At 42.8% G+C, this 144179-nt stretch overlaps 2 protein-coding genes and 1 long non-coding RNA gene across 6 annotated transcripts; 2 read left to right on the top strand and 1 right to left on the bottom strand.

Annotated features, from left to right (window-relative positions):
- The first annotated feature begins 388 nt into the window (after positions 1 to 388).
- Positions 389 to 107341, top strand: LOC140705785 (uncharacterized). Of its 4 annotated transcripts, none has more exons than XR_012085301.2 (3): positions 389 to 3826; positions 80029 to 80141; positions 106793 to 107341. XR_012085301.2 is itself a non-coding variant. In XM_078391434.1 (3 exons), exons 1-3 carry the CDS (start codon positions 59567 to 59569, stop codon positions 106915 to 106917), a joined length of 396 nt encoding a protein of 131 aa, XP_078247560.1. In that variant the 5' UTR covers positions 59066 to 59566; the 3' UTR covers positions 106918 to 107341. The 4 variants fall into 4 exon arrangements, 1 of the variants encoding a protein (XP_078247560.1); XR_013544080.1 differs by lacking the exons at positions 389 to 3826; positions 80029 to 80141; positions 106793 to 107341 and adding exons at positions 59048 to 59784; positions 78741 to 78793; positions 85182 to 94267; XM_078391434.1 differs by lacking the exons at positions 389 to 3826; positions 80029 to 80141 and adding exons at positions 59066 to 59784; positions 78741 to 78793.
- On the top strand, positions 72786 to 76474 carry SOX1 (SRY-box transcription factor 1). The gene has a single exon (XM_072994608.2). It carries the CDS (start codon positions 74021 to 74023, stop codon positions 75179 to 75181), a length of 1161 nt encoding a protein of 386 aa, XP_072850709.2. The 5' UTR covers positions 72786 to 74020; the 3' UTR covers positions 75182 to 76474.
- LOC140705445 (uncharacterized) lies at positions 87992 to 93554 on the bottom strand. The gene is made up of 3 exons (XR_012084831.2): positions 93328 to 93554; positions 89925 to 90086; positions 87992 to 88464 (listed from the first exon to the last, which is right to left on the bottom strand). It is a non-coding gene; the product is annotated as an uncharacterized LOC140705445 (long non-coding RNA).
- Positions 107342 to 144179: the final 36838 nt, after the last annotated feature.

Consider the following 144179-nt stretch of genomic DNA (forward strand, 5'->3'; position numbering starts at 1 on the left):
TCCTAAGGATCCCTTTTATCTTAGGGATAAATGTCTATTTGTTTATGTGTTGGGTGCCACAGAAGGGGGTAGAGAATGGTTTAAAAACTTCAGTATTGCTGCTGCCAGCCCCAAGCCAAGTGCCAGGACCAGAGGCAGCAATTTTCAGGCTTTAAATAATTCCTTCTCTTTCCTGATGGCTTCCCCAGGATGGAGAAGGGGATTCCTATAGATCAGTGGTCCCCAACCTTGGGCCTCCAGATGTTCTTGGACATCAACTCCCAGAAATCCTGGCCAACAGAGGTGGTGGTGAAGGCTTCTGGGAGCTGTAGTCCAAGAACATCCGGAGGCCCAAGGTTGGGGACCAGGGCTATAGATCATCCAAACTGAGGGCAGGTGAGTAGGGGGAGACTAGCAAGTATTAATTGTGCCAAAACAGCTGGGATACATGCATGGCTGGTGACATCATCCTAGTTGTGCAGCACAGCTCCACCAATGGGATTTCAGCCATAAGGTGTGACCAGATGGCTGCAAAGTTGCATACCTGAACACTTCAGAAAGGGTGACTTTAACAGGAACAATCCTCCTTAAAGTGACCTTTCCATCTGCCTGGGAATTGCTCCAGCCCAGCCCCTGAAAGATAGAATACATCATGTGAAAGGCTGGAATCCCATGCCGGAATTGAGATTGCCGGAAAAAATATCAACAACCTCCGATATACAGATGATACCACTCTGATGGCAGAAAGTGAGTAGGAATTAAAGAACCTTGTAATGAGGGTGAAAGAGGAGAGCGCAAAAAATGGTCTGAAGCTCAACATCAAAAAAAACTAAGATCATGGCCACTGGTCCCATCACCTCCTGGCAAATAGAAGGGAAAGATATGGAGGCAGTGACAGATTTTACTTTCTTGGGCTCCATGATTGCTGCAGATGGTGATAGCAGCCATGAAATTAAAAGACACCTGCTTCTTGGGAGGAAAGCAATGACAAAACTAGACAGCATCTTAAAAAGCAAAGACATCACCTTGCCGACAAAAGTCCGCATAGTCAAAGCTATGTTTTTTTCTGTAGTGATGTATGGAAGCGAGAGCTGGACCATAAAGAAAGCTGACCATTGAAGAATTGATGCTTTTGAATAGTGGTGCTGGAGAGTCCCCTGGACTGCAAGGAGATCAAACCTATCCATTCTAAAGGAAATCAACCCTGAGTGCTCACTGGAAGGACAGATCCTGAAGCTGAGGCTCCAATACTTTGGCCATCTCTTGAGAAGAGAAGACTCCCTGGAAAAAATTTCCCTGATGTTGAGAAAGTGTGAAGGCAAGAAGAGAATGGGACGACAGAGGATGGGTGGACAGTGTCATCGAAGCGACGAACATGAATTTGACCCAACTCCAGGAGGCAGTGGAATACAGGAGGGCCTGGCGTGCTCTGGTCCATGGGGTCATGAAAAGTCGAACACAACTAAATGACTAAACAACAACAATCCCAATACAGCTTTTCTTGCTCTTTTGTTGACTATGAGGGCTACTCCATTTCTTCTACAGGATTCTTGCCCACAATAGTAGATATGATAATCATCTGAATTGAATTCTCCCATTCCCATCCATCTTAGTTCACTGATGTCCACAGTGCCTTGCCATCTCCTGTTTGACCACATCCAGCTTACCAAGGTTCATAGATCTTACATTCCAGGTTCCTGTGCTTTTTTTTTTTTTTTTTTTTTTCCAGCATTGGACTTTACTTTCACTTCCAGGCACGTCCGCAGCTGAGCATCTTTTCGGCTTTGGCCCAACCACTTCATTAGCTCTGGAGCTACTTGTACTTGTCCTCTGCTCTTCCTCAGTAGCATGTTGGACGCCTTCCGACCCGAGGGGCTCATCTTCCAGCATCATATCTTTTAGCCTTTTGTTACTGTCCATGGAGCTTTCTTGACAAAAATACTAGAGTGGCTTGCCAGTTCCTGCTCCTGGTAGATCGTGTTTAGTTAGAACTCTCCACTATGATCTTTCTGTCTTGGGTGTCCCTGCACGGCATAGCCCATAGCTTCTCTGAATTACTCAAGCCCTTTCACCAGGACAAGGCAGCAATCCGGGTAGGAGGGGGACATTTTATACCCTGAAATAAATTAGAAAGGGGCCATTAGGAAGAGGCTACAAAACCCTCCAGTTTAAACAATATAGATACCTTTATCCTAATGCAAGATGGTTGAAATGATGTGCATATTCAGCAATTCCACTAACCCAGTTTTGTAACCAGGAAATCTAAGATTTGCAATCAGAATAAAATATCATATAAATGCAGATTTACAATCTCTCTCTCTCTCTCTCTCTCTCTCTCTCTCTCTCTCTCTCTCTCTCTCTCTCTCTCTCTGTGTGTGTGTGTGTGTGTGTGTGTGTGTGTGTGTGTGTGTGTGTGAGAGAGAGAGAGAGAGAGAGAGAGAGAGAGATGAGGGGGGGGAATGAACATGCAACCACATGCATGCACACACATATTCACTTTATTTTGCTTCCAAAATGCTTTTTGAAATGACTTTTTGAAATGAGTACGGAAGGGGTTGAAGTGACTTGGAGATGAAGAAGAAAGTCAATGAAAATTTCCAACTGTTGGTGCAAGACTAAAGCAAGGCTATGAAAGAAATGTAACTTGACTGCATTGCAGACATGAAACAGAATAAACAAGCCTGTCTTTAGCTGTAACAAACGGCAATAGAGCTTGCCTCCAGTCCATCCCACACTGAAGACTATGATCACGGAAGGTCTGTCCTGCTGATGTGGTGACAGTTATCCAGTATGGGTGATACCAGGTCTTACCTTGAGAAGCTCAGTGTTTTACTGGAGTAACTGTGTAAAATAAAGCAAAAGATTTGCTGATGCCTAGCAGTTCCCACAAGCCCATTCCTGGGAATTCCAACCACTACCCTGTGCTGACAATCATTTCTCTTGAGACACTGTTCCCCTTACTGGTTTCCTTCTGAGTTTGGGCAATTGAAATTTCCATTCATTCATCCAGCTTCTGGAAAGGTCTGTACCTTGTTTCTTTGAATGTGTGTTTTATGAAACACCTCAATGTACAAAATTTAGAGCCATTGTAGAAAGAACTTTTTTTAAAAAAAGAGAAAGAGAGAGAGAGACCGGCTGATTTCCCCTTATTTTGAAGTTGAGGGGAAAGCATTACATTTTACCTTCACAATTCTTTTGGAATGGCTGAATAAAGTGCAGCCTCGTTGCCCATATGCCATTCAGCTTCTGTCTGTCTTTTTGTTTACACTGGGAACACAATGGAAACCATAGTCCTTCCAATGCATCATTTATAAGTGTATTCTACCTCTGAATGTACAGACAGAACCGGCTGTGTGAATGAGCTCTGTGAATATTGCCAAGACACTGTGCTTTGTTCAGCATTATTCTTCACAATGGATACCACACTTTGGAAGTAATTTTTAAAAGGGAATCAAAATAGTGGTACTTTTAGCCTTTGTTTCTTTTATACCGCACTGCATTCTCTGTCTCTCATTCAGCTGCTTCTATTATACTGACAAATTAAATAAACCACTCCATTGCTAAAGAGGCATGGGCAGGCTGGGCTTGGTACACTAGGGCACAGGGGAAGTTGCACTAAACATTTACGCTGGGGTGTAATTTTTCCTCCCCCTGAGTTCAGGAAAAAATGTCGACCAACTAACATTAAAGCTTCGGTTCCCCCCCCCCCTCTTTTTTTTCTTTTCTGTTTTTTTCTTCTTCCTCCTTTTTTTTGGGCAAAATTAAAAGGAGTACTTCAAAAATTTTGAGTTGATCTTCAGAACCAAGAGGGTCTGGCATCTGGAGTCTTGAAAAGCTATGTGTGCAGGTAATGAGCTTGAATTTTGCTTTTGATCTCTCTTCTCCCCCTCCTTCGCGTTTCTTCGTGCTCTTCCGCCCCCCCTCCTCCCCGCTTTCTCAAGTGTTCAGCCTACTAGAAATGTTGAAAAAGTTTCTCCTTGCTGGAGGGTCTGTCTGGGAACTTGGGATTCCCTGCAGCACCAAGTGGCGCAAACTGAGACGGGCGAGGCGCCCACGGCCAAGCCAAAGCGCCCAGGTTTTCGCCGGATCCGAGCTTTCTTCCTCGTTCCACCTCTTTTGCTCCCTTTTTCTATTCCTCCACTTAAGACCATCAGCTTCGGGTGTCGTTCTTGGCTATAAACGTTGTTATTTGTTCACCACAGTAACTCTGATAAAATGATTCTAAGCCATAGGGCTAGAAGTGGGGGGGGGGGGGAAGCGAACTTTTTTCTTTCCTTCCTTCCTTCCTTCCTTCCTTCCTTCCTTCCTTCCTTCCTTCCTTCCTTCCTTCCTTCCTTCCTTCCTTCCTTCCTTCCTTCATTTATTGTTAATGCTGCGGCTCCTGCTGCGTATTGCCGCCGCCGGCTAAGCCATCTAACACTGAGCTATTTAAGAGAGATGTTCAGAGTCGAAACGCGCCCTTCACTGGGCAATAAGGTTTAGGATAAGCAGCAGAACATATTTGGAGAAGATGTGTGTGTGTGTTTGTGTCGGGAGATCAATTATAAATCCCGGGTGGCATGCTTATTAGAGGTGTGAATGGATCCCTTTTTCATGGCCAGCGAGAGGGCTGAAGTTTGCCAGGGAAGCAAACTTGGCTGAATAAAGTGCCGCCTCCTTGTCCAGATGCCAGCCAGTCTTTTCTGCCTGCCTTTTTGCCAGTGACTTTTCGCGCGCTTCTCTGCACCCCTGGAGTTGACGTGACCCCAATACGTTCCCCTCAGGAGAGAAGGAAAGAGAGGGAGCTGCGACGCTTTTGTCCCAAGACCCCACCGCAGTTCGATCCAGAAATAAAGGGCGCTCTGGCAAAGCTTGGGCAAAATCGTGTCCTCCCTTGAGCAAATTCTTCCCCGTGGGCTCCCGAGTTTCCTTCTGAGGCGCCATGTCTCCCCCTCCCCCCCCCCCCGTCCTCGTCTTCCCCGAGCGAGAAGATGGTGAAGAGAAGGCCGGGGAGGTGGGGAGGGGGGGGGATGGAAGGAAAGAGAGAGGAAATCATTTTGCTTTGCTGGGATCTTAGAAGCGGCCAGGTTTCCTTCTCCTGGCGGCCGTACTCCAGAAGAAAAGAAAGAAAGAAGGAAGGAAAGGACTAAAATGACCGTCCCAGGAAGCTTTTGAAGATGCCAGGCGACGAATGAAACGGGCCTCATTGGAAATGCAAGGAAGGTTAAAGGAGAGAGGAGTGGCAGGAGGGAAGGCGGAGGTCCAGCGGCGAGGCCCCCCCCTGGCTTCTGAGTCAGAGAGCGCGGCAGGCGGAGGGAAATATTGAGCCAAAGCAGTTTGAAGAAAGCCATCAGGGTTCATCTTTTATTACTAAAGGGGAGACCTTTTGGGGAAAAGAAACAAAACAGCAGCCCAGGTGAAATTTTCTTCTATTGTCTACAACATTCTGTGTCATCTGACCCAAGGGAAAAAGCAACTGCTTTGCAATGCTATCTTAAATAGTAGAAGTAATATGGTAGTCGTGAGGGCAACAGCAGTAGTTAATAATAACAATAACAATAATACTTTTTTTTGCCTCTCTTCTCTCTCTCTCTCTCTCTCTTTCTCTCTCTGAAATGCCTTTTGGGTCCCTGGAGAAGAGAATGGGACTGAGGGGCTGTCTGAGGAAAAGCTGAAGGTCAGGGTTACCCACTGTGGCATGACTTTTAAGCTAAAGAGGTTTTTATTTCTCTTGTTGCCATGTCGAGTCTAATTTGGCCTGTATTATGCTAGAGGGGTTGGGCCCACTCATGACAGGAGGGGGGTTAAATGAGATTACAAGCTTTAGAGGTTGTCAGCAGCCACCGCTGCCTGGGGATGTTAAATCGTGATTTAATGGTCAGCTTTATCTGTGTGGTATCAGAGGGGATCTGTTGTTTTCAGCAACTTAATTGGAACTGGGTTTTCAGGAGACTAACCCCCCCCCCCTTCTTTTTCAGGTTAGGTGGCAGAGCTGCCTAGCTTTCAGTGTTAAATTATTTAAAGCAGCACGCTGCACAATGCCAAATTGGGCAGCTGCAGGGGTGCAGCCAATATGGGGGTCTATATTGGATTGCAAGAAAGACTGAGGACAGCTTATGATTTATCTCCCCTTTGTAAAGGAAAGCTTATCCTTGTTTAAGGGGTAATAGAAGTAGGTGGAAGAAATTCCTCAGAAGCAGTTGTCCAACTTCTTACCCCATTTCCTGACCCATATTTCTTAAAAATCTTTAAAAAACAACAACCGAGTTTAGAGTTGAAGAGCATTTAACATAACACTTTGAAAATAGTCACACTCAAACATTTGGGAGGAAGGATACCTACCATATTTATCATAATGGATTCAGTGGAACAAACCAGGATATTTGAGAAGCGATTAATTGCAAGGCCAGATATGCTTAGTTTCTAAATTGAAGGAGATTATGGCTCATTTGCCTGGTTGCATTCTCACTGGAAGATGCTCTGCCCATGTTCAGATACTTATTTTCTGCATTTGTTCTGAAGCCTTGTTTTCTGTATGTTACTAACTTCACATAGCTAGCCGGGGTTTTGCAAGAAAATCAGGACCAAGGATCTGATTCAGATGTAAGTCATGGTAAAAGATTACTTCCATTCCTGTAAAGCTTGTGCATTGCTTTGTGAAGAAGTACCCAAAGCTAACAGTTAAGAATAGAACAAGAGAGTTTAATTTATGGGTAGGTGATGATATAGAGGTGGCATTGTGGTATTGTAATTAGAGTGCTGAGCTAAGATTTGGGAGGCTCAAGTTGAAATTCCCACTTGGTCATGACGTTCACTGGAGAATGTTGGACAAATTACACTCTCTCATCTTGACCTACTTCACACGGTTGTTTTGAGGATAAGTGTGTTTGGGAAAGCCATATACACTTCCTTGAATTCATTGGACAAAATATAGGATAGAAATGTAAGTAATAGTAATGCTGGTGATGAAAAGCACACCAAGCTCTTCTGTCTGCTTATCTGCAGTTTGGAAGGCATGCATGGCCACAGTCTAACTTATTTGAAAAAAATGCTGTACAGTAGTTATGAAAGTCTCTTCCTACTAGGATGGCAAAAGGAAAAAGATGACATTGGAAGAGGGAATTTCAGGAAGTGCAGCTTTTAATGCCAGCTACACTTGATGAAATTTCATCCTCTACACAAAATTGAGGTACAGAACTCGATCCCCTTTTTCATCTGGTCACTGTACTTCTTAGGATTAGCTAGTGGAAAGGCGCGCGCGCACACACACACACACACACACACACACACACACACACACACACACACACACACACACACACACACACACACACACACACACACACACACACACACACACACACACACACACACACACACACACCCCGTGCCTAGTATCCTTAAAAGAGAGGAAAAGGTTTGATGGGCTGGGTGATAACAGAAGATAGCTGTAATAGGAAAGGATATTTTTGAGCAGTGGGGCAACAGAGAAAAGCTGGTGGTACTGAATCCTTTCTCATTGACCATTTTCAATTTAAGGTTGCCCCTCAGCAGCTTCTGCATACCACAATGCATGTTTTTGTTTACCTTGGAAAACATATAGTTGGAATTCCATGTGATGGTAATTTTGAGCAGAAAACAGCTAATGGGGAAGGAGTTAAGCACGCTTCTCTCTCAAGTCTTCTGAATTTGTAGACGGCTGTCTCCCAAAGCTGCTTTTCTTTTTAAAAAAATGATCATCATGCTCTTAGCTCCTAAGACCACTAACATTATTGATTGTAGCAATGCTGCTGTCAGCATGGCTGCAAGAAGAGCAAAGGAGACCAAGGTAAAGAGAGCATGAAGTGGGAACAGGAAGTAGTAGTACTATATTTTATGCATGAAGAGGTGGAACATTTGGGATCAGATTCCTTAAAAGGAGGAATCTGATCGCCTTCAAATCTATCAAAATATATATGACTTAAAGGTGATAAAGGAGAAACAAGCCATTAACAAGCAGTGAAGACATATGGGGTATTAAAAAGTCCGGAAACGACAATATTCTTCCAGTGCTAAGGCTAGGAGAAGTAGTGAAATTGATAGCTTTGTTTGTATGTGTCTGTGCATTTAAAGAGTATAGAGAGCAAAGGAAACAAAGTAAATATTCTTTGTAGAGAGGCAGGCACTGTCAGTATTGTCTGTGTACGAGTTAAGGGTCAGTCAGTAAAGTTCAGGATTAGTAAATTTAATATCCTGTCAAAATTCTCATGATAATGAATCCTGACTGGCCTTCCTGGCTGAGTTGGCACAGATGCTTTGATGCATCGGCTCATGAGATAGTGCTGCTAATTTATGAACAAGAAATTGCGCTGTGTTGGCATGAGCTGAGCTGGTCAAATGAGAGGCCTGTTGATGGCCCTTTAATTTCAGTATGGAAGCTAGGAATGTAAAGTTGCTAGTGGAGCAGAGAAACATCCAGATAGGGAGTGTTTAATGTCATTTCCCACTCAATTAGGGAGAGAAAAATCCCAGTTTTTTCTTAAAATACTGTGCGTGAAAATGAGAATCTGAAAGTCTCTTTCTCTCTTTCTCTTTCTCTCTCTCAATCTCCCACTCACCCAGTCTTTTCCATGTTATACCTGATCTATTGTAATATATTGTGTAGGGGAGCCAATCATTTGGGGGTGCATTTGAGGATATGTTATTTTACAATTTTTTTTCATCAAAAGGTGACTTCCAAGTATTATTAATTTTAAAGATTCAATCCCCACTCTTACAAAACAAAACAGAATACTTAGCATAACAGTAGTGAACACTAGCTGATTCCTATAGTTCACGAAAGCGTACCTAAAAATAAATGCTTTAGCCTTTAGAGGTGCCACAGGACTATTACTCATTTTTACTGCACCAGACTAACAGCTACTCATGTGGCTTTTGGGAAATAAATGTAATTCAACTTAGTAAAATTATGTTTTGGATACTTTCATGGATGATTTATTGTAACTATATTGTTATAATTTTTTTTGCATGTACATTTAAATTATTTATTTTGATTATGTTCTGTCTGTTCCAACTGTGTACAAAGAAAATCATGTCCTCCAGACACACCCTGGGAACTTTCTGATTGCTGTATTCTAATTCTGCATTGATCCGAATTTGGAAATTATGATACCTGGTAATGTAGGGATGCTTTTAATTGTACCACATCACTGGCAAGAAGTCCATCATCAGGAGGCTTAGGGGGAAAGTAAATATGGCTATTTAACCAACCATTGATCCAATTAAATACTTAACTGTGGCACAAGTATGTGTGTGTGAAGATTCATTTAGGAGTAGCAAGATGACATGCACAGACACTCCACTTAGACCACAGGTGGACCACCATAGAGTACATTTTATGCATGATATAGAATATGTATGATATATATTCTCTGAGCCTTAGGATGTTCTGTCTGTCAGTCTTGCTGTAATCTTTTCAATGCTCCTGTAAATTATTTCCATATTTTAAAAAAGGAGAAAAGCTAAGAGTGATTGACTTGCTCAAAGCCGCCTGCAGTGAAAGCTGATGCATATTTACTCAAATATATCTGGCTGTTTTTTTTATGGGACTTTCCCCCAGATAAATGAGATGGGAGAGATTCACATTGGGACTTCTTGTTTCAAAGCACAGCCACTTAACTGTTGTGGGATGGCTTCCATGTGTTAAATCTCACCACCAATAACAAAACTCTATGCCATTTTTTCAGAATTAAACTGTGCTCATATCAGCAAAAGGGAGGAAGCAAAGTGCCAGATGAGGCATTATAGTAGACATGGGGAAAGTTTGGGCACCTCTTTAATGTTTTAGAACCCACTCAGCGGGACTAATAATATGGAATTGTGGGAGATGTAGTCCAAAGTATCATGGGAGAGCAGACGGTTTGCACTCCTACAGTAGACCAAAGTTTAGAATACAGTCCTTCGTACATACAGTTGGAACAAGATTAATGTTTTCCCACTAGGATTTAAGGCTATGAAAATATGGATTGGATTGGAGTTTTAGTTTGTAATCTACCCATGCTTATTTAGGCATTAAGAACCATGGAGCTTGCTGAGTTTTGCTCTTGTTCATATAGGTTTGGACTTTTTGAAAGCACCTCTAGCGTTCATATGTTTACCCAGACGTAAGTCTGACTACGTTTGCCTTTGTTATAGGTATGTGTATGCGGGATTACAAGGCGTGAAATTAATATGATGATCCTAAAATTCATATTGGCAATAAGAGAGGGAGGAAAACACTGAAAAGGGAAGCAGTGCTAGTGCTTTACCTTGGTATTTCCATGATGGCATATTTCCATGCACAACCAGCATGTTTTAAAATGAAAGTCAAAGGCATATCGGGTGGAGGGGGGGAAGCAATCCACATTCATAAATAAGATTATAATAAATTACAAATTGCAGTGGCTGTCTTGCTGTTCTGATTTGGTCGTTTCTGAAGCTGCGGGCATCCTGTTAAAAAATATACTGTTCCTAAATGAGAAATAAAGCGACAAAATAAAAAAGCAAAGTTCCTGTGCACTTTGTTCAAGGTTCTGCACCTCTCTAAGCAGCTGTCACATCCGTACATTATGGTACATTGAATCTGAATGAGGCTCTCCACATCAAAACCTTGCATCCATTATGATATCATCTCCTGCTCTAAGCTGTAATGCTTATTAATTCTGCACCCATACTCTCCAAGCTTCAGCAAATGTATTCCATCAGCCTAGCATTTAATTTAATTAGTACAGCTGGGCTCTCATTCTCCTTTCTGTGTCAGAGGTATTGTCAGCACGTTCTGCTATAACACAATTACTGATTGCTTTTAGATAGGCTGAAATATGATTAGGGTATTGGGTGACTGTATCATAAGCCTTATTAGATTCATTTGAAATCTGGAGATAAATAGGAAACTTTTATTTGCAGTGTAATGAGATTATGCTTATTAGGCCAAGGCCTCGCAACCTTTTGCAAAGAACATACTGTATTGCTAGGATTATACTCTGGAACCACACTTCTTTGCTCACAGCCTCCAACCAATTTCTCTGTGGTTTTGAGATTTAACCATTGTGGCTCTGCGCTCATTTGGAGATTGCTGTCTGTCTCAGCAGCTTTTCCCCTTTCTGGCAGTTAAATCTGCAACTTTTCATTATGACTCTGGAAGTTCTCCTATAAAGATTTCCTATCTCAAAATAAGAATTAAAAAAAAAATCAGGGAGCCCTGAGAGGCTGTGTTGCTCGAAACAAATAAGTGAAATATATTGATATAGTCTCAGATTGGTACTGTGTACAGGCTTTTTGTGTGAGAATAATACATACTCCATGAACACTTTGATAATAAAGCAATTCTTCAAAGCTGGTGAAATCAATTTACATTAAAATCTCTACACTCACAGTATTTGCTCATGGAGACTTTCACAGTATGGATAATTAATTCAAAGTTTGTTTGAGTAGTAATTTGCAATCATCTTATTCCGTAAAAGCATTCTAAAACCAATTGAATTGTCAGTTACATACGTGCCTTCTTGTTTTGCATGTTCTTTAACTTAAGTGGTGTTTTGCAAGTATGTTTGTTACCAGCATCCTTGTTTGTAAGGACTCTGTATTCTAAAATACATAAGAACCATGTGACACCCATGCAAACCACTAGGGGAGAACAATTAGTTTGATCTGGGCTTGGGGAGTGCACCAATTTCACAACTAACTGCCGTACATTTTGTACAAGTCCTACTGAGCTCATTGAGAAGTTGTGGGAATGTAAACTAAGTATAGTATTAATAGGCCATTCCCTGAGGGAAAAAGCACATATATTTATTTCCGCTTTAAAAGCAGATTTATAGTAGCCTCCAGAAACTGGTAATTGGACTGTATGCAAGAATGACTATTTCAGAACGAAAGATTTCACTGGGTTGTGCTATGGATGAAAGTATCTAGGGTAGCCCTGAAAGTATCCAGTGGCTTTTCATACACCCCTTGGTCATGAATCAATGGGACTAAATAGATTTAAATCCAGATTAACAAATTAGTGGATCATGTTGAGTTCATTGCCTCCACAGTGTTAACATAATAAACAAAGCAGAGAGCATAAACATATTTTAAATGTGGCTCATCTGGTACATTTTTAGATCTTAAATATCAAAACATATTTCTTCTCAGAAATATTGGTAGTTCCTTGCCATTCTCTCTCCAAGGCTATCATTACTGAGGCAAACACTAACAATGTGTATTAGCATTAACAGTATACAGTATATTTCTGAGGCATCACTTCTTGAACAAAATTAAAGTTTTTTTTTCCTCCTTAAGAAATAATGATCTAGCTGATGATCTCAGTGCAGGCTTTGATAATGGCCTGAATTATTATTTTTTTTACAAGGTGGATCCCTTGTGAGTTGCTCTGGTTTAAGAGCACCCAACGCTCGTCTTGCATAGCTTCCAAAGTCATAGTCACACATTGTTTTGGGTTTTCTTTTTTGTTTTTTAGATATGCACACATGGTAGAAACCCACAAGAATTCTAATCAAAAGTATTCCTTTTGCTGATATTTTCCTCCTTTTTTGAAAGCAGTCTTAAACATATTTACATGAGGTTTTCAATAATTTGCCCTGACTGCGTCTAAGAACACCAGCCAGAATCAAATCCTACAAACAAAATACTGATGCTGAACTGGCAGCAGTGATATTCTGACTTCAAACCTTTCCCCTCTGCCATTCAGTAGCTCCCAAAGGCTGCCCTAGGACAAAGCGGATTCCTAGGGATCCTTGAAATCTGGGTGGGGAAAACTCCACGAAGCTTTTTATTGCCTTGAAATAATTGTGATATGGCCATGATATCATCATCCCTGCACAGTGTAAAGTTGTGCAAAAGGATTTTAGCTAATATGTTATGATACAATGTAATGACAAAGACCAACCACATTGGTGTGTGCCTAAGGACCAAAAGCCTAGAGTTCTGGACTTTTGTTAAGAACCTGACTATGGACTCTTAAGGGGTTGGAATATGGGGACTCTCATGGGTGAGCTCCCACCGTTGAACATTTGTCACTATGCAACATTGGAGCTTATGCTTTGCATATACAAAGTCCCATGTTTAATCTGGACCATATTCAGTTAAGCCTGCAAAAGATTTCTGTCTATAATCCTGGAGACCAGTAGTAGTGTGGACAGTAATGAACCTAACTGGGTATATAGTTTAATTTAGTGTGAGGTATTAAATCTTAAGTATGCACAAGACTTCTGCTGAACATTGGCCCCATTTCTCCAGACTGGTAGTCTTGGTAAGGAAGACAAAGATTTGGCTTGAAAACTTTCAGGCCAAAAGTCCATTCAAGTCGTACGAGAAAGGCAATGTGAAGACAACAAACACTTGTTATTTATACTGTGTTGTTTTCTTCCATAACAGAGAACTTTAATCTTTCGGGGGGGGGACAAATAAATATGGTATTGTGTGATGCTAGTGATGTGCTTATTATCGAATTAGAGCAAACAATTTTATCTTTGGCCTATTTTAAAAGCGCGAGAATGCAACCAAAATAATAACTGGCTCTCCTAAATCTCATTAATTAAATGAAAGTGTAACTAATTGTTATATGTTTGTTTCATGTAGAATGAAAGGTAGAATCACAACAGACATAATTAGAGTAATTATTACAGTCTGCAGTTAGTTCCAAACCCCCAGGGAATATTGAATTTTCATTCATGGGAATGATATTCTTCTTCCTCTTAAAAAGACAATTTCATTTACAGGTATGTTTCTGACTATGTCATCTCAGATAACATCACACCTGTCTGCTCTTTATCAGTGGTGATAGTGCTCGTTATTTAGAAGGATGACAGTCAAAAGATAAATGCTAACTGGGATGCTCCTCTTTTACATTTCCCAGCCCAAAATATTTGTGGCATTTATGAGTTTGATAATGTCTGAGTCTTCCAAGAAAAGATGAATATGAACTCACATTGGTTTTGTTAGAAGTATTTGTGTGTGTGTGTGTGTGTGTGTGTGTGTGTGTTTTCATGGGGGGGGGAATTACGTTGCAAACATGGTTCTTATATTCCCCACCTGACCAGGCTTTTAGGCATGACATCTATTCATGCTTGTTCTCCTCAGACTGAAGAAGCTACTTGGATGAACAGCAAAATGTTTCAACCTAACAAGAAAGAAGTCCAGTTTGTCATGACTCAACTTCCAGATAACCTCACCTGGATGACTGAAAATCTTCACAGATATATTTCAGAGAAAATAAGTCTTTCCTTGTCATTAGCCAGTAATGGTTGAATTTCAAAGATATGAAAACCAAAGACTCATCCATTTACAATTGTGACAAAACCTGCTTGTAGGTGGTTTACGGACAGCTACATCTGTTCAAAGAACTGCCTGGAAACAGTTTTATAGAAAACAATGAAGCCACCTGAAGGAATGCTGGCAGAGGGATTATGGGAGCTGCAGTCCATGAAAGGATCTTTTCCAAGTTCTGATCTTACCCATCCTACTGCATTTCCTGCTTTGGTAGCAGGTTGAACTCAGAGATTCTTGAGGGACCTTCCAGCTCTACAGTTCTGTGAGAGTTCAGAGTCAAGCCTGAACCCTCACTAGAAGCTAAAATGACAAAATTGAAGCTATCATACTTTGAACATGTTACAAGAAGACTCAGTGGACAAGATAATAAGGCTAGGGAAAAAATGATGGCAGTAAGAGAAGAAGAAGAAAACGTAAGATAGGTTGACTCAATAAAAGAGGCCACAGTCTTCAAATTGGAAGACCTGAGCGGGGCTGTTAATGGTAGGGCTTTTTGAGAGGAGAGGTGTCATTAATTCATAGGGTGGCCATAAGCCAGAAACAGGTTGATGGTACATATAAACATGAGTCTGTGTTGAACACTTAGTTTTAGGAGCCTCGTGGCACAGTGGTTAAACCGCTGTACTGCAGCCAAAACTGTGCTCACGACCTGGGGTTCAAATCCCAGGTAGCCGGCTCAAGGTTGACTCAGCCTTCTGTCCTTCCGAGGTTGGTAAAATGAGTACCCAGCTTGCTGGGGGAGGAGGGCAATGTGTAGCCTGCATAATTAACTTGTAAACCGCCCAGAGAGTGCTTGAAGTGTTATGGGGCGGTATATAAGCAGCACGCTTTTTGCTTTTTACCCTGCCATCCCAGGTTAGGGCCCTTTATTTTCCTAATGTTCTCAGGGGTTTTTACCCCAGTATCTAGACTCGCACAAATATCTACAAATACTTTTGAATGTCCAGATACAAATTAAAACAGGGGGAATACAAATCAGCTCAGAGCAAATTGGTTGCTATTTGTAAGATAATTAATTCAGATTGCATTGAAGCGGATGTTATTTGCACACCTCCTAACTCTAACCACAATGGCTATTATATAAATGATACCAAGTCTGAAACATATTGGTAGAAAAACAATGCAGCAATTAATCTGCTTTATTAGCACAATGGCAACCCTATTTCAGGATCTTATATGCAATCCAAATATCTTTGTGGGAGACAATTGCTTGGATATATTTCTCAATGGGCACATACGTATCTGTGGAATCTTCTGGTGCATCTAGAAAGCTTATGCTGTAATTGTTTGATTTCAATATTAGATAAAATGTGCAGCTAAAACCAATGTAATCCTAGGATTCCCAATTTAGCTGAAAGAAATTTCAGTGAAATTTATTTTTGGGAAGATTTTTAGGGTTGAGTACCCTAGTGTCACAGGAAAGGATATTTTTCAAAGTTGGCATTTCATGTTAGTGATATGGCAATTTTTGCTTAGGAAATAGTAAATTACATCACTCTTCCTTGGGATAACTAAACGGAGTCTGTTCTGAGGGTTGTACCATTTAGAAATTAATTGGTTATTAGGGAAAGATTGATCATCCCCTACAAAATCCACTCTCATTTGAGAGCCCAGTCTTAACACATTTTGTACAAACATTCCTGGATCTAAATGCTTCCCTTTTAACAGAAGTGGGACCTACAGAGCAAAGGCAGTCGATATGTAGTTTATCCTAGAGGATATAGAGTAATTAAAAAAAAAATCATAGCTGTAATGATTTCAACCTATTTTGGGGCCCAGGAACTTTAATTATAATTAATTACATTTTTAAATTAATTTTTCAAGCTCTGCTGGATATATAGCATTTACAGTAATAAATATGAATATTTATAATATTAAACAAATAATAACAGAAGCAACAACAATGTATACCTTTTATACAATTTGTCCTTACAGGTATTTTATGTGCCACATTATGCGGAAGATTATTCACTGACACTATGAATTAGTAACTTCCAAAATATTGTATTATTAGCAGCTCTGCTGAGATAAACCCTGGTCAAATAATAAGAAACCTGATGATGAAAGCCTATTAATAATAATTAACAAATATTATAATTGATAATGATAATAATAAGCCAGATAATAGTGAATCTCTTGATGAGACCCTGAATTACTGGCCTCTAAAAGGTTCTTTTATTAACAGCCTTACTCAGATAATGATAAATTCTATGGTAATGCAATCCAAAATAATCACAACAAGGGAGGATTTATTTATTTCAGGAATGGGCACAGGTCAATGTTACAGTACATTCCTTGCACGCACAAATTCAAGCCTCACATCTCAAAGTAAGACTAGGAAAAAATCCAGAATGAAAGCTTGCAGAACCATTGCTAATCAGTGTCAACTGACCTATGCTATATGGAGCAAGGGCCTAAAACAGTATACAGTAGCTTCCTATGTTTCTTTGCTCCTATCCATGTTTTGTAAATGGATTGAGGTTGAGTGATAGTAACTAGAGAAAGGCAAAACACAGCAAAAACTTTTGTGTTTGTATTGTCTTGCATTCTTTTTGGGGATGTCTCTTACATTTTTGTATTTTTCATGCACTACTCCTTTCATTTTTTTATGAAACGGAAGGCCTTTTTTCAGTCATTTCATTTTAGCATTCCCATTCATGTTTCTGAGAGTCCAAAAGTCCTAATGGACTCTAAAACTACTCAAAAAAAAAAAAAAAAAAAAAAAAAGCAGGGAAGCAAGGGAGCAGAGAATCAATCTGCTCCAAAATCAGTCAACAGTACAACCAACAATAGCCACCCACACAGCCCTAAGGCACAGTGGTAAAGTCACAGTGTCCCCTCTCCAAGCCCCCCCATCAGCAAATAGTCCCCAAGTCCCCTACCAAAATTAACACCTTTCACAAAATAAATGGACAGTAAATTAACCAGATAAGGTAAAGGTAAAGGTTCCCCTTGACAAAAATTGTCCAGTCGTGTTTGATTCTAGGGGGCGGTGCTCATCCCCGTTTCCAAGCCGTAGAGCCAGCATTTGTCCAAAGAATTTTCCATGGTCACATGGCCAGTGCTACTTAGACACGGAATGCTGTTACCTTCCCACCAAGGTGGTCCCTATTTATCTACTTGCATTTGCGTGCTTTCAAACTGCTAGGTTGGCGGGAGCTGGGACAAACGACGGGCGCTCACTCCGTCGCGTGGATTCGATCTTACGACTGTTTGGTTTTCTGACCCTGCAGCACAGAGGCTTCTGCAGTTTAGCCCACAGCGCCACCAGATAATCATTCTCAGAAACAAATTAAACAGGGACAGCACTCCAGAGAGCGAGAGAGACAGAGACTCCTCTCCCAAAACCCAAGAAATGCAAGTAAGTAAATGCAAATAATATAGTCAAAGCCCTCCCCTACCAAAACTATTAGAATATGGGGAAATTTATCCCCTACCAACTGATGCCAGCGACACAATAGCAGCACAATCGATGATGGAGGGCACCAGGATGGAGCCCAGCACTACATAGTAATAATACCCACCAGTAATACTACCATCCCAAGGCTGGAAGCAAAGAGTGTTCATTGTCACTTGGTTCATACAAATTCACACCCTTGTTACATCCTCAAGATTCTCATTCCCTCCTCCTGGATGTTCTGATTGGCTGCTGATAGTAGCCCTTACAATGCTGTTGGGTGAAAAAAAAATTCCCAGGCACTTTGATAGACAAAGGGTGGGAAAAAGGTTAAATGAAAGACAGAAACATGAAAGAACACAAAACTTTCATGTACCCTTGCTTTCTTAATAAAAATCATTTATGTTCTAGAATCAACAAAAGAACACGAAAATGAACAAAGTGGTTGTTCTGGGTTTTTCTGGCTCTTTGGCCGTGTTCTGAAGGTTGTTCTTCCTGACGTTTCACCAGTCTCTGTGGCCAGCATCTTCAGAGGACAGCAACCTGTACTCTCCCAAGCCAACTACACCAGAGGACAGGAAACGTCAGGAAGAACAACCTTCAGAACACAGCCAAAGAGCCCGAAAAACCCAGAACAACCATTAGATCTCGGCCGTGAAAGCCTTCACGAACATAATGAACAAAGTGCTTTTTGTATGTTTTTTTGTCTTCCATTAGAATACAACAGTTTAATCCCTAGCAAGCCACTCACTGAAAGCTAAACAGTTAACAAGGAAATGGGATTTTAATGACAATAATTTACTTTCCAGTCTCCAGTTCAGCCAGTCACCCTGATTTGTTTTAATACCATGTTTTCCCAAAAATAAGACAGGGTCTTATATTAATTTTTACCCCAAAAAAGTACATTAGGGCTTATTATCAGGGGCTGTTTTATTTTTTCATGTACAACCATCTACATTTATTCAAATAGTCATGCCATCATCTTCTGGTTGCTGCCCAATGGTGGACAGGGTTTCACTTCACTGGGGCTTATTTTGGGGGTAGGGCTTATATTACAAGCATCCTGAAAAATCATACTAGGGCTATTTTCAGGTTAGGTCTTATTTTCGGGGAAACAGGGTAGTAATAGTCATATACCCTCAAGTCAATTATGACTTATGGGGAACCTTTTCAGGTTTCTCTGGTAGAAAATACTGTACTCAGAAATGGTTTACTGTTCCATATATTCGCAAAGGCTTAATGAGCACAATGCTTAATCTTCCCTTCTTCTGGGAGTACCCTGGGACTTGCCCAAGGTCACACAGGCTGATTCTTCTTCATAGGAGGCCCAATGAAGAATAAAACTCCCAACTTCTGGCTCCACAGCCAGATACCTAAACTACTGGGCTACCCAACTAGTTTAGACATTAAAATATCTTGGGCAACTCCTGCTTGGGACTTTAGCCATTTTCTGACTGCTTTAGTCATTACGTTGGAAAGACAGAGGGATTGATACTATAAATAAGAGGTCATGTCTCACCTAGCATTGGTATTCGAAAGTGGTTCTCCTTTTGTTCAGTGATGTTTCATCCCAGAGTTTCTCTCATGTTGATTTTGATGTTTTACACCATCCCTTTTTGCTAGAATGCACATCTTTTATTCACATTTTTAGTAGGGAGTAATGATACTTGGCAATTAAAACAAATGAACAAACCTTAGTCTTTCCAGTATGGACTGTTGGCTTTCAGAATATACTGTCCCTTTCACCACCTTGTACCTTTTGCCCTTCCTCTTGCTTCCTATTTGGTGGGAAGAGGACAGGAGTCAGAACTTCTGATTCTTCTGAGTTCCGACTCCTGTCCTTTGAAGATGCCGGACGGCCACAGAGACTGGTGGAACGTTAGGAAGAACAACCATAAGAACACAGCCAAACAGCCCGGAAAACTCACAACAACCATTGGATCCCGGCCGTGAAAGCCTTCGAGAATACATTAAGCCAATATACAGTGGTGCCTCGCTTAGCGAGTGCACCGTACAACGACGAATCCGTATAGCGATCCCCTTTTTCGGGATCGCTATACGGAGCGCCCAATCGCCGCACCTCGCTTTGCGATGATTGGGCGTCCCGCGGCCATTTTGGAGCCGCCGATCAGCTGATCGGCGGCTCCAAAATGGGCGCGGGAGGACCCGAAATGGCCCCGCGCTGTGTTTTCGCGCCCTCGGCAAGCGAGGGGAGGGCGCGAAAACGCGGCGCGGGGCCATTTCGGGTCCGTTTTGAAGCCGCAAAACAGCTGTTTTGCGGCTTCAAAACGGCCGCGGGCGACCCGAAATGGCCCCGCGCGGCGTTTTCGCGCCCTCCCCTCGCTTGCCAAGGGCGCGAAAACGCGGCGCGGGGCCATTTCGGGTCGCCCGCGGCCGTTTTGAAGCCGCAAAACAGCTGTTTTGCGGCTTCAAAACGGCCGCAGGCGACCCGAAATGGCCCCGCGCGGCATTTTCGCGCCCTCCCCTTGCTTGCCAAGGACGCGAAAACGCCGCGCGGGGCCATTTCGGTCCGTTTTGAAGCCGCAAAACAGCTGTTTTGCGGCTTCAAAACGACCCAAAATGGCCCCCCGCGGCGTTTTCGCGCCCTTGGCAAGCGAGTGGAGGGCGCGAAAATGGCTGCCCGGGGCCAGGAAACTTCTCTAAGTGGGAAGTTTAGGGCCGATTTGGAACGCATTAAATGAAGTTTAATGCGTTCCAATGGCTTTTTACTTCCCGCTTAGCGAAGATTTCGTATACGGGGCACCACTGTATTTTAAATGATACTGAGTTTGTTATACGGGGGGCAGATGGCCTTTTCCTTGGCTGTTTGCTTTCATCTCAGGGAATCCAGCTCCAGCTGAGATTTTAAGACTCCTCTACCTGTTTAGCACCTAATCTTTCATAAAAGTAACATGGTGTGAGATCTAACTGCACCCATCTGTTGATGGAGCGGCATCCTCCGGTATAGCAGAATCATCCCCATACCTGCACCTCCTTGTGCCAATTACAAATTTACTCTAAAGAGTCATGGGAACCTCAGGGGCATGTTTGTGTGGTGTGGAAGGATGGGAGGTTTCAGAGGAAGGGAGGATGAGGAAGAGGGCTGGTCTAAGTCATTTTACCGCCTGAGGCTAGGCAGCAAGGGGCTCCCCTACCCACACATCAAAAGCTCTATTGACAAAGTCCAGCCATATTGTTTGGCATATGAGGTAGAAAATTGCACAATTCTCCTCTGCATCCCCGACAGTGAAAATGCAAAAATTAGAAAAGAAATAATGTAGCCGTTTGCTTTTCTTTCATGATGCCCAGAATCATCTGCCTCACTTTGCTGATGGCAAGTCTGATCTCCATAGCAAACTGGTTCAGTCATGAGAGAATTGCACTGTGTACTTTTTCTGCATGTTTGAATTTCCTAAGAATCTAATAAATTACATGCTGTCCAGTCAATTCTGACTTATGGCCACCTTTTCCAGGATTTTCTAGGTATGGAGTCCTTAGAAACATTTTGCCATTCCATTCTATGGGTAACTTAGGACTGTGCAATTTGCCCAAGACTACACAGGTTACCTCTTTTACTGGCAAGCACAGTGGGAAATGGAACAACTCTGATACCTATCTCACTGAGTTGTTCAGCCAGTCTTTCCATGTAAAAAAGATTTTAAAAAACCAAAGAAACTTAGGAAATGGCTTACCCCCAGACCTGAATAACTGCCTGCCTGAAGTTTGGCAAGGTGAATCTTTTCTTTGTATTCTACCATCTTGCCATGGCTCATGGCAAGTGTAACCCCCTCACAAGGCTCTTCGCATGTGCCCACTCACATAAATGGGAGTTGCAGGCATTTGAAAATCTCAATATGGGCCTGGATCCAAGATCAGATCACTCTGGAAGGGGCCCCGGGTCATACCAAGTCAAACTGAATCCCAGTCCAGAACACCAGATTAGGGGTTTGAGGGACCCATGCACATCTAATAACCATTTAATGGCATTTAACCACTGTGTAAGTGTCAAACAATGCAACATGTGTTGGATATATTGCAACCTACACATGATGCCTGTGAGAGGTTTTGGCTGGGAGGGGCCTTTCTAGACTCTGGTGGATGCCAATCAACTCAGCAGCAGCCACTTGTTCCCTCTCTATCTCAGATTCTTTTCCCCCACCTTGTTCTAGTTAGGGTTTGGTCAGTGTTAGTAATGGAGTCTGTCAGAAGTAACCAGTCATTTAGTCAAAAATGGAAGTTGATTAATCAGTTATGCTCAGTGAGGTAACAAGTTAACATTTTTACACACTGTGATGTTAGTTTTTGTGTATGAAGAACTGTAAGTAAACTAAAACGTTTTATTTTTTCTTGTTGCCAGTGGCTTTGAGTGAATGAGTAAGGCAGCAAGTGCCAGTTGAGGTAAACTAGCAATTAAGGGGTGGTCTACTGAGGGAGGCTTATAGGTCAATTTGCTCTATAGGTTCCTGAAGGAACCATTTTATCTGTTGCTTAATTACAGAAAGTTTTATTTTCATTTTATTAAGGCCACATTCAATTTCCTCACACACTCTGCTCCCAAGAACATGTGCTCAGACCCTTCAAGATTACAGATTTTTAACTAGACATTTTTTGCTTTGCCGTGAAAAACTGTTTGTTTAGAAACCATATAGAACTGGGAACATGTAGAAATTTTATTCTACTCCTGCACCCACCCACCCCAAAATAAAAACAAAACAAAACAAAACCCTCATAGCTTTGGAGCCATACATCAATCCTGTTGAAGCTAGTCCATAGCCTCATAAGCCTCCCTTCAGTTTTGAAACAATGAAGCCAGTTTATGGCAGAACTTTATGCTAAATCTTAAAATTCTTCACATTTTTATTAATACGTGTCAAGATGTAATGCTACATTAAAAGTGGAAGGATTTTTCCTATTGATTTCTTTCAATGCCCGCCAGGTTTGACATCTGGGTTTACACTGTTATTTGCAGCAATTTAAATTCAGCAAATTTCATCCATAGGGGCCACATTTGCATTTCATGAGTAGCATTTGGTGAATGCATTTTATACAGCCCATGAAAACAGCAGTGGTACTGGCAGTATTAGAGTAGCTGGTAAGGATGCCTCTTCCCGGGTCACCACATAGCAACCACTATGTTTCTAAGGACAAATAGCTCCTTTCTAGCCTAAGCAACTGGATGAGAACATCAAAACATGTCTTATACAAGCCCTCTAATACCCATTAGTGTTAGAAACTGTTACCTCAATCATGAATGACACAGCCCTAATTATTAAGGTAATTAGAAGTTATAACACTGGCAATATTAAAGGGAGAACTCCTAAAGCCCATTAACAATGTTACTTTAAGTGATCTGGCTGTGAACTGTTCAAATCTCTAATTACATTATATGTCTATCTTAAAGGGTGATGCAATTAAGTGATGGGAGCAGGAATTAATGTATAGTGACTACTGTGCAACACTTCTAAGTACTATTTTCACAGAAAATCAGCTACAGTAATGTCATTATGTCATTTAAAGTTCTCTTTTTTGCCTTTTACTGTATACAGTATGGCATTAAAATAAATTCAGTTCTTAATACATTTATACATGTTTATGTATCAGCATAAATATTTCACATATGTGTATATAACACACTCATCTGCATTTAAATCTGCCTGGACTCACATTTGCTACATTGTGGGTTGGAATATACATTTGAGGGTTCATTTGAGTGAGGAAAGCATGTGTTCCAAATGTAGCTATTTGACTGTGAAGTTATGCTGCAGATTTATCTGCATATTTATACCCCCGGACATTGAGTGCATACAGTGAGGAGGAAACAAAGTAGAGTTTTACAGCGCACCTGCAAATATACACCAGTATTGTTGTTGTTGTTGTTGTTGTTGTTTAGTCATTTAGTCGTGTCCGACTCTTCGTGACCCCATGGACCAGAGCACACCAGGCCCTCCTGTCTTCCACTGCCTCCCAGAGTTTGGTCAATTTCATGTTGGTCGCTTCGCAGACACTGTCCAACCATCTCGTCCTCTGTCGTCCCCTTCTCCTCCTGCCTTCACACTTTCCCAACATCAGAGTCTTTTCCAGGGAGTCTTCTCCCTGGAAAATACACTCCCTGGAAAATATGTACAATACACCAGTATTGTACGTAATGCTGCATAATACACTAGGCCCCAGATTAGCGATTATAATTACAATTACTGACTTTTTAAATAAATGAAATACAAAAAAGGGAGCTGTGTGGTTGATACAAAATGCAAGAGTGAGTGATAGCGGATACCTTTATAGCCGTGTTCCTCCACAGTGTGTGCCATAGCACCTACTGCCCCTCACAGCACCCCGCGGATCTCTTGTGCACCCCCCAAACCAGCTTTTCTTTTTTCTTTCCTTTTCTCGCTGATCTGCTGGCGGCAGTGCTGCTGCAGCCGCTGCTCTTCCCGCTGGCTCCAGCTCTGGCGCCTTCCTGCTTGTTTCTGGCTCCTCACAGCACCCCTCACTGCTCTTCCTGTGCTACCACTGCTTAGGGGAGCCCCAAATGGAAACCACTGCTTTATAGACCACTAAAAAACATGCAGTATGCAAGCTTTCGTGGGTAAATCCCACTTCTTCCAGGCAAAGTACTAGAAGTCCAAATGTTCATGGCAAGATGGATTTTGCCAGGCAGTCTTTCTTAGATCTAAGCAGGAAGCTGTAATATTGTTTAAAGTTACAACTCAGGTTACTGTGGATTGGATTTCACACCCCAGTTCTTCAAACAAAGGGACACAGGCCATGTGTGTGCACACACCTTACCCCATTTGCCCCTTCTTCAAAATGGACATGTTTATGTTTCGCCCAGGAGGGAGGACCTAGTGAGTTTACTAAATTAAACCCTAATTCCCAGACAGAGGACATGGTTCTCTGCATCACACCCCCCCACACTACTTAAATAGACTTCTCATACATAAATACCAAATCTTAGATGTATCCCTTATTTTCTCTCTCATACTCTTTCCAATCATCTCATTCCTGCAGCAGCTGCAAGTGTATCAGATTCATTCTAATATCTCCTCATCTGAGCTGAGAACACTGTTAGCCACATAATCTACCTATATCCAAGCATTCATTCTTGCATCTGATGGAGCGAGCTAGAGTCCACGAAAGTTTATCCCAAATAAACCTTGTCAATCTTTAAGATTCCGCCAAATTCTCTATTGTTTTTCCATGTCACGTGTCTTCTCCTGGGCTGTCTCATTGTATGCACTTGACAGTTACTCATTGAGAAAGGGACAAAGAAGGCAAATAAGTAAAGGTTTTCTCGTGGGCCAACAGGTGAACCATAATCGCCTACAAGATTAATCCAAACATTTTGGATATTCTGACTAAAGGATGTGCAGATACAAGTTCTAGAATCAGTAAATCACAAGCCAATAGTGTGATGCAGCTGCTGTGAAAGGCTAATACAATCTTAGGCTGCAGTAACAGAAAATGAATCTCTTGTTGTCCCATCATGAAAAGTAAAAGCTCTGAATTACTCTGCATTACGCAACATTTGGACAATAGTACTGGGTCCTGGGTGTCATATTTTAAAGATATTGACAAACCAGAACATATCCAGAGAAGAGCAACCACAATGTAGAGGGATTTGGAAACTAGGACCAATGACGAATGGTTGAAAGAACTGGATATTCTTGTCCTGGAGAGGAGAACACTGAGGAGAGGAGGAATCATGGTCTTTGAATATCTGAAAGGGTGTCATGCCAATGAATGGACATTTTAGGGGGATTGAGTATCATTAGGAGAAACAGTGTAACAGTGAGAACTGGCTGGCCATGGAGCAGACTGCCTTGGAAAATTGTGGGTTCTACATTATGGAGGCATTTAAGCAAAAGCTGGGGGCAAGATGGTCATCTAGCAAGGATGGTGTAGCTGCATCCTGCATAGCTAATGCACATGAAGGTCCTTTGCACCTCTGTGAGTCTATAGAATGATGTAATGAAAGACAACATATTGGTGACAGCCTCCATGTTCTTTTTCAGAGTATTTTCAGTAGTCTACAGACTACTTTGATTCATCATTTTATTCCTAATTTTGTAATCATATGGAGAATAGTTGTCATTAAGAGCCAGAGGCATGTAAGAATAATAGGTGAATGAATGCACCATTAAGTAATATTAAAATGATAAAGCAGGGAAATAAGGCCTCAAGATGTTGTTGAATTCTAGTTCCCAACAATCCCAGCTGGCCTGGCCAGTCATGAAGTAGCTTGTCAGTATTTGGAAGGCAACCATTTTCCCAGCCTTGCTACTGAAGATGAAATCTTTTTCCCCCTTTCACTTATATTCAATTATTTGTTGTTGTGGGTGAGGGTAAGTTTGCTTTAGATTTTAAACAAAACTCTGAGCGTGTAAAGTACCTGATTAAAATGACACCATGAGATCCAGATAGACTTGTTCAGAGCAAAAATGACAATAATAACAGAAGATAATGTCTAACCAAAGTCAAAAGAACTATTAAAGTACATGTCTGAATTTTTGCCACCTCCATTCACAAATGAAAATGCAAATGCAGAACCATTCATTTACTTGGGATCATGGATAATGCAAATTTCAGATATGCCATTCTCCTCCTCCTTTTCCTCCTCTTCCTCCCCTCTTTTTCATCTTCATCTTCTTCATCTCTTCGTCCTCCTCGAGCATCTATATTTCAAGTCAGCCTCTTGGTTTTATACACTAGCCATGCATATAGAGATAACTTTTCCATGCATGTGAGGATAGGTTTTTTTCTATTTTCTAGGCTGCCTGTTGCATACCCAGACACGTAACTGGCTACATAGTCGGAAAGCCCAGGCGTGTAATGGACAGCTCAGGAAGTAGATCAGATAATTTGCATGATTGAGCAATAGTATTCTGGCCACTGAGTTTATTCTTAGCATAAGCAGATAAGTGAATGTGTTTACTAGGTGCATAGGTTAAAAACACAAATGCTTTTGCTTTTGAAAAAGCAGGGAATTGCCAGCAATGATCTAGCCCCTTTCCTACTGGACTCTACAACAGCACTCCCAAATACCAATTTCTTTGTTTCTTTTCTTTTTGTTGAGGGACTGCAAATTCCAAACAAAAACTCTGCCAGGATGATGTAAATGGGTCCAGAAGTGATTATGATTATAATTTGTGTCCATTTTTGTGCCCCCTTTACATTACCAGAATAACGTAGAGGAAAATCAGTATAAATGAAAATCAGGCCTTTTGAAATCAGTACTTGGAAAACAGCCAAATCTATAAATATAAAGGAAAATGTGGTATCATCATTTCTCATGTCATCTAATTTTAGACAAGCAGCCCACTTTTTCTTTTTTCCAGAATAATTTTATGAATATGTAGTGGATGATGAATTTTTGTTTTTAATTTCCAAATCCGTTAACTAACATCTAGACAGATGATATAGGCAACCACTGATGATCTAAGAAAGCAGTCGTTCATACTGACATTGAAAACAGTTTAGTCTGGTTTCCAGGGATATGCATGGCAAATCTTTTGTATTTCTTTTATTTCCACTTCTTTCTGGGGGGACCTTTCTTTCTTTCTTTCTTTCTTTTTCTGCATGCCAATTTTACATGAAAGGGAACAGCCTCTTTTGAATTTCCTTTAAAAATATTTTTTTATAAAAAGATGGAGGCAAGGCAACAGAAAACCATTCTACTGCAAAAGCAGTCAACAGGACAACAGGCCAAAAGAAATACAAAAGAAAGAAATTTCACTGTAAACCATTGACCTATGCAGGCAATAATTTATATTATCACATTCACATAGTCCAATGGCACACTGCCCAGTCATGATGTCCATTACCTAGACCACATGCATCCACAGAAGCAAACAAACCAAAAAAACTCCTAACCCTACAAATGTACACTTTTAACATAAGTGCACAGTAAATTAACCAATCAATAATTTAAAAAACAACAGGGAAGGCAACACACACACTCAGAAAAAATAGCAAAGTAAAAACAAAACAAAACCACACAGCCCCATCTCCTAAAAAGGAAAGAAAAGCAAGCAGCCAAGTGAAAGCAAAAATCCAATCAAAACCCCCTTAAACTGGAACTATTAGAAAGTGGAGAGATTTCTCTCAGTTCCACCACTCTTCATCTCTCTTCTCTTCTTAGAGTCTAGCAGACAGCAGCAGACTGGCCAGGCAGCAGCAAAAATAATCCCCCCCAAAAGAGGAAAAAATCCCCAAAAATAAGGGGAAAAAGAAATCCAAAAAATAACCCTAAGGAGGCACACTGGCACAAGCAGGCTGCAGCAGCAGCAAAAAATATTCCAGAGAACGTCTATTCCTCTATAGGACTTTTCTCATTCCTATATGCTAAAAACAGGGACATTGACAGTGACCTTCCCACCAAGACTATTGAGAGACTGAAACAAGAAAAGTACTTCATACATTATAACATCATGTATAGCTTGCATATAATAGGCAACTAATATTTTAGCATGGGAAAACTTTTGAAAAAACATAGCCTACAAACAGTATTCAGGCCCACCACAAAAATGCAATAAATGTTACAGTCAGCAAAGGACTAAAAGGACCCCCTGACCACTGCAGGAGTGTACTGGATACCTTGCAGTTGTGACCAGGTATATATTGGAACCACAAAACACAGCATCAACACCAGAATCAAAGAACATGAGAGACACTGCAGACTAAAACAACCAGAAAAATCAGCAGTAGATGAACATGCCCTAAAACAAACTGAACATGAAATTCTATTTCAAAAAACAGAAGTACTGGACGACAACAGCAATCATTATGTTGGACTGCACAGGGAAGCCATTGATATCCACAAACACCAGCAGAGCTTCAAAAAAAGAGGAAAGTTTAAAACTGAACAAAGCATGGCTCCCAGCACTGAAATATACAGCCTGCAAAAGGTCAACGAACTCTGCCCAGCCACAAGGACCAGGGATCACTGCACACAAAAGACCAGCGAACAACATCCTTCAATCACAGTGACAGATAATCTCTCCTCCTTATCACAACAATGCGTCCACCAAAAAAAAAAAACATGCTGATCACCATAATCACCCAATCTCCTAAAAAGGACAAAAGCTGATCCCACAGCTATAAATAGTCAACTATGCAACAAACTGCAACAGAGCACAGACAGAGTTCTGACTCCTTTCCTCTGAAAATGCCGGCCACAGGGACTGGTGAAACGTTAAGAAGAAAAACCTTAAGAACATGGCCAAACAGCCCGAAAAACCCACAACAACCATCGGATCCCAGCCATGAAAGCCGTACATTAATCTTTTAGCCATTGTCAAAGTAGCCATGTTTGCCAGTTATTGATTCTGACATGAGTCCATAATCCAAATGAATGACAATGTTAATCTTCCCTTATTCTGAAATGAACAGCCCAAGCTAATGAGCTCTCTCCATGCTTATTTAGAAGTAGTGCTGTGGCAAAAATTTCTCCCATGAGAACTTCAGCCATTCCCAATCAATTCAATAGGAAAGAAATTCCTTCCCTTAAAAATTGCAGAGAAGAAATTCCCATACATGAGGTTCAGAATTCTTGTGGTTACTGTATTTATGAGAAGTGCGGGAGCTATTTCCTCTTTGTAGACAATCTGAAGGGAAGGATGGGTGATATGTTTATTAGCCCACCAAAAACCTCACAGATACAAGCTAGCTTTCAACTCCATATGATCTTCATCAGACCAGGCACCACAGAGCTGTAGATGGTGCAGAGAAAACATAAAAGCTCTCAAAATCATGGCCAGACCTACATTCAGGGCTCCCTTGTTAAAAGCAAGTTGCAAAGTGGGAGCTGCAGCCTCAAATGAGAATTGTGGGTTTCATATTCCACGTCTAGTGGTGTGGATTGGAATTTCTTTCGAGACTGGGAGAAACAATCCATGCCAGCAGAAATCTGAAATCTTCACATCTGACATGAGACTATAGCCCCCAATTTGCAATTTAATTTTCACAAAAGAGCCTGGTTTATACATATCTGGCCATGATTTTTGGAACTTTTCTGGATATTTTTTTCTGCACCATCCACAGCTCTATGGCCCTCAGCCTGATAAAGACCCATTAGGGGGTGAAAGGTAGCTTACATTTGAGGTTTTTTACTTGCCTGATAAAGGTATTGCCCGCCCTTGCCTTTGGATTGCATTTATGAAGTGGCTGAGATTTATGTGTGCCTTTTTTTTTCTTTTTGGTCTTTTCACTGTACATCTGTCTTTCTGGCAGTTGGGAGCCTACAACTGCCTCCCCTGCTTCTCACACTTCATTTAAACCCAGGGGGGGGGAGGAGAGGGGATGTCCTAAGGGAACTGCTTTCACAGGAATTTTTCAGATCAGGAAGTGTGAGCATTCAAGAGAAGCTGCAGAAGAATATTGTGATGTTAATGAACACTTGTCACTAGTTTAAAAGGTAGCTCCCTGCAACTTGATGGTACACTCATAAATATAACCAAAACACATTCTACATGTTCCTGGGAATGAAACACTGAATTAGAAGCCTTAAAAATTGGAAAATACAATTTTAGGAGGGGCATGGTTCTACTTACACCTTTTTCTTGGAGCTGGCTACAGAGCTTACAAGGAAAAAGCTGTACTAGAAGCATCCTCTGCTATAAAAATGTATGCACAAGTACCTCTCCACAATGTAGAACTGGAAAGGCCTGAGGAAGATGCTGAGCCATGAAGAATGACAAGTGCTGAGGCAACATTTCTCCGAACCTATTTTTTTCCCCTCTGAGAAATATTCTGAGATGTTCTTACATCCCTACAAATAGAAAGCTCTTTTGCAGCATCATTTCCAAAATGTATCCATTATTTTTTGTGGTTGTCTCCTCAACTAATACTATGTCCTAGAATGACAGGAAATTGACAGGGAGAGGGAATTGTCAAGGAAAGAAAATGGTGGCTAAGGTGCCAACATAGTTACTGTACTTGTCACGGGCAGTGACTAGGGAAGAGAAAAGTCATTTGAGAGAAGAAAAAGGAAAAAAAATGTAGTACAATCCAGTAGAAATGGTGGGCCATATCTCTAAGAAATTGCTAGAGATTTTATCCTTTCTTGGAGAAACTTGGCAAAATTGTCCTACCAGGTTCTTTCCCCCCCCAAAAAAAAATATGGTGGAGAATTTTTGTGCATAGCTATATTTAGAAGTAAATGTTGTTGACTTCAATAGGAATTGTTAGGCATGAGTTTATATTGTTTAAAGATATCCTTTGATTTGTGTTCCTGCATTGAGCAGGGGGTTTGACTCGATGCCCTTATAGGCCTCTTCCAACTCCATTATTCTATGATTCTGTGATATTGAATGAAAACCTAAGATCAGAGATATTACTGGAGCGCTATGTTACGGTAGAGGCAGCAGTAGAGGCGGCTGTGGCTCCTTTTGAAAATAGCAGATACTCTTTTTCTTCCTTGTGATAATGTGGACTGAAAAAATACAACATGCCACATGATAGGTATGGCTTGCATCCAGAACCTGCCTTCTGTGGATAGGACTTTCTCCCCCACCCCCATATACTAAAGCTGCTCCCCTTGCGTTGAGTATACTGACTTCTTTGAGTAGCATTTTGAGAAGGCTTGATGATTAGCTATAGGGAGGAAGGGGGCAGGGGAGGCCAAATTCTGCCAGCCCAATTGCACAGTCCTAAACCTGTTCCATGTTTTCCACATTACCAGGAGAAGGAGATACAGTAATATAGAATTCCTGCCTCCAATCTGTAGGTCTTTATGTGACAATGTTTCATGTGTGTGATGGTCACTGGGGAGGAAGAAATAGAAGAAGAGATTTAGCAAAGGCCTTTGCTGTTGTCCTGTTTAGACTATCTTGGTGGGTTTTCAGCATTATGTAATACTTTGATCTGTGTGCTGAGTTTCTTGGGCTTAAGCAAAAAGACTGAATTCACCAACATTCATTTATTCATGTGTAAATGTTAGGATGCCTGGTTTATATTTTCTGCATAAAAGCTCCACAACTTTATTAGCTGTAAAAAGGTAGCTATTAAGGTCAAAGACTGGAATTCATCATATTAAGTATAGTTATTTGCTTCAGACATTTATGCAGTACCTCAGCAGCAGCACTGACAGTACTGTGCAATTTCTTTGTATTAAGACAAATCTAAGAACTATATTCACACTTGCCCTGAATGCAGCTCTCTGGGACGCCTCTTGGCCAAAATCACCAGTGACATAAATGGAGGCATGTTAAGATGTATATTGTTCAGGGAAACATGCCGTATTGAGCATACAAAGAGACTGTGGAGGGGTAAGGATATGAAAAGTCCTTCAAGAGCTAACAAGTTAAGATAGGGACTATGAGAGTCCAAGTGTGTATACAGCAAGAATTAAATTGGATCTATGGGCTCACCTAGGTGGCAGGGTGAAAGTGTGCTCACCCTATATTTAAGTCTCTGCAAGATGTCCATGCAGCCCAAATTGGGGGGTGGTGGTGGGGGGAACAAGGTTGTGATACTGAGAGGAACAGCCTTGTAGCAAAGGAGAGATCTTGCATTTGGCATTTTGAAGGACTGAACCTGCCAAGAGAGTGCTCTCAAGACAGTTGAAACTAACTAGCGTCTGAACACAATACCAGGTACAGGGGGGTGGGGGAAAGTCCCTCAAGATGTCGTTGGACTGTCATGACCCTCACCATTGGCAATGCCAGCTACCATGAGAGCCATAGCTAGCAGTTTTAGCACCTGGGGCTCTGTTGCCCTATTGGTTAAGCTTGAGTCGTATGAGATAGAAATATACTGTATATGAGATGGAAGGATTGGGGAGGAAAGCCTGGCTCTGAGTGTGTGGCGACTGTATTGATTCCCTCTGCACAAGAAGGAGCAGCTGGAGCAACAGCCAAACTTGGGTTGAGCAAGTTTGTGCCCTTCTAGCACAAAACAGTAAGAGGCCGCCTCGTGCCATCCCAGCAGCAAAGTTTTGTGCCCTCTAAATTTCAGCGTCCTTGGCCAATTTCCTCACCTAGTTACACCTCTGTCTAACACTGATGGGAACTGTGCTACAACAACATCTAGAGGGGGCAAGCCACACCTTGCCTGCCCCTGGTCTAGACCAGTGGTTCTTAACCTTGGTTACTCAGGTGTTTTTGAACTGCAACTCCCAGAAACCCCAGCCAGCACATCTGGTGGTGAAGGCTTCTAGGAGTTGCAGTCCAAAAACACCTGAATAACCCAAGGTTAAGAACCAGTGGTCTAGACTCTAGAGAACGTTTCTTCTGATTTCAAGAAAAAAGGCAGGTTCAAATGCAAAATTTAAAGAGCAGCTGGAAAGAGTGAAAGGAACAGGTGACTCCTGTGGGCTAGCCTTAACATTAGAGAAGGTGAGGCATCCCATTTTCATGTCATCGCCTCACAGTTCCATTTCCAAGTGTGATAACTGGTGTGTGTGTGTGTTCTGATGCAATGGACTATAAAGGATGAAAGCTTAAACAAAATCTTTGTGAGCCTTCAAGGTGTTAGGAGTCTTACTTAGTTCTGTAATAACTGACTACCATAATTATCTTTTTGGAAAGTATATAGTCATGGTCAGTGCCAGGAAAAGTCCTATTATACATAACTGACCATGGCTGTTAGGATGAGACTGAATGGTCCATGTGAGTTTTGTATTTCCTGTGAGCCTGGTGCACACTGGACTATAGGTCTTATATATGCTTTAGTAAAAACAAGATAATCTATGTGCTATTCTCTTAGGTAAAGGTAAAGGTTCCCCTTGACAATTTTTGTCCAGTTGTGTTCGACTCTAGAGGGCGGTGCTCATCCCCGTTTCCAAGCCATAGAGCCAGCGTTTTGTCCGAAGACAATCTTCCGTAGTCACATGGCCAGTCCGACTTAGACACAGAACGCTGTTACCTTCCCACCGAAGTGGTCCCTATTTATCTACTTGCATTTGCATGCTTTCAAGCCGCTAGGTTGGCAGGAGCTGGGACAAGCGACAGGAGCTCACTCCGTCACGTGGATTCAATCTTACGACTGCTTGGTCTTCTGACCCTGCAGCACAGGCTTCTGCGGTTTAGCCCGCAGCGCCACCACGTCCCTATTGTCTTAGTACTACACTAACATGATAGTTAAATTAAATGTTTTTCCACCAGTACTCATCTGATGTAAGGAGGCAAAATATGGGTGATACCACTTTCATGGTATCACCTATATTTTGCCTCCTCACATCAGTCCACACTAAGTTTTAAAAGTTTCATAATATTCCTTGAGAGCCATTGTGATGTAGTGGTTAGCGGATTAGACTAGGCTGCGAGAGATCCAAGGTCGGTTCTTCACCGAACCGTGTGAAACTTACTCAATGGTTTTGAGCCAATCACGTTCACTCAGCGTACCTCACAGGCCACTTGTGGAGCTGGAGGAGAGCCATGTAGACCGCCCTGAACTCACTGGAGAAAAAGCAAGATATAAATGTGGCTGATGAATGTATTAATTCTCTTCTACAGGAGTATAGAAGAGGTAGTCATGTTAATCTATGCTAACATGTCAGGCAAAAACAATAAATAAATAAATAAATAAATAAATAAATAAATAAATAAATAAATAAATAAATAAATAAATAAATAAATAAATAAATAAATAAATAAATAAATAAATAAAAAATGTTGTGGCACCTTAAAGACTAACTGCTATATTTTAATGTAAGCTTTCATGGACAAGTCCCCTTCTTCAGACATAATGCATAATGACATAATGTATTAATTATAAATGATTAATAATTTATTAATTATTCCTTCTACAGGGAATATATATATTAGAGTAGGATAACTAGTATATTGTAATATATATATTCCCTGTAGAAGGGAATATATCCTTGTCTTTGGCCACATACAAAAAACCCCTGGAATGAATATATACTTATTATACCATTTCTGAGATCAGAGATTTGCAAAGCATCCATTGAAACAAAGCATCCAAGAAAACTGCAGAAGTGAGCAGCTGACAGCCTGCAGTCTTTATGTTGCCTGGGAGTGTTCCCAGTCATCTGAAAGATCATAGTGGAACACAAGTGAACGTAGTCTCCTGGGCACCAAACCAGCCAGTCAAAATTCCCCAGACAGTAATTTTCAAGACCATCTAATTTGGAGATTGGCAACCTGGGCCTCTCCATTAACCATAACAGGCACTGCTAATGGTGAGGAATTAATGTCCAATACCTAGAGAGCCAAAAGATGTCTACTCTAATTTAGGTTGATCTCTTATGTCCATTTAGTTAACAGTGAGTTTTTCTAAATACAGTGGAACTTGTTTCCTAGTAAACATGCATGGGATTGCTCTGTGATTTATTAAGTAGATTAACCAACTTTGATTTTGTTTGATTAGTGAGAGATTAATTGCAGTTTATGGGCTAAGAGCACACTTGTTCATTTTTATCCCCAGATTATGTCTTACTGTAGTAGAGAATGAAAAAAAAACCAGTTGCTTTTCTTACCATAAGGTATTTTGTATTTCCTTCAGTATCTGAAAAATATACACATGAAGGGTAGGATAAACATAACAAAATGTATTTATTAATCAATGAAAAGGCCAATGATTAGTTCAACTTTTCAAAAATATTTGAATCAGTTGGTAGTAATTCATTTACATTAGAGTTTTGCATCCTTTTTTATAGTAGGGTCAGTATAACTACTTCTATCTCAGTGTACTTAAAAGCATGCACTTTCAATATTTATTTATTTGTTTATTTATTTATTCAATTTTTACCACACCCCTCTAGACAACGTCTACTCGGGGCGGCTTACATAAGTTAAAACAGGTTAAAATAGTATATAAAATGCAATAAAATTGCATGTTTTCTTCTATTCCACCTGGCACACATTGTGAAATAAGGTGTGTGTGAGTATGTGTTCGAGAGTAAGAAGGGAAATTTCTGAACAGTTTGTGTGCTTCTTTCCTGCACGGAAGAGCTCCCTGCGTAGCAAAACTTAACATCTGAAGTGGTCCTTAGGCCACATAAACCTACAGTATAAAACATGTTTCAGAGTAATTTTTGTCTGCAAAGTATCTTCCCAAAGTGTTCATTAGACCCACAATTAAGCAAGATAAAATGCTTGTCTATATGAAGTGGTTTGAGCATTTAAAAATGCTGCATAAATACTAAGCATTCTTATCAGCTTACATTCTCCTGAAAAATGTACGTTCTTAACCTAAGGAATACATTTTAAAAAGACATTGTCTGGGAAGTGGAAGCACTGTGTAACATTCTTTCCTGCTTTCTTCCTTTCTTTCCAACATAACTTAGTAGAAAACAAGTCGTTGCTTTGCTGTTCTGAATTTCACTTTGCATTTCACCACTGCCAATTTATCACCGTTGAGACTGGGTGTAATCTGTACTTGACAAACAGACCAAATTTATCTCAGGCAAAGAAAATGACATTTGGAGTTGCCCACATAACTCCACTGCTCACCACATCTTAGATCCCAAGCATAAAAGGCTCTTCCCTGGGTGCCTCCTCAAAGGTTGCCTCAGTAAGGCTGAAAGACACCCCACAGAAACCTGAGAAATTCCCACTAATCGAATCCAAGTGGGAATGAATGACCCGAGAGAAGGGTCAATAGAATCAAGATTGACTTCAGGGTCCCAAAAAGAAACATGAAACAGGAATTGACACAGATCATTCTCCTGGGGAATCTTCAAGTCCCAGTCTAAATGTCAAGTCAAAATCAAGTTTATTTGCTTAGGCTTAAACAACAGTTTGAAAGGCCTTTTTAAAAACCCTTGGGGGCTTTAACATTTAATTAAACTTCCAGTAGCCCTTGCATTGACCCCCCCCCCTTCTTGCTAGGTACGCTGCAGACAGCATCAAGTCATACAATGTATATTCCAAGAGAATTTAGGGTTATAACAAATCAAAACCAAATCAAAAAAATAACCTGCCATTCTTAAAGCTGGAAATTTCAGCTTTCTCGGGAATTGGGAGAGACCGTGCTATCCTTGTGCTTCATTGTTTTAGATGTGAGGGATATATCAAAAACATAGCCCTGTACACAGCCATGGCTGAAGCGAACAGCTTCTTCCCCAATATTATTTGCCCATGACTATCTCTGATCCTGTTGTTAAAATGTCACCAGATAAGGTGTGTTAGTGGATTGGTGGTACTTAGTGCTCCTGCATTCTCCGCCTGGTAGTGAACGGTGTGGTTTGGTGGCCCAGGCTGTCAGATAAACTAGGCAACCTCGCTTGTCTCATTGAAAGAAATTAAAGTACAGTGGTGCCTTGCTAAACAGTTACCCCACATGAGTTTTTTCACTAGACATTGGCTTTTTGCGATCACTATAGCGATTCGCAAAACAGTGATTCCAATGGGGGAATTTCGCTGGACAATGTTTGGTCCCTGCTTTGCAAACCGATTTTCGCTAGACGACGATTTTGACAGCTCCATCCGCACTCGCAAACAGGTGTTTTCAGGACCTAAGCTTTGCAAGACAGCGATTTAAACAGCTGATCAGCGGTTTGCAAAGCGGCTTTCCTATGGCTGATCTTCGCTAGACAACGACGATTCTTCCCTATTGGAACACATTAAACAGGTTTCAATGCATTCCAATGGGAAAATGCTTTTCACTAGACAATGATTTTGCTAAACAGCAATTTCAGTGGAACGGATTATCATCGTCTAGCGAGGCACCACCGTATCTGGCATGAACAGCGCAGGGCAGAGTGTGTATGCAGCACCCACCCTGACCTCTGAAAGGTGCTGAAATACTGCTGTAGAACCCAGCAGCACTAATATCACAAATCAGTGGGCCAGCCTTGTAGGCAGTATCAGATTGGGACCCTTGCCTTTGCAAGACACCCCATACACTGCGGTTACTGGTACCTGTTCGTTGTTAAACTCCTTCTTTATCTTTAAATCTGCCTCTGAATCCAGAGATAAAGTAGCAAATGTTTTTAATTCTCACTTTTCCCAATTAGACACAAAACAGGGCCAAAAACAGATGTTACCTGGGATTGATCTTGACTAAATCCCAGCCCTCCCATGTAGCATCTCATTTTAAGGGGGGGGAACCCTGCACATTTAACAATACAAGGAGAACTCTTTCTAGTTATATTGCTTAAATCAGGTCTCAATGCCCTACCGCCAGAAATGATCCCTGAAGCTAACTGTGCTGTCTTTGAGGTATCATCTTGCAGGAATGAAAACAGCAGTTCTCATGGCCTCATTTATTTGAGACCTCGTGTGATTATTTGTCAGGTAAAACATCCTGTCTTTCTCGCTGTTTATTTCATATCTTGCCCTTCCTCCCTTGCAAGGCTCAAGGCAGTGCACAATGTGAATTTTAAAAGCATACATTAAAAAAAAAACACACATTAAAGTACACTAAAGTACCTTTAAAATACTTACTGCATTAAAATAGCATAGAAATAACATAATTTTAAACCCTCTTTTAAAAATGCAACAAAAAATAAGCAGAACATCCAGCCACCATTAATAGGACCCTCCTCAGTATCTATTTGGTGGCCAGAGGTCTAAATAAAATAGCCCGTCTACTCCTGTGAAGCGCTGCTGGTGCAGTTGGAATGATGTCATCGGGAGCAGCAGATTGATCCTAATGGGTTCTCTTTTTCTGAATTTTTAGAGTGTGTGTGAGACTCCTGCATAATGAAGTAAAGTTGCAGGCACCCCAAAACTGGAAAAGGAACTTTTTAGTTAGAGATCATCTGCTGCTGATGGCATCGTTCCTGCAGTGCTGTAGAGCTCTGTCAGAGGATGCTGGCCAATGGCTTTGCCTGCCAGGGGAAGGGCAGCAGAAAAGGGGCCTACCTCACAAAGGAGTTCCCCACAAGGGAAGCAACTGTCAAGAAGGCCCTGTCTCATATTCCTCACCAGATGTGGCCTTTGAGGATGGCAGGCCTCCTTGGAAGTCAGATTAACTCTATTCCTGAAACTTGAGAGAGTGCCTAGAGATGGGAAGGCCTGGGAAAAAAATCCGGAAAAATAAGAAGTGGGGGGGAAATAGAGGGTTTTTTTCTGTTTTTTTCCCCAAAGCATTTTTTGTTTTGTTTTTTTCTCAAAAAATTTAAAAGAAATATAGAGTATGCAATATGTTCTTTCACAATGATAGGTAATATGTCTATGACATGGTATTCAAACTAAATAGCACGAAGACTTTAATGAAAGATGTCTGAGACTTTATTTAAGTTCCCTCTAGATATGTAAAATTTCTGAAATTTTCATTTTCTCCAGAAAAAAAACAAGAGGGAAAACTTTTTTTCCAGAAAAATGGAAATTTTTAGAAATTTTATATCTCTAATGGTGCCACAGGCCCCTTAAATGTAGAAATTAGCCTTCCCCAACCCTTGGCTGGAGGTGTAAGGAGTCTTTTCATCCTGAATCATGAGCATTGGAAAGGATCTTGTAAATCATGAAGTCTAACTACTTGCTCAACTCAGGAAATTCAGGCCTAGAACATTTTCCTGAAATGGGAATTTGTTCGTTTATGAAGTCCGGGAGAGGCACTCCAGAAAGCAGACTTTTTGGCATCCCCAGATGATGCCTGTTCACCCTGTTTGAAGACCATGTGCAAGAGATAGCTCAAAATACAGGTACTGTAGGTGTGTGGTTCTATGGTCAAACGACTTCTACTACCAAGACATTTAAAACATGGTTAACTTACAATGATTAACTTTCAAAGATCTGGAGCGCCAAGGCAGCTAACAAAATGAGTACCAAATATTTTATGCATATACATATACATGTGTGAGACCATAAAACTTGGCATATGATTCAATATTCATATTTAATAGCATCTTGACATTTTCCTTCCTGAAAGTTATATTTAGATATGCTTTTCTCAACCACATTTTCCAAAGCTGGGAAGCAACAGCTTCAAAGGCCCTGTTGTCATAGACGCCGTCATCATCTTCTTCTTCATTAGACTATTGACATCCAATGTTGGATATAATGCACGCACACACATTTTACTTCCACAAATTTTTGGTTTGTTCTATTCTAATCTATGCAAGTCCCACTGGTTTTTAAAAAATCATCCATCCATCTAGTCTACAGTCTTCTTCCACTCTTTTTTAAAATCCAAGGCTGCTGTTGATGTCTTTCTTTATTCCATCTCCCAGCTGCATGTCCCATGGTGTTGCTCATCCATCTCAATTTTAATGCTGCTATTTGTTCTCTTAAATCTGTTATTTTTACCTTTTGTTGAATAACCTGATGTTTTACTTTATCTGTTAGCGTGATGTTTAGTATCTGTCTTTCCGTTGCTCTGTGAGTTTTTGTGACCTTTTCAATTGCAAATTTTTTTAAGAATCCAGGTCTCTGCAGCGTAGGTTAGTACTGGGAACACACATTGGCCAAAATCCTGTTGTTTATCATAGTAAATCACACAAGAGTAAAACCACTGAATTGATGGGAATTTGATGAGTGGTCATATGGTCCTACTCTAACTGCAATTAACATAGTAAGTTGCAGTTTGAGTAGGCCCATTTGAATCAGTAGAAATTACGGAGGAGTTGACTCATAAAATACCCACTGATTCAATAGGCCTACTGTAGTGCAATTTGCTGTGCTAAACAACAAGATTTGGACCATTGATTATGAACTCATCATCTTAATTTTAGAGGTTTTTTTAAAAATTACATTGTTTACCAAAAGTTGACCATGCAAATCTCTTTTCATTTCTGATTAGATTTCCCATATGTATGGCCTGCCCCAGATATTTTTGTATGTATTCTATATGATTGCCATCAATTATAAATTCCTAGTTTCTTCCTACTTGGACATTATTTTTGTCATTTATTTATTTAGTTTTAAACTCAATTTTTTTCAATTCAAGGTTCAGTTCTTCCAACATAATTTGTAAGTCATCAGAATTGTCTGCTATAAATACTGCATCATTGACATATTTAAGGTTGTTTGAGTTACCACCCATTGATATTAATTTCTCTATGTTCCCAACTTGATTTCTGAACATATCCTCTAGTGATGGTATAAACAGTTTTGGACTCATTGAGTGTCCTTGAATCTGCATTTAACTGCTATTTCCCTTGTATTTTCATATAACTGTGCAACCATTGTTGCTTGTCCATCACGATCAAATAAGCTGTGTACACCTATAATTTCTGCTGCTATTCTGCAGTGCCTTTTCTATTGCCCACAGTTCACTACTATCAAAAGCCCTGTTTTAGAGCCCAACAAATCTTGGCTTCTAAAATATAGAAGACCACTTGGTCTTCTTAATAAATAAGATATTTCATAAGGCAATCCCCCTAGGATACTGGGCCATATCTAAATAGACAGAGAAAGTGGGACATAGGAAGGGGCTCATATATCTTTAATAGTGTGTTGTCAATGTGTGCTGCAAGGCTGGGAAAGGCTGCACCCACTGAAATTCCTCGCTCAGCACAACTGTAAATGGGATCAGATCATGTCCCCCTCAGGGGTTCTTTACTCCAACACAGGGAGCCTTGGGGTAATTCTTTTCCCCTGCAGAATTCATCTCATTGCCTGAAAATCCTAGAGGCAGAAACAAAACAAAAAAATAATTACCTTAAGGTTACCGTGTGGGAGCAGAGCCTGTTTGAACCAGAAGGCAAGCTTATGCCCTGCAGGGAATTAAGCCTTGCCAGGGAAAGGGGCTAATATTGCCTACAGGAGAAAGGAAGGTGGGAAGGAAATAGAGTCTCCCCTTTGTTTCTCTGGCAGAACAGTGATATGCTGTCCCTTCCTGGGGGCAAACAGCTAAGACTGCAGCGTGGCCCTTATTGTCAAACACGTGCAACTAAACCCACATTATTCAGAGCACGGGGAAGGAAAGCACACACAAATCAATTGGGTGCAAGAAAAGGGGACATCTAAGGAATCATTTAAAGAATCAATTTGTTTCCATGTTGTTTGGCTTCTCTGTAGTAAGAAAGGAATAGGGGTGGATATTTTGGGGCCAATGTTTAAACTGGGGGATGGGGAGGTTGTGCAGGGCGGGTAAATGAAGTCTGTGTCTTCGAGTTCTTTAATGTCCTAATGGCCAACCAATGACATGAAACATTGTCTTTTACTTCAGGAAGTGAACAAACCGCGTCATAAACTTATCACGTTATATCTGGATCCTTCTCACTCAATATATATGTTTATTTGTGCTTATTTGATGGGCCTACAGTCTTTAAATGGAATGATTTGGATTATAGATTTAATGGTAGATTTAACCAGTTAACTGAGGAATTCCACCATCACTAATCTCTTGATGTTCTCTACAGTGTAGTGTACTGTACTAATACGTAACTGCATTTTTATGAATACTTTGAGAAGAAATCTCTGCACATTCCACCAGCACTAATAGTTACCACAGTGTAATTCACCTCAGCTTCTGTTGAAAGATGTTTATGCTAAGGACTTAAAGATGTGTTCAACAGTCATGTAACCTCCCTGAGTTATGCTGGGAGAACCAATTCCAGTAGAGAAACCAGAATGGATCCTCTTCAGGCTACTTGTCAAACTGGTGAGAGTTTGGGATTGGGACTTGGACGTTCCAGATTCTAGTCCCCAGTCACCCATGAAACTCTCTGGGTAAGGGGCCAGTCACTCTGTCTCAGCCTGACCTTCCTCTCAGGTGTGTTGAGATTATAAAATCAGGTGTAGAAGAGCCATGTAGGCCACCTTGGGCTCACAGGATGAAAAACAGAATCTATGCATAATAAATATATACATAAACAATACTGCTTGAACTTAGATGGAGTTCATGCAAAATTTCAGTTTACTGTACCTGTTATAAATAACTGGTGACATCACCACATATCAGCAGTGACTTTTTTTCCCAAATAAAAAGTTCTGGGCTTGGTTGTTGGAGCTGGTACAATAAGAAGTGTTCTCTGAATCTTTTGGAAAAAAATTGTTCATCCAGAGTAACCCAGGGAAGTTGCATGACCTCATCTGACTTGAAGCAGGTCTGTTTCTTCTCTGAGCAGAGTAGCCATGCATCGTTTGAAGCCTGTACTCTCTTGGCAGTCTGCTAAAGAAAACGTGCAAGGAGAAAATAATGTGCTTTATCATATGGATTGTTTTATTTCAGCTACAAAATCAGCATCTCATTGAACCAAAAGGTTCAGCAGATGCTGTTTGAAGCCAAGCCTTTTGTTGACAGTCTGGGCTGCAGAGTATTGTGTATCATTTGTGTTTCAATTACGCACTTGTTATGATGCTTAAAAAGAGGATATGGATATGGGGTACTGGTACATTTTACTTCTCTTTTTTTTAAATGCACAATAGTTTATTTCAGTCCATGTTCAGTTTTGAGAGTAGAGACTGGAAGTAAAAATCTAAGGTATGTCATTGTTCTTGGAATAAAGACTCTGGATTTTTGTGTATCCCATTATATCTGAAAACTGTCCCTCTTGAAAAATAAACTTAAGGAAAAAGTCAGCAATCTCATTCAGTCTTGATTACAGCTGTGTTGACTGAAACATCCTTCCTCCTCCTGGTGGATCTCCAGATATTTAGAACTGTAGTTCCAATTATTTTACTCAATTTATTGGTCCTACTGACCAGAATTGATGGAAATTATAATCCAAAACTTTTCAAGGAGAGTGTGTTGGGGAAGGGCAAACTAAAAGTCATGTCAGTGAGTGTGAAACGAAGTTGTGAAAACCTTATGCAGATGTTTTCAAAACATGTGCATTTTTAAATGCATGTGTTTTAATCCTATACATTTTTGAAATGTTTCTGTGATTTTTGTCTGCTTATCATTTTCTTTTTTCTTTTTTCTTTTTTTTCTTTTTTCTTTTTTTTTTTCATTTTCTGAAATGCATGCCAAGGGTCATAAATGTTTGAGGCAAGACATTATTCATTCCATTGGCAGTCTTGGGAGGTGACAAAAGCAACATATGGAAAAAGGCCAAAAGGAGCAAACAGAAATGTGAACCCAAAAAACAGATAATATTTTCCATCACTACTGCAAATAAAAAGCAAACACCACATTACAACCAGGCTTTATTTTATTTGTTTGTTTTTATTAAATGGTTTTATTTTATTTTATTGCTGAGAACTAGAGAGAATTACAATTTTAGCACATACTATTATGTTTAGATAGACATCTCTTTCAATGTAAGAATTAAGCAGATATTTCACTATAGTTATATTTTTAGGTTTACTGGTTCTTCCCTCCTCCCCCCCCCCACACACACACATACACCACGCTCAGTGTATGAATGAAAGAATCAGTTTAGCAATGGAGCTTCTGTAATTCACTTTTCAGCTTGATTTGAGTATATTCAACATTTCATTTATGGCTGGGATATTTTTCCTCATGCAAAATAGGTTATTTGACTGCACATCTGGAGATTATGATCCCTGTTTTCACCTTTTCAACAAATGAAGTTAGAAGTATCACATTCCGTAATATGGGGCCAACAATAGAGAATGTGTGGAATTCCAGATGTTTGCAGTTCCCTACACCCCTCAGTGATGGCTTTGCTCTGTGGTTTAGGTATCTGGCTGTGGAGCCTGAGGTTCAGAGTTTGATTCCCGCTTGTACCTCCTTGACAGGGGCTAGACTTGATGATCCATAGGGTCCCTTCCAGCTCTGCAGTTCTAAGATGATAATGATAATGATTAAAAAATATCAGGCACAATCAATCAAAAAAACATTGGCTGGTGTCATATAACTCACTGGTTCTTAACCTTTGTTTCTCGGATGTTTTTGAACTGCAACTTCCAGAAACCCCAGCCAGCACAGTTGGTGGTGAAGGCTTCTGGGAGTTGCAGTCCAAAACTCCTGAGTAACCCAAGGTTAAGAACCAGTGATATTATAACTTATAAATTTTAACTAAAAACCTAAGTATCTGTTAAATATCAACATAGTATATATGCTGTTCCTAATATTGCCAGGGGGGAGCTCTGATGATACAGTATTTCTGAAATCTGCAACTGATTATCATACTGTGTGAAATTTGTTGTTGTTGTTGTTTTTAAGACTCATGGGAGTTCCAGTTGGGAGGTGAATTGAGGATTTTGAAATTGGTTTAAAGTCATGTGGTAGTCACATGGTTTTGGAATCAGTGTGTGCATCTTTTCATCTATTTTTAAATTGTGTCTTAGATCAGCCGAAGGGGCTACACAGGCTTTTGAAACTGTTGCATTTGAAGCTTTGTCCTGGACCTGCCTGCTCTTGCTCTGGCTGCCTTTTTTATTATTTCTTTCAAACTGGGATAGTGCTGGAACAATATTGCAAATACAAAGAAATTAAACAGATTGGACTGAAAGGTTTCCCTGCAGCCTGACACAAATGCATGTGCACACACACAAACACACACAGAGGAAGGTGTGGAGGAGAGGGAGACAGAACCAGCAGCTGAGATTGGCAAGAGGAAACGCACACCAATGAATGGAAAAGAGAAACTGACCAGAAAAATTGACAAGATCAGCAGCTTCTATGATTGTGGTGTGTTTTCCCTCACCTAATCTTTATCTCTCTCCTGGTTCTCTTTTTTGATTTTTTTTTAAAACCTAAGCTGATTCCCTCCACTTTATTGCAAGTGGGTGTGGGGAAGCAGAGAGGCTTTGACACAGGCAAACACTCATGCCTCTCTCACAACCACTTTCTGCATCCACTGCTGGTGTTATTTTTTATTTTTATTTCTTTCAAATTGGGATAGTGCTAGATCAATATTAAATAATAATAATAATAATAATAATCATGTGTCATCAAGTCAATTCTGACTTATGTTGACCTGTTTCAGGGTTTTTAGGTAAAGAGTGCTAAGAAGCAGTTTACCATTCCCTTCTTCTGAAAGCACCCTGGGACTATGCAGATTGCCCAAGGCTGCACTGGCACAGGGGGCAGTTGAACTCCCAACCGTTGGCTCTGTAGCCAGATACCTGAACTACTTAGCTGTCCAGCCAGTTTAGAGCAATATTACAGAGACTGGCAAGCTAGCCGGCTAGCCGGCTAGCCGGCTAGATAGATAGATAGATAGATAGATAGATAGATAGATAGATAGATAGATAGATAGATAGATAGATAGATAGATAGATAGATAGATAGATAGATAGATAGATCGATCGATCGATCGATCGATCGATCGATCGATCGATCGATCTGTAATATTGCTCTAATGCTGGCTGGACAGCTCAGTATTTCAGGTATCTGGCTGCGGAACCAATGGCTGGGAGTATACTGCCCACCAAGGCCACTCTGGGTAGTTCACAACAGATAATGACAATAGTCAACAACAATAAATTAAAATAAAGTAACATCAAAGTGATATAAACAATAAACATACACTAAACACTGTAAGTTAGAAACGTTATAAATTAAAAATCCTGCACAAAAAATAACATACAATAAAAGCAATCAGGATGGCAGGATCTCTGACTTAGGGATTGATAGGCACTCTGTGTTCCGTTGGTATATCATTCTCATAGGCCTGTCTGAATAACAAGGATATCAGCAATCTCTTAAAAGTAGCCAGTGATGGGGCCAGGACAGGCAGGAAGGCCTGATTTCTGGTCTTTTCCTTCTGGACTTCTCTTGGAGTCAATGCTCTCAACCGCCCCTCCTGGAGCAAATCAGTAAGGTGAGCAGAACTCATTGGAAGAAGGCATTCAGACAGGTATCAGGGTCCCAAACTGTTTAGGGCCTTATAAGTTAGTGTCATCACCCTGAAGCTGGCACAGAAATGAACAGGCAACCAGTGTTAGGTGGCCAGAGTGGAGATAATATGATGGTATCTATTTAATCCACTCAGTAGTCCAGCCACCACGTTCTGGACCTGCTGAAGTTTCCATATCAGCTTCATGGGTAGCCCCACATAGAGAGCATTACATATGCCAAAACAATTCAAAATAAATCAATTTTACAAGCAATTTTAAAATAAATGACCCTCTTCCAGTTGAGTAAAATATCTTGCTTTCTAAATAAAAAACCATGCTTCCTGGGCAAAAAAATCTGCACTTCCCTGTGTGTCATGTAGATTGAATTTTTAAATTTGATTTCAAACAGTACAGCAAGCTTCTTTTTGAACTTATAGATCAAATTGGACCTATCCCCAGTACCAATAGAAAGATCCCAAAGCAACAGCTATATCCCATCTCTAGCAAAATCTGAGGGTTGCCAATATCCCCTGCAGCTTTGCTGTAGAACTGTTATCTGCTAAAATGATTTTAAAATATTGTGATAAGGAAAAATTCTGCTGTGAGAATAATGTATACAAATCATGTATATATTCCCCATAAGCAAAATATAGTAATGATCCATTAGAGCTGTCCCTTGGCACTTACATCTCCTTTATAATTCAAAGCTGAGCCCATAAGCCTCTGATGGATAATTTTCTTAGACTTGAGAAGAACTGAAATATCCAAAACAATGTCAGATATTACAGGGTAACTCTATAATGAGCAAAATGTTTCAGTACAGGTTGATTTCTGATTTATTTGTTCCTTAAAATCCACAGAAATGCTGAAAATCTTTAAGAACCAATCTTTTTTTCCCCCGTGCTCTGGACAAGCGTACTCAAAGACACTCGACGCATGTTTAGAAACTGATAGTGTAACTTGTACTCTAGTATACACATTAGCTTGTTTTATATAATGACTGGTCTTCAGTGATTCCCTCCAAGTCTGATTTCACAGACCCCTAAGGACTGCCTCAGTCACTTCTCTGCAACATGAATGTGCTTTCAGCTCTAATTTTGGGCTATCTCACATACCCTCTCATTTAGCTTAGGCTAAAAGAGAATAATTGATCCAAAGTCACCCAATTTGCTTCATGGCTGAGATGGGCTTGGAGCCCAGATCTCCTTAATATTAGTTTAACCTTCAGTCCTTTTCACTGCAGTGTTTTCTTCTTCTTCTTCTGTTAAATGAAATAGACTGTAGTATTTCTACCTATTGGAGGCACACACCATGTAGGGGCTGATGTGATTAACTCGTTAGTTGACACAGATTCTTGAATAACTGGAGGAGAAACAAGCAAAATCATTTGCGTGTTTGCCCGGCATCCACAATTATTCTTCTCCAAGATAAGGGGTGTGGGGGTTGCTGTACCCGTAAAGTTACTTGCTCAGTCATTTGTCAGCAGAAAAACAAACTATGAATGCAGTTTTGAAGTCTCAAATCCTACTGTTAAGCAGTAATTGCCTCCTAAACTCTAGTGGTTTATTTTCAATAACATTAAGGCAAAGCACACTAATTCCCACTATCCAATTCACTGAATTCTTTGCAGCTCATGCACCTGATGACTTGTACTCTTGAGGTACATGGGAAAGTGATCTTTGTCTGCCTTGTAGAAAGTTGCTCCAAGGGGGGGGGGAATGGCTAAACATGTGTAGTTTGGGATTGCATGGGAAAGATGCTGGATCCCCTTTAGTCCAAACAGCAAGCGAAGTGGACAACCATGAGACAGAGATCAGAATATGCACAGAGACGCTGTGAATGTATGTTATACGTATCTGCATTTATACTGATGGGTATATTATGAGTAAAGGTTCTCAGGAACCCTGGAAAAAGCATTTATATAAAGAATGCCCTATGCTCAATCAAAATTCCTTTATTACATTAATGACAAAAGCAGAAAAATGTCTGCCATCACTACTGCCAGTACCCTAACCAAAGGATCTGCATTAGGCTACAGCCGAATTATATTTTTGCCTTACTTAATGTTTTTCTGGACTCAGATTACTGAGATTAAGTGAGGAATCACAAATGCATGGCTCACATTTTTTATTTCATAAACACGCAGGATTATGTTGGGTGTCAGGGCTCTGTACAGTATTTATGAAGAGGAATGACTTAGAATGTCACGGGACAGAGATTACATGACTCAGGAAATCCAAATGACTTTGTCATGGCAAATACGTAAATGCATGAATCCACCCCAACAAAGATATTGTCATATGTTTGTTCCATATACAATTCGTATATGAAAACTGGAAGTATGATTAAAAGTTGATGAGAGACTGTTTATAAATCTTGATTGCCTCATAATTTTAACTTTGAGCAACATTTTTATCATAATTATAGGCTTTCTTTAAGCATTTATGCAGATTGTTTCATTCAAAAGAGGTCTTATTTCATTTCTGTATAAACTATACTCTTAGTTCTTCATAAAATAAGAGCCTGTGTTCACACAAGGGCAGTTTCATCATGTTCAGTGCCTCCCAAGTCCAACAACACCAGTAAGCATTCATAATTACTGTGTTTTAAAATACATATATTTAAACAATGTAAATGTTTTACTCTAGAGTGTCTCCCAACAGGTTATGGCAGATTGTCAAAACTGTATAGCACTAGACATCAGGTAATGTAGGCTTCTGCTGGAATATTTCTTAAATGTCTTGATTTTCTCTGTTCGGGGGGGGGGGATTCAAATTTTGAGAAAGAAATTAACAGAGAAATGAGGAGCACACAGCCACAAATTAATGTTGTCTGATCCATAGTGATGCTGGCATCGACATGCAAACATGTCACAGACACAAGACAATTCGCTAGCTGGCATACTGTAGATCAGCAAATGGTAGATTTTCATCATCCAAGTTGAGACACATAGTACGCAACATCAGGAGAGTTATTCTGGCATACGAGGCAGAAAAATTCCACAAGCTCCCCTCTGGCAGTGAAAGCACAGTAAACACAACGTAAATCGCTGCAAATTTCTTGCCTTTTCATTGTACAGTGGTTCCTCACTTAACGATGATAATTGGTTCCCAAAAAATCGCTGTTAAGTGATTTCATTGCTAAGCGAAACACGGTTTCCCATAGAAATGCATTGAAAACTGGATAATCCGTTCCAATGGGAACAGATTGCCGTCCTTAAGCGAAAATCGCCATAGGAAACATAGCTAAGCAAAACCCGGTTCCCCAATTGAAATGCATTGAAACCTATTCAATGCATCTCAATGGGGGGGAAAAGTTACAACAAATTTAAAAAGAGTCGGAACAAAGTCAAATTAGTTTAACAAAGGGTACATTAAGTGCACTTATGATTTCAAGCATTCTAAACATTTTTAAACATTTTTAAACATTTAAAAAACAGCCAACATTAGGCTGTCAAAACTATCGTTAAGCGAAACTGGGGGACCCAAACTGTCATCGCTATGCGAAGCATGGTCCCAAACATCGCTATGTGAAAATCGCCCATAGGAACCATCGTTAAACGGAGCACAAGATCGCTCCGAAAAAGTCATCGCTAAGCAAATTTGTCATTAAACGAAGCGCTCGTTAAGCGAGGCACCACTGTATCTAAAAATCTGCTGCCTGTGATGCACACCTCACCACGCCTCATGCTCCCATTGGCTCTGCAAGTAGCATAGGTTGTGCCTCCTGCTTTTCACAGGTAGCATCACTGGAAAACACGCTCTATGAAGCTGATCTTACATAGCTGTAGAGCTATCCAAGACCATGCAATCACCTCCTAAGTCCTGGGTCTTACCTTATGATATTTTTGGCAGTCCACACTGGGAAAGAGAACGACAGAACATACAGTAGATACATGTGCAGAGGTAAAATATGTACTGTAAGACCTTCTGAATTTCGATTTGCATGGTGTGCCTAAATCTCCAAAGATCATAAAGCCTGTATTTAACTTATAGCTTCACTATACTTCTGGTAGTTAGGACTTTGCCTTGAATAAATCAGTTAATTTATGGTATGTCTATATTGTAATTTTTTAAAACTGTGGCCTGGCATGACTGTATTGCACCTTTTAAAAACAGCGGCCTCAGAATATCCCACTTACTGAAGTTTATAGGAATCTGGACAATGCTGTGTATAGTTTGCAAACCTCCCATATATTCCCTTAGTTTTTTCCATCCTCTCCCCCTCCTCTTGGTTATTACATGAAATCCGTTAAAGAGAGACAAAGTATCTACACAGTGCCTTTTAATTGTGAGTGGTAGGCTCTCCAAGCATCCATAGATATCCTAACACATGGAATAGGCTGTAAGTTTGGGTTTTAAAAGCAGCAAGGATGGAAGTGATTGGAGTAGAAGATAACAGTTTAACAAAATTATTCATGCTGTTAGGAAAAAAATCCCACAGGGCTAATAATCTCCTGTGCCAGCAGTGTCACTTTCTGAAAATCGTAGTAAATGTGCTGGTTTGGATCAAAAAAGGGTGCTGTTCTGAGATGTCATGAACCCCAGTTACAGCAATGTAACAGGGAAAATATGTAGACTGTTACATGAAGTTCAGTGATGTTTATTGGCAAATGGTGAGTTCAAGAGGCACAGAGAAGAGCCACAAGGTTTTATATAGCAATGACATTACCATTTTAAAAGAAAATGTTCAAATGTTCTTCATTGTATTGCGTAAGATTTGCAGCACTGTTGTACATAACACAATATTTTGAAGGTCTATTACAGGGATGAAACAGCTGCACAAGAGTAGAATAACTGAGCTAAGGAGCTTTGGGGTCCTTCGTGCCTTTCCCAAATCTAGCACCCTCCATAGGGTTGAACATAAACCCCCACCATCCCCAACCAGCACAGTCCTTGGCCAGGTTGATCAGAGTAACGGAAGCTGTCGCTGAACTCTTTTGAAAGCTGACAGGTTGCTGAGGACTGTCTCAGAGTCCCATGTGTTTTTTTCTTCTATCTGAAGCTAACGCTGCTCCCTTTGACCGCTTCCAAAGCACAGCAACCAGGTCAATGCACAGAGATGTCCCTTTTTATTGCCAGCTGCTTCCCCACTCCATCCCACCCCACAAACACTTATGAATATATTTTTAAAGATTTGCAATATCATTTTTATTTAGACTTTCCTTTGTTGGCAATCCTAAACTGCAAAGATGTTAAAATCCAAAATTGCAAGGATTTTAAAGAATCTGATAGTATTTATCCTGGTTCCTCCCCCCCTCCCCCCACATCATGTATTAACATTTTAATTGTGACCAAGATGTCAGTCTAGAAACTGGGGCAAGCAGAAATGTAAAAAACATGCTAAACATGCTCTATGAGAATACAGCAAAAGCCATAGGCAGCCCTTCCCATGAAAAAGTAGGAGGAGAATGTGATATGTCACCATAGGAAAGAAAAAGTTTATGTTTGCAACAGCAACTAAAAGGAAAATATAATAGAGCTGGGAGATGTTGCTGAGTTTTCTTTTCCCTAACACTCACCTGCTGATTCACCTCTAGATTTCAGTAACCTCTGAATACTGGTGCTCTTTGTTAAAGCCCCAATTGGCCCACCCTAGTCGCAGCCTTATACTCAACTGTTTAAGCAAGACAGAAAATTGTCACTTATATGCTAATATTCCACAGGAGCACCAAACAAACAAAGAAACAGAAAAACCTCACATAAACACAGTGTTTATTGCAGAATTTTGGCAGATTCCTGAGAATCTCAGAACTGGTTAGACAGCTGCTTTGGACTATGGCACCCTAGCTATAGCCTAGAGTGGTCAAAATGACTAGATAGGCGGGGTCTAAATACAATAAATAAAATAATAATAATAATAATAAACCACTAGCCATGCTGGCTGGGGCTTCTAGGAGCTGGAGTCCAAGACTGCTCATGTGCCAAAGACTACCACCCCTTGCTATAAAGTCAGTGACCAGGTTTTGCAGAAGTCTCAGGTGCCAGAAGATGAAGCACAAAAAGATTTCCTAGTATTTTGGGGCAGCACTTCCGTGTGGTCCTTGGACCCATGCTATGGCTAAGAGAATAAATTGTGCAAAATAATAGTAGGCAGATATGTCTGATTTGCTCGATACATGGAGTTTGCAGAACTGAGTCCTTTGCAGTACAAATTTAATTCATTCCTTTTTTGTTCTGTTCTGAACAGAACTCTAAAGAATGCTCCATAGATGTTGATATCCAAGGCCCTTGCTCATACCAGTCACCTCTCCATACTATATGGCAGTGTTATATGATTACATGTTATGTAATAGTACAGTTAATCTAAAAGGAACTCAGTTGGACTATTCTGGTAAAATTGTCATCATTTCTTTGAAAGCCTTTTGGGCAGAATATGGTACATAAATCCTAAACAGGGTTAAAATGAGAAACCCAGTGTGGTGTACTGGACATAGTGATGGACTAGGACTCAGGAGACCTAATCGTTGCTTGGCCATGGAAATTCATGAGGTTGAGGGGATAGCAGTAGTAAAGGTTAAGGTAAAGATTCCCCTTGACATTTAGTCCAGTTGTGTCTGACTCTAGGGCACGGTGTTCATACCCGTTTCCAAGCCGTAGAGCCAACGTTTGTCCAAAGATAGTTTCCATGGTCACCTGGCCAGCACAACTAGACACAGAACGCCTTTACCTTCCCACCGAGGTGGTACCTATTCTGCTTGCATTGCATGCTTTCGAACTGCTAGATTGGCAGGAGCTGGGACAAGCGAAGGGAGATCACTCCGTTGTGTGGATTCAATCTTACGACTGCTGGTTTTCTGACCTTGCAGCACAGAGGCTTCTGCAGTTTAACCGTCAGCACCACCACATCCCTATGCACTAGTAAAACCACTCTTTTTATATCTCATTTACCTGGAAAGCCCTGTTAGGGTCACTATAGGTTGGTTCTGATTTGAGAGCAAGTAATATACAGGGTTAAAATAACTTTTTTTGCTCACCACTTGCCTTGTGATGGTCCACATCACAGGAATAGCCAAGTTACAGATATGATTTTTTAAATAATACAGTATCCAAAGAAAGTATAATACAGTTGGTTTTAATTAGCCTTCCCCGGTGCAATGCATTTTGCATAACAGACTTGCATAATATCCCACACTGGTAAAGCTTTTGTTTATTTTGTGTTTATTTATTAGTTATATGTAGATTCCATCTTTTGTCCCATGAGTTCAAGGTGACAGAATATGTCTCTCCCCTGCACAGTAACAGCTCTGTAGGTCACATGAAGTCAAAAGAACAGGATTGGTCTAAAATCAGCTGGTGAACTGCATGACTCAGTGCAGAGCCAGGATCTCCCAGTCCAGCATCCTAACCCTTACACCAGTGCTTTCATTCTGGGAGAAATTTCTGCCATATGATGTGGAATAAGGATGCTCCGGTTGTATCTAAGTCCACTGTTTTAAATTAAACATGGTATGTTTCCTCAGAAATAAAAGGAATTCAATAAGTGTTTTTAGACATGTAGCCTTGTATCTAATTTGGATTGAATTAAGTTTCTAACTTGATCCAATTTGCACTTATTTACCTTTTCCCAGTGAGATTATCTTGGATGCATCTTTGTCTTCCTTATCTGATTTAAACCATAATTCCACCAAAAGTCAGTGAATAAAAAATGGTTTGTTAAAATCAGAATAACTGTTTTGATGCCTGTTATCCTACTACGGACAGAACTATGAATTTTATACCGAATTCACCATTTTGGCCTTCATTTTCCTTTTATTGTACAGATAACTCGTAGGTCCACTTTATTTTTGGTAGTGCTTTCCACAGTTGCAGACCCTGCTTCAAATGCAGCAACCACTGTGGGTCTAGTGCAGCTTTCTGTCCCTCTGTCCACCCGTCCATCCATCCCAGTGACACTGCAGTTAGACAAGACACAGATTTATACCCTTGAGCAATTTCAAAAGAGCCAGACTCTCACTGGACTTCATTGCCAGACTTCATAAACTGCCACGGTTGATCAAAATTGCATAGCTCAGGCCAAATCCATTTCAAATCTGATGATTAAAACAGCTTAATTCCAGTGTACTGGAAGACAAGAAATCAGGCTCACATGGGAAGGCATGTAAATCTCTCCATAAATATCCCATGAATAAGTACTAATCATTTATGAGAATGTTGACTTACTAGAGATAAGCAGGGATCAGTAATACCCACCAGAGAGTGTGTAAATTACAAATAATTTGTTGCTAGATGGTTTGAGCATCTTCAGAGGAAACAGAATAGCCAGACAATAGCAAAGTTTTCATTTTCTACTCTCCTGGAAATAAAGGAATCAATCTAGCAGACTACTCCAGAAGTTAAATTTGTTGGTGGCTATCTAAAAGATGCTTTAAGTGCTCACTTTAAAAAAAGTTAAGTGTGAATGTGATAAATACATGTTTACAAATGTGTGCATCGTGCAGATATAAAGTGCAAAGAAGCATGATTGGTTGCAGATCCATTTCGAATGAACAAACCTGAGATTACCTTTGTTTAAGGGGGGGGCATGGCCAGTGCAACATACTGAGACTTGAGATTCAATATTCTCGTAGGCTGTAACAGCACTCTGCCCCACAACACTACCCCTGGAAGAAGGGCACAATGATCTCCATAATGGGGAAGAAAACATAAAGGAGCAGCTTCCAAGTCCGTTTATTCGGCAAAGAAACTTGCTGCTTTTTTCTGCTTTATTTGTTTTTATAAATGCTCGCGTTTTCAGGTTGGGTTAAGTTGGGTTGATTTTCGTGTGTTTTAAGGAGAAATGCACACTACATTTCGTCGCCTTTCCTGGCGGCGAAATGTAACCCAAAAGAAATTTAGGTGGGGTGAGAGTAGTGGATGTTTCCAAGCCGTGCTAAATTCAGGTGTCTAGTGTTATGGCTTTTATGGGGAAGAAATGATAAAGACTGTTTTGTACGGCGGCGGAAGTTTACCTCTCGGGTACAGCAAAAAAAAAATACATAAATAAATAACACGCGCCCGCACACACTTCTTCTTTAAACCGTTGCAATCTCCGCTGCTTATCTGGAAAACCTGCACGACCGGTTACAAAAAAAGCGATTCCCAATTCAGCTGGTCAGAAATGATTCAGTTATACGTAGTCGTTGTGGCGCTTTTCTTTTACGGAGTTCTCCATCCTGCTGAACTCGAAAATATACTCCGAACCAGGCTGACTGGGGATTGCATACTTTGGTGGCTTTTTAAAATCAGAGACGGGGCCGAACGAGTCAGGATCTCTTCAGCCGCCGCCGCAGCATGAGGACATCGCCAAATGTATACGAATAATGGCTGGAGGGATTCTCAGGTTGTCAACACATCTTGCCACTCACTCACAGCAGGACTGGCCTAATGTGAGCAGTTTCTAAACGTAAACACCTTTTTTTGAAAACCCTCAAAACAATCTCGAAAATTGCAAGACCCTAGGGGCTAAGATGGGGAGGACTAAATAATGAAATCGCTTCCTAGCTAGAAAACGGGGTGTTTTTTAATATATATATATATATATATATCTTCAGCGCCCTGTTGGCATGGAGCAAAGGGAAAATGTGCGCTGTCTTATGTGTATAATAGGTGCACAACACTGGGTACGACGGATCCTGAAGGCAGAGGGGTGTAACCGCGCGAGTAATTCAGGTGACAAGTGCACTCGCCGTAGTAAGGGAATGTGGACTTCAAACTAGGATTCCTTTTTCTTAAAGGCTTGGCCCCGCTCCTCCGTTCGTTGTTGCCACGCTGCGTTGCTTAAGAAGGACGGGAGTGCGTGCGGAGGTGCCTGTCCGGTGCCCCAGGCCGAGGCCCCCTCGGACGGGGACAGGGACCGGGGTCCGCAGCGCCCGCCTCCTCCCGGCAGACCCGTCCTGGGACTCTTTGGGGCCACCAGGTGGGCTTCTCCTCCCCAAAGAAGATGGGGACCCACCACCCGCAGGCCAACCCCAGCGGTGGCGCCGCTCCGATTTCTCGCGGCGAGAGGAGAGATTGTGATGTTTGAGTCCCAGTGAACTGTTGCGGAGTGGAGGTGTTGTGAGGACCCTCTTGCCCCCGATCCTGGGCACAAACCAGAGGCTCCAGGCGCCCCCCCCCCGGTGTTTGGCGCGCGAGGCGGGAAATTGCTGGGGGCGCCCACCCGCCCCGCTCCCTTTCTCTGCTCGGCAGGAAAAGGAAGCCTAATAATGGGACCGGCCATTTCGCCCATTTCGCCAACGGCTGGGCCGGCCCTTTCCCCGGTTGAACTCGACGGGCGGCGCCTTCCCAATGATCGCAAGGGCAGATTGCGCCGGAGGTGAGGGGTTGAGAAGTTGTGTGTTTGTGTCTCTGTCCGTCAAAACAAAACAAAACAAACAAAAAAACCACAACTGGTCAGTAAAAATCGCACAGCCCAGAAGTCATCCTTGGCTCTCATGTCCGCTTCCTCGCCCTTCGCCTCCCTCCCGCTTGCCTTACGGTGGGAACGGATGCGTTGTATGGCACGATCTGTTTCGGATCTGCTTCCCCCTCACCCCAGCTTTATTTTCCCTCTTCCACCACCCCTTGATTTCCCTGCAGGATCTCTCCAGGCCCTTGCCCTGAGATTGCTCTGGGCAGACGCCCGCCCGCCCACCGAAGCTTTCTCATATTTCCCCGCTTGAAATGTAGGAAGGCATCGCTATAATTTGGAGGTCAAGTTTCGAAAGACGCCTCCGCCGAATATCAAGCCCAGCCGGCGGAGACTGTCGGGACGTCTCTCGGTTTTGTATACAGCTTGCACACTGATACCTCTTTTTCTTCTTTCCTTCCTTTCCTTTTTTTAAGGGAAAAGACAAAGAAAAAAGTGTGTGGGCTAAAACTCAATTTCACAACCCACATTTGTATGAGATGTAGGTTTGACATCTGTTTGCCAGAGTGTTTTGCACTTAGCCTAACACCCACTATTAAGTGACAAAAATTGTGGCAGGTTGTCAAAGCCAGCTGACTGACAGCTGCTCCGCGTTACAAAAAGAGAGGCAGCCGAGAATAGGGGTGGGTGGGGGGAGGAGACAGCGAGAGAGACACCATTCAGATATTTGCAGGGCTGGGAAGCGGGAGGCAATGCCATCTCGGTTTTCTTCCCTGACTGAGCGTGGAAGGTATTGCACAAGCTTGAAAGCGGCGATCCCAAATGATTCGGTTTATTACGCTATAAACAAGCGCAGAAGGAGAGCATTCCAAATGCAGAACGGGTGGCGGCCCTAAACAAACTTGTTTCCCGGGAAATAAATCCCACAGATTTAAGCACAACTTTCCAGGTGGAATCATAGTTGGGGCAGAAAGGCGAGGGGGCGCTTAATGAAGCCGCTCTATCCTAGTAAAACACTTTCCCAATAGACTTAGGCTCTCCGAATATTTCTCTTGCCCGGGCTTACTTAGAAGTAAATACCACTGAATTCAGGGGCGCTTATTTTCCCGCGAGCAGTGTTTTGCATAGAAGCGACCACCTGTTGGCTACCGCTTTAGATCAAAAGGATCGGATTCTGTCGCCTTTTAAAAACATCTACTCTCTTAATTGGAAGGAAACAAGGCAAGGGGCTGCAGTTGTCCCTCCACAGGTGCCCCACGACAGAGTTCGGGAAATGGATCTGCAGTGGGAAAAAGGGAAATACGCAGCACCTCCAGAATGTTGTACTCCCGCCTCGGCCCTCCTCCTCCCCCCCCAAGAGATGGAAGAGGCCATTACAATATACAGGAGTGTAAGTAAGAAGAAAACTGCGGTGAGAGTCGCAGGGGGCGGGTGGGACACCTCCACGAAGAATTAGCCCTAGTTTGCCAGATGGCCGTGGAAGACGAGCGAGTTGGGGGGGGGGGGAGGATGCCCGATGGACTATGTAGTCTTTGAAACAACCACCAGCAAGATGCATCGCTTCCCATCGGCATTTTGTTGTGTGTGGGCAGCGGGGGTTAATCTACCCGCCTGCATACGCCCCCACCGAGAGAGGGGGAGAAAACGCCGTCCCTCCTGCCCAGCAAAGGCTGCGAGTGCGCGAGGAAAAAGCGCAGGTGTGACCAAGTGGGGGAGGAGGAATCTCCCCACCTTAGAGGATCGCTCATAATCTCCGTGACCGCAACATCCCCGACTGAGGCTGGATCCCAGCTGCCTCCCACAGCCCGGTGTCCCCGCTGCCCGCCCGCAAAGCCGCTCTCCCGCGCACACGCCATTGCCCGACTGATTAAAAACGGGGGGGGGGATTTTCTCACCTTTACCTGAGAGCCCATAGGTGTGCTGTCCCCGTTCTCCTAACCCGTCTTGGTAAACGAGTACTTAGGGGGAGGGGCTGCTACACGTGTGTATATAGACACGACATGGTCTTGCTACAAAAAGTGCCAAAGCCATTTCTGATACTTTTCAGAGAAAAAAAAAGTTAAGGGGGCACCGGAAGACTCCCCGTTCACTCGAGTGGTGAATGAATGAAGGAATAAATGAATGGGGAGAGAAAAGCCTCCTGGAGACCGACATGGACAAGAGAAAAGGAACAGGAAAGATGCGGCAGCGCACCCTCTAATTGACCGGGAGGGGTGTGTTCCTACCTAAGGCTGGCCCCGCAGAGCCGCTCTGCCTAAGGCAAGAGGAGGCTGCTGACTCCTAGGACCAGAGGGGAGGCCGAGAGCGGGAGGAAGGGAACCTAACCGACGGCCATCTCAAACAAAACCAAAATGGCCAAGAAGGCATCTTGACGCGCCGGGACCCGCGCAGGTAGAGGGAGCAGCCCGCGTCTCCCGCTAGGGAAGAGGCAAGAACCGAGAAAGTGGGCCTGCCGAAGAGAAGCAGGAGACGGGGCAGGGTGGAGGGAAAAGGGGGGCAGACAAGGGGGTGGGGGGGCAGGAAGGACGGGGCTCCACCTCCCTCCTCCAAGCAGCGTCCCAGCTGCTCTCTAACCAACTGCTCAGTTCTATTCAGCGCCCAGACAGAACGGGCGCCCGGACGGGAGGGGGGGGAGAGGAGTGGCTATTTATTAGAATACTTGTTTAGTATTGTTCAGCGCCACACAAAAGCGTTTCATTATGTTCCGGGATGGGGGGGCAAAAGTGGGAGGAGGGAGGGAAACCCTCTCGCTCTTGTGTGTGTGGTTTTTTTCAAACTGCTTTTCCCAGAGAGAAACAATAACTTGAAATTGTCTTGTAAGTCTTTCTTCTTCACGTTTTTTTCCCTCCCGGTATCAATAATAAATTTTATTTTCAAGCCTCTCTCTCTCTCTCTCTCTCTCCTCCCTTTCTTCTGAATAAAAGCGGGGGGGGGGAACGCAAAGACTGAGAAGGAGAGAGAGATTGAGAGAAGTGTCCGGGCAGGCGGGCGAGCGAGCGTCTTTGCGGCTGGCCATCCTCCTGGCTCTGACACAGCGGTTGCGGAGCCAGCAATGGCTGGGCTTGGGTCCGCGAGGGCGAAGGGAGAAAACAAGAGCCCCCCCCCCAGGGTGAGAGCAAGGAGAGAGAGGACTGATGCGCCTGGGCTAGGGAAAGTGTCCAAGGCCGCTCGCCAGCTCGCTCACTCGGCTCGCCCGCTTGCCTGCTTGTGTGCGGAAGAGGCGGCGGAGCTCCTGAACTCTGCCGCGGGGAAGAGAAGAGAGCCGGAACTGTAAGTGTGCCTCTAACTTTTGAAGAAGGTGGGTGGGTGGGTCACCCTGCGGGAGTGGGGGAGGGGAGGGGAGGGGAGGGAGGGAGGGAGGGAGGGAGGAGTGGGGAGAGAGGCTCCGCGAGGAGTTTCCTGAAGGGAGGCGGGCTTCCAACTTTCGCCAAGTGGCTAGAAAAGACCTTTTCCATTGCGCCTTGATCGATTAGGAGGCATGGGGAGATGTGTGACGAACACAAGGGGAAAGGGGGGGTCCCCCCTTTTTAAAAAATGATCGGGATTAATTTTTTTAGTTTTGTTTAGCCAGGCCCTCCCTACATGCACAGCAGAGAAACCTTCGCCACTCCCCAATCTCCTGCTCAGCGGGACGATCGAAAGCGTTGGAGGAGGGGGGGGGGATGGTTTCCGCACGCTTCCTTTTTCAGCGGGGTTCTTTCCCCAGCCCTCTTTCCTCCCCCCCCCCAGTAAAGGAGGAGAACGGAAGGTCCAGAAGCAACTTTGCTTCTGTTTTATGGTTATAGTAACTTACTGTAGGTCTTCTTTTAGGAATGGAGGAAGAGTGGGACTATGGTCGTGCGGAAACTCAAGGGGAAGATGCATCGCGCAAAGAACCGCGATTCTTTTTATTGACTCAGCTGTCTTAGAAAGAAAGAAAGAAAGAAAGAAAGAAAGAAAGAAAGAAAGAAAGAAAGAAAGAAAGAAAGAAAGAAAGAAAGAAAGAGAAAAGTGGATTGATTAGGGTTGAAACAAATGGCCGCCTACTTTTTTATCCCGAGTAATAAAAGACTGATGAGACAGGCAGTTAGTTACCCCTACCCCCAATTTAGGTCAGGCTCGCGGTGATTCTGCAAGCCTTCTCTAGCCTTTCAGGTAGCAAATTTCACAAAGGAACCAGAAGCGAGTTGGTTTGAGGTAAAAGAGCCAGTGGAGATTGATGTGATAGGCGCGCGGGGGGGGGGGGGGGCTTGTTCAGCTTTTTGGCCGGTTAAAATATATTTCCGCACGCCCCTCCAAGATCAAATGAGAATCCTCGTTATGTTTTGGAAAGCAAAAGAGGAGCAGACTCTTCAATCAATTAGCCCAAACTAAAGGAGCTCGCTCTCTTTCTGTCTGTCTCTCTCCCTCGCTCGCTCGCTCGCTCGCTTTCTCCCTTTAGCCGGTTATCCCCGCGTGTCCTGGATCGCCGCGGCTTCCTCTCCCGGCCTGGCATTTCCTCTTCCTTATTAAGGTCGGAAGGAATAAGTAGGGTGGAAAGGATTTCTCATTCTCCGGAGAAAACGGATCTGGCTCCTTGCAGAACCAGGTGCTGAAAGGTGATAGCAGCGTCAGTCAATTAACCCATTACAAACCCATTTGAGGGCGCATTGATTCCCGAGCAAGCTGCACGGGAGAAAGCGGGGGGGGGGGGTTGGGTGTCGTCTTGAAAGCCTCTTTGTTCAAAGGGGAAAGTGCTGTCCTAATCTGGGGCACCCGATTTAGGAGGAAGAAAGCGGGAAAGGGGAGAAAAGAGGAAAATGAACCACGACTGCTCTAGACCAAAAGGGAGGGGCAGTAAAGCCCTAACAACAAATGTACTAAATACCATCAGATCGGGAGTGGGTAGGATGAAAGGGGCCATGTACATTGGTTCTGACTATTAAAGTCTTGAAATACATCACTAGTGAACCTAAGCGGTCTCTTGGCCCTGTGATGAAGGCAAGCTTTCTAGTCACACAGAGTTCTCCAGGAAAAGAATCTGAAAGGGTTCCGCCTCAGAAATTCACGCTCCGACTTTGATCGGTTTGCTTAATAAGTGTATGCTCAAAACAGGAAAGCATTAATAAAACCAGGCGCAGAGTCATAGGGCAAAAATGCATAGCAATTACGGCTATTTCTTGTTCTGTGAGCCCACGGCAGCGGTGGTTGCAGTCCTTTATGCACATGGGGGGGGGGGAAGAGAGAAAAGGAAGGTGCTGGTGAACGCTTAATAAGAGTAAATGCACCAGTGAACAGTTGGCTGTCATTCTCTGAGGAAGTCGCAGATCTGAACTCTGCCGGGCGGTTTGGAAGTGCACACCGTCGTTTGGTGGATGTGAGAGAAATGGAAAGGACAGGGGTCGCGCGAAGGAGCCTGGGATGTAAATATCCCTCGGCTATTTCCCACGTGGACGGCTCTGCCTCTTCGGGACGGAGCTGCCTCGGGGTCAGCTTCTAGGCTTCGTTTCAAAGCCTCTGTCGCGTTAACCTTTTGTCCACCGCGCGTGCTAGGAAGGAAGAACCCCGGACCCCAATCCGTATGAATTTGGGAAAGAGAGCGAATAGGAGGGAGAGGGAGAGGAGAGACCACCTAGGTCCTTCTTCCCAGAGAGTATGCCCTGCCCTTTCTCTCATGCGCGAGCGTGTGTACACACATCCCTCCACAACGCCAACACGCACCCTCTTTCTCTGGGCATCCCCACGTTCCAAAGAATTCGTAAAGAAAGGAACGAACGAACTGAAATAATGCCAGGAGCCAAGGAAGAAGGCTGGTTGCGATCCAATGTCCGTGAATTGCCCCGAGTTAAGCCCTAATTCGAACAGTGAAACTATAAAACCAAAAATGAATGAATGAATAGAAGTATTTTTATTTATTTTATTTTTTAGTTTTATTTATTTATTTATTTTTAAACTGGCTGCCGAATTAAACTCAGATTGCAGGTAAAAAGAAAGAAAGAACAAGAAGTAGGACATGAAAATCGTTTCATAAATCGCTTTCGGTATGAAGAACTAGATTCCCGCGGTGCATTATTAGCAAAGTAAAGGACAAATGGCTTAGAAGCGGAGCAGGTCCTCACCTGCTGTTTGAAAGGGCGGCGCGGGATGGGGAGGGGTGGGGGGGAGATGGTCTTGGGTGTTTCCTCCTTTGTGGCCTTGGGTTTGGATTTTGCTTTAAATCAAGCGTTGCAGGGTTCGATGTTCCGCCCCGCGCTCTCACTAAAATCCGTGGGCCGACTCCACGAGGTGGGAGAAGGGAGCGTTGGGACTTTAACCCAAGTGGGAGATGAAACCCGCTTGGAACCCGTCACGACCCCCACGGAGCATATTAATCCAGACATCTGTAGTAAGGCATAAGAATAAACAAACAAACAAACAAATAAATAGCCAACCAACCCGGGCCAAATCTGATCCCCCTCTTGAATATGCGGAGGAAGGTAACAATCGCATTTCACCCTAACCGTATTAAAAAAAAAAACCCAACAGAATTTAGTTTCTGTTAAAGGGACCCTCACTTGTCGCGGGAGAGGTAAATGGCTGTAAACGGAGTAAAGGCGGCCTGCCTGTCCCTCGCCGTACATTAAACATCCAAGAAACAGAGTTTGGGAGATTATTTAGATGTCTGGCCTTGTTTGCTGTTTTTCCGAAGTAATTGCGGGATGCGGCTGCCAGCCTGGAAATCGTGTCAAAGTGATGTTTTAATCTCATAGAAAAGTGTATTAAAGGAGAAGATGTAATTTATGGGAGTTGCTTCGATGAAAAGAGAGATTGGAGTGGATGATCCTCCGCTCTCCCGTGAACCCCGTGTCATGCGTATATTGAAGCCTGGGTGCTTAATCTAATTTGCAATAACAGGGTAGGAAGCGGCGGCGCAGAGGGCGGGCTGGGGAGGCGAAGAAGGAAAGGGCCGAGGAGTTCGCTCACATCCCCCCCCCCGCCGCCCCGTTTTGATGCTTCTTCTGTCAATTCGTCCTGACTGGTCTCTGGCTTGGAAGGGGAAGGGTGCCTTTTCCCATTTGGGGGCCAAACAACGAAGAAATCCGTCCCGATGACACCTCGCACCAATTGCTAGCCCTCCCCAATGGCCGTCGCCTTGGTCTGGCTGTAGATCTTCTATCATTCACCACCACCCTCTCATTGGAAACGCTAGACGATACGTACCCTATAAATAAAAACAACAAACTCTGAACCCTAACATTTATAATACTACACTCCTAAATTTCCCACAAAGGTATTTCGGGAGTGTTAACGCCGTCAAGGATGCCACTGCAAAGGACTTAAATATAAAACCCGCACATCATCGCGCCCGATCCAACCCCCTCCGGCTACCACTTACCAAGCTCATATTGTTCCACGCAGATTTTCTGTCTTGCTTCTCTTTTTTAAAAAATCAGAGTTGGAAAACTATTATTTACCAAGGGGGGAGAGAGTGGGTAGTGAGATCGGGAAATAACCTGATACACCGAAGTCTATTTCTAAAAACATTTCTGGGGATCTCACATTATACGTGTATCCCTTTAATAACAACTACAAGAACAAAATAAAAAAGAACCCCTCAAAAATTACAACTCTTGCGCAATTTTTTTAAAGGTGCATTCAGATTGTTAATTACAGGGGTTGTGTCAATGGATCTTTATCAATGGCTCGTTTAATTCTGCTGTAATTACTGACAAAAATAAGACAAGGATGGATCACAATAGAGAATATTTCTCTTTCAAAACAATATTGTTCTGAGAGTCTCGTTAAGGTCTTATATAAACAAACAGTTTGGAACAGACTCTTCCTGACAAAAGCGTGACTAAAGGGGGTGTGTTCCGAGCCTTCCCTTCCTTGGGAAAGCCAGATTCCAGAACGCCCATTGGAAGGTTCAGGCCTGGATGCACGTGCTTATCACACCGCTCCCAGAACAGGCTGGGGCCAGAAGCACGGTGGAAATCTCCTGCAAAGGGCAGGCCAGCCGTCCAACTTCCCAGGAAGTGCCCCTATTGAAATCGGAGGCACCCAGAGGGCACCTTTATGATGACAAAGAGGCAGCAGTTTTAAGGTTCTGCACTCCAAAGACGCCACCCAAAATAACGGAGAGTTACGATGTACATGCATCTGATTTGGGAATGGGCGACACGTGTACACACACAGAAAAGAAATATATAGGATTAGGCTGTTAGGTGGTTTTTGTTTTTGTTTTGAGGGGTGGATCATTCTGCCAAACAGGAAAAATGGGGAAAAGAAAAATGGCACCCAAAGCTAGCGTTTGGGAACCATGCCCAAAATGTGTGGCAAACAGATTTCATCCGAAATGGATAATGTTGATATATGTTGCATATATCCATTTAGGCTTCCTAAACATTATGGGGATTTTGTGCTACTGGCGGGAAATTTATCAGGGTGGAGAAATATCTGTTTGAATTACTAGATGGTATTTCTGTAAAGGTTTTGATCCTATTATTTTTGTTATTATTAACCTATTTTGTCGTTAATTCCCCATTAGTAAAATATAGGTGTTTTTTGGGAGGGGAATTGGAGTCCCAAGCAACGAGCTATTAACAGTAATTTAATGCGGAGTATCCACTGAACCTGTTAAGTGTCTTAATAAAATTAAATGGAAAGCAGCAAGGATCTGAAAGTTAATCGTATCTTTAGGAAAGAGGAAAGGATCCCAAAGCTACATTTCTTTCTTTCTTTCTTTCTTTCTTTCTTTCTTTCTTTCTTTCTTTCTTTCTTTCTTTCTTTCTTTCTTTCTTTCTTTCTTTCTTTCTTTCTTTCTTTCTTTCTTTCTTTCTTTCTTTCTTTCTTTCTTTTCCTTCCTTCCTTCCTTCCTTCCTTCCTTCCTTCCTTCCTTCCTTCCTTCCTTCCTTCCTTCCTTCCACAGCCCCATCCCATCGACTGGCGCCCCGTTTGTATTAAGCCAAAAATGGTTTTTCCGCAGTCACTTTTCCTCCCGGCTTCAACAACAAAAGAGTAAGATCGCTGGAGGAGAAGCGTTTTCGTTGATTTCGGGGAACAGCAGGATGGGGGCGTAGGAATGTTATCCTCATTTCAGCTGCGAGACAAATCAGTCAGTTTTGTTTAGGCATAATGACAAAATGCGGATAGATAATGTTGAGACGCTGCTCTTCAGATCTCGTTGATATGCACGCTGGATTTAGTTTCATCTCGAACGCGGAGAAGAAGAAATAAAAATAAGTTCCAGAAACTCCAGGATTTCGAGTCAAAAAGGCTCATATTTGGGGTGGGGTATAGATTACAGTAAATTCGATCCCCCCCCCCCGCACTTCCCTTTAAATCGCACTGAAGCTTCAAGGAGAAAATATTTTGCAATGGGCTAGGGGGAAGGCAGAAGGAAGTGAACCGGATTTTCTGGGTGAAACTGTAGCCCTTTTCTCTATCATCTTCCGCCCCACTCCATTCATTCATAAACCTTGTGGTAGCTATAGACGCGGCTTGAATATTATTGACGTCTCTTCCCTCAAATGCTCCCTCCGTTAACCCAATTACAGAATTCATCAAGAACTGTGTTGAATTATCTCTTTTCCATACAGTATCAGCATCAGCCTAATTAAAAGCTATAATGTCTGATATAATGATTAAATCGTTAGCTCTGCTGTAGGGAAGCAATATTTTGTTTTCCCTTCAATTAGAAGCTGATTGAGGTTTTTCAGAACAGGTCAGCTGTGAAATTTGAATTATATGTGTGAGCACTGTTCACAGGGGTGAGCCCCTACTCGAAAGCTCCAGAGATTCTCCAAAGGCTTTCACCCAACGAGCTGGGAAGCTACAAAACACACACACACGCACACCCATTACACCCGCGTTGCCCATGGGGAGGGTGCGGCTTAAAATCTCCCGCGGAACCTTCAGAGAGAGGGGGGGAGAGAGAAAGTCTTTGTCAAGAGTAAAGGAGCGGAAAAGAACTGGTTCATTTTCCTAAAATACTCTCTGAATCACAAATAAGTCAAACTGCCCCCCTCGACCTCGCTGAGAAGGGGACAGGCGTTGGGTCCCTCTGCGCCACGTCCTAGATCTCTTAAGTGGCTCAGAGAATATTGGTTTTGGTTTCGTTATTTTGTTTGTTTTAAGAGTGGCTTTGGATGTATTTGGCAAAGGGTTCGGGAAGCCTCTGTGTAAGGAGACACGGTACTGGGAGAGGGCGAAGTAGAGGACCGATGCGCAGTTGGCGCAAGTGGAAAAGCCAAGGGAAGCTGCTCCAGAATGTGACGGGGGGGGGGCGAGGCAGGAGCCTTTGGGGAGGGGCGGTAGCGACAAGGATCAAGCCCTCTTTCCCTGTTCCTGGTAGCAGGCATTCGGAGTTTAGGAGTAGCCACCAGACGGCGATCGCAGCCTGCAGCTGGTGAGCCCAGACCCACCACCCCTCCGCCATCTCGACGCAGCTTAGGTCTGGGGTTTCCTCGTCCAGATGGGTCTCTCTCCCCGCTTCTCTCTCTTCTATCCACGACTCAGGGAGAGAGAGCTTTATTTTGCTAAGAGGCTGAAGCCAAAGGGGCGCAGACGAGAGGCATCAGGAGAGGGCCCGGCGCCGCCCTCCTTAAGCCGCGAGCACCAGGAAGAGGGCGAGCTGACAACCAGGACAGGCTAACAAGAGATCCCTAACGGGTCCATTGCCACAGTAGGGAGGATCAAAGTAATTCTACTGGGAAGGGTGAAAAAGGTGCGCTTCGGTTCCGGATCATCTCCCTGATGCGGGGAATTTAGGATCTATACTCAGTATAGCTTTGATTTCCGAAATACCCTGCCTTGCCTAATCCCATAGCTCCATCACTCCATTGGTATTCAATCAGTCATAGCTGGATTCGTGCTGGACGCGTGTTCATTTGTAGAAAGAGTCCCGTCGAGAAAAAGTCCGCCAGAAAGAGTGAGAAGAAAGGTCTCCTTTTCGAAACAGTTTCTAATAATAATCTTACAACCACCAGATCTCCCTGCCTAGGGTGGTGCCAGGTCACAAAAGTTTAACAGAACCAGCTTGCCGCGGTAAAAGTTCCAGGAAAACCACTGTGGAAAGTTAAATTCACAATAGTATAATCTCTCATTTGGTGACTCGACTGAACTGGTCCAAGATGGATATTGGCAAGATTTCCTGCTCAGAGTCTCACACTCTTAAATGCTGGACATGATCATACAAAACAACCACCCAATATTCTCCCTCATCAGTTTAGGTAATAATCTGGGAGAGGGTGATAGCTGTTCTTTCACTAGCTGCCATTAGAACTGTTACCTGGAACTCACATTGTCCTTTAAATGAGACAGACATCTTTCTGGGCAGCAGTTGAGTTCGGTGCCACACATTTATAGCAGGGTCTAAGAAGCATCCCAAACCATGCCCGATTTCTTTCAGGAGGCGGTTAGGAAGTGGAAGGAGAGCTATGGCGGGCCAGTGGCCAACCTATGAACCTAGCCCAGCCATCTAGGGAACACCAATTGTCTTCTGCCACTACTCTGAATCTCCTAGTTGGTACATTTTAAACCTTCATAGAGCAGGGGGTGGGAACTTGAAACAACACTGCATATGAATGCCTGGAGTCAACCATTCTTGACAAAGAAAAGCAGCTTCTAAACTTCTTTATTATGCACTGTTGAAGACTTAGGGTGATCCTCCCACGGTTTTCTAGGTATGAAATACTCAGAAGTGGTTTGCCAGCCCCTAACTACTTTGCAACCAACTAAATCTGGTAAATATCAAAGGCACTTGCAAATTTATTTTGGATGCAACCAAAAGAGTCCAAATCTCCTCACTAGGAAGCAGGCCGCACTGTATTCAGTGGGTATCTCACTCTGACATAAGTAGGAACATGATCAATTCAACATGTACTCTCCAGAGCAAGCAGGTGGTATTTGCAATTTTTTCTTTGTGAGCAAGTTATATGAAGGGATCAAGACTGCATATGTATAAGAATTAAGGCCCTTTCCCCATGTTTTACCAGCGTAGGAATCTTGGCACCAAGTGCCACCACGCTTGCTGCCTTGTTGGCACTGGCAATAACTGTCAGTCATCTCTCACTTAGCAACAAGACACGCCTTGCAGAGTATGGTGCTATTGCAGACAGCTGTCTATCCACAATGAAGGCAGGCAACTTTGCTGCTTGGCCCAAAGAAGTAAGAAACCATAGGAAGGGATTTCCACCAACAGCAGTTCAGAAGTTTCCTTGTTGTGGGCACATTTCCAAACTGCCCGCTTCTAATAATCACACAGGCATAATGTAGTTTTCCTCACTTACATTTAGCAGGGTATGCCAAAGACAATTACTGTAAACTAATCACCACATTCAGCTGGGCAAATAATGGACCCAGAGAATGTTACTTTCCTTACTAAACACCTGCAATATGACTACATGCATGCTTTCAGTTTAATAGATTTTCCAAATAAGTCTTCATAGGATTATCACTTTTAGATGGATTTGGTATAAACCTTCATTTCAATCTCCTATTGGGCTTTGGTCGGACCATATGATAATCCTTCACTCAAGAACAGGTTGTCTCTCAGCTTCCCAGCCTGTAAAATGGGATGAAATTCAGGCAGTCTCACAGGCCTCTTGTAAGAATGAATGAGCCAAGAAGTTTGAAGCAATTACCCCATCGACTGGTGTATAGAAATGTACTATAAAAAGAAAAGAAAAATCCAGATGACACAGGCATATGATATAGACTTTGTTTCCCACAACTTAACCCTGTGTTCCTATGCATGAGTGTCTGGAAGTAAATCTCAATTTATTGGACAGAACATATTCCCCAAAATGTATAAATAATGTTGGACCCAGTTCAGTACTGCTTATATCAGGGTGGACAGTCTTATTGACTTCTGAGGGATTTCTTTAAAGAGGTCAATAGTCCACAAACAAAATGGTCCCAAACTATGTTTGATAATCCATAAATGATTCTAAAATATTATTTCATTTTAAATGTGTTTCTAAACCAAGAGGAGAGAAATGTTAGGCTAAGCACCGACAGATGTAGGGATGTCACTTCCACATAGTCTTCTATATTTATGTACCCCCTTCCCCAACCTGACACACTCTTCAGAGGTGGTGGATTGCAACTTCAGTCTCCCCTAAATGGCATGAATGATTAGTATTATGGCCAACACAGCTGGAGGGCATCAGGTAGGAAAAGGCTGTTTAGGTTACATTTTTCCAGTAAAAAACAACCTGTGCACTGGTTATTAAAGTAACATCTGTAAAGGCATTCCTTCACCTACCCAGTAGACTTAATTTCATGAAAATTACTTTAATTGCTCTTTCTCCTAAAATAAAGAGAATTATACTAATAAATCAATGGTGAATTAAAAGTCCAGAAGCTAAACTTCCTAGATCAGTTACCACTTTGATATTTCATTATAAACATTATAGAACTAGGGAGTGCCTTGCAGAAGTTTTCCTTCTAAGTGTCATGAGTGATGACCCATCTCCACCACCTTGTCATCCAATTGGGCCAAGGAACAATGGGGAATCATGAGTGGATTTCTAGATCTTGTTTTCTTTGCAGGGCTGCCACACATGTCAGTCTGGGGAGGATTTTCTCCCCATAAAACCTCAAATATTTTAAATTACTCGGCAGGCACTTATTGAAGCCTTCTTTGTGGTGGTCCCACCACTCTCTTAGTGAATAGCCCAACACCTCCACTGCATTATTTCTTTACGCTGACTAACAAGTCTTCTCTGTGTTTGCTTGGATGCTTGCTTAGATTCAACTCCGTTTTTAAACTATCTGTTGTCTGGTTTGCTGTTCCTGAACTGAATTAATGGTTGAGATTCTAGATTACATTTCTGGCTTTTGAAAGGATACTACTGATAATGCGGGGGGGGGGGGCAACAGGTTCCTTATTATTTCACATACCTGTATATGAATTGCTCTATTTACCACTTGTCTTAAATGTTACAAATAGCTTGGTTTTGTTCAGCTTTTCAACCTCTGTGTAACACTCAGATACAGACTTATATACAAACACACAGAAGAATCTAAAGCCATCAAGAAAAATGATGGAATTGAATACCATCTTGGATTTAACAAAAGGAGGTGTTCCACTTCCCATTTTATTTTCTAATTCATTGCAGATTACTGTTGTGACCAGAGTGGCTTTTTTTTCTGATAGAGAAATTCCATAGTCATGTGGCAGCTCATACAAAAATAGTGTCTCTCTCTCTTCATAACTCTGCACTTTTCTTGCATCTGATGAAGCAGGCTGTTGCCCAGGAAACTCAGTGCCTCAGTAAAGCCATCTAACCTTGGGATACACTTTTGTCTATTGATGACTAAATCCAATGGTTTACTTCCATCCAGAGTAGACACACACAATCTACAGGACTTGCGTAAGTTTCGGAAAGAAAATTTTGTGATTAACAAGACTTCACTTTTTCAAGTTGAGTTCTGGTTTTGTTACAATCCCATAAAGAACACTTTGATCACCAGGTAATAATTCTAAAATAATTCAATTTCATTTATTACTACATCACTTAGGAGGGGTTGTCAGAAGCTCTCAGAAACCAATGGTGAGGAAATAACACATTTGAAAATACTGATGGCGAGGGATGGTTTGTCCAACTTTCTCTCTGCCTGCCAGGCTCTCTCTTTCCACCCTTGTCTTTTGTTATGTGGGGAACTATATAAGCTATGTATTCTAGAGTAAAATAAATAAGTTGATTTTAAAACAAAACAAAAAAAACTTGACTTCTTAAGACCTATACTTTATTATTACTTCTTGTGGTACATTTACAGATCACATTTCATTTAAATAAGAGAGTCCAATTTATATTCAGTGGAACTTATGTCCAAACTCAAAAGAAGTGCAGTCCCACTTACACTATGTGGGAAATGTGTGGTTGGACCTATGCCTCTGGTAACTACAGAGGTTTTGCACAGTATTTCATTAACTGCTGTGAGTCACTGTAATATTGAAATACACATTACAAGAAAGCAAAGTGTACTAAAGTTTACTGTAGTTGTTTTAAAAGTAAACTTTAATATACTTTGATTTCTGGCAATGTGTATTTCAAGATTATAAGAATTTGCTGTAGTAAATCTTTAGGATATGGGTGCCAGCAGTCCATCATGTTAAAGATCACCCCACTTACAGATTTATACCAATTTGAAAGGGAACCAAAAAGTCCAGCATCAATAGTAGTTCCCGCACAATAACCTCCACATCTTAAACATGGTTACTAGGAAATACATTCCATTCTTCTCAATGGTTTGGATCTAGACTGAGACACAATTGCATTACAACCACTGAAACCAGTGAGATTTAAAATCACAAATACACACACACACACACACACACACACACACACAGACAGATATTATAGGCTGCAGGTCTAATTTCTGGTTGAATATATAGAATTACTATAGGTTGAATTATAAAATATTGTTTCATATTTTATAATTTAATTATAATTTATAATTTATCTTTTCATTTCCATTTAAACCACAACAGTCACTATACCTAAGAAAGTCATCAAGGTATTCTAACACTTTAATAATATCACTTCAAATTAGTCTCATAGTTTTCAGTAGGATTTTCTCCCAGGTTTTTCAGGATCTTTCCGATGCCTGGGCACATACAGATAAATCTGAGTGTTCAAATGTTGTTTTTCTGTTCCCTTAAAAAAAAAAACCTTGCTCATTCAATTCCCAATATGCAGGTGACATTGGCAGATGATGTCCCTTGACAGAAAACACAAAAGCAGCAGAACGTTTTCGTTCAGGAAGGATGGGTGGAAACAGAAAGGGATTTTTTTGGGGGGGGAGATTTGGCTAAGCAGTTTCGAAAGTATACGGTTTGGGAAGTTTCCACAGAGACTGCTGTTGCCACTCAACTTCAGCCATCCACCCTCCCCCCCCCCACGCCGCAAATTCTTTTACAGCTACGCCCACATCACAGTTCGAGAAGATTGCAAAGCCCCGTGGCCGCTTGCATGCGCGTGCAGAAGCACGCCTGATCAGGCGCGCGATTTCAGATGAAACCTCCCCCCTTCCCCCCCCCCCGACTGGGAAACGGACAAACCACAGCCTGGACTGACTAAGTTCCGATAACCAGGTGTCTCGTTGGGGCTTGAGAGCCTTCAGTGATGCGGCGTTACCAAAGCACGGGCTTATCGCGGAAAGCTTCCCCGTTAGAGCGAGGCTTGCACGGCTCTCCACGCGCGTGGCGGCGGCGGCGGCGGCGGCATGACCCCCCCTCCCCTCGCGTGGCCCCTCCCTCCCCAAAGCGCGCGCCCCCCCCCGTCCGCCCCCGCCCGCTTCATAAGAGTTTGTATGTACTTCTCACCTCCGGACGTCACTCCCGAGTGCGCCATGCAAATAATCCCCCGCCGACGCGCTCCGATTGGCCAAGGCAAAGTCATTTAATCCCGCTTCGGTGCGCCGTGTATGGCTGCGGGGCTCTTTGCTGGATGCCTCTCCCGGCTGCTGCTCCTCCTTTCCTGATTCCTCCCGAGCGAGAGGAGGGAAAACCGCGGAGAACAAATTACGGCGCAAGTTCTGCTGCTGCCTGGCTGGAGGCGCTTTGCTTCCCACCCTCCCCTCGCCCTCCCCTCCCTCGTCTTTACGGTTTTCTTTCCTTCCTTCCTTCCTTCTTTCTTTCCTTCTCATTCACCCCCTCCCTCTCTCTGGCTCCCCCCCCCGCGCGCGCTTTGTCATTTAATTACTTCTCTTTTCTCTCTCTCTCTCTCTCCCTCCCTCTCTCTCTCTCTCGTTTCTACGTGGGGCGGAGGTGGGAGAGGGGGAGGGGGCATTTCCTGTCTCTTTTCCTCTGTTCACTTGGGACCAGCGGATGCGAGTCACACACGCTCGCTCGCTCGCTCCCTCCTCTCTCTCTCTCTCTCTCTCCCCCCCCCCTCTCCCTGTGGAAGTTAGTGAAGGGGGGGCACATTAGATCACTTCAGCAGCAGCTTAAACGAGGGGAGTCAGCCTTGCATTTCTGCGGAACGCGCGCGGGGTAACGCGGAGGACCGTGGAAAGGCGCCGAGAGCCGGGCACACACCCCGTTGCCTCCCACCTTCTGGCCAAAGTGGAGCAGCCGTGACTCTCTCTCTCTCTCTCTCTCTCTCTCTCTCTCCCCCCCCCCCCCCGTCGCTCCTTCTCCAGCCCTTTCCGCCTTGCACCTGTTTGAGTCGCTTCTGAATCCAGCTGGTCGCCCGCCCGAGCGGTTTTTCCACCGAGGGAGAAAGTTTGGCTGCCTGAGGAGATTCCCGCGCGCGCGCTTTCGGCTCTCCGAGCTTCGAGGGGGAAACGCGTCCACACGGGCGCGCAGACACGCGCACATTTGGGGGCTCGGGGGGGCCCCCTCTTCCTCACCTTTGATCGTCGTGGTGAACTCTTACATAATTTTCTTCGCCTCGGCGCAGCAGCTCCTGTTTCCCGCCCAGAGTCGCCGTTCGCCTTGTTGGTCCCTTGCCGCTTCTCTCCCGGTCTCGCCGCCGCCGCCGCCGCCACACGCGCTTCTTCTTCGCCCGCTCTATGTTTTGACGCTGTGTCGCCTGGTGGCCCCCGGAAAGCTGCGCGAATGTATAGCATGATGATGGAGACGGACATGCACTCCCCCGGTGGAGCCCAGGTCGCCACCAACCTCTCGGGCCAAACCGGAGCTGGAGGCGGCGGCGGCGGCGGCGGGGGCCCCAAGGCCAACCAAGACCGGGTCAAGCGGCCCATGAACGCCTTCATGGTGTGGTCACGGGGCCAGCGGCGGAAGATGGCTCAGGAGAACCCCAAGATGCACAACTCGGAGATCTCCAAGCGCCTGGGCGCCGAGTGGAAAGTCATGTCCGAGGCGGAGAAGCGACCCTTCATCGACGAGGCCAAGCGGCTGCGGGCGCTGCACATGAAGGAGCACCCGGATTATAAATACCGGCCGCGGAGAAAGACCAAGACTTTGCTCAAGAAGGACAAGTACTCGCTGGCCGGCGGGCTGCTGGGCGCCGGGGGCCCCGGGGGCGGACCGCCGGTGGGCATGGGCGTGGGCGTGAGCCCCGCCGGCGTGGGGCAGCGCCTGGAGAGCCCCGGCGGCGGCGGCCCCGGCGGCGGCGGGAGCGGCGGCGGCGGCGGGGCCGGCGGGGGCTACCCGCACATGAACGGCTGGGCCAACGGCGCTTACCCGGGTTCGGTGGCGGCGGCGGCGGCGGCGATGATGCAGGAGGCGCAGCTCGCCTACAGCCAGCACCCGGGCGGCGGGGCGCACCCGCACGCCCACGCGCACCACCCGCACCCGCACAACCCGCAGCCGATGCACCGCTACGACATGGGCGCCCTCCAGTATAGCCCCATCTCCAACTCGCAGGGCTACATGAGCGCCTCGCCGTCGGCTTACGGCGGCATCTCCTACGGCGCGCAGCCCCACCAGAACTCGGCGGCCGCGGCCGCGGCGGCTGCGGCGGCGGCAGCGGCCGCCTCGTCGGGGGCGCTGGGCGCGCTGGGCTCCCTGGTGAAGTCCGAGCCCAGCGTGAGCCCGCCGGTCACTTCGGCGCACTCGCGGGCCCCTTGCCCCGGGGACCTGCGCGAGATGATCAGTATGTACTTGCCAGGCAGCGAAGGAGGGGACCCGGCGGCGGCGGCGGCGGCGGCGGCAGCGGCGGCGGCGGCGGCCCAAAGTCGCCTGCACTCCTTGCCCCAGCACTATCAGGGCGCCAGCACGGGGGTGAACGGCACCGTGCCCTTGACGCACATCTGAGAGGGACCGACCGACGGAGGGATGGGGACGGACGGACGCCGCAGCCAAAGGGGACCGCTCTCTCTCTCTCGGGAGCAGACTCCCCCAGCCACTGCTCTCCGCCTTCCCAGCCTTCAGGCTAACGCACCCTCCTCCCCGCCGCCTTTCCCTTTTGTACAGAACAGAACAGCGACAAAGAGAAAAATGTTTTGATGACGTTGTAATAATAATTATTATAATAACAAATATTCATAACTGCTGAGGATAATGAAGAGAGAAGGTAACAGATTGCTCTAATGCTCCCTCCCCCGACACACACAGACACACACAAGCATTCACCACTCCCCCACCCTCCGAAGCTAATTTCTCAAACTAGGAGGATTTCCCCCCTCCTCTTGTTGTTGCGTTTTAGACGAACCGTCTGTGTTTTAAATAAGGTGATTTCCCCCCCCGTCTCATGTACAGTATTTATCTTTCACCCAGAAGTCCCACAGTGTATTTGCTAAAGAAAGGTTGGGGGGGGGGGCAAAAGAAAGAAAGAGAGAGAAAAAAGACAAATATTAATTGTTCAAAGATTCAGGCGATGCCAACTTTTTTGCCACACAGAAGCATTAAGTGGGTACCCTTTGGGTCGCTTCTTGTGAAGATTTTTTTTATTGCCTAATTAAAATAAAAATAATGAGACAGCCGTTCTCGTTTATTACACAGTACCAAGGATGCAAATCCAAAATTACTTCTTTTTTTAAAAGTACAGTAGTTTTATGACACAGATTTTTGTTTTGTTTTTGTTTATTTATAAAAAAGTTTCTGCTATCAACAACAATATTCTGGATTTTGTAAATGTTTATTATGTCTGCATTTTTCTTTTGTTAACTTTTTTGTATTTTTTCTTGTAAATGCATTGTGGAATAATTTTAATTAATTTTAGGCGTTACAAGGGAATTCAGAAATGTGTATATAGTTTACTAAAAAGCATTTCCTCTGAAAAGGAAAACAAATAAAAATCTAAAGATGAACTTGATTCTGAGTTAAATCAATTTCAAACTGAAACTGGAACCAGTAAATCCAAAATGTACTAATTCATGGCATGCCTTAATACTAGAAATTGGAAATTAATTATATGTATAAATATAAGGTAAACTGTAATAAGAACAACAAATTGCAACTTGGGTTTAGACTTCTCAGTTTCTATGGAAAAAAACAAGGAAGGGAAGAAAGGTTTTTTTAAAAAATACGGTGTAGTTTTTGGATATTATTTTAATATCTGTTGAGTATTGTTAAGGAAGGCAATCTATTAAAATACTTTCCATAGCATTTATTGTTTACTTTGTTTATTTATGTAACTAGGCTACTAAAGATGGGTGGAGATTTTGAATGGGTAGATTTTCAGTCTTTACTAAGACCAAGAGTTTTAAAGAAGTTTGGATAATACCCTTTCTTTTGCATTTCCCTGAGGACACATATAATGCCGTCCTCACAGGACTCATCACGCTTAGGCGAGATACAACTGTGATGATGAATAGAAATTGGATTTAAGCAAAAGGAGAATGAGTTTCTGAACAAAAACGTTTTTAAAATATGGTCTCTCCACCCCAGCGTGGTGTTGTTTTTCTTGGAAAACCAAGGAGTCTTGTTTAGAGCGAAACAAGATTACTTTCAAGTCATGCATTTGTTTGAATGGGTGCTCTAATGTTGCTTAATGCTTCCAAATCAGATATAAAGTCGCTTTCTCCCATGCCTGATACTGAAATTAGAAATCAATATTAAAGGTGAGATAATGGTAAAGACAAACTTCAGGTTGCATTTTGCAATCAGTGCTTCAGCTTTCTTTCTTTAATTGAACTCATTTCAGAAAAGTATGGTTAGTAGAGCGGGGTGGGAGAACCTGTGAATGGAGGTCATGTCTTGAGCAAGCGATTAACGTTTTTCCTTGCATTATTTATTTATATCAGTTCCTGAGGCAGTTTACCCGGGACTAACCAGTAAAGCGTCTTTGAAGTCCTTGGGACGGGTCCAAATGATTCCAGAGCCATTGGAGGACAGGAGGAAGTACTTTTTCCCTTTTCAAAATAAAACCTCTCGCATAGGAGTAAGCGCAGTAGGTTTCAGTGGATCTCATTTCGATCTGGATAAGGGATGAAAGAACGGGTTAATCTGGATTCTGTTAGAAATGGATTAAGTAGTTGTGTTAGTTGGTTGGCCCACGGGCAGTAATTCTTCCCTATCGATTTGGGTGACTAGGTCTTGGGAATAGTTCTAAATGCGAGTTGTTGAGATTTTGGATTTTGGTTTTTTTTAAGAAAATACTTTTTCTGTTTGTTCTTAAGAATTATTTCAGTTCTTGTCACTTCTTCTTAAATGCGTCCGCTAGCCTACTAGCTACCCTTTTCTGACTCCCGAGGTCCGCAGGCGAAACCAGGGTGTTAATTCGGCCAGATCACAATCCAAAATCAGATCATATCAAGATGAGGCTGTTCCTCCTCAGCGATCCAATAAATGTCATATGTCTTCACGTGTGTGTGTGCGTGCATGATATATTTATATGTATATTAAGAATAATATGCCGTAGTGCTCTTTGGTTACAGCTCGTTAGAGGTTGTCAGAAATCCGATTGGACGGGAGTGCGGGAAGTATGCAATGGACCACTAAGCATCTGGGAGAGCAGGCTGCGTTTCTCTTTGATTGCCGGGCACTTTTTTGGAAGGAAGGGAAAAGGCAGAGAAACCGACACAATCTTCTCTACACCCTCTGGGAAGAGGAATTCTTTTGGGTCATTTTTGCTGGTCTTTACTCCTAGGCAACATGGGACAGACTGTGGTACTTCTATAAAAATCTAACGTTTTTGCTCAAAGGTACCCAAAAGCTTTCGACATAATTATTTTTATGTGTAAACCAGGTAAAGCTAAGTACTTAAAGAGCCATTGATTTCAATGGAAAAGATTTGCGTTCGGGAACCCACTCTCCCATTCAAATACATGGGACCCTGAAGTGCTCATCTTTGGCTAGATCGTTTCCCTAAATCGCTTCCTTTTTCTGAAAGAGAATGATTATTACGTCATTTCGCTCGAATTAACTTGGCTTTGACATTTTAAAAAAATATTTTTGTTTTTGTTTTGTTTTCCCTTGTATCTTTCAGTGCAGGAGCAGATCAAATTACACTTCTTTGAACCCCCACCCCCCAGTGAAAGGCAGATTAGTGCAGTTATTATTTTTTAAATGAACAAATCTTTAGAAAATTCCCGCAGGATATAGATTCAAGTGATTTAACTTGCACAGCTAAATCAAGCTTTAAAGGATGTCTGGATTTCAGTGCTTTCCATTATGAGATGCAGAACTGTTCCTCTTTGATTGACAGCGCTATTCAAATTACCTATGTGAAATAATATTTTATAATACTCATTCCTTATTCAGCACTAAGTGGAGAGCCTGTTCCGAAAATACTGAGCAATGTCCGTGAGTGAGATAAAAGTGGGTTAACAGAAGCTTTGGTCAGGGCATTGGTGGCCTGAAAGTTCAGGATCACTACCACGTTGAAAAGAGGCTCGTAGCTTTAGACGTGCTACTTTCTTTTATCCTCCAGGATCTGGGAGAAGATCAGAGAACCTACCAACTCAGGAGGAGAGCGCGCAAAATGTAAGACACGAAAAGACAAACAAACCCCGTATTTGGCCTGAGTTGCTTAATTTGTGTCTCTCCACTGTTTTGTAGGACTGGGGATAAGGGGGGGGGCATCGACAGCATGTTTCCGTGGACTGATGAGAACGGTCACCTCCCTCTCCAAGGACAGGAATCAAGTCTACTTTCAAGCACCTCACCGAACCCGCCTCCTCGCAACACCCCTCCTTTTCCTGACGGAAAGAAACAAGGGGGAGAATCTGGGAGGACACGGACGGCTAGCTGCCCTGCTCTGGGCGCTCCCTGGCCCGTTAAGATCTTATCAGAGCGAAGTGGGAGGTGGGAACTGCCGAAGATCTGCTTAGAGAACCGTGAAGAGCCAGCCCCACGGCCTTGCAGGCCGCCACGCTTGTACAATGGGGCTCTAGGAGATCTCGCTGCAGTGTGTGTGTGTGTGTGTGTGTGTGTGTGTGTGTGTGTGTGTGTGTGTGTGTGTGTGTGTGTGTGTGTGTGTGTGTGTGTTTGGGGAAGGGGGAGCAGCTTGGGGAGAGGGGGGCAAGAAGCGGACGCTGATCGGTCTGCCCTTTCCCAGCTCCTTCCTGCCAACCGCATCCAACCGGCAAGAAAGAGTCAGAAAACAAGGGGAAAACCAACAAAAAGTTGGTTTTCCATACCTGCTGATACCGGCAGCTACCCGTGTTCTGTCTGGTAGGGGCAAGAGGGCCCAGTAACGGCAGAGTGGTGGTGGAGGCGGTGGGCTTTTGCTGCTGCTGCTCCTACTACTACTCAGCTCCCACTGAGGTTCTGTCAGTGGATGTTCTCGATATCAAGATCCCTTGACACAGGCGGGATTTAGAGGGAGAAGGTGGTTTGGATAATGTAGGGATTATTTTATCTTTTTAGGTGGCAAGCCGTTTGGCCGCAATTAAAGCGCCTAAGACTTTACCCGGTACCATCTGTCTCACGGTTTCTCCCTCTTTTCCCGTGTTCACTGTTTAATCGGTTACTTCTCGCTCCCAAACTCTCTCTTTCCTCTCCTGTACTTTCCTCTCCCACGTCTCCCTCTGTGTGCGCGCCCGTGTGCGCTGTTGTTAGCTTGTTTGAGGTGTTTCAGATGATTCCCACCGCTTCCCTGTCTCCTATTGTAGAAATGCCTGGAGGGAAATGAGGTATCCCTCTCGGGGGCGGGGGGGGGGAACTCTGGCCAAACTAGGAAATCCTTCTGTTTCTCTCTTCTTTTTTTTCCAATCCAGGCACGTCGGATAGTGGGAAGAGAAATGGGGACAAAATCATAGGCCTGCCCGGAACCTGTGTGAATAGATTCCCTTGGCTACATTTAGGCTGTCATGACGGGGAGGCGTTTCCTGTAAGTCTCATTGACCTCTATGGAATTTACTCCTGAATAGAGACGCGATAAGTCTGCAGTGGCGGGGATTTGATGAACATTTTTAGATAACCTTGTGAACTTCCTCTTCCTTACCATCTTTCCTCTTTCAGTTAATTCCCCCCCCCCCCGCGGTCACCTTTGCCCATCGACACCTACGAATCTCCTTTCCCTTAATTTAGGATCCCTTCCATACGTAGAGACCCCTTCGTAGTTTGCTTTGAGAGAGCTCGGGCATGCCAAGATAATATTCCTAACTCTCCGTCATATTGAAGCGAACGAGGTCGCCATTCGACGCTGCTCTCCAGCTCTCAAGGACCCTTTAGTTGCAATTCATTTGTGGACGGTGGATTGTGGCCACCGTCTTTTCCGTTCGGGCTCGGCTGCCTCTGAGGTGCCCCTCGACATCCGCTTCTTCAGCGCCTGTCTTTTTCATTCATTTCTCCCTTCGGTCTGCAAGATCTTCTCCTTTCGCTTTAGTTTGCTCAGTGACGGCTTTCTCCCGGTTCTTGAGCTTCAACCTCTCTTCTTCCCCCCCCCCCCCCCAGTCCTCCCGTCCTCATTTAGATCACCTCCAATATCTTTCTTTCGGCCCTAAAAGACCTGCTCTTCCACCCACCCCCAAACCCCACCCCTTAGTTTAACTACTTTCATTTCCAAGCAGGTTTCCTAAGGGATCCCTCGCTGTTGTTTTTTTCTCCAAACGGGCAAAAACCAGCCTTCTTCCAAAGCAGTCGAGCTTCGGTCGCTCCCTGGGTTTGGGAAGCAGCCTCCCTTCCTCTCGGGGAGCTTTCCGGCGTCGAGCCGGTGCCGCTGAGGCTGCTGGCGTGGCGCTCTTCCCTTTGGGTGCCGCAGGAGCCTCCGGGAGGGGGGGCAGAGGGAGGGAGGGAGGGAGAGGCAGGGCGCGGATGAGGGGTGGGGGGAAGGCGTCGAAGCGGAGTGAAGCGGAGCGCATGGGAGAGGAGGGCGCGCGGGGGGGGGGAGGCCAGGGTGTGTTTGGAGAGCGCGGGATTAAGCGAAGAGGAGAGCCCTGACCCCGGGATCAGCGGCTAGTCAAACCTATTTACAATCACCGGGCAGCGGAGCGGGGGTGTGTGTGGGGAGGGCGAGGCGGGCGGGCGGGGAGCCCAGCGCTCGAGGCCGCCTCCCGCCGCTGCCCGCGCCCGCCCGGCAACAAGTGACACCGGAGCCCCCGGGGGCGGCGAGCGCTAGGGGGGGGATCGTAGGCCAGCTAAGCCCGCGGGCTCCGCGGCAGAGGAGACGCCAGGCCCGGGCGGGGCAAGAGCCGGTCGCCTTGGGCCTGCCCTCGGGCAAGGGGCGGGAAGGCCAGCCGCCCGCGGAGAGGGAGCGCCGGGCAGCCCTTGGCTGGGTTGCAGGCTTAGGAGCGTCTCATCTTTTTTTTTTTTTTAAATCCCGTTTGCCTCGCGTTTTCGGGTATTTCGCCGTCCCCTCTCCCGATAGTTTTCCAAGAAGTAGGAAGCCTACCCGGATAAAAATAGAAACCAAAAAACCCAAAACGTTGTGCGGCACTTTTAAAGAGCAGCTTATGTTTCTGAGAGCTTTCGCGGATGTATCCACTTCTTCCCTCTTCTCTACAGACCGGCTTCTGAAAAGGGGGGATGTATCCCTGAAAGCTCACATTGAAACATGACAGTCTTTCAGGCGCTTCGGTTTTGGTTTTTCTTTCTTTCTTTCTTTTTTCTTTCTTTCTTATTTTCCCCCAACAGTGCTGTGGGCTGAGACATGAGAGGTGATAGGAAGGAGCCCCTCGACAGGAAACTGGCCAAGCCCGCAAAAGCTGAGCGGGCATTCACACGTGCCTGCTCAGCAGCGCCGGACCTTCAGGATGACTTGCGTATGCAAAACAGCCTCCTCTCATCAAGCTCTCCGGACAGGCTGGCCACTCACTTCCTCTGCAGCCTGACTTACTGTGCATGATTCATCTAGTGGAGCAGCTGACCCCGTGAATCATCATCCCTCAAACGCCAGGAAGCTTTGAAGCTCAGGTGCCCCTCTTCCTATAGAGCATGGGAATTCCAGGATGCGACCTTTTGCTATAGGATATCACACTGCAAGGATTTCTCAGGGTGGAATGGGAGATGAGTCTGTGTTGAAAGTGCTTTAAGCACTAACCGGTTTGGTTTCTCGTAAGCTTTCTTGGGCTACAGCTCACTTCATCAGATGCAGGTTTGCATCCTACAAAATCTTCAGCTCCTTTGCCTTCATGGTGCCCTGAAAGGCCTTTTGTTTTCTTTATGGTATAAGAAGAGAACCCAGGGAGGAAAGGGGGAGGGGGATAGAAGAAAGGACACCCCCCCCCAAAAAAAAAATTAGAAGCTCAAGGAGGATATTATCTATAGCCTGGCAATATCTTGCACTTTTCCGATGTCTAAAAAGTTTCTTTCTTAATGGGTCATGATACTCCCAGGTGCCCTTGCCCATTCCGCTGGTCCTGACAAGGTGTGTGTGTGTGTGTGTGTGTGTGTGTGTGTGTGTGTGTGTGTGTGTGTGTGTGTGTGTGTGCATATGTATTTTTTTAAAAAGTCCTCAGTTATCCCTGAAGAAGTGGTGTGAAGAGTATCGTGGGTGGGTGAGCAGAATCGCCACCTCCTGCTAAAGTCAGAATTCTCAAAAACAGGGCCAGCTTTCTCGATCAAAGACATCCTAAACGCCAGCAAAGGGACATTTAGAGGTTAGGCTTGGCTGTCCCATCAAATACACCAGTACTGTTCTTCGGTGGAAGTAAAATCATCTGGTAAAGGAAGCGACTATGGTCATGGATGCCATTCATCTCCCACCAAAGGCCACCACCTGCAGCAGAGGCACAATACTTGAGGAGACTTGCTGAGGCAATTAGGGCTCTCCAGAAGGATGCGTGGCTGAGAAGGCCCCTCTCAGGCGCTTCTCGCCTTTTCAAGCTGAGCGAGGCCCCGCCATTGTTCTTGAGGCCTGGTAGGACCCGCAGTGTCAGCTCTCAATTGCCTGTCCTGTGGGATGAAAGGAGGGGTGGGGCTGCCACTGGCAGCCGCCACCCCACCCCACATACATGCACTTTTCTCAAGCTTATGCAACAGATTACCACTGACTCTTTGGCGTTTTTTCTTTAGTCACCATTTTTCTTCAGGCAGGTCAGGTTAGGGAAAATGTGGTAAAATTGTGTCTTTCCCTCCACTTCCCTAAACTTGAAGTGATTGTTGCAGGTAAAACATATTCTGGACTAATTAAATTTAGTCAAAAGTGTAACTCCACCCACCCCAGGAATGTCTTCTGTCAGAGTCAGGTGATCCTCAAAGGCTAGGATGTTAATTATGCCACAAACTTTCCTAGAGTGGGAACGCCTTCAGAGGCAATTGCCATTCTGTTTTCTTTTCCACTGGAATATTGCTCTACATGCCATGATGGCCCTTTCTGCTCAAATTCAAATGAATGTCACATGGGAGGTGAGAATAATGACTGAGCAGGTAAAATTGCATGCACAGCCGTGCGGCTGGAGATACCAGAGAGAAACCACAGATAAGGGGGAATCTTCTTCCACTACTTTTAGCCATATTCTCTGCCAACAATCAGCTAAGCGGGATTCATGGCAGTTGCTCAAATGTTATACACATGCAATCCACTCACATCATCCATGTGCACACAGGCAGATAATATTCCTGCCTACATCCCCAGGTTTCATCAGGAGACGAGGAGGGAAAAACAAAGAGGCAAAAATAAGCTGGGATCCTAAGACTACAGCTTTGGATAAGTTCCACTGAAGTGAGCACAGTGCAGGCCGAGTCTGGGCACACAGGAAAATGAGATGGTCCAATCCTGAGGTAAGAGATCCGACTGTACTACTTCAGGCTTGTGATACCTGGAAAGGTTAGCCCTCAATAAACCTTTTTAATAAACATTTTAAAAGGTTTATTTGATTTTAAGCAGGACTGTGGGAGGGGGAGGGGATTCAGCCCCACCTCTGACATAGTCAGCTTCAGGCTAGAGATATTTCCTTTTTTCCCTCCACAGAAAAGTATTGCAAAATTAATCATACCCACCCCAACTGCAGTTTAAAGTGGCACTATCTTTTCTACTACCTCAGAATTCTGTCATGCTGCCGACTTATTCCCACCTCTTGCGATTGCATTATAACCCAGGCCTTACTTTAGTAAACCAAGTGCATTCAGAAACAGTGTAAAAATCCCACCTATGGAGAACTCATAGAAAAAGCAGGATAGGTAGATTTTGAAGGTCAGTGAAAGAAATGACTCTAAAGTGAGGCTGAATTTATATAATTTACATAAACTAGGCAGACATGACTGGTTTAATTCCTAGCAATACTATTTATTAGAAGGCATTTTCCTGTGAATGAACAAGAGAGGGACAGTTCATAAAGTGATGATTAAGGGGAATTTCATATTACCTGTACATGTATAATTGCAAGGTCAGAGGATCATAATATCATGGAATAATTAAGTTGGACCAACCCCCCGCTCAACACAGCAATACAAATCAAAGGATATCTGTTAGGAGGTTGTCTAAATTTCTCTAGAATGCCTTCAGTGTCGGAGCCTCTTGAGCTCACCACCTCTTGAGCTAACAGACCCTGCAAGTAGAAATGCAGATGAAATTCCCAAGAGTAGACCTGACTTCCTGTAATACTGGTTTGTCCATAGAGGGGGGGGGTGTCACCCTTTTCGATGACAAATGAAAATCCATACATGGAGCCATCCTGGTGTCAGTCCCTTTTGGGAACTTAGAAACCTAACATATAATTCCAGGAAAAGAAAACAAAGCAAAGATAAAAGTCTGGAGCATATTCATTGGCCTCTGCATTGTTGCCTTGCATTTCTAGTGGTTGCAGATCAATACAATCATGAAATAAAAATGGTATGGAAAGCAGAAGCTTTGGGAGAAAAGCCTGTCCACATTGCAGGCAAGCATCTTCCAGAAGAGAAGTGTGTGTGTGAGGGGGGGGGGGAAGCAGCCTGGAGGAGCCATTTAAGTCCCTTTCTCCTTCCTTTATCCAAATCCTCACAACTCTAGGTTAAATCCCTTTCTGAGGGAAAGAGAAGGGTGTCCAAGCAGAGACCTTGAAAACCATGGAGAAGAAGAGTCAGTTTTGTTCCCAAAACACTGGAAATGGGAGGGAGGTTGTTTGGTGTGATGCCAAAGCCACAGGTGAGTAATTATTGTGCTGTACCAGGGATATCTCATTAGCGTAGGTAAATACAAACTGGAATATAAGGGATTTGGAAAGAATGTCTGTCGTGAGAGATACCAAAGAGTAATTTGGAGGCTGTTGCTTCTGAAAATGAGTGCCAATTTTTTTTCAAAAAAAGGTTTTTTTTTTATGGTAAATATAATCAGACTGGAAAGTTGGATCAAGAAATCCTTGGTAAAGGAAAGCTATACAGAAGTATGTCCTGGGGATCATTCCCTGGGTAATTGACTACCATCAATAGCTAATAGAAAAATAGTTGCTTTTTCAGCCAAGGCAGCTCATAGTATCTGTCAGGCAAATTCCACCCCCCCACCCCCAGCATTGACAAGAAAATGTTTAAGCCTGATGCTTTGAGACTACTGTCTTGCCTTGCGATTCAAATTAACAACAGTCCAGTTACCATGTGGCTGTCACTCAAAGTCTTGCTTGGAATGTGTCCCCCCCAAGTTAGGACTTACCTGCATGTGTGAATCAGCCATCTCAGATAATTAGCTGTTTACTGACTAGGACAAACAGAACCTGCTTGTCATCTGATTTGGGCTGACTAAAAGTATTTTTTACTGGATACAATTCAAACATTTAGATGAGAGAAGAAACCTATGCACCTATGAAACACTGCAGTCCTTTGTGAGTGGTTACTAAATGTGTGACCTTGAAGAGCAATGAGATTTGAAAGTTTCATGTATGTATATAATCAACATAAGAATGTATAATTTGGGGGTGGAGAGAAAGCAAGACATTTTCAGGTCTAAAACACTGCAGCCAGAATGGTTACAGGGATCAACTCCGCTGGATGCCGATCTGTTTGATCTGTTTCTGGGCCCAATTCAAAGTCCTGGTTTTAACCTATAAGGTCCTAAATGGCTTGGGTCCAAGCTATCCCAAGGACTGTTTCTCTCTTTATGAGCCTGCCCAGGTTTTAATATAATCAGAGGAGGCCTTTCTCTTGGTCCCACCACCCTCGCAGGTGCATTTGGTGGGGAACTGGGAGAGAGCCTTCTCTGCTGCTGCTCCCAGACTCTGGAACTCCCTCCCACAGGATGCCATGTTGGCCCCAATGTTGCTGACCTTCCACAACCTTTTTCTTCAGGCAGGCTTTTCCTTAATGACACGCTGCTGAGAAGAGTTTTTTAAAATGAGATGGTTTGCATTTGGTTGCTTCTAAATCTGGTTTAGTAATGCTTTACCTAACATTCTTAATATAATTATATTATTTTTTTAATATATGAATAATTCACTGTTTTTAGCTTTAATGTTGTGCTTTAATAATGTAAACCACCTTGGGTCCTTTCTTAGAAGAAAGATGGAGTAAGAATATTTTAAATAAATAAATAAATAAATAAATAAATAAATAAATAAATAAATAAATAAATAAATAAATAAATAAATAAATAAATAAATAAATAAATGAGTTATTCCTGGCCCCCATCTACAGATAACAGTGTTTGAACAGAGCCTTTTGCAAGCAAAATATATACTGTACCACTAAGCTATAGCTTGCCTATAGTAAGGCTAATGAAGGAGAGAAATTGCCTATGAGAATATAAAAAGATGTTTAAGAATTGTTGAGAAAGTTTTTGTTTGCTTTCCCCAATTTGGTGTTTTCCAGATGTATTGGATTATAACTCTCATCATCCCCTAGACATAATGATAATTGGCCATGCTGGCTCTGACGATTATGAAGATTATAATCCAAAACATATGGAAGTTGATCAGAACACTGGCTTAGTTCATTAGATGAATAGTGAATACTACAAAAGTTTGCCACCCTCCAAATTTGGCAATTGCTGTGAGGGAGAGGGCAGGCCAGATTTTGGTCTACAGAGGGAGCAGAGGCTGTATACTGGTAAGTGTGAATATGTTCAGTATGTACTTTGTTCTGCTTTGAGGGCAGTCAATGTTTATGGCCATCAACTCTGGTCCAGCTGAATTATTTGCCTTCAACCAAGTTTCATAGCATATTTGCCTCAGGAGCAATTCTAGGGAACCAAAAAAAAAAAAAATCTTATTTGCAGCTTTTTTTTCCCATCCAGTTCAGAACTTTGTTTATATGACTGGCTCAGAAAGCCATTTTTCCTATGAGCTGTTTTAATGAAGACAACTGTCTGTTACAATTTCTAGGTGGCACAAGAGTGAAATTGACTCAATTAAGATTAGGCACAGTGTTGCAGACACAATAATACCTTATTTTTGTCTCAAAATAAAGAATTGTATAGAACTGATCTAGTTAGATTTGAACTGACTGGATAGCTTAGTGAGTTAGGCAAGTTGGGAGTTCAATTCCCCACTGTGCTTCCTGAGAGAAGACCCAGCCTGTGTAGCCATGGGAAAGCTGCACAGTCCCAGGACACCTCCAGAAGGAAATGGTAAACCACTCCTGAGTACTTTCTATCTAGAAAACCCTGAAAAGAAGCGAGCTATGAGTCAGAATTGACTTGACAGAACACATTATTATATAATTAGATCTGAGTCCTTTTACTGCAGCAGAATTAAACTGTGGATCTGGCTGCAAATGCCAGTCATATTAAGCTGGGTCCATTTCATAAAATTAAATCAAATTTCTTATCTTAATGCTATTTTTGCGGCTGCATATTTTTAAATAGCCGTATGATTTAGGAATACAGAGACTAGATATTTATTGAATTTTTACTGAAAGTCCTGAAGTTACTTTTTGTCCTTTTCAGGAGATTGAGTGATTATTGTCCTGAAAAGGACAAAAAGCTGATCCCACAGCTACAAATACTCAACAATCCCACACACTACCCCAGAACACAGTCAGAGTTCTAACTCCTGTCCTCTGAAGATGTCGGCCACAGACACTGGCGATTTTGGAAGAAAAACCTCCTTCCACAGAAGGGGGTCAACTTGAGTTTCTCATACTTAAAGGCCCTAAGCGGTGGCAGTGGAGTTTTAGCATTGTTTATGCTTATAAAACATACAACATTATTTCAAAGGCAACAAGAAAATACTGAATTTTATGAGTTATGAGTTTAAAGTATCTTCAGGCTTGGAAGTAGAGTTCCCTTGAAATCAGAGATTTCAAATGCAAAAAAATGCTGGGACTTTGTGGAAAAACTTGGCCATGATCCACCGCATCCGATTGTTCTAGAGGAGAAAGAAGAAAGGCCAAATAGGCGAGTGCAGGCAAATACCAACATTGAAAGATCTACCTCATTTTTCTACTGTGAACCCTGAGGTCCACCATGGAAACTAGGTGTGAAATGAAGGAAGAGATAAGCTTGTTTCACTTCTAGCACTGACTCTCAGTCTTCACACCCTTTTGCCCCCTCCTTGCCCCTCCACAGCTTTCTTTGTTTAAGCTTCCTAATTTACTGGAGGTGAGAGGGATTCAAATCTACCTTTTGCCTACCTCATAGCATGCGAGAGTTAACCCGTGTGGAAGAGGCTTTTACAAACCTCTTATTTGGGCAGTTTGGCATCATAGATTTCTGCACTTCCTCCATATTTTCTATTCTATTTATATTTACTCAAAAGTAAGCCCCTTCAAAATGGCTTCTCGGAATGACTGGAAAGGCAGACATGAAAGCCTCATGAGTGACTACCATGGTGTAGGTGGTTAATGTAGCCTATTTCATGTTGGGATTGAGACTTGTGCTCTGGAAGAAAAATGTCTCCAGTGGTGAAATGTATAACTTATTCTGGAACCCAAGAAAGGTGAAGGTGTTTTTGTACCCAGGGGAATGCATCTACACCCATAGATGCTGATAGTAGACTCAGTGCTATTGGCAGTAACCACAATGTTGATTGCAATACATTTCTTTCATTTGTCTAATAGCCCAAACCACTCAAAGGAAGTTTCATATATTGAACAATGTGGAAGGCAAACAGCTGTAAATGTGTTTGGAGCACAATGCAAACAGACATGTCTTCTTCTTCTTCTTCTTCTTCTTCTTCTTCTTCTTCTTCTTCTTCTTCTTCTTCTTCTTCTTCTTCTTCTTCTTCTTCTTCTTCTTCTTCTTCTTCTCATTATTATTATTATTATTATTATTATTATTATTATTATTATTATTATTATTATTATTATTATTATTATTGACTGGATGGAACACAAGGACAACACACTTTGTTGTTAGTTATGCCAATCATTACTCTTGTCCTCTGAAACTGTGAACCTCCAAACGATGATCAAGTGATAAGCATCATGGTCTTTTGGTGTTTTCAGCATCTCCACAGACCTTTTTACTTCAAGCAGATTTTAAAAAAATGCATAGTAGTTTTTCAGATTAAAAATATAAATCCTTGTGAGTACTGCACATGGGAATCAAGAGCAGGATATTAAATCTGATAGAGCATTGAAGCGTCAGTCAGTTAACTGGTCCTGTGGATCCCGACTTCACACAAAATTGGGGGACAGAGGAAACCTCTCTTTAAACTTCAATCCCATGGTATCAACTACAGGAAAGTGTCAAGTAGGAATGGTAACATAAAACTCAGTGCAATGTGGCAGATTCCCACATTGTTCTCTTGGAAAGATCTAAGTTTTGACTGTGATACAGTAGGAAGGCATTTTAGTAAAGAGCAATGTAGAATAAAAGTGGCCTTACCTGATTTTAGATGTGAGGCCTGCTTATGCAGTTCAGGTTTGTTCTCTTAGGGTGAAAAGTCCAAGCAAGCATCTCATCTTCTAATTATATGGAAACACACATGCCCCATGCTGGCTGGAGGATTCTGGAGATTGTGGTCCGAAACAATAACTCCTTCAAGCTCTGCATAAAAGTATTTCCTAGATCATGAACGGTTTAGCTTGAAAAGGTTTATCAAGAAAAAAAAAGTTCCATATGATTCTTGCCACACAAGTATGAAAAAGGTTGCAATCACTGCTCCCAGTTTTTAATGTAAACTATATTCCGATTTGACATAGAGGTTGTTTCTGTGGTGCTCCCTCCCAGTTAAGCATGTATAGGATTGTATTTCTTTGGCATCTTGTATCGACTTACCTGGGAGTAAATCTTATCGAATTCAGCAGAGCTTACTTTTAAGTTGTTGCTGTTGTTTAGTCGTTAAGTTGTGTCTGACTCTTCATGACCCCATGGATCAGAGCATGCCAGGCTCTCCTGTCTTCCACTATCTCCCGGAGTTGGGTTAAATTCATGTTGCTCGCTTCGATGACACTGTCCAACCATGTCATCCTCTGTCCTCCCCTTCTCCTCCTTTTAAGTAGGCACATCTAAGATTACACTGCTAATTTATTTGGTGTTTTCACACTGCAAGATCAGGGAACCATCTCAAATCTAAACAAATGTGCTCTGGAGGGGATCTGGCACCTTTTCCAAGGAATACTGAAGCACACATACAAGATTACTAAAAATAGATGTAGAATATACTATATTAGAGCACACTAATATTATTAGTATAGTTGACAAAAGGTGATGCCATAATAATGTATTCAAAGGACACAGGACTTTATGGCCTTTGCTAGCAAGGCTAACAGAGCTACTCTTTTGGAAATTAAGATAGATTGATTCTGTCAAACTTTTTTTTAAAATCACCCTGTCCTGCCATAAGGAATAATCCAGGTGCCCTAGCATCATGGTAGTGTCTCCTCTTTGAATTCAATGAGACAACAGAAATGAGGAATCCACTCTGTATTAGCGATTGATGGGTAGCTGCGCATCTTTCTCCAATGTGGAGCACAACAGTTTCAGCGTAAGTGTGTGGTCAGCAATATAAGACTCCCCAAGCATCCCGGGACTTACAGACAACCAGCTGTGTTTAGTTTTTAAACTGCAATCTTAAACCCTCTGAACTGAGAATTATTCCTATTGAATTTAATAGGTATCACTTCTGAGCAAATTATGTTTAGGATTGCATTCATTAGACAATGAATAAAGGAGATCTCAACCAGAGCGGGACAAGGGACACCGAACTCCTGAGATTCGGGTTCACTTACTAATATACGTACTTAGTTGACAGTTTTTACCTGCCACAATGCAGGTCCCAAAAAGTTCTGCATCCCAGAGGCCTACGGCAGTGTCCACTGAAATTCCTCGGATGCTTGGTGTAGGACTGCCACAAACACCCGACGTTATGGGGCGTTGTTGTTTATGTACGGAATAGAGTTATAGTTATATAGTTATAAGTCGGAATGGAGTTATAGCGGCCCTAGCAAGGCTTTCAAAGAAAATGAGGCATTTAAGGAGTGTTTTTCCCAGTTCCACCACCACCACTGAGTGTCCATAGCTGGGCAGGGACTGGAACCCAGGATTTCCAAGTTCCTCCGCCCATCACACTATTCACTACGCCACACAAGGTTCCGCCGATATGGGGTAGGTGGGTTTAACGCTGTAGGTGGACTCTTGGGCGTCCTGCTGTAGGAGGGCGGAAAGAAGCTGATCAGAAAACAAAGAGGCATAAATTTCATGCGCCCCATTGTTCTCAGGGATATCCTGGGACAGGAAAAGCTGTTGTTGAACAAAACCTCCCAGAATCCCCAGTGAGAATGGGCATTGGGAGCTGAAGTCCAAAAAATCGTTTTCTTAAGGTCTATGAACTTTTCAAAGGAATCATCTTCACTGCTCATGCAAATCTCTTGGTCGTCGTCACCACAAATCCCTGGTCTTGCTGACCTTCCTAGAGCCTGTAAGAGCCAGCATGAGGCTTGTTGTTGTTTAGTCGTTAAAAGTCGTGTCCAACTCTTCGTGACCCCATGGACCAGAGCAGGCCAGGCCCTCCTGTCTTCCACTGCCTCCCGGAATTGAGTCAGATTCATATTGGTCGCTTCGATGACACTGTCCAACCATCTCGTCCTCTGTCGTCCCCTTCTCCTCTTGCCTTCACACTTTCCCAACATCAGAGTCTTTTCCAAGTAACTAGCGATGGTTTCAGGATCCCGAGGCTAGCCCAACACAGTACAGCGAAAAACAAAAGCGCACGCTGCCCTTTCCTCAAGTCCGGATGGCAGGTCTTTAACATGTCCGCCGCACACTCCCCCATGGATGCAGCAACCGAATGATCTCTTTTCGATTTCACGTTTACCTTCCCTCTTCTGAATTTGAAAAACCCAGTCCTACCCGCGGTGTCTGTTGGCATAAATGGATTTTGAACATGGTTCTAGACTCACAGCGCGTATGCAAGTATGCAAGTATCCCTTCCTTTCATTGATTCATAGGAAATGAGGGGTGTCTCTTCGTCCTTTCTGTTGCAGATCACGTTATAATGTAGGGCAAAAATAGGCGGCAAATAACGCCTACCCCGGGACGCCCAGATTAGAGATAATTTATTAAAATATTTCTGCTCCGCCTTTCTTCTTAAGAAGGACCCCAGGTGGCTTATATCGAAAGAGCACTTTTGGCATCAGGTTTTATCACACACTTTTCTTTGCCAGTCCTCGAAATGATTGCAACCTGCTAAAAATGTGTCTAAACGCGTTTTTATCGGTCTGGATCAGTGAATCCTTACTTTGAGCAACGCGGGTGTTTTTAGACTGCAAGCCCCAGAAACCCCAGCCAGCTCAACTAGTTATGAAGGTTACCCAAGGTTGGCAGCCACTGGTCTAAATGAAAAGGCATCAGTATTGGTCTAAATAAGACTGTTGGGTTAAGCTTTCGGGACATAATTGTTCAAATAACCACCACTCCATGAAACTCACTGGGCGACTTCGGGCTCTTAACCTGATCGGCCTCGCAGGGATGTTACGAGGATAAATGGGCCCGCGGGGGGGGAGAACAAGAACTTTCTAGGCCGCTCCCTGTAGGAAAGGCAAGATATAAATCTGTCGACGTATTTAAAAAATCCAGCGGTTTGTCCCAGAGTAGACGCACTGAGTGAAGGGAATTTGTTAAACCCACATTAAAGTAAGCCCCCTCCCCTCGTTTCAATGGGTATACTCTGCTTGGGACTGAAAACTGGATTAAACTGGATTAAATTGAAGCCCACAACCCAAACCCACAAATCACATGAAATCAACGCCAAAAACCACAGTCGTTCAGTACTGCGACCAAATCTTACTGATGGTTCTGCAGGGAAGATTTTCATTTCATGCAATGGCATTTTCTCTCAAAGAGCCTTCCTAATTCTTCATTTTGGAACATTTCTTCGGTGTAGACGGCTTTTCTTTTTCCCAGTGGCAAGACGTTGCCCATTGGCTATCAGCAAAATGGCAGCTTCCTGGCGTTCTAAGAACCAACCAGTATTATCTGTGATGAAGGGGAGGAGAGGGAAGGCTCGCTCTCTTCCCCCCCCCTTTTCCAGTTTTTAGTTCTGCCCTCGATATTAAAAGGAAGCCTGTGAGAATACGAAATAAATGTAGCTGAACCTTACTCTTCCCTGCCCCCGTGAAAAATTAAGCACCCTAACTTAAGGGAAGGGAAACCATCCGAAATGTGACCAGAGTAAATGTATAGTCTGGCTGACCCATGAGTTAAATAGTTACGGATCGTTTTCTCAAATCATAACATTATCAAGGAGGCAAGCCTGAATTCATAGGAAAGTCTTCAAAAGTCATACCGTTGGCTTCAGTGGGTCGTGGACTGCATAGTCGCTTCACTGGGGTGGGAAGATGTGATCATTCTCTTTCCTTATCGAGCTCGTTCCTACTGTGTTACAAACGAGATCTCCGGAATGATGCCAAATCAACCAATGCAGTATCTTATTTATACGACTCTTTATTGGGTTTGGGGAGACGATGGTGGTGTATATAGCATCAACTTGAAATAAGTAAGGAATGCACCACTAAGACACAGAGCGAGAACTGTTGAATGCAAACCTTATGGAGAAAACTAGATTGTACAGAGATAAGGCTTCGAAAGAAAGAAAGAAAGAAAGAAAGAAAGAAAGAAAGAAAGAAAGAAAGAAAGAAAGAAAGAAAGAAAGAAAGAAACTTGTAAAGAGACCCAAAGTAAGAATCTAATGTATGTCATGGCTACGTAAAAACAAACAAACAAACAAAACAACAACAACAACAACAACAAAAACCGAACACATCAGCCCACTGCCAACCAAGCCTATTCTCAAGTTGCCGGAGCATTTTGGAAAACTTACAACCCAATTATTGCAAAGTGCTAAGATCACTCCTGCTAACCTCTCAACCATAGAGCACAAATATTGCCAAATTGAATTCCCGTATTACTTCTCGGAGCCAGATGACTTGTGCGAAGAGAGTGAAGGGGGAAAAATGGAGTTGACTTCCCAATTTGAATGTGTGTGTGTGTGTGTGGGGGGTTGTTCCTTCTTTCATTCCAGGGATTTGGGAAAAAGCTATTTAAGGGGGGGCGGCGGGGGGGAATAGGAAATAGGTCTCGTCTTAAAACTATTTCTTATGCCCAATTCGCGCTTGTTTCTTCTTGCTTTCTCTCTCTTTTAATGTCGCTGGTGCCCGTGTCATTGAGTAGTCGGGTGTTTAGGGTTGTTCCCCCCCCCTCCATCTGCTTTATTTATCCTTTGGACTCTACCCCTCTCCGCCCCCAACCTTTCCCACTAGATGATTATTACCTTACTGTCCTATATGCACAATTTAAAGGGAATTACCTATTACTTCAATTATTTGTTTCTTATCAACTGATGTTACACTACAAGGATTTGCATTGAAAAGACACAAAGAAGGAGCAAGCCATGGCACGTTGCCAAATAAAAGAGTAATGTTCTGGTGAATTTAGCCTAAATAATTTACTGCTATGTAAAAAGTGGAAAAGTGGAAGGTGAACCCTTTGACCAATAAATCTCTTCTGCATGTGAAGTCCTTATCTTGTCCCCTCCAATATATTCCACACTAGGAAGCCATCATCACTGGCTCTGGTTTGTTATTTGTAAACCTTGATCTTCTGCACTCGGTGTCCTAAATATGGATAATTAGCATCAGTTTATCACGCCTCTGCATATTTTCTCTTCTCTCCAAACATGCATGCTTCTATTGGCTGCCATTCTGTCACAGAAGATTATGGAGACAGATTGCAGAGAATGAATGTGCTAAACGAGATTAGGAAGGAATAGAAATAGCAACTTGGCCAATAAATTCCTCGTGAGAGCCTTATCATACAATTACACGTTGACTTGTTTCACACTCTCCCAGCCTCTTAATCCAACGCCCCCACCAAGAATAAAATTTCACTAATTTCTGAATTACTGCATATCCTCCTGACTTGTCACTGAGAATGGTTGGAAAGAAGCAACACGGTCGAAAAATAGAGCACCCAACTTCCAAACGAGAGGGGGGGAGGGGTGGGAGGGAAACTTCCTTTGTAAGAAAATAAGCAGGGGATGAAATCGTGTCTGGGAATGCGTACAAAACTGAAGGTTTTAGGCCTGTGTAAATTCCAGGTGTCACGCATTTTGCCGTGTAGGGTTGTTTGTTTGTTTTAAACAAGATTCCTCCTTTGACTTCCAAACTTTACGATATCGCTTCCTTCATCACGTTAGGACTGCAGACTCCGTATATTCAGAAAACGTTAATTTTTTTCCTTGATTAAAAATCAGCATTTAAAGTTTGGTCAAAGTGAAGCCTTTTAACCGAAGCGTAGTTTCATTATGACCAGCTTCGGGCTCTCACTCAGATCAGCCGGATTCATCCAGCCTGATTCTGTGAAGCTTTTCTGCGGAAAAACAATGTGGCTTACTCCAGAGTAGGCGCGCAAGTGTCGCCCCAGGGCTCAGTGTAACGGCTTCTTCTGGCGACTCGATCGCCTCCAACTGGGAAGTAAGTCCAACGTTAATCAACAGCTTTTCCCTCTAAGTAAACTTCTGGAAGGGTTCGGGTGTGGCTGGACTTTAAGAGTGCAGCTTGGCCACCAGTTTTGTCAAACTGTAAAGTCACCTCCCCCATATTCTCCCACTAACAAAGAATACTTTGCGTAAGTATTCCGCAGCGTCTGCGACAGCTTAAAAAACAAAGGAAAACCTGAGCTTTTCTCCTTGAAATGAATGCACTCGGGGAACAAATGAAAAGACCTCGAACTTAGCGGGACCACTTCCTGGTGACGTTAAGCAACATTTCGAGGAGTGAAACATACATCTAATTATTGCTTTATTTTTTATTTTAATTTGCAAGTTCCAAAAGTTCTAAGAGTAGTTTTTTCTGCAAAATAAAGAACTCCGAAGAGAAAGAGATAATAATACATAAAAGAAACGTTCAAGCAAGGGGTGGGACAAATAGATTTTCAGCTGTAAGGTCAAAGTTACCAAAAGTGTTATTACTTAGGAAACAATTTGGGGGAAATTGGAATTCAATGGATACCAAATATACTGATTTGCAGAAAAGCTTGCAGATTAAGCTACTCTTTGAATGATGATAAGGAGTTTTACACAAAAGTGATCAGAACAGGGGCACCTTGACCCCAAGAAAGTAGGTGGTGAAGCATACACCCCTGCCATGCCAAGCAAGATATCAGCAGATGAATCTGAACAAGCAAAATTTCAGTTTATAAAGCAAAACCTGCCACCTTGCCTATATTGGCATTGATAGCACTCTTCACAGGGCTGACCCTACAGTTATGCAAGCTGTGGAGACAGTCTCATGACGGATTTGCAGTAATAGCAAGACCTGCTGAAGGGGTGGTAGGTAGTTAGTTGTTTAATTTATTTTGATTGATGGTTGTTGTGGGTTTTTCGGGCTCTTTGGCAGTGTTCTGAAGGTTGTTCTTCCTCACGTTTCGCCAGTCTCTGCGGCCGGCATCTTCAGAGGAACAGGAGTCGGAACTCTGTTATTTTCATTGCTTCGTTACTGCCAGGAAGGTTGCAAACTACTTGTGAGATTTTATTTTTGTCTCAGGTGCCAAAATAACTTACTTTACCTCGGATATGATGCACCTCGACCTTGGGAGTGTAAGCTGGTGGGCGCCATTTGCTTTTCTGCCTCAGGCAGCAACGTGTCTTGGGCTGCTGTAATCAGCTGACATACAGTTAAGATGAATCATTGGGATTCAGATGGATGCGAACTCAAAGTTATTAAGCACAAAAGGACCTGGATCCCAAAAGCATCAGCAAATTGCAGGAAGAAATCTGAGCCATTGGCAGTGAGCCAAGAAACAGGCCTCAGTGTTTGGAAGTGGGAGTGTTGTGCCCTAGTCATGTGTTTCTCAAACATTGTTTCTCCCTGCCACAACTAACCTCATTTTCAAACTGAATGGAATTTCCAAGCCAGACAGTGCGGTGGTAGAAATACTTTTAAATTCAGAGGCCATGCCCAAGGCGAGGCAGTAGTTGGCATGCCTAAAAATTAACATGCAAAGATTCAGAATAAAAAGGGGGTTGGTGTTTGACAGTGTAAGTGCATTATGGATCTGGGTCATAAAAGAAATTGGCTATTCTTAGATTGCTTATTGCAAAACATCTATTGTAAAGCTGACTGTAATTTCCACCCTAAGAAAGGTTGAGTAGCAAGATCTCTGGCTACAAAAAAAAAGCTGTTCTTCTCACTCCGGGTTAAAAACGTAAGCATGAATATCTGAGCACTATTTGAGGTTCATAAGATTCCAGCGTGATATCAGGAGGCAAAGAAAAGGGATGGCATTCAGTTGATTCAGAAGTTACAAGTTTGGTCCAAATGGTCTGTGAAACTGACTCTGCCCTGGCTGGACATCAATGGGCAATAAAGGGAGGAGCTAGCAGAGTAGGTCCAAGCTAGAGGTTCTGGGACAACTCTACTGTGCCACCCATTTCTGAACGCTGTTAATCAAAATGGGATCTGGTGTTTCTTGCTTTACCAAAACCGTGTGATTAATAAAAGTGACACAGACTTCAGATCAGTGGTTCTTAACCTTGGGTTACTCAGGTGTTTTTGGACTGCAACTCCCAGAAGCCTTCACCACCAGCTGTGCTGGCTGGGGTTTCTGGGAGTTGCAGTTCAAAAACACCTGAGTAACCCAAGGTTAAGAACCACTGCTTCAGATTATCTACACTTAGGGTGTTAAATGCAATTTTATTCAATTTTAGTCTGTTCAGTTTTCTGTTGAGTTTCTTTGTAGAGCCTTGTCCTCGTGTAAAAAGGCTGTTTGAATCTTAAAATGACAGGTTTAGACTACCATCCCATACACTCAACTGGGAGCACACTCTACGTACCAAGAACTTAGACTTAGTTCTGAATAGAGGCGCGTTGGAATGCTCAGCAAAACAGTTTCTGTGAATGGGGTCCAATTTTTAACTAGTCGTGGGGTGTTGACGGTTTTGTTGCTGCTTTCCTTTTCTTGCCTTTCTGAAGTCCCATTCCCAAATGCTTCCTTTTGGGGAGGGCGGTCCTGTGAATTATAAGGAGGACTCCACCATATGAGGAGCATATTTCGGTTAGTTCGTTTAAAGAGCCTATTTTTCTCCCAAAGTTGTTTAGAAGTGAGGTGGGTCTTTAAAGCTATCCTCCCTTTATCAAGAACAATAAAAACCCAGCTAAAAATTTCAGAGTTTTAGATAACATTGAAAAATGGAGCCTCTGGCGCCAGGTAGGTAGGTAGGTAGGTAGGTAGGTAGGTAGGTAGGTAGGTAGGTAGGTAGGTAGGTAGGTAGGTAGGTAGGTAGGTAGGTAGACAGATAGATAGATAGATAGATAGATAGATAGATAGATAGATAGATAGATAGATAGATAGATAGATAGATAGATAGATAGATAGATAGATAGATAGATAGATAGATAGATAGATAGATAGATAGATAGATAGATAATCCACGCTACTACCCGGCCAAGCCTCCAGCGGTGTTTTGTTTTTTTTTTTTTTTAACCATTAATCTGGGAACAAACTGCTAACCCCAGTGACTGGTATTTTCGCTTTTCTTTTCTCACTTTCCTTAGTGTGGGGAAAGCAGTAAAGCTTGTGTGGACTGATTGTGAGGGGCTCTGCTGGAATTTGGCAGCGTAAAGGCTTGGAGAGGAGCCCCATGCTGACTCCTATTCAGCGGGCCAGTTCTCCGCGAGCTTTGGAAGTTTCACTCAGCCGTGCACTCAATGGCTCCACAAAGCTGATTACAAGCTTCAGCGCATTCCTGAAGGAGCCAGAAGCGACGCAGGTGCAAACGAGCCGAGGGAGCCCCCTGATTCCCGGGCACAGAATGGGACAAGCTGGGAAAGACTCGGACCACACAAATCCAGGGCTCCCCAGGCAGCGGCCAGCCTGCCTTGGGAACGGGGGGTCATTAGCCGCCTCCATTCAGCGGGGATCCCAGAAAGTGGCAGCCGCCGCACGTACCAGCAAGCACTGGGACCGCTCCCAGCAAACGGAGGCTGGAAGCCGAATGCGTGTGTGCATGTCTGTATGTATGTCGGGGGCGGGGGGGGGGAGAGACAACAACAACAAGGGGAGCGAGCAGGCAGTTCTCGGCTACAGCATCAGCTCCTCCTTTCCCCCCATACTCAGCCCAGCTGGTAGGATTGTTATGGGAAACCTCTCCCCCCCGCTTCAGTCCAACCCATGGATGGTCGGTTCGGGCTATTGGGCTTTAGCTGAACTTGGAAAAGTTCTCTTTCGGACTTTAACTCCCAGGAACCCCGCCCCGCCCCCGCAGCTCACTTGGCTGGAAACATCTGAGAACTGTAGTCCCAAAAGTAATGTTTCCAAACTCTGCTTGGTCCTGAGTCTGACTAAGCTCTTTTCGGGTGGGCAGTCTCTCCACAGGCAACTCGCTCTTTCCTTTCCTTGATCTTCCTGTGCAAGACGAAACTTGTTCTTGCACTCTCAACTTTCTGGGAAAGAAGGAAGCCTGACCAGCGGCAGAAGCCCCCGTCGGTGCGTGTGGGTGTGCGCCAGCGCCCGGGAGCCCCTAGCCTGCCATCCACTCCCTTGAAGCCACACGAGCCGTCCAATAGTTCCCCGCGAACTTCACTGGGGGGGGGGGGATAAATGCCCGGGAATTGTTCGCGGACACAAAGAGGGCCGCTCCCCGCGGGGCTTGCCCTTTCCCCCCTTCTCCCCGGGGGAGCGTGGGGGCGGACGGGAGCCCTGCAGTCGGGAGTGGTGGATGGTGGGAGGGCTTCCTCGGAGCCTCCTTGACGAGCAAAGGCAGAAAATGTGGGGGTGGGGTGGGGGATGAGGGCGAGTGGAGTCCTTTGCCTCCCTTCCCCCCTTTCAGTACCTCTCCCATGCTGCCCGCCCTTTCCTCTTCGCCGGGACAAGAGGTGTATAATTAATTAGGGCCTCCTGTTCCTGCAGTGGGGGAAGCGAAGCGTGCAAAGTGAGGGGATGCTGGGGAGTCGGGGCTTCCTGTGAACTCGTAGCAGCTCCTTTCAGGATCCTCAAATCCATCCCTCCATGCTTCACAAACGGGACTCTCCACATGTACACCCGCAGAGCTTAGGAGCCGCGCTGGAGAGGGTTTCCAGGGGCCGCGGGATCTGCCCCGGCATTTCTTCCGCAGGGCCCCTGGGCCACCTGCCCCTGCACTCCGCTGCGCTCCTCTTCCGCGGCCGCGCATTTCCATAGCCCCAAGTTTCTGCCGCCAGATATTAAAGCGATTCCCCGCCTCCCAGCCGCCGCTGCCTCCAGCCTGCCCCCCCCCCCCGAAGAAACACTCCAACTTTCCCCTCTTTCAGGCTCTCTTTTTCCTCTACCTCGCCCCACCTTCCTTGCAAATTCGGTGTGTGTGTGTGTGTGTGTGTGTGTGTGTGTGTGTGTGTGTGTGTGTGTGTGAGAGAGAGAGAGAGAGAGAGAGAGAGAGAGAGGCGCGCGCGCCCCCACAGGCACACGCGCACGCCTCTGCACCCCGCGAGCGGTTGCCTTGGCAGAAAGGTGCAGCTTTCTGATGTTCTTTTGTGTGATAACTAATTCAAGTTAATGCGATCTTTATGTAAAGCTAACAGCGGATAATTGTCTATTTTCTCGCCAACAATCTCCATCACAATCACTTATCTGGAAACCTGCGGTTGTATTAATCGTTATATATTCCCCGAGATAAGCGCCTCTCCAACGATCAGTAAACATTGAAGAGGAAATTAAACAAACCTCCGAGCCCTGCCGGTCCCTTTCCTCTCCTTAATCCCGGGCACTGGGAAAACAGGGAGCCCGCGGGCCAGCGCGGATCACCGAGGGGGCGCCGAACCCCAAGAGGGGTTCCGGTTAGTGAGGAGGGAAGTTTTGGGGCCCAATCCCGGGAGTACTGACAGCGAGTTTCTGGCGGCGGCTATTCCAAAGGAGGAAGAAAGGCGACAGCCTCCAGGCTGCCCTATTCATGGGCCTTAAACATCTGTAGGGACTTTTCCCTTATTGAATCAAAAGCGTTAGAATCGGGGAGGACGAAGGTGTGTTCTTTCCCCGCGTGGCCACCTTTCCATTTTTCCTCCAGAGCTTTCCTTCCCCTCTCCTCGGAAAGCCGAGATCCTCCAGAGCACTCGCCCGCCGCTCCCTAACCAGAGCGGGAAGTTTAACACAGGTCTGCAAGAACGCTTCGCTCCTTGGAAGGCGAGAGGCCCTCCGGAATCCCACCTTCTTCTTCAGCTGCGATCGGACCTTTCCGATGAGCGCGAAAGGAGCGCCCTGGCTGGATTTGCATCGCGAAGGCGCAAGCCTGGGAAGGCGAAATTCTTGGCTTTAAGTTCGATTTAAATCGAACGGCTGCTTCTGTGCCAAGGAAGAAAGTCGTTTTTTGAAATCAAGAGAAGAGGAATTAATATGAGTTAATTAAAATTAATCGGAAAAGACGAGCTCCTTTTTGAAATTGCTTGAAGTTTTAAGGAAACTGGCTGAAATTGCCAGAACTTTCTGACGCCAAAGGATCTCCCATCCAGCTATAACTGAGTCTCGGCTCGGTTGATACCCCAGACCTATTCATATTTACTCGGAAATCAATCCCACAGATTTCCCTTAGGCGTCCTTCCATGGAAAGCTGCAACCTTCGGCGGCTGGAGGAAGTCTTATCGAAACCAATCCAATTTTATTGCGCGCCGAAGGCGTTTGAGCACTGGGTTGCAGTCTTCCACTTTTCCACTCAGTGCAAACTTAAGAGTAGTAAGTGCTACTAAACACTTAGCGGTGCAGTCCTCTACCCAGTGCAATCTTACTCATTTTTACTCAGGAGGAAACAGCATTGAGGCCAGTGCAATTTAAGCCAGCCCACTGTACAGGATCGCAACAATACGATCCTGAGCTCTCTAATCTGAGCGAAAATAAGGGGACCTGAAATAAATATGTATAGGATTGGGTCATGAAGTTCCAAACACTCGTACGAGAATAAATCCCTCTGGAATCTCTTTGAAAACAGTGAATCTTAGTTTTGAGGGTCTCTCCCCCCCCCTCCCGCAGCATCCTCATTATATGACTTTTGCCCCCGCTCAGGGATCAACGCAGCCCGTTTAAAAGGCAACTTCTCCTAGCCGTGGATTAGGCCAAAAAAATGGATCGGGCGCTTTTATTCCCGTTGTCCCGTATTATCAAATGATTTGGGTAAAATGTACGCTGAAAAGAAACTGGAATCCCAGAGGGACGGAGGGAGAGAGGGAGAAAAGAGCTGCCGTGGGAATTTCTTCCTTGCTAGACGAGTTCTTTTAGGTGTAAAGAAATTACGGCAAATTGGAGTGAAGTTCTCCCGAGGGAAAACATCGCGGCATGGCGAAGATTCTGTCTTTCCGCGGAGAAGTCAAAACAAGCGCGTCAAACGAGGCGGCATTTCGGGGGGTCTGCGGGCGAGCGGGCGCTTGCCGGCTTCGCCACGTTTGGCGTCGGCTGCGCCGGTTGGGAAGGTTACAGGAGCCGCAGCGAAGTTTCCAGTTCCGGGGGTGGGAGGAAAGATGGAGCCTGACACGGAGGGAGGGAGGGGGGTTGGGGTGAGAGACTGCTGCCGCTCCCCTCCCCCGTCCATGCATGCCTTAAACAGCAGGACTTCTGCGCTTTCCAACACCCCACCAGATTTCTTCCTTTATGTCTCTCTGGGAATAACTGCCCCACTTAAAGTCGACAAAAGAGGGTGTTTAGCACGGAGTAACGTGTGATCGGAGTTGGCCAGAGGAGGAAGCGTCCACCTTGTACTAAGATGTAATGCACGCTTCGAGTAGCGCCCTCTTATGTAGGGCTACTATGGTGTAAGTCCAGCAACTGGGCCTCGGTCACAGACCACCCTGTCGCAGCCTGGGGTTGCCTAAGCCCAAGCCCAACACAAACGCGTAGCCCTTTTACTTGGCCGCCAGCCCCATCGATTTCTGGGGGACCGACCTCGGAGTAAGTTTCAGTTTCCCAGCCCTGGGAGTGAGACGCGGTGAATTCTTCCGCAGGAGCGGCCAAGCCCAACTGATTGGACTCGACGGGATGGTCGAGGACCCCCCAGCCAGGAGGGGGCCCTAAAAGAAAGGCCACTTATAACAGGATGCTACTGTGGTCGGTTACTTTCGAGTAAATGCGCTGAAGACACGCATTTCTTTTTTTTTTTACCGACCTTCCGTATCTTTGCCCACGAAGTAAGATGCCCCCTGGATTCCCACGACAATTGCTTGCAGATCAGCTTCCGAGGTGTGTGTGTGTGTGTGTTGTGGTTTTGGAAAAAGGCACCTCCTGTTTTAGATGACTGCCAATCATGGCTAACTAGCCAGGAACTCATCACCTGGCCCTGAGCAACCCTGGCCGATCGGGCCGGCCTTCAATCTGGGGCTTCGGGGTCGGTTGTAAGTTTTGCTGAGCCATTCTCACGTGGAATGCTTTGAACGTGTGCACTGCGCCGACCCTGTTGTGAAACGCTTTTCCAACTGAGGTGACAAATTATTTCAGCCAGAGTATTGCCCGTGGGTGGAGAGAGAGGAGGAGCATGAGAAAATCGGGCTAGCTTTAAGCCACATCCAGGAAGAGGAAGGAAGGAAGGAAGGAAGGAAGGAAGGAAGGAAAGAAAAGAAAGAAAGAAAGAAAGAAAGAAAGAAAGAAAGAAAGAAAGAAAGAAAGAAAGAAAGAAAGAAAGAAAGAAAGAAAGAAAGAAAGAAAGAAAGAAAGAAAGAAAGCTAGCTAGCTAGCGAGCTAGCCCAACAATCTCCAGCAGTTTCTAAACTCTGACAGGGCTGCTGCTGGTCCTTCTCTCTCTCTCCCTCTCCCCCCCCCCCCTCGTCTTTTCCCCTTCCCGGCTCAGCGACTTGTTCCCAGGAGTTGTGGGGCTTTGGCTTTTGCGGCATGGGCCAAGTCGCATCCGCACTTCATCTCTCACCTGAATCTTGTCATCTCTGCCATCTCGAAGTGATCGGGGAACAATGCGGGGTCCCTTGGACAGCCCAAGCTGGTCAATCAGGCAGAACAGACTATGCAAATAGGAGGGAAAGGCGAAGCTGGGGAGAACAGTGGCGCCCATTGTCTTGCGCATTTCAAAGCCAAGCCCAGCTGCAGCGGCGTTGCTGCCTCGGACCGGCGGTTGCTACACGAATGTCAGCATCGCAAAGCATCACTTGGCAGGAAGGGAGGGAGGAAAGGAGCACGACGGGGGGGGGGGGGGGAGGGGATGCGCGCGCACACACCAGCCCGGTCCAACTAAATGTGAGAGCATTGTGCCACTCACCCACCCAGAGGAAAGTATAGTCATATACCACCACCACCATCTTACAATAATTTTTGGGACATTCATTTATAATTTTTCTGCACTATTCATAAATTACTGGATTTTTAATCCACAAAAGCTTCCATTAATTGAATTTTTTAGAGGTTTAATTAAAAAGTTGCATTCTTTTATATCTGCAAGAGTTATCCAGTTACTCTTGGGACATCTTAAAAGAATCTAACACGTTTTCTTGTGTGGAAGCTTTTTGTGAACTCCAGCTCACATCCTCTGATGCAATGAGTCATGATCCACGAAAGGTTGGGCTAAAGAAAAGGTGCCGATCTCTAAGGTGTCACAGGACTCTATGTCAAAATGTCTGTTGCACTAAAATAACCAGAAACTCACGGGCCCCAGAAGCTTCTTCAGAGTTCTCCCAGTCTTTGAGACTGATCTTGTTCATAGGTAAGGTTGGGTCCCAAATTCCCACCTCTGTCTACCTGTCTCTCTCCCCCTCCACCTGTAATAACATATCCGGATGAAGCACGATGTCATGTGACCACTTACTGGGTTTGTCTGGTCTGGTTAGTTTTCAGATGGATTGTGTGTTGCACTGCACATTTGAGAGAATAACTCCAAAACACACGGCATGGAGTCCAGTGATTGGGATGAAGAAGATCCATGAAGGCAATGCTGCATTTATCTGTGATTTGCAAATGAAACAGAGTTTGGGAAAGTTTCTGTTATAGACTACAACTCCTGGAAATGCCCCCCCCCCCCAACCAGTACAGCCAGAGCAGCCTGGGGAATCCTGGGAGTCTAGAACAGTACTTTTTTTCCACAGTCTTCTCTCACTGGAGGGCTTGTACGATGCAGCAGAGAGAGTGATGGACTCAGGCACATAACAACAGGAAGCCTATAACAACCTCTCCTGGTTTAGAGCAGCCATTATCAACCTTTTTTTTTTTTTTTTTTTTGGCCATGGCCATAAACACAGTATGAAAGAAATATAGAGTGGACCAGGAATGTATAAGTTGCACAACAAACTTTACTAAATGGTGTGTGAAGAATGGTTTCCAGTTGTGGCCCCCTTCAAATGTGCCAGAATCCCCCTGGGGGGCCATATCACCCCCTCTGTTGAGAATGGCTGGTTTAGAGAAGGAAAGAGGGAGGGCAGTTCCCCCATTCCCTCCCTCCTTGCACCCTCAAAGCTGCATCCCCAGAGGGACCAAGAAAGAGTCTTGTCTCACTTGTATGAAGATCTGACTGAGAAACAAACAGAGAATCTCTCTATCTTCCCCCCCCCCCCGGCCACTGGGTATAACAGATGGAAGATACTGGGAAATGTAATTTAGAAAGTATCCATGCCAAGCTCTGCAATCAAATAGTGATCCAAAACCAAGGCTAGACGTAGTTATGAATGCAAGAGTCATTTTCTTCAACAATGGAATAAAAACAACAGAGGCTTTGCCAACTCCTTACGAAAAGTTAACACAACACAGACCTCCAGGGACTCAGGCCCACTTGCTCACGCCCATGTACTGTTTCTTCAGGTTGCACTTTACAGAAGAGAAAGGGAAGGAGTAGCAGTCCAAAGAGTGGCCAGAAGGCTCAGAAAGGAAAAAGCAATTTGTTGATCTGGGTAGTGATTGTGTGTCCTTTTACATTTTGATAGTGGTGAACAAAGGAAGGAAGGAAGGAAGGAAGGAAGGAAGGAAGGAAGGAAGGAAGGAAGGAAGGAAGGAAGGAAGGAAGGAAGGAAGGAAGGAAGGAAGGAAGGAAGGAAGGAAGGGTACAACTTTTAAAGAAACACAGGCCTCTAAAATACTGAAGATTGCAACCTAACAACTGAACCTCCCCCCCCCCCAACTTGATGCCCTCCAGATGTGCTGGATTGGAGATTATGGAAATCATACTCCAGAACATCTGAAGATTGCCCAGAAGACTGCTAGAAACATGTACCTGGGACACAATCCCTTTGATATACAGTACACAGGATCATGCTGTTTAGATACTGTTCAGAAACATTTTGCGCTTATCTTTTCTTTTTCTTCTTCTTTAGGTGGCTCTGATGATGAGTTGGATCTCAAGGACCTAGTCTTGAAACAGGCTTCTGGGCACAGCAGTGGCTCTTCCTCATCCAACACTGGGGACAAACCAACTCCAATGATCATGCCCTGCGTGTAGGCTTCCAGCGAACCTTTGTTTAGAGACTTCTTGGAGGCCAATTAGTCCATCTTGCACTATATGGATTGCTCTGAGAGGACAATTCTTGTGTTCCAGACACATTTGAGCATCAGAAATGTCTCTTGTATATAATACTAGGGCTTGTTTTCAGGGAAACAGGGTACTGTATATATATTTATTAATATATATATTTCTTGGTTGACGGAACCCTCTGTAAAAATCTGTTCATTTATTTATTTATTTATTTATTTTATTTAATTTATATGCCGCCCACACTACCCAAAGGTCTCTGGGCGAAAATTGTCTTGCCAGTCAAGGAAACCTCCTTCTTTTTGAGATTAATGTCAATCATGTAAAAGTAAAGATCTGAAAAAGTGGGCTCCAGTCCTTGAAAACATAGATCAAATAAAATATGTTAACCATTTAGATGCCACAAGATTCCTTCTTATTTGCCTCTGTTGACACACCCACACACCCCACCCTACCCCACTTTTTTGTACAATATATTTTACTTTAAAGGAGGTAGGAGAGAGAAATAATGGTAAACAAAACTAGAGAGCAAATTAAATGCAAATGGTAAAGGTAATGGTAAAGGTTCCCCTTGACAATTTTTGTCCAGTCATGTTCGACTCTAGGGGGCGGTGCACATCCCTGTTTCCAAGCCATAAAGCCAGCGTTTTGTCCGAAGACAATCTTCCGTGGTCACATCGCCAGTGCGACTTAGACACAGAACGCTGTTACCTTCCCACCGAGGTGGTCCCTATTAATCTACTTGCATTTGCATGCTTTCGAACCGCTAGGTTGGCGGGAGCTGGGACAAGCGACGAGCGCTCACTCCGTCACGTGGATTCAATGTTACGACTGCTTGGTCTTCTGACCCTGCAGCACAAGCTTCTGCGGTTTAGACCACAGCGCCACCACGTCCCTTATGCAAATGAGCCTGTATTTAATATTCAGATACTCAAGGTTTCCTCTGAAAAAAAAGGAAGGAAAGCCCCAAAACCAAAAGATGTCTCAGTTCAAATCTACCTGGGAATTATGCAAAGTGTAGTGTACTACGTAACCAGTTTTCTATGGTCCAATTGTCAGGTGTAATGAAACAATGGCCAAAAAAATTACAGGCATAAGGGCAAAGGCATAAGCAGTTTTCATGTTTTGCTGGCCATCTATCATGCACCAGTCATGTGACCAAGGATGCACCAAGTTGCACAATCCATGCATGTTCAAGTGCACAACAGACAGATGGCAAGATTGTACATGTGGCTTGCACAGTTTCCACTTCACACCATATAATGCGGTTAGGATTCAGGATATTGTAGCAGCTGACAGGCCTGCACATGCGCAGAGACAGCTGGCCCAGTTCCCAGAAGGGAAGCCAGCAGTGGCAGAGGAAGAAGAGGAGGAGGGTGGCAGGACCAGGTAGGGAGGTGACCATGGCAACAGGGAGGGGGCAGGCAGGCAGCCTAGGCGGTGGTGGTGTTAGGTTCCCCTCCATCCGGGCAAGGGCCAGAAAAATGAATTGTGAACCAATTCATTTATTGGGGGTTTGTTAGCCACGAACCACAAACCACCCCCGATTCGTCATTTTTCCAGTTCGTGCCCATCTGTAGATGTGACCGAAAATGCACAGGGGTAGACAAATCTGCTTCTTCCTGGGACAGATGGAGTTGACACAAACCTAGTGATATCAAAAGTACTGCAAAATCACTCCTGGCTACAGTCACCATGAAACCATACAGGATCAAAGCCGGCAATAAATTAGGGACTTGGAGTTGCAGGTTCAAGCCGATTATGACCCCTGAAACTCACTGGATGACCTGGCACCAGTTGCTCACTCTCAGTCTAACCTACCTCATAGGGGTATGTTGAGGGTAAAGTGAGAAGAGCCACACATGTTTCCTTGAATTCACTGCAAGAAAGGCAGGCTGTCAATGCAACCAAATAAATAATTTACACATAGAGCTTGTGAGTGAAGACACATACTGTACATATACAGTTCAAATTTCTATTTTATCTCCCTACTTACTTACTTACTTACTTACTTACTGACTGACTGACTGACTGACTGACTGACTTACTTACTTACTTACTTACTTACTTACCTACCTACCTACCTACCTACCTACCCACCCACCCACCCACCCACCCACCCACCCACTCACTCACTCACTCACTTACTTACTTACTTACTTACTTACTTACTTACTTACTTACTTACTTACTTACTTACTTACTTACTTACTTACTTACTTACTTACTTACTTACTTACTTACTTACTTACTTACTTACTTACTTACTTACTTACAGTGGTGCCTCGCATAGCAAGGTTAATCCGTTCCGGATTAACCCTCGCTATGTGAAAACATCGCTAAACGGATCATAAAAACCAATTGGAACACATTAAACATCGTTTAATGCATTCCAATGGGCCCTAAACTTACCATTCTGCGAAGTTTCCTTCATAGCGGCAGCCATTTTTGCGCCCTCGGTAAACGAGGGGAGGGCGCGAAAACGCTGCGCGCGACCATTTCGGGCGTCCGGCAGCCATTTTAGACCCGCCGAACAGCTGATCCGCAGGCATCGCAAAGCGAGGATCGGTAAGCGAAACGCTTACCAATCGTCGCTATGCGAGTTTTGCCCATTGGAACAATCGGTATGCCTCCGCATTAGCGATCCCGAAAAGGGGATCGCTATGAGGATTCGTCGTTGTATGGTGCGCTCGTTAAACGAGGCACCACTTTACTTACTTACTTACTTACTTACTTACTTACTTACTTACTTACTTACTTACTTACTTACTTACTTACTTACTTACTTACTTACTTACTATGTTTCCCTGAAAATAAGACAGGGTCTTATATTGATGTTTGCTCCAAAAAGCACATTAGGACTTATTTTCAGGGGATGTTTCATTTATTTTTTTCATGTACAGCAATCTACATTTATTCAAATACAGTCATGTCATCTTCTTCTGGTTGCTGCACAATGGTGGAGGGCGGGATTTCACTTAACTGGGGCTTATTTTTGAGGTAGGGCTTATGAGCATCCTGAAAAATCACACTACGCCTTATTATCAGGTTAGGTCTTATTTTCAGGGGAACAGGGTACTTACTTACTTACTTACTTACTTACTTACTTACTTACTTACTTACTTACTTACTTACTTACTTACTTACTTACTTACTTACTTACTTACTTACTTACTTACTACATTTATACCTTACTTTTCTATTAAAAATGGCTCTCAAAGTGGCTTACAAACTTTGTAAAAGAATAAAAACAGATAGAACCACATTTAGTATTTTAAAAAATAAAACCATATAAGCCCACCCTGCTTTAAAATTATTAAAATCTAGCAAAATACATTTAAGCCCATTAAAACCATTAGATTGATAATATAATGCTTTTTATATAACTCTGGCTGAGGTTTTACTTATATATGATGTTATTAACTGGAAAGAAGGGGTTGTTTTATCATGTTTTAATGAAATTTTATTTCATTAATAAAAAAATAAAGAATACATAGAGTAAAAAAAGCATTTCTTAGTCTTTAAGCATATTAAAAATACATGCAAATTATTCTCAGCGCTCACCTAGCCAAAACAGTTTGAATCTGTGGAGGAAAATCCATGATGATTGTTGCTCTTTGATACCTGGTGCTCAAAGTGGTGTAGAGATGTGATTATGTGATGAATTTCTGAATGTATGTGTGTCTCCTTATATTTATAATTCATTCAGTTGTTTACCTTTTTCTTCTAACTAGAAACAAACATTTCTGCAGGGCTTGGTGGTCCAAATGTTTGGTATTCCAATAATAATGTTTCAATAGGAAATACTATTGTTTCTGCATTCTTTGTAATTTCAGGGGTCTTTAACTTAATATCTGAAAAGCTGCCACTATGCTGGTAATGTTATTGTTATGACTAAACATTATGCAGAGTTTAGAGCAATAATGCTCTGTACCATTAAGCATTAATGCACTAGGATATTGTCACTCTAAAATCCTGAAATGCTAAACTATTGCAAACTCAAAATATTATAATAAACGAAAGAGTGCACTGTAGGATTTACAAATGTCTCTTTATGTTTACACATTATAACATAAACAAGTTCATTATAATGTAAACATGTTCAGCTCTCAGGATGTAATTGTTTAGTGAGCTAGCTTGGCTGGAAAGCTGGCTAATTGGTTGGACCAACTATAGTAAATTATTATTGAAGACTCAATTTTTAAGTGTATCAGGCAACATCCAAAAGAAGAGGAAAAGAAAAAGAAACAAAACAAAAAGGCACCCTAAAGGCTAATATATTTTAATGTGAGCTTTTGTGGATCTTGCCTACTTCTTTGGACATATAAAACAAAATGAAACACAGGATGAAACACCAAATTCAGAAATAAAAGATTAAAAAAAAAACCCATTGGCTCTAAGAGTCTTGGTTGTGTGGTTACATCTCACATGCAGTAATTTATGGCCTATATTTTGGTGTTAAGTTCTATGGTAAATATTCCCACAAGAGACAAAAAACAGATAACTAGGCAAAGAAAAAAAGAGGAGGGAGAAAGGGTGGAGCAGTTGGTGAAGACTGACAGGAATAAGGATATCAGTTTAAAAAAAACTCAAGGGGGGGGAGAGGAGGAAGAAGACATATATATATATAGGTAAAAGTAAAAGAAGACAGCAGAGGAGCCAACTGTGTTAATATAGGGAATATTAACAGTTTTTACCCTTGAGCCTTGTGATGAAAGAGGGGGCAGTTGTAAAGAAAATAACAGTAGATAACAGCATAAGTATTACATTTGCTAATGACTTTTGAATCCTAGGCTTATATTCAAGTCATTTATACTGGTGTACATCATATGTATAAATTTTATCTCAGCCGTTTCCCTATGTATTCTTGACCTGTAATGTTTCTGTTCTAAAATATTTTTAGACCAGAATATTTCCATTTTTAAAAGCACTTTTATTTTTTGGGCTATTTCTCCTATATCCCCCTTAATTATTTAAACACTCTCAATACACAGCATTTCACACCTTGACATTTCCACACTTGATGATATGGACAGTATACAAATAGCTACAAACGCACACCCATATAGAGTTCTAAACTTCAAAGACCTTCACCCTACCCAGCCTTACATAAAAACCCCACTGTATCCAGCTTGTATTTCCTCTTGAAATTTCAGCCCACCAAATTATGACACTTCTTCTATGGCTCCTACGTATCTTTTTCCTCCCAACCACTTCATCTGTAGCTTGAGGTCAGTCACTACATTTAAAATGATGCTTCAGTGAAATCTATGGGCTTGGCTTCTGAGCTTGACAGGTGAAGAGAACGATCAACAAGAAGAGATGAGGAGCATTTTGTCCCCAAATGTCCTCCACTGGTGCCCTATCTGTTAATTGTTCCTTTTTCCAGGAATGGGCAAAAATCTAAAAGATCAGGCTCCTACTATATCCTCATTCCCACACCATCTGTTTTAGTATTTTGTATACAGTGACTCTGCTACAAATGCACAGCAAAAGGCAATGCTGAACTCTCTGAAATGGCATCATAAAAGAATTAGTCCTGAGTTTTCTTGCTCCTAACTTTTAAAGCTTTGGGGGGGGGAAACTATTTCAACATAAAACTATACAGTATATCTCTCTGTAACAGAGCCACCTAATTATTTGAACCTTTCAAGTAATTCCGAATGAACACACATAAAAATAGATTATCAGCAGTTTCAATTATCATGAAAAGAGGTCTGGGTGGCTTAGTCCTGTATGAACCAAGTGTGAAACCATCATGAGTCATTCAACTGAATGAGTTCTAAGTGTGTGTACTTAGCTGTGGATAACGATTGCTTCCTCTTTAACCTCCCGAAAACCCGTATTTTAAACCCTGGGGAGTGTGGGAAGAAGGTGGGCATTCATGGAGGTGAGCCTGCAGCCCTCCAGATTTAGCTGAATTCCAGTTCTCACTAACCATGTTCAACTAGCTAATGGTGAGTCATGATGAAAGCAGCAGTTCATCAAGGTTTCCCACTCCGATGCATTATTTTCAAGTTTAGCTAACGTGAACTGTGGGTGCGTGAATACAAGCAAGAACCAGCTGTTTCAATTGCAAAGAAATAATCAGGAGGCACCCATTTATTTCTCACCCCCTTATACCAAGGAAACGTACACAAATAACAAATGTGAGTAGTATTCTAGTGCTTTGTCTCTTTCTTCCTTAAATAAAGAGAAAGGAAGGAAGGGAACTTGGAAAGGGTGCAAGTATTAGTTAAAAGAAGCAGACAACAGTTAGGTTGCTAGGGAGAAAGTGCTTTTTTTCTACTGAAATCCTTGAAAGTGTGTATGCTTTTATTTATAACACTGAGGGAGGCACACCTAACAAGAAGCCATCACTGTCCTCTTATTCCTTTGCTAGCATTTCAGGGTCCCTTTCTTTACCACTCACTTGCAGAATGTCCTGGTAAATAAGATGATATATCTGCCTGTTGACAGAGAATAATATCTACCTAATGATAGGGACGTGGTGGCGTTGTGGGTTAAACCGCAGAAGCCTCTGTGCTGCAAGGTCAGAAGACCAGCAGTTGTAAGATTGAATCCATGCACTTGTCCTATCTCCTGCCAACCTAGCAGTTTGAAAGCATGTAAAAATGCAAGTAGATAAATAATAATAATAGATACCTTTATTGGCATAATAAATACATACAAGCATACAAGGGATACACAGTACAGCTTATGGAAACAGCCCCTAAAACACTAAAACACTAAAACTTTAAATTGGGATCTCGGGCTGTATTAGTTTTAATTATATCCAACAGAAATTTGCCGAGTATATTAAGAGAATTCTCATCGGTTCGCTGTAAAATAGAACTAAAATAGGCTTCATCGGTAAGCCAGGGCTTTCGTTGTGGTAGAGAAGCAAAGAATTGGTCCCTCGCAGCCAAATGAAATGGGCAGTGGAAAAAGATGTGGGGTAACGTCTCTACAACATTCATCGCGCAGGGACATAGTCTGTTATTGAAGGGAGTATTGTTAAATCGGCCCGTTAGCACCGCCGAGGGGATTGAATTACAGCGGGCCAAAGAAATCGCCCTTCTAATTTCAGGATTATACAGTATAGAAATATAAATCGGTGGGCTGCCTATTACCAAGGGGAGATTCCAGAACAAAGGTGAACAAGATCTATTAGCGGCTCTTAATAAGTCTTGTGAGTTGATGTCGGCCAATCTTTGTTTGACAGTTCTTAGGGCAGCCTGGAACAAGAGAGATCCTAAGATGTCCGGGTCTAAACCGATCTGTTTGATCTTCCTTAGCCAACCATCAACGGGGGGGGGCAGCTATCTTTTTTTAGGTGATAAAGTAGGGTTGTTTGAGAGGTGTCAAAATACATTCTTAGCCAGTATTTGCAAGTTCTATACCAAGCAACATCCTTGACTGGAAGTTGTCCCGTTTCGAGACATAAAGCCTCATAGGGGACGCAGTTTGGCATAGCCATGATTCTTCTCGAAAAAGTAGATAAATAGGTACCACCTTGGTGGGAAGGTGTTGGCATTCCATGTCTAGTCATGCTGGCCACGTGACCACAGAAACTGTCTTTAGACAAATGCTGGCTCTATGGCTTGGAAACAGGGATGAGCACCGTCCCCTAGAGTCAGATACGACTGGGCTAAATGTCGAGGGGAATGGGCTGTGGGAGCAGATTCATATTGGAACTGTGTCAAGTGAATTGTGAGTGTAGAAAGGTTCTATGCCTCAAATTCCAAAAAAAAAAAAAGAATTAACAGATTAACAGATTGACATTGGGCAGCACAAATGAGATCATTTTGAAGAGTGTACACAGCTCTCTTGAGGTAGATTGGCTACCTCATTTCCATTCGTTTAAAGTTTCACAAGTGTCTTCAGATGTTTGACAGGTATTATCTATATTTTTCCTACCACAGACTTTGTTTGGGTTAGATTTTCCAGCCAATTTTTCTGATGTGTGCATCTGGTCATAGCATAAACTCTTTGGAGTTATCATTTAAAAAATGATTTTTCCCCAGCCCATTTTTAATTCAGTGATCAGTTATGTTCCATGAATGTTTGGTTCTCCTTGCCTATCTAATGAACATTATATGAGAGAAGCTAAAAGTGGCAATGCATTATCTTGTTCCCAAGTAAAGGGGAGAGAATATACCTGAACCCCCAGAAGATTTCAGAAGGGAAGCTGAAATGTAATGAAGGGCATGGCATGGCCATGTCATATTACTTTGAGTCAGAACCATTTAACAAACTGACTGGTTCACAAAAAGGATGGAAAAGATGAAGATGACTTTTTGTGAAATTTATTTGTATCCCAGGGAATCCTTCAAGCAAATTGCATAAATACATTTTTGATTGTGGAAGAAGTTAACATGAGTCATCATGACTACTTAATCCAGGGTTTCATTTTCACAAAATCTTGAAATAAATTAACAAGTTCTTAACATGTTTTAGATGCTCTCTCTTCCATCTGATCATTGAGTTAAACCAAAGGCAAATAATTTTGCAATGATCTTCCAGATGTTTGCAAGTGGGCATATTGGCACTCTACATTTGCTAAAAGGAGCCATCAACATAGGATGGAAAGATGCCATCCCAAAGCTGAGAGAGACAATGGTGGAACTGTGTGGTTTAGGCAACCTGCAAACCTTCACAAAGCAAGGTTGGGAAAATTAGTTTTTGGACTACAACTACTAGAATCCCCCAGCCAGTATGGAGTGCTGAGAGTTGGGGTATGAACAAGTAACTTTTCTGATCTTCAGGGTCAAACTTCATATGCAATAATTCCTTTCAGAAAAGCAGCAAGGAAATATTTCTCAATGGACCCAGATGTTAAGGGGCATTGACAGCCAGTAAACTAATTCTCTTTCTCCTGCATCGTCAACATTGTCGTTGTCATCACCATCTTGGCATGTTTGAGCACTCCAAATTTATTCTGAGTAACTGCACAGTGCTGCAGATTTCAGACATTGGCATCACTTGGTACACATCTCAATAGTCATGAAATATGGCCATGACTACCAGTAAGAATCTATATAGATGACCAACATAGCCAGCAGGAATCATATTGATTGTGTATGCCTTTACGCATGGGCAGTCAACTCACATGCGCCCAGGTCAACCCAAACATGGATTCTATATATCAAATGGTTGAATATTGCTCCAGTGTACTGAAATGTGTTAGTTTCTTCCATAACTTTACCTTGCCTCATAGTAAAGGCAATTATCACTCAGACTCAGCTTACTACAGGCAAGCAGGAAACAGCTAGCTTTCAAGACTGTATGAGGAAGTCATGCAAGATGGAGACCACAGTCCACTATGCAAGCTAAACATGATGTGAAGTAAAAAATGGCTACCATTCTGAGAACATAATGTTGGCTGCAATCCTATGTACACCCCTATGAGACTCATTGGATTAAGTGAGACTTCCCTTTGGACCTGCAGAGGATTGTGCTGTACACACACAAAGCAGAGAACATTGTTTTATAGTACACAGATGGATTCTTGGCTGGAATATCCAAAAAGAGCAAGTCTTAAAGATCCCTCATTACTGATTAGAATTCACACTATGCTGTCTGCATTGTTCCACACAGTTTTGCAGAAACAACACAGACTTGATTCCTGCAGAATGGAACTTGATTTTCATTTTGTAGCGCTCAGTCTGCTCCATCCCTGGTAACATTATACCGTTATCTCTGCATGAGAACTGTCTGTTATTTGTCATATTTATTGCCATTTGATGCCATATACCATTCTCTCTCTCTCTCTCTCTCTCTCTCTCACACACACACACACACACAGAGAGAGAGAGAGAGAGAGAGAGAGAGAGAGAGAGAGAGGTTTTTCTGTAGGGTTTTTCTGTGTTTTTGGAGGAAGGAAGTTGTTCTGTTCTGTTTTGTTCTTCCAGAGCCCAGCATCCAAAAATGTTAACACCTCTCCATTAGCACCTGCAGATAGAAATGATACTGCCCTTTTTACCACCTCTGCATTCTGTCCCCCATAGCTGACTGTGTCAATGCAGGCCTGGCCTGGCAGGAGGCCTGACTCAGCCAAAGTGGAACAGTTTTGTCCTTGTGATTTCAGTAGGAGGAAAACAATTAAGTACAGTGCCAGATTGAGCCTGTTGTGCCTAATATACACAGTATTTTTAAAAAATATATGCAAAGTGCTTTATAATTTTCTTTCTTATCTCAGTGCTCTGAAACTGGCTATTCTTGCTCTCATGCTATACTGGGAAAACTAAGGTTGGCACAGAGGGAGCAGTCCTCCATTGAGATCATTGACCATAAAGGATTTGGAACAAAACTTCATGTCACAAAAGCCAACAGTTCAGCCATAAGCCACAACAGAACTTGGTGTGTTTATCATTAAGGCGATGGAGGATATTACTGCACTATGTTTTATACAATGAGACATTGCAATGGGTTCAGTAAAAGCTGGAAGTCAAAGCTAGCCACGATATTTCAAACATCGTTTTAGAACAGAAATATATAATCAAAGTGTCTTTCTTTCATGAGAATGCAAACAGTGTAACATTACCACAAATGCCTTGAGAAAAGGAAAAATACTACACAATGTACTGTATTGCTTGATTCATTTTCTTTTCATTTGAACCTTAATTTTGTCTAATTACTGTATTGTGATCTAAGTCAGCAGTCTTAAATTAACTATCAACTAAACTTCTGAAGTACCCCTGCAGACACTAGATAATGATGAAATTTAAATCACTGCAAGTTATTGTGTAATGTCTACACAGTGGAACAAGAAAACCTTCAAATGTTTTTAAATCATGTCTCATTAAGACTTTCTCTCCTCCCCCCCCTTTAGAACATGAGATGGAAGACTGTTGTAGACAATTATGAGAATGAAAGAAAATGCATGGCCACCATGTGCATAACTAAAGGCACCTTTTCCATGCAAAACAGCTGGTGCCAAGTTTGCAACTTTCTGGATGAAAACTTCTTACATGTCCAGACTTTGTAAACGAGGCTTTATCAGTCAATCAGTTCTGGAGTTTTAGGTGTCTCTTGATTCTTCTGTCATGAGGATTTTGATTTACAGTTTCAGCATGTTGTCAACTTTTTTGCTTGATTTGTTTGGGCCCGTCATTGAACACTGGTCAGATGAAGGATGATTTCTCAGTGTGCTTCATACTAACTAAAGGTAATGAATCTCTGAGCCCACTGTAGACATGATAAACAGCACAGACCACCTAGACAACTTTCTTCTACAAATTGAGTCTTTGGGTAATCAGCAGAGGCCACAGGAGAGGGTGGCAGGAGCAACAAGGGTTGTGGGTGGGGGAGGGGAGGACGGAGGAAGATCGAGGGAGGGATGGGCAGGTGCAGGGTGCCTGAGAGGGAAGGAAGGAAGCAGCCAGTCCGGTGGAGGGTTGAAGGAGTGAGGAGTTGCCTTTGGGCAAAAAATGGATCTGAGGCATAGATCCTCATGGTTCCACATGATTTTTATGTAGGATCACCCCCCCTCCCCAAAAGATCTCAATCACAGGCAACAATGCCTTAGGGATGGTCCCATGTTAAAATCATGTGGATCCATAAAGATCTATGCTTGGAACAATGTTTTTACACCACTGCAAAGCCAGGCACCCTTCATTTTTTGTGGTGTATTCTGTGGGTACAAATGGGACATGATTTTTTTTAAAAAAAATATGCTGCTTGTATACCGCCCCATAGTGCTTCAAGCACTCTCTGGGAGGTTTATAAGTTAATTATGCAGGCTATACATTGCCTCCCCCCAGCAAGCTGGGTACCCATTTTACCAACCTCAGAAAGATAGAAGACAGAGTCCACCTTGAGAGGCTACCTGGGATTGAACCCCAGGTCGTGAGCACAATTTTGACTAGAGTACAGCATTTTAACCACTGTGCCATGAGGCTCCATTTAACAGTGTTTTGCAGCAGATCCCATTTTAAAATCACATGGATTCAGGAGGACCCATGCTTGGATCAGTATTTTTGCACCAGAGAAAAATCAGGCACCCTTCATTTTTGTGCTGTATTCTGTGGGTACAAATGGGAACAGCTGAAGCGTTCTTAAAGGGAAAGAAGCAGCCAAGCTTTCTAAAGGGACAAGCAGCTTTGCCCTCTCCCTCCCTCCTTCACCTCATCACAGCAGCAGGGGTGAGTGGCCAGCGTGATTGCAGGGTGAGTGGGCACAGAAGAAAGCCGCAAATGCAACAGTTCTAAAAGACAGTGTAGCCCCCTCAGCAGAGATACAACACAGTTTAAATACAGATTAAGCTTTCCCAAGAGGACGCACACACCAACCCAAATTTCATGTGACTACCATGTGATTTCTAAATGGATTCCATTTACAACAGAGCTTGCTGCAAGGCAAATGTACATATAAACAAGCCCTCTCTTGAACCATCTTTTGTTCATCAGCTGCTCTGGACATTCTAGTGAAGTCTGTTTCTCCAATAACTTAAAGCTAATATTTGGATTATCGCAAATTGCAGCCCTTAAAAATGTATTGGAAACCACATATCATCCACAACCATGTGGCCTTTTTTAAAAATTAAGTTTAGATCAATGAAGACCCACAGCATGGTGATCTTCTCAAGAATTATACCAATACTGTGAAATGTGTTCCCCAGATATTTTGTATATGGAAAGGAGGGAAAGATGAATGGATGGATCATTAAGGGTGTGCATGCACAGATCCGTGCATGTTTGTGAAAAAGATAGAGAAGGAATGTGGAATCACTGAAGCCCCACCTACTTTTGCCCCCGGACTTGCCCACTACATACAGCCTTCAGGAAAAGAAATGTTCCTTATCAGTCTACAGAGCCGGGGAAATTACTTTGTTAGAGTATAACTTCCAGAATCCCACTGCCCTTGGTGCTTGGAGGTTTCTGGGACTTGTCCCCTGAAATGACTTTCAAACTCTGCTTGTTAATAAAAAGATAAATAAGCAGTTCTACCAGGGCAACACATTTCACAGTTTTGGCACAATTCTTGAGAAGATCACCATGCTCTGGGTCTTCACTGAGTCACACTGGCCACTCACCCCTGCTGCTGCGATGAGGTGAAGGAGGGAGGAGAGGGCAAAGCTGCTTGTCCCTTTAGAAAGCTTGGCTGCTTCTTTCCCTTTAAGAACAAATATACAAGACCATTCATCCTTTTTTCTCCTCTGTGTCATTCACTTCTTCTTCTCCCTATTTGCTCTCTTCTCATCCAGTTTTAAATCCATTTTCCTATCCAGCTCCCATCCTGCCTTTATCCCTCATCTGCGCGGTAATTAAACTTTGGGGAGCAAGCCTCCCTTCGCAGCCAATGAAGTAAGCGGGATTGTTGCACAGGGAGTGATTTGGGGTGGGTGGGTGCTGGACTCAGGGAAGAGTGGAAAGGGTGAGGCCAATAGGCCTTCATCCTGTTGGAATTATTGAACCTTCTTTTGTTGCCTTTAAGAGGTTTTGGCTGGGAGGGACCTTTCTGGACTGGGGCAAATGTCTCAAAAATTTTAAGAGAGCCATTCCTTTCTATTTGAGTCTTCTTTCTCTTCCCTCTCCTTTTAATCAATATATTAAGGCAGTGTGTCATGTAGTTAGTTAATATACAGTTAGTTAATCAGTTCAGCTCCCTCCATGTGACCAATAACTATTTTAAAAAAAAGAACGCTGTTTGTTTTGATCTATGAAGAACTGTGAGCAAAAAGGACATTTTATTCTTTTCTCTTACCAGTGTCTCTGAGTGAATTATTGAGATAGCAATTGTCAGTTCAGGAAAACTAAGCAATAAAAGGTGATCAACTGTGGGAGACATGAAGCTAATTCTGCTGTGTAGGTCCCTGAGCTTTTATCCACTGTGTAGTTAGAAGGTTTTTAAGCCATAACACTCTGCCAATACATCCTCCAGTGGTCTCATTGTGAGATTCTTCCCCTCCCTGCATGGCGATTCAGCTGAGAGAGAGAAAAAAAGTCCAGCTCACAGAACTGGGACCTTTTATTCCTAGGCCTAATTACCATGTGGGGGGAGTGGAGTTCACTGTAGGTGCCATCTGGGTTTTCAGTCCAGCCCTTTACTGGCCATGCACTTACTCCTTTGGGTTTTTCATTTGGTCTGTATGAGATGGAAACATCACGTACACTACGACTGCAAATAGCTTACTCTATAATGTGTGTGTATGTGTGTGTGTATCTAAAAAAAGTGAGGAACAGTTCATAAAACAAAATCTTTTGTGAATATACTATACTATATATATTTTTATTATTTTATAAAATGTTTAATAGTTTTCTAAAGGGACAGTGCTTTGCAAATTACATTGGAAAGTCTTTTGTAAACACAAGGAAGCATTTTATGAATAAATCTAAGAATAATATACAAGTATATTAAATATAACAGAAAAGTAACCAGCAGCCTACCATACAGGGCTGTTGTGGGGGTGAAATAAGACAAGAACTTCAGGGTACTTTGTATTCCGAATGCTGTGTTGCTGAGGTGTAATAAACTAGAATTGTGGTGCAAAACAGGTAAGAATTTAGGTTTCATTGTCTCATCTTGCTATTTTTTTAAAAAAAAATTATGTATGCTGCTTTTGCAGGACAATCAATTTCATTTTGACTGGTGCATGTGTTTAGTTATTTCTAAGTAAAAAGCACTACAATTTTCATTGAAATAACAAGGAATAAAGGGAGAAGCCATTGTAAAATACAATGTATGACACTACACTTTGGAAAAGGTAAAGCAATTTAAATAATGTGTTCCTTAATTTGTTTTTAAAGGCAATCCCACACTTTCCTTGATCAAGACTGTTGCATAGTGCGTAAGACATTGACAAGGGGCAGCCTTTTGAGGCATTAATACAAGATGCCTACAACCTCTGTTAAGCACATCATTAGGAATTCAGCAAAAAATTATCTAAGAGAGACCCAATTAAAACTTCAAACATCATTCATCTTCATTTGACTTTGCATATGAAGAATTGTTTATTTTTTCATTATGACTCACATCGGCTATAAAGGAAGCTTATATTTAAGTGTAGAATGAAAATGATATCCAGAAAGGAACTTTGTTAATGGCTCTCAGAAAAGTGGTCTAAGAAGGTTGCCAAATCAACTTGTAATGTAAGTCAGTGGTTCTCTACTGTTGCTGCTGCTATATAGCCTCAAGCTGTTTCTGACTTACGATGACCTTTTTGAGTTATGAGCAATGTTCAAGGAATTATTTGCCGTTGTCACCTCTCACAGATTTCCATGGCCAAACAAATATTTAAAGCAAGCTTTCCTGAGCCCAGGGACGTACGTGGTGGCACTGCAGATTAAACTGCAGAAGCCTCTGTGCTGCAAGGTTGGAAGACCAGAGGTTGTAAGATTGAATCCATGCGACGGAGTGAGCTCCCATCGCTTGTCACAGCTCCTGCCAACCTAGCAGTTTGAAAGCATGCAAATGCATGTAGATAAATAGGTACCACCTCGGTGGGAAGGTAACGGCGTTCCTACACTAGTCGTGCTGGCCACGTGACTATGGAAACTGTCTTCAGACAAACGCTGGCTGTATGGCTTGGAAACAGGGATGAGCGTTGCCCCCTAGAGTCGGACACAACTGGGCTAAATGTTGAGGGGAACCTTTACCTTCCTGAGCCCAAGTCCAACACTCTGTCCAATTCATCACACTGGCTCTCCCTCAACTTGTAGTCATCCAGACATTTTGGGGGGCTTTACTCTCAGAAGCTCCAAATGGCATGACCAATGCTAAGGGTTCTTAAAGCTTGAATCCAAATATTAAACCTGAAGAGGAAATGGTTAAGAGCCATTGCCTTTACAGTGGGGTCTCTACTTAAGAACGTCCCTACTTAAGAACAATCCAACTTAAGAACAGCTCCATTTGCTAAATTTTCTTCTACTTGAGAACAGAAATCCAAGATAAGAACAGGAAAAAAAAACCTTTCCTGCTCTTTTTTTAACCTTAGGTCATCTTAGGTTAAAAAAACTTCTCCCCCTAGTGGTAGAGTACATATTAACCAGCTTTGCATTAGTTCCTATGGGAACTAATGCTTCAATGTACGAATGCACCTCTACATAACAAAAAAACAGCCAGAACGGATTAATTGGTTTTCAGTCCATTCCTATGGGAAATTTTGCTTCAACTTAAGAACGTTTCAACTTAAGAACACCATTCCAAAACCGATTAAGTTCTTAAGTAGAGGTTCCACTGTAGTTTTTATGGACGGAAAAGAGCAGATACGGATTAAATGGTTTTCAATGCATTCCTATGGGAAATGCAGATTCAACATAAGAACTTTTCAACTTGAGAACCACCTTCCAATACGGATTAAGTTCTTAAGTAGAGACCCCACTGTATGTTCTGTCCTCCAAAATTAACCCTTTGACTCTAATATCATCTTCCCCTAGGGATGAAGCAATGAAGGAACGAGAAAAGATCATCCATTAAGTATGTGTCACTGGAGATTAAGACCAAGATCATCCACACTCTTGCGTTTCCTTGTATGGGCGTGAAAGCTGGATGGTTAAGAAAGCTGACAGGAGAAAATGATTTGTTTGAAATATGGCGCTGGAGGAGAGCTCTGCAGATACCCTGGACTGCCAGAAAGATAAACAAGTGGATCCTAGGTCAAACCTATTTTGAACTATCCTTGTAGGCAAAAATGATGAAATTGAGGCTGTCCTTCTTTGGGCACATCATATGAAGGGAGGATTCTCTGGAAAAGACAATAATGCTGGGAAAGGTTGGAGGCAGCAGGAAAAGAGGAAGATCAAATACAAGATGGATTGTCTCCCTAAAGAAAGTCACAGACTTAAGTTTGTAAGAGCAGGGCAGTTGAGGACAGGATGTTTTGGAGATCATTCATTCATAGGGTTGCCCTAAGTCAGGGGCAGTTTGACAGCACATAACAACAACAATTAGGGATGGTGGAATGGTAACATAGATACACCTACATATACATTAATGCTACACTTAGCATTGTTTGTGTGTGCTCCTGTGCATTTGTGTGTGTGGAGTTTCATTGATTTCATTGGCATTTATTGCCACTGCCTTAGGATCACAGCTTTGGGTTGCACACAGATATGCCCTTATGCAGACAAGATTTATGGTACCTCTTTGTTGAAAACGTAAGGTAATGTCACCACTCCTACCCCCCCCCAAAAAAAAGTAGAAGAGGAAGTACTTCCCAGAGTGGTCTAGAAGAGCAGGAGTGGATCTGTTTTTCCTGGAACAAGATGATGCTCACTCATATCAATATACCATTCTGCATGCATCCAATCTAATCTGATTTTGGAAGCAAAATAGGATCAGGCTTGATCAATAATTGTATGGGAAACCACCAGGGAACAACAAGGATCCTTAAAGAGGGCTAGGAATGCTTGCCTCAAATTCTAGAAAATCACCATTAGAGCTGACAATATGGAGTTAGATTTCCCAGTAGTCCAGCTCAATGTACATCAGCTTCCTATGCACCTACACTGAAGGCAACATCCCTGCAGCCCACAGCCTGGAAAGTATTCAGACTACAACTCCCAGAACCTCCATGGCCAATGGGAGGGGGATTCTGGGAGGTGTTATCCCAGTAGTAATTTTTTCCAGGCTCTGATGCAGTCTTCAAGCCACAAATCCCCACTTCCCACACCCGTTTTAAAAAGCTTACTTTCAGATACACTTGAGATTAAATTACAGTCTATTTTAAGAGCATTTCAGTGGCTACCTTGTAATAACTATACAAAAATGTTATCAGCAAAGAACCTACAGTTATCCTTTTTAAGTAATGGGATTTCTGCTTTTAGCATACATACTTAGTATGCTTATTTATATGCACTAGATCCAGTGAGTTGGTTAGAGATACAAGTGCTTCTGAGGAATAATCACACATGCTTTGAAATACAGGCAATTCCTCCCCCTACCTGTTGACCTCTGAAAGCAGTATCTCTGGAACAATCTATAATAAATTACACCGTTGAATATTTTAACTCGGTTCCACAGTCTAGATACAGATTCAACACCGTGCTTCTTGAAGCACACTGGTTAAATTGATGCAATATAATATGATGGATTGATGGGTGAATAATGATGGATCAATAGGTGATGGATAGGCAGGCAGCTACACACATAGAAAAGTAGATGCTGGGAAAAATTGTAGGGCCACATTGATAAATACCTATAGGAAACATTGGCTTTTAGCAATGCTTATTGATTATTGTACACACCGCCATTTCATACTGAATGTTTCTTCAGTCAGAGATACATTTTTTAAAAAAAAAATACAGTCCTGAGCTGGCACACATTTGAGATAATCCAAAGTGGATTCCAACTGTCTTTTTTGAAGATATCTTGGGTTTTTAATGTTTCTTGGTTCTCTATGTCTTTGTGGGTGATATTGAGTTGTGTTAGTCACCCGGAGCAGTGCCCCAGTACTAGATAGTTGCCGTATAAATAAATAAATAAATAAATAAATAAATAAATAAATAAATAAATAAATAAATAAACAAACAAACAAACAAACAAACAAACAAACAAACAAACAAACTGGTCAAACAACCTTGGAAGAGCTTGTGGAAGTGTTAGTTCTCACGTGGGCTGTTGTTCTTCTAATATATCTTTAATGCATATATCCTAATATGCATGTGTTACGTGCTGTCAAGTCAGCACTGACTTATAGTGACCTTATTTGGGCTTTCCAAGTTAAATGAGATACTTAAGGAGTGGTTTTATCAAGGCACCTTCACAGTGAGTTTCATGGTTTCCTGAGTTCTAGTCCATCACTCTGTCCATCACACAGGTACAGTGGGGTCTTGACTTAAGAACGGCTTGAGTTAAGAACATTTTGACTTAAGAACCACTCTCATAGGAAAATATTGACTTGACTTACATACTTAGATTTGAGTTAAGAACTGAAAAAAAAAACCACGTGGGAGGCAGGGAAAGTGCAAAATTTGAACTTTCAGTTAACTGTTGGCCAGTGAAAAGGGTGCCTGTCTGCTTCCTCACTCCTCCCAGCGTTTAGAGAGTGGATTGGGAGACAGTCTTCGGACTGCCTGGTACTGTACTGCCTGGACTGTATTTTCCCTGCCTTCCCTGAACCTTTCTTGACCTAAGAAAAAAAGAAACAAAATATCCCCCTCTAGTGGTCGAAGGCAGAATAGCAACTTCCCATTAGTTTCAATGGACGGAAAAGAGCAGATACGGATCAAATGGTTTTCAATGCATTCCTATGGGAAATGCAGATTTGACCTGAGAACTTTTTGACTTGAGAACCGCCTTCCAATACAGATTAAATTCTCAAGTCAAGACCCCACTGTATGTATATCTTACTAGATGTGGTCCTTAATTTCATATATAAGATGCTGGAGCCCAAGTCTCTAACTGGTGGGAAGGATGCTGGTTCTGGTTATTCCCTGGTGGGAAAAGCACACTGTCTTTGCTGGTGGTAGTAGAGATAGAACACATTGCTTGACCTCTTCATACCACGTATTTTTGATCTGTGATAGCCCATATTTGCTATTTCTCTGTGATAGCTCCTGATTGTATTTATCTTTGATCTTCACTCCTAATAGCTCAGATCTTGTTTGGCTGGCAAGAACTTTAAGCTCCTTTTTGTAGGGTCAAAAAACCCCAACCCTCTTTGATTTCATTCAATAGGACTTTTCATATGGTCCTATGTTCTTATGTTGCTGGTCCCAGTTGTAGATCTTATTCAAAATTAAGGGTCTTTGAGCATTTCCAAGGTTTTAGATGACTACAGATGTCATTGGCTGCAATTTCATTATTTAAGTTTTGTTTTCATTTCTTGCTCATAAAATGGCTGTTAAAAAGAAATACATGATCCTGGATTAATCGCAAATGATGATGCTTTTTTAAAAAAATAGTTGTTTGGACCGTCACAATACAAAAGATACTGTTGAAACTGACGAGTGAGTGTTCATTGTGTTCAGGCTGGTTTCTGGTTATCTATTTATTTCTTATTTTCTGCTATTACCATTGTTTCTGTCTTTGCAAAGGCTGCTGTGAGCTCTGATAACATTCCCCACAACAATACTGAAACACCTAGGACTGGCTTCAAAAGGGTGAGCTGAATGGGAATATAAAATCACATAGGGGGAGGGGAATCCATCATAACAACCACTGGCACAAGATTTATTTTCACAAGACATTCTCCTCATCACTAAATTAGTCACTTCTCTCATGATTAATAATAATAATTGCATGCCATCAAATAATTGCATGCCATTCTGACTTATAATGACCATTTCTAAGGTTTTCTGGGTACAAACTACTCAGAACTTATTTACCATTTCCTTCTTCTAGGGTTGCCTGGGGCTGCACATCTTGCCCAAGGTTATGCAGGCTGGCACTTTTTTCAGGAGGCATAGAAGAGAATGAAACTCCAGACCACGGTCTCTGCAACAGATACCTAACTTACTGAGCTATCCATCCAGCTCCCTCATTACTAATGACCCATGTATGAATACGGAGCCCCCCACAGCGTGCATAACTGGCATCATCATCTGCATCCCATCTCCGGCAGTAGCTTGGCTGCCACAGCCCTGCCTCCCTGCTCAGCCAGCTGCTCCACAGCTGAGCAGGGAGCCTCTTCCTCCAGCCCCCTTGCTGGAGTGGCTGGGTGAGCAGGGAGGCGGGGCTGTGGCAGCCAAGCTACTACCACAATTGGGGCACAGATGACAATACTGGCCATGTGCAACATGCAAAGTGGGGTAAGTGGTCCGTCAGGCTCTGGGAGTGGGAGGTAAGTCAGGTGTATACAAATATGAAGCCCCCAGCTCTACCCATAATTCATGTATGTCGCAGCCTGATTGCACTGGGTTCCCTTCATTGCTGAAAATGAACTGCAGTCCAGTCACCATTAGGGTGACAGTGGGCTTTGAGTTGCCCATCCACAGAGAGCACCCAGAGAGCAAACTCAGTAAACAACTGGTCACAAGCCTCTCCCACTGAGTGGAGATATATTGTAATTTTGTTTAAATTATAACAATCATACTTTTCTTCTTCACTTCTTTGTTGATGTATTGCTTTTTTTTTGATGATGTATTACTGGCCCTTGGCACCTGATTCTCCACTGTATTAACTTAAATGTGATTTGGGCTGAATACTCTAATGTATCCATGCTTAAATACCCTCAGATATATTAAAACAAAGTCAATAGGATATAACCAAGGCATTTGAGAATTATTTAAAATCCTGAAGTGTCTGCTTACAGAGACAATGGTCTCAAGTGCATCTCAGTAGGAAGAGCCACAAATCTCAAACACTTTTTTTAAAAAAAATAAACACATAAAAGATTATCTATGCATGTGAATTAACTGGAATCATTAGATGAACCAAACAAAAGGAATCAGGTTCCACACATGTGACAGGAGACAAGAAGCAGTTTGGACTAGTCGCTGCTTCTACAGAAAAACTACTTCCCAGCATGCAATAGCATTTCCCCCAGTCTATTGCTTAAATCCACAGCAGTATAGGCTAGTCAATGCTCCACAGCTAGTACTCTTCCTGTGCACTGGAATCATATGCTGATGCACCTGGCAGACATCAGATTCAGAAAAGGTGAAACAGGACACAGAATGTCATCCACATTTGTTAAAGACCAATGGATGTGTTTTTCTCTAAATACATACTATTACTCCTAGTCTGTGGGATTTGATTTCATTAAGGGAACAGAGCATATTCTCTGGGTAGATACACATGCTCACACACATTAGAACAATAGAACAGTCCATTTCAGTGTTCACTTGAAAGACAACGCTTCATTGCCAGGTCCAGAATGAAGTTGCTCATCAAATACGCTCGTTGACTGCTAAACATTAATGCATCAAACTACCCAAATGCGAACTACTTGACACATGCCTAGCTTGATAATTGCTTAAGCCTTCTCTGTCTCACATTACCTGTAGCATAATGCAATCTTCCCCAGCCAAGCCCATTTAGACGTATTTAACCCCAGCTCTCATTATACCCACCCAAATCTACCAACTGAGGGTTATAGGAGTTGTAGTCCAACATACAGGGAGGACAACAAGGTGGAAACGTCTTCCTTGAAATCAAAGTCTTTCAAGCAAATGCTTTTGATATGATTTCCTCCCTATAAATGCAGCATAGCTGGTAGACTTCTGGTTCCAAGTATATTCAGAATATTTCTACACTAAGTAAACCATGGTCAGCCCACACATAGCTGGAATTGTGAAAACAGGAGATACTATTCAGATATACTGGAGACCATCTATATCTTCATTATTATTTTTTTTAAAGCGGTTTCTGATCCTCCCTACCTATTAATCATCTCTCATATCCACTTTGTTCTGTCTTACATGACAGAGAATACCTTTTCTGTAATTGATCAGAGATTTCACAAATTGCATAACTGGTAATGAAATTAGAGAGTTGGGGTTTTAGTTCTTGTTCTGTCTATGAACATCCTGCTCTAACAGCCCTGTATGAATGGATTTGTGGGTGACTGGCAGCTTGAATAGGATCTACATGAGATGGTCTAGTTGCTCACTCCTACCCCAAACTGGGAGCCTTCTTTTGGGGGACATACTTCCTGTTATATTCAATTACTGTAGATCCTTCGTGATGCAGGTACTTCCTGTTTGCATGGCACTTTCATTAACTAAGTGAAGTGTAAATCCACCCAAGACATCTCTCAACTTAGTGCAAGGGGCGCATTGAATAGCTGGGATAGACACATCGACTGGATTATCATTTTGTTGTTCTTCATTGAACAAAAGATTGCCATGTCTCCCCCCATTACTTCAGAAACGAATAAATAGGTGCATCGTTTACATAGTTTTTTTGGTGCACAGTATAAGAGTGATTATACTTTTGCCTTTTTTGTAAACTCTCTAATATTCTAGATCTGTCTCTAAACTGTTTGGAACTAAGGAACTATTAAAAAATGAACTATCAGATCCTCTTTTTTGCCATCTAATTTGAAGGTCCAGGCATGTATTTGATAGTTAGGCACTACTACTGACCAACTACTAGAGCAAATACTGGTTATTTGAAAAGTAACAGTAGCCATAAACAAGTGAAACAGAATCCAAGAGAAGCATGGGAACAATGCCTAAAGACCTAAATCCATTTGTTAGTCTCATGTAGAGTCTGAATGGATCAAGAGAATTTAAATGTTGACTTTTCAAGTTCCCTTTGATTCAGCAGGCCTATTTTGGTTGGACCTAATAATTGGATTTGAGGCTCAGATTATAATCTTAATAGATTTACTAGGGAGTTCATGAGAGGAGTACTTACTTCTGAATACATATGCACAAGACTCCACGACAAGACTATGAGGAGTCTGTAAGAAACAAAAGCCAACCAAGTCTAAACAATTCCAAAACTTTGGAAATAAAGTCTCAGATTTGTGTTTTGAAATTTAAATCACAAATAAACCATGTTTGTTGATAAGAGAAAAAAATAATCTGAAATCCACAGTAAAGGATGTAGATTTTAAGAACCAATCAAATATGCACAAAATTTGGGGCAAGCTTTGGGCAATTCCTCATCAAGGTGAGTGTTACAGAAAGCAGGTGGGTGTAAAGGTATATGAAATAAGGAAAGAACATTCCTGGTTATGATGAACATTGCATAGAGGGACTTTTAAGTTGGAACAGAAGTATAAATTTAAATGAAGTCTTCTTCATAAATGTCATGGAGTTCCCAGAAAAGTTACTTTTTGGATTACAGCCCTCACAATTCACACAGCTAATATCCATAAAAGAAACACTCCCAAGTTCTGGTGTCACACAAGTTTCAGGTTACAATAGAACTGCTGGAGTAATCAAACACTGTGGCTAATGGTAGATGTCTTCAATTTTGAAATTATAAAGCCTGATAGACCTCTTTGCATTTGTCTCCAAACTTAGGGGAAAAAACATTTACTGTGTTGCATCTAGATAATTAGAGCCAATACTCTACAGCTGTGAGCTGCTGATCCCAGTGCAGAGGGAAAGATGGGATAGAAGTCAAACAAATAAATGAATAAAAGGAAAATTATTACATCTTCCCCAATACAGCAACCGACAAATCAAACACTCATATCACTCCCTTCGGAAATTGTTATATTTTTTTAGAAGCAAATTCCTTGCAGTGTCCTCATTTTTCATAGCAGATATTTTAGAAGATGGCGTTTAAGTCTCTGATGGACCCAGAGACCTAAACACCATCTTCTGTGCCTCCTGTGAGTACACCCAGCCTGTGTGGCCTTGGGCAAGCTGCACAGCCCCAGGGCACCCCCAGAAGAAGGGAATGGTAAAAATATTCTTGAATATTGTCTACCTGGAAAACCCTGAAAAGGGGATGCCACAAGTCAGAATTATTATTTTTAAAAAATACCAGTCAATCAAAATTATAAAAAACATGGACTGGTAACAGACACACATTTTAACCAAATAAACCATCTGTTAATATTGGCGCAGTATTTATACTGTTCCTAATATTGCTGGGTTTCTATCTCTGTGTTATTTCTGAGATCTGCAACTGCCTATAATATGTACTGTGTGAAATTTCTTGATCTTGTGGGCAAAGCCCCAATGACTATGGGGACCACTGAAGTGTGTCTCATCCACAAGTGAGATGTTTCGATTGCCAGGTCCCTGTCTTGTTTGGTGGGGGTCGTCGTCCTCGCTGTCAGCATAGGCCTGCCAGTCGGCCGCGGTGAAAACAGCCGTCTTGTGGCCCTTTATAAGCTAAAAAGTTCTACTATCTCGCCTCTGATGACGGGGGCTCCAGTACGTGAAAGGACCAAATGCTCGTGCTTTAGGATCTCACAAGACCTGGCTTGTTCTCGTCGTTCTTGGCTTTCACCTCATCCTAGGGTGGTGCGCCCAGTAAAATTCACCTGGCGCCCTTTCCAAAAGACAGCGTCGAAGGCAACGCCGCCTTCTCCCTGTCACAACAACAATTTTTAAAAGCGTCGCGTCGAACAAGCCACTGCCGCGCCCCCGTTGCTCCTGCAAAAAAAGTCCCTCCTTCCTTCCTTCCTTCCTTCCTTCCTTCCTTCCTTCCTTCCCACACCCTTTCCCCGCTCCGGACGGCTTGGCTGCCCGCCACCCAGCTCTTTCCCAATGGCTTCCAATTAGCCCAAGCCCAGGCATTCTTCGCCCAGCCCGCCGAGCACCGAGGCGCATTTTCAAGCGGACACTTTTTTCCCCCCTCCGCAGAGCGCTCGTCGGAACCCCGCTGAGCCCATGGAGTCGCAATCAGTAGGGCGGCCGCTTCTGTGATGCCGCCGCCGCCGCCGTCCCCCTTCACAAAATTGCCGAGCTAGGGAGAGAGAGAGGAAGAGGGAGAGGGAGAGGGAGGAAGAGAGAGGAGGAGGAGGAAGAGGAGCTTTGCGGGGCGGGAGGGAGAGAATCTCTAATGAGGAGCCGAAGAGAGAGAGAGAGAAAAAAGAAAGAAAGAAGAAACAGCAGCCCGCGCGGGAAGCCTGGTTGAAAGGGGAGCGTCGCGTTCCCTCAAGGGCTTCTTGACGACCCGCTTCACGGGCCCCAGAGAAGGCGGGTTAAAAACAGATTGTCCACTCCGAGCTGAAGTGCTCGTCCGTATAGGCGAAGGATCTTTCTTTCTCTCCCCCACAAGTCACTATTATGCTGTACTACTTTTAAGGCTTTTAACAGTTAACGCTGCTTTGTGAGGGCGGATGTAGCTCAGGCATTTCGCTTGCCTTCTAAGAAGGGAGTTTCATTTCTTTCACCCCTCGGTGCAGAGAGGGGCGGGAGAGGATCGGTTTCCCGAGTCGCGTCTAACGTGAGAAGTTAAATTCAGGGCAGTAACGGAACAGGGCTATATTCGTCTAGAAGTCTTCCCCGTTCCTTCCTTCCTTTAAAAAGAAAAAGAAAAAGAACTGCAGCAGAATTGCGGAGACAGCAAATCAGTGCGGAACATAGCATTACTATGACTAAAGTCCGAAGCGAGGTCGGGGGTGTGTGTGGAGCGGGCATGAAATTATCTCAAGCTTCTTACGTGGTGGTCCTCATTCCGAAGCATTTAACTGACCGGCATTAATCGGGAGACTTCTCATAACCCATTGCAATATTCCTTTGGAACATTCCTCAGCATGCTAGAAAATGGTCAAGCTGCTTACTTTTACTTTGATTTTTTTTTAAAAAAAAACGTAATTTCTTTGATATTTGCATAGATTGCTCAATACCTATCTGGAGCTGAGCAGCTTCAAATAAAGGATGAAAAGCATCCCTTCTGCTTGAAAGACAGGGAAAATCGGGGTGGGGGGCGGGAGAAAGTGGAGATTTTCTTTCAGTCTATTGAAACTGGAATAGAATACACTTAAAACTACCATCGGATCTGGGATTCTTTGCAGATCTTAGTAAAAATTCAGTTCATTCAATTGCATGCTGAATAAATGTGACACTAAATCATATTATCACTATAACATATTAGCAAAACCTTATCATCACACTGTTGGAATTTTTTATGTGTTCCAGTGAATAACCAAATCTGAAGTTAAAGCTCTAGAGAAGTTCCTTGCAATATAAGACTTTGCCACATTGGCTACTTTTTCTCCTGTGTTTTGCCTCTTTACATTTTTGGTATGAGAGTAACAGCCCTGCCTAATGTGGCACAGAGTTAAAATTGTTAGCCAATCAGTAACCTCCAGAAACAGCTACGTATTCAAAGAAAGCATCTGTACAATGAACTTACTGATGGACCGTGACAGGGTAGATTTATTTGAATCAGGGCGATTTAAACCAATTATTTTTAAGTCAACGTGAAAAAGTCTGATTGAAATAATGGGTTTAAATCAAGTTTCCAATTGAGACTTCTTCACATATGTCTTTAGTGTAAATGTGGCTACTAAATCTTGTTACCTTACTGCTAAATAGAGTATTATATACAGCACTGTTTCATTCTTACAACCAGGCTTTGCATCTCTCTAGGGCTGTATATTCATCCTGCATGCTTTCCTTTTTAATCTGAGAAAGTATCTTCAGAATATTCTCAATTTATAATCTCTTTCTTACAGCCAGCAGCCATAGCATTATGGAAAGTTCAAGTCTGGTAATATAAAGAAAGTCTGCAGACTGGATTTTGTTATTATATTCTTCCTTTTCTAGTGTTTCTTCCTTCTGTTTCACTTCCCTTGACACAGTTTGACCCTCACAAAAATTGCAAACAAAAATGAAAGGGGTCATGACTGTCAAACAGAAGTATAATCGAAAAGTTACTGGACAGACGTAACGTAAGGCCCATTGATTTCAGTGAGCTTTGCTCCCAGAGTAGTAAGAGAAGGATTGCAGTCTACAGCTGCTCATATTTTCCAGGTAAAAATGAAATGACCTTGTTTGGGAGGTTGTGAGTTTTTGCATTTGACAAATGATCAGACTTGTTCATTATTTTCCTAGAAAAGTCACCTTTAACCCTCACCTAAGTTGATTAAAAATGCATGTACTGAGTGAGTTCTTGAGTGCTTTCTGCCCATGTGGAAATTCTGATGTGTTGAAAGGCATTGAAGTGTTTCACGTCCACACAGGTGTTTGTGGATGGACAATCAAGGGTAACTCAGTCACTCAGAACTGGTATTCTGAGTATGTAGAATGTTTTATTTGAGTAGCTGTCAGATTTTTACAACCCTTCCTTCCTTCCTTCCTTAAAATTGAAACCAATATGAAACTGCAGTCTAAAACCCAGAGTGGATTTGCAGCATCTCTGAAACTGGAGCCACCAGTTATCACTGCTGCAGTAGTTCTTGTAAGAAGACCTGGCAGATGTGGTGTGCCATCATCAACTGTCCACCACCGTAGCGGAAGTAGCAGGAAGGTTTGGGTATGTATGGCTTATTCAGTTGAGTCGTTCTGGTCTGATAAACAGACCTGCCAAGTAGTTAAAATGAAAAGGTCTTCAACTATATTTGATTCACTGTATTTCTTTAAATTTTGTGCCACCAACCTGGAATTCCTGTTGTGTACCAAGCTGCCTGTGTATGTTATTGTTTCCTTTCAGAGCATCAAAGCACCACCACCATCTTTTTTCATGTCCTATTTTCCTAATTTATTTTGTAAATGCTGCTGGAATAGACTTCTACATGTAAACTCAGCCAGTTGTCTCATCCATCTTCAATAGGTACCACTTTGAAGATGCTCAAGAAACATAGTTCATGTGTCCCCAGTAGTTGCCTGTTTATCAGCAACCCTATACGTTGCACTTGTTGCATTGTTGTCAAGCTCCAAGTACTTTGTGAGTTCACAAAATCTTTTCAGAGTTATTACTGTTGTGCAATGGTAGCATGTGGAAACTGGATGCCACACTTCCTCCAAGGCTTAATGTTGTCCATGATACATACCACCAAGTACCAGTAGACCAGTGTTTGCCTTCAGCTCAGTGATGTCAAGGCGCTTCGACGCAGGGACTTTAGTAGGGTTCCTCTTGTTCCATGCCCCAAATACATAAGTGTCTGTTCAATGGAATATGTGGTGAAGAATGCTTTCTGTGAGAGCAACTGAAAGATTTCTAGCACCATTTCTTTCTTAGTATCCTCCTTTAGCCTTGGGTATCCTTGAGTGATGCCTCTGCACACTTTATGTTAAAATTTCTCTGGATGTCTTTCTGCACCAGGTCTTTCCAATCCTGTCTTGTATTTGCTGTCCTAACCTGTCTAGGTCTTCTGTTGCTTGGATGGCCAAAGCCATAGGACTCACTTCTTCTGTTCCTTTTGACTAAGGAATTTGGGAGAGGTATTCTAAATTATTCTACAATGTGGAAACTGGAACCTACACCTCTGAACTGAGACTGCAATCCCCACTTTGAAACTTACCTAAGCAAAGAAGCCTGGCATGCGCATATGGCCATCATTTTTGGACCTTTAATTTCCCCCCCTACATTTTGTAACAGCTTTGTAGCGTCCAGCTTGGTGAAAAACTGAAAGCAAGCTTCTGTTTCCGTTTTTTTTAGTGGTATAATAAAGATATGACCCACAGTTGCCTTTGAATTCTGTACAAAGACCACACAATTTTTTCTTTCTCTTTTCTTTTTTTGTTAGTCTCTTCCATTTACTTTTACTTTACTTTTATTAGATTTTTACCCTGCCTCCCTAGACAAAGTCTACTCGGGGCAGCTTACATACATGATAAAAACATCACAATAACAAAATCATAAAACATTTAAAACATCAAATTTTAACACTTATGTAAATCATTGCCAAGATGAGATAATTAAAAAGAAAGAATAAAGATCAGTTATTTGACTGGAGGAAAGTCCTGCCTAAAGAGCCAAGTTTTTAAATGGCTTTTAAAAACACCCAGCGAAGGTGCCAGACGGATTTCTGTTGGGAGCCTGTTCCATAACTGAGGAGTCATTGCCGAGAAGGCCCAGTTTCTTGTTCTTTCTTTCCGGGCCTCTCTCGGCGTTAGGCCCCTCAGCCACCCCTGCTGGCTATGCCGGGTGATTTCGGTAGATCTAGGTGGGAGAAGACAATCTGCCAAGTATTGAGGTCCCAAACCGTTTAGGGCTTTGTATGTCATCATACATACATCATCTAGGGAGTGAGCACCGCCCCCTAGAGTCAAACATGACTGGACAAAAATTGTCAAGGGGAACCTGAACCTTTACCTATGTCATCATTAGCACTTTGAAGTCAATGCGGAAATGAATGGGCAGCCAATGCAAAGCAGCCAGAGTGGGGGAGAAATGCTGATATTTCCTCACCCCACTAAGAAGCCTGGCTGCCTCATTCCACATTCATACATTCCATATGTATTTCAAGGCATTTCCAGAGGTTTCTCCTCAACTCTGCTTGTATTTGACATATGCTCTGAAAGAACATGGTCATCAGATTCTGAGCAGGTCTCAACATGTAGTACAAGGTCTTCATCACCATCAACCCCTCTTAGAAACAGCTTGAAAGAGCTGTTCCAGAACTTCCTCTGAAGTACAGTGTTGCTATTTCAGTATATCTCTAGAATGTAAAACATGCAACCAGCTGTGGCTAGGTGTGCTGATTTTATATTTTCCTCCATTCCTCTTTCTGTTGGTGAAAACAGAATCCTCCCACTTCTACTTGCAAACTCAATATAATAATAACAAGAGCAGAGCTGAAAGGGACCCTATGGATCATCAAGTCCAGAGCTTGTCAAAGAGGCCCGGTGGGGAATCAAACTCCCAACCTCCGGCTCCACAGCCAGAGACCCAAACACTGAGCTATCCAGCAGTTCATGAAACAACAGTACACTTGGGCTGCATTTTCATTAGCCACCCACCCCACGTAAGAACTGAAAAATAACAAGGTAATCTGTAGAAACACCCACTAACTATTCATGGGGGAAGCATGCATTTATTCTTCAGTGAGATGTACCTCTCCCAAAGAATCTTGAGTGCCAATTTTTCCCCAAATGCAAAGCAACTGAGTACATATTTCACAGTCACAAGCAGGACACTTTTCTGTCTGGTTGTTACTATGTACCGTCTAGTCACTTTTGATTATGGCAATTCTATCTGGTGAGATGCTCATGCTTGGAAGCAAAGAGAAGGAAGGAAGGAAGGAAGGAAGGAAGGAAGGAAGGAAGGAAGGAAGGAAGGAAGGAAGGAAGGAAGGAAGGAAGGAAGGAAGGAAGGAAGGAAGGAAGGAAGGAAGGAAGGAAGGAAGGAAGGAAGGAAGGAAGGAAGGAAGGAAGGAAGGAAGGAAGGAAGGAAGGAAGGAAGGAAGGAAGATTCTACAAATAAAGACCATCAGCAGGCTTTAAAAATTTAAAGAAAGAAAAATCAGCAGGAAGGGGAAAGAAGGCTAGTCCCTACATAGTACTATTTTTGACCTAGCCACTGAAAGCCTGTGTAATGGTGATAGTGGGGAGGCAATCTCTGTCCTCAACAACCCTACTCACCTCTTGAATGCTCAAGTCTTTAGGGAGTCAATATACGTATCTCATATTTGGTCTTCCTCTTTTTCTGCTGCCTCCAACTTTTCCCAGCATTATTGTCTTTTCCAGTGAATCTTTCCTTCTCATGATGTGCCCAAGCCCCAGTTCCACCATTTTTTGCCTCCTGAGATAGTTCAGGCTTAATTTGCTCTAGTACCCATTTGTTCACCTTACTGGCAGTCCAGGCTCGCAAGCTCACCTCCAGTACCATATTTTAAATGAATCAACCTTTTTCCTGCTAGCCTTCTTCACTGTCCAGCTTTCACTTCTATACATAGTGATTGGCAATATAAGATTGTGGATAGTCTTGACCTTGGTCTACAGTGACACATCTTTATACTTGAAGATCTTTTCTAATTCCTTCATTGCTGTTCTTTTGGTTCTCAGCCTTTTTTTCTTTTTTTATTTCTTAGCTCCATTTGGATCGATGAACCAAAGTATACAAAATCTTCAGCAATTTCAATTTCTTCATTGTCAGCACTAAAGTTGTGCAGTTCTTCAGCAGTCATAGTTTTTGTCTTCATAATGTTGGAACTCCTCTGCAGAACTAACTAAGTGTGGCCTCTGTCCTCCCACTCTACTAATGTGATCTGAGCGTACACACCAACTACAGAATATGGTTTTATCCTGTGGTACTGGATTTCAAATGGACTAAAGGGGGTGGTAGGAAGATTCCCATCATGAACCTGTGGAAAGAAGAAAAGTAGTAAAAGTCATCCTATAACTTTAGCAGTTTGTATAGAACAGGGGATTTTCATCAGGAATAATTTGCAGTACAAGCCACACCTGTTAAAAGGCTCTTTTCTGGGTTGTAGGGATTGGGCATCTCATAAAGACCAGTGCTAGAGTGTTCCAAGGGTTCCATCTGGTCATGGGGCCATGGATTGCCCAACATGTACTACTGAGAGCATAAAAACTGTCATACTGGAGGAGGGAAAATTCTTTCTGGAGGTCAAGAAGTCTAGCTAATCCTGTTCTCTGGCATTATCTAACCAGATTATTCTATGAAGCTCACAAGCAGGCAGGAAAAAAAGAGAGTTACCCCTGTTCTTTCCTCGATGATGTTAGGTACCTGGAGATATATTGCCTTCAAATACAGAGGTGCCGTTTTGCAATCCTGCCTGATGCTTGGTAAGAGTGTTATCTTCCACAGCAAGGATTCCGTACAGGAAACAAGTCATTTTTTGTGGTGGCGGGCACATCTGCACACTTTTTCTACCAGCATCCCATTATATCTTTAAAAAAGAAAGAAAGAAAGAAACCAGCCTTTCTTTTGGCACCTTTGCAGATAACAGAATACTAGGCAGATTTGAGAAGAGAAAAGTAGAGACGGAGGGATCAATTTAAGCTCAAAGAATGTCCCCATCAACAGGTGTCAACACTCAACGAAACAAAGTATGTCCTTGAGCCTAAAGAATGGTCTTTGCTCTCCACGCCCAGAGTAATGTACCGTGTGAACAAGAGGTGATGACATGGAGTACAATGTTTCCATTCTACCTACTTATGAATCACAATATTCTACCCGCATGTAACAAACGAGTGAGATGGCATACAATGTCTTTTTTAAAAGGCAGAACTCCAAAGTGGATTTTGTGATGAAATCAAAAAAAAAATCATGCCATGAGTGGCAGCAACTCTTCCTTTTTAAAATGTACCCTTTTTCAATCCTCTCCCCATTGTGCTTTCCAAAATGCAAGTGGTGGGAGGCATCTGGAGAGGAACAAAATTATTCTGAGCAGACAGAAGTGCTTAGAAACGTCTGAAGTGGATCATTTAATTCCTGGAATTGAATCTCTTAAATGGACAGACTGTCGATGGTGTTTTGTGGTACTTAAAATGTTGGCGTTGTGCTTCAGTGTTCTTGGTGCTGTGTTTTCCTCAGTTTGGGAATAAGCTTTCTGAAAATTAAAAACATGCCTAAAAGCAAAAGGAAAAATTCACAGATGATCTTTGCAGCAGAAGAATAAGTTCGCATGCAAGCAAAGCTTGTGAAAGTGGGCATGGTAAGTGAGTGAATCCAAGGGTTTTAGCCCAAGAAAAAGAGCCTTCCGAAGCTCCATATGCAGCAGCGGTTGCATCACAATGCTACACATCTTTACTCCATAGAATGTCCCAGTATATATTACTGCTTGGTTACATGAGTATAGAATCAAAGCCCAAGTCTTGAGAGTGTTCTTGCCAAGTGGGCAACTGGTATTAGTCAACAGAAATTGCATACGAAAACATAAGGAAGAAAAGTTCCAGCATTATTCAAAAATTATGACGGCATTGACAGCTGAACCTGGCAGTATTCAAATGAAACCTGATCATGGTTGCACTGACATGTAAATAAGAAGTGTACTGCATTAATCCATAAGGTATGGGTTCTCCTTCCACAAACCTAATCTCTCTTCTGATTTCAGGGAGCACACATCACCCTTTGGCCAACAATGCTTTTGTTGATGAAAGAGTTTCATTAGGGATGTTTGTACTTGTAACGTAATAGGAAATAAAATCTCTCTGTTGAGCTGTTAAAGTTTGCAGAGTGAACCTCAAGAACTCACAGGGCATTTGGCCAAACATAAGTAATAAATACCTCAAGATGTTTACTGAGAGGGAGGATCTTAGAATGTCTAAATACTCATGGTGTGTAATACACAACTAATGTAGTTTAACTTTAGTATGGATTTAGGGTGCAATCAGATGGCTGCAAGGGTATAAGCTTGATCACACTGGAAAAGGTTGCCTTAATGAGAGTGAACTCCATAAAGTGACCCTTCCATCTGCTGGGGAATCACCCCTGCCTAGCCCCCTCAAAATAGAAGCCCAAATTGCAATCTGTTTCCCTGAGTGATTACAACTCTTTGTTTGAATCGGTTACTTGAATTTTAAAACATAAGTTTCGAATTGTTTTTCACTGATTGGTGAGTGTGTTTCTTGTCTCTATGCCTACACACATCTCACCAACTAGCTAATCTTTATTTTGTAATATTGTTTTAATTGTGAGCCACTCTAAGTGGCCTTCTGGTTTCCTGCCCTTTTGTATGTCCTTCAAGCAGTGTTTGTGAGTGTAGGTGTCTTTCCGTCTAAAAATCTACCAATTTTACAAGCACACATACATATATGCGTACACACACCACATTTGAAATACATATACAAAGGATTCTGAAAGTGCCTGAATTATTTATTGTGCCTAGTATGTTTTGGAATAATCAAGGCACGAGGCAGTCCTTGTTCAGGGCATTTTCTCTGACAAATCTATATTGCTGTAAATCTGAAAAGTGAAGTTTCTGAAGAAAGAGTTTTCTATTCCAAAACACATTGGACATAATCAATGGACTCAGGAACCCCAAAATTGTTTCTCTCTTTTCCCCATTTGACAATCAAATGCCCTTTCCCCCCTTTTTTGGTTGCTACTGAAAGACATATAAACCAATTTTTTAAAAATTGTATCTTGGTTAGCGAAGTACATTTCTGTGGAACTGTAATCGAACTGTAACAGGCAGGCAAAGGCCTTTCTCTCCCTGCAAGCTTTCCTTGAGTGACTGGCTGCCTGAAGGAAGTTTTTCAATGGAGTGTTGTACCTTACTGTACCTTTAAAGTGTTGTTGGCTGTGCATGATATTTTTTAATAAGATTTTTTTTAAAAAAAAATTGATCAAAGCAAAACTCACCCAGCCAAGCCTTTTAATGCAGATCCATCTATTGAAGCCCTATGTAATCAAGGCTTCTCTTTCTTTCCCCAAATTGTGAAGTTATCTTTTGAGAATGGCACGACAAGGATGATATTCTCCAAAATACAAGAATAATGGGGGGGGGGGGGGAAATGTGTTTTAGATAAAAAGGCAGAAAGCATTTGTTGAGACGACCATATGTTAAGGTCTTCCTTAGAGGCTTTGCAACACAGGGTCAATACACTTCTCTCCCTAAAAATAGAGTCTGAAGGTAAGTAACCTTGTTCTTTCTGGGGTCAGTGCTTTAAAAACTCTTCATTTATCCTTTAGCTGGGCAGATCCGACCACTAGTAGTGAAGCTGCTTATTCAGACATTGGGGATGGGTGTGTGTGTCAAAAAATGACATCAATTTTTTTACTTAACTTTTTTTAAAAAACAACAACAACTGTATTTTCACTACCAGTGAAGGAAGAGGTATTTATGGGATCCATTCTCTCAGGCAGCAACATAACTTGACTGGATTTGGTTATTATGTTACCGCATCACATTGATGCTACATAAGCCAAAGCCACTGGTTCTTAACCTTTGTTACTCAGATGTTTTTGGACTGCAACTCCCAGAATCCTTCACCATCAGCTCTGTTGGCTGAGGTTTCTGGGAGTTGCAGTTCAAAAACACCTGAGTAACAAAGGTTAAGAACCACTGGCCTAAGCAACCTTCATAAACAGTGTTTGTTTATGATCCAGTATATTCTGACAGCTACTGTCTGGGGAAGTTCCTTTTTTTGGACAGCAGTCTCTGAATCCTTAAAACAGCCATTTAGCTTCATTCTGGGAATGGTAATTCTAAAAAGGAGCTTTTTAGAAGTTCTGCTGACAGTAAATAGTGTTGTACAGTGAAAGTAGCCTCTAATTTTAGATGATGATGATGATGATGATTGATGATGATTGCTTCCTCCTCCTTCAAATTAGTCCTGATGGTATTTATTTTAGTAGGCAATCCAGCCTGCAGTGTGAGAATGCACTCTCTTTGAGACGGAATTGGGTAGCTCTCTGGTAAAGAAGGAGCAAAATAAAATTTTGTTCCATCTAGCAGATATCTTTTTTTTGGGGGGGGAAGGAAATTTGAGGAGGGGTGGAGGACATCTCTTTGGTGATATTTTTAGAATGCATTCTCAAATAAGTGGAGAGACTCAGCCCCGTCCTCCAGTACACATCAATTCATGCCCACATAGTGGATGGCAAGATTGAGCCCTAAGTGCAGATCATGACTTGCCGCTGTGATAAAAGCTGTTTCTGTTTGCTTTTATATTCATGCAATGAAGCAAATGCCACTGGGGACATAGCAAAGATAAGTATCACTTCCTTTGTGTCAGTCAATGGCAATGTAGGATAAAAGTTATACTTATTTCTGAAACTTGTATCACTCCCTCTGATGAGATTGGTTAATTTATCCTCAGGTCTTAAGTGACATTAAAGCAGCAACGTTTCAGTTACACAGCCACAAGCGACCCAGCTTCAAAATCTGCACTGTACAGATGGTATTAAATGAATTTCAAGGGAGCGGTCCCAGGAAATAGCCCTGCATAACTATATACTGTACAGAGTTACAGTATTTATGAGTAGGTAGAGTCATGTATTATCTTGATCAAGGACTTGTGAAATGGACGTCATTATGGTAAGTGGGGAATATATAGCAAGAGAACCTGGATATTACATGGATATTGCATGGGAACATAGGGTATATTTTTGTACGTACCCCTTAACTGTAATGTTATTTTTCAAGTACGCATTTCATTTTAGTAATATGAGGTAACCATGAAATTTTTAAAAAATCACATTTTGACCGCAAGCAACATGTGCTGCCTACTTTGGATTATTCATCACAGATTCTACATACATTTTAGAATAATCTTCCCTGGGTTTAAACTCATGTTATATGTTTGGGTCTATACTGTTTACACTTTATTTCAATGTAAACAATTGCTTCTCCAACAATGTAAAGCAACTGACATGATTTTCATTTGATAAAGCATCTGAATGGAGGCGCACAAAACACCAACATCATCATTGCACCACTGACATTTGCAGCTGGGGTGTTTAATGTTTTATGGAAACTTTATTCTATTCAATATTTTAGTGAAATCTGGATGTTGTTTTGTGTAAAAGAAAATCAACTCTTCTGCCCCTAAAGCCTATTTTGCTTTTATTTTTAAACAAAGCTCCCTGTATGTGAGACCATGAAAATCTGTCAGTTTGGCCTCTTTATGAGTTAGAGATAGCACAAGAGAATCAACAACCCTTTCCACTGCACAATAGCTTTATACCATGTGTGCATGTGTGTCTCTCTGTGTGTGCTCAACATGGCAAAATATCTAGCTAGCTAACACTTATATAGACCTGTTCGGCAAATTTATGTAATTATACACATAATGTATTTTAACCAAGTACACAAAAAAGGTTTTAATAATGCCACTTACAATGTAGATTTAACTCATACCACTATTTAGTCTCTCTTCCTTAATAGGATACTAAAAAGGAATTTTATGACAACATTATCAGTGGCATTTTGTGATAATTAGAATAACAATAATAATACTGAGATATTTTTCAGTAATAATGGTGTTATTAATGAGATTTTTATGAAAGACAGACTTCTTTGGTATAATTATGAAAATTGATCTTTTGCATTTTAGTTATTCACTGAAATCAGATAAGTGGCTTAACTACATGTATTATTT

The sequence above is a fragment of the Pogona vitticeps genome, chromosome 3 (assembly GCF_051106095.1).
Source record: "Pogona vitticeps strain Pit_001003342236 chromosome 3, PviZW2.1, whole genome shotgun sequence".
Classification (NCBI taxonomy): domain Eukaryota; kingdom Metazoa; phylum Chordata; class Lepidosauria; order Squamata; family Agamidae; genus Pogona; species Pogona vitticeps.

Coding starts and splice junctions, on each gene's coding strand:
- LOC140705785 (XM_078391434.1), top strand. CDS start 59,567: ATGGCTGGGCTTGGGTCCGCGAGGGCGAAGGGAGAAAACAAGAGCCCC. Junction 59,785..78,740: donor AAGAGAAGAGAGCCGGAACT/GTAAGTGTGCCT, acceptor TTTATCCTCCAG/GATCTGGGAGAAGATCAGAG. Junction 78,794..106,792: donor AGGAGGAGAGCGCGCAAAAT/GTAAGACACGAA, acceptor CTTCTTCTTTAG/GTGGCTCTGATGATGAGTTG.
- SOX1 (XM_072994608.2), top strand. CDS start 74,021: ATGTATAGCATGATGATGGAGACGGACATGCACTCCCCCGGTGGAGCC.